The following is a 112,055-nucleotide window of genomic DNA, read 5'->3' as shown; positions in this document are numbered from 1 at the left end:
GATTAATGCAAACAGTCCTCACTTGCTGCACTTATTTATCATTATTCTACAATTTAAGGGCAGTGGCTGATAGAATTGTTTTAATAAAGCGCAAGTGGCATCTGGCTCAAGAGGCCACAATGTCAAGTGCCCCGGGAAAACAACAATATGCATGCCAAAAGCTGGCAGTGAATGATGCCACAAATCTGTTGCCAGATTGGAGCTGATACCTGTGGGTTCACAGCAATTTTATTTGCCAATTTGCAAAGTAACCTATTATTGTCATCATTTGCTTGTAGTTGGGAGAAGTTAGGGACTGTTCTTTACTTGTCAGAGGAGGAGGGGGCTGGTTGGGATGTAACTGTATCCTACACATAGTTTTCCTTGAGCCATCCTGAGTAACTGGCAGAAAATGCATGACCCTCCCTCCACCATAAATTAGTTATTAGATGTTTTAAAACTTACTCTTTGATACTTGAAAGTTAAAAGTTGAATAGGAAATCCTGGAGTTCAAAAAGCCTTGTTTTTTTTTTTTTTCATTCTTGTGCATGCTAGTAAGTTAGTGCAAACAGTTTAGATTAAGTGATTGGGATGGCATATCCCTATTTTAAGCTCAGATTTGTTTGTTTGATTGTTTCTGATGGGAGCATTCCTTGCACATGACGACAAAAATTTGAAAATCCAATGGTAATTTTTGTTTTTACAGTTTCTGGCTATGACAAGTTGTGTTCTTTTGGTGTTTTTTTTTAAAGAAACATGCCTTCCGGACCAGCCCGGAGGTTTGGAGGGCATGTTTTCTTTAAAAATCTGCAGTAAAATAAATACAAAACACAAACATTTAAATTTGTATGCCTCTCCCCTAAGCCTAAATGAAAAACATAAGTCCCTCCCCAGTGCTTAGAAAAATCATTTGGCATGCCTCCCTCTTTTTGCACCAACTCCTCATAAATAACAAACAGTCCCTTAGTAGTTCTAGTTAAGAAGATAGTCACTGTAGCCACCATAAACAGTGTGGATCCTCTAACTTTACACCATTGGGGATATTGTTATAAATTATACTGCTGGTAAAAAATAATCAAATTTAAAATGGCTGACCCACAACATCACTGAACAGGAGGATCACTGAACATGAAAGCAGCAGGACAACACACTAAAATTGCGCTTGCTCAGTGGAGCAAACAGCCACCCACATTAGCAGTGCATACAAACAGGGAATCGAGCAGTATGACAGCAAACTGAGGAAAACAGGTGCACAGCTGGATTACCACCCATGTTATACTGTGTGGGAAAATATAATGTAATGTTCTGGTTTGACATCTGTACAAAGTAGTTGTTGTCCCACCATTTGTTTCCACCTTAAGACGGTCTGATGAAGGGCTGGACACAGGCTGTCGGAGGGGCAGGGCCAAAATAGACCACCGATGGTTGGGTTTAATCTCTAATGTATTTGTCATTCAATTTTTTATCCTTTATATCACTACCATTTAACATAATATCTGTCTTAAACAGTGACTTTACAGATAAAATGCTGTCCTACAAGCATTTCTCACTTGTCACAGTAGGAAAGCATGCTATGACTAATCACATTAACGACATGCTTAGGTGACCTAATAAAGTCATGACAGCATGACAAAAATCCAGCAGTTACTGTTGCTGCTAAGGGACTGTTCGTTAGTTATGAGAGGGGAAGGGCTGGTGCAGAAAAGGGGCATTTCAAATAATGTTTTTAAGCACTGGAGATGGACTTATGTTTTTTTATCTTGGCTTCAGGGAGGGGCACACAAATTTAATTTTATGTGTTATGTATTTATTTTATCACTGATTTTGAAAGAAAACATCCCTCACAAAGGTGCACACTGGAAAGGTGTGTTTTCTTAAAAAATTGCCAAAGTACGCCATTTATCATAGCCAGAAACTGTAAAAACCGAAATTGTTTTCAAAATTAAAAAGCAAAAAAAAAAAAAAAAAATCAAATTTCTATCAGTCTCTCAACACATTATGTAGGACAAAGGCTTCTGTTTTTAAAATATTATAGGTAATTTGTGCCAGTCACTCAGGGAGGTTCATGGGAAGATATTTGTATATGTGGAGGGTCCAAAAAACATAGACAAAAATAAAACAAAAACAGCAACAACCTCTGATAAGTAACGAACGGTCCCTAAATGTAATACAGCCACCATTCATTTTATTAGGCTACATGTGCTTGGTTTTCCTACTGTGACATGTTCAAATGTCTTCTGTGAAAAACAACTATTGTCTTAAAAAACGTGGAGGTAGCCATTAGCCTACATTACACACTTTGCTATATTGTGTAGATAGTAGAATACCACATTTCCCTCACAATTCAGTGTATGTAAACAATTAACTTCTTTATTAGGCAATAGCTGTACCAGCAGAACATTATTGAGCCCGCCTTGATACCTCGTAGGTGTGCCAAGTTAACGTACGTCGTCGGGATGTTTGCCTTTGCCAGAAGTTACACCCACTTCACTGCTCCAGCCTGCTCACTCTCGTTCTGATCTTTGCCACATTTTCAACCCTTAACTTGTTTGTCTTTGTCTAAGGTAAGTGAAATAATTTCATTTTAACTTCCAACCAGGAAATCTGTCGTTCACTTTTTTTAATCGCTTGCGTTTGTTGCTCGCGCGAGAATAAAAACCCGCGAAGTTTCATTTCGTGACTGTGTTGCTTTACTCACGTTAGGCATTATGGATATAAAGCAATAGCCATGTTGTAAGATGTAACAAAGCGTTTGGCGTCGAATTATTGGCTTTGATTTTCAAATTTAGCTTTTACTTTCAACCGACCACTTCAGTTTGACTTCAAAGTTGTTTTCTTTCTTTCACTTTTTCCTGCCGGATTGCAGTCTGGCGGGCAGCGTACTGTATGAGTCTCCTCCCTTTTCTCCCTCCCTATTTATCTATCTATCTATCTATCTATCTAACTAACTAAGTAACTAACTATCTATCTATCAACAGATGGCTTTGAGTGAGAAAAGTGACGGGGAGATCAGCAAGTTGCTTGCTGAGTATGGCATCAAACATGGACCCATAGTAGGTAAGACGACTGCACTAATATGTCCAGTCTATGAAGTGCACACATTAACTGCTTTATTATGTCATTGCTGGTTCATAACTGCCACTTCCTGTTTGAATAGTTGTGGATGTAAGAATGAAAAGTGTAATCATAAAAATAAGATAAGTGTAGCCTGTTAAGAAAGTGAAAATATATATAACATAAAAATGGTCTCCTACATTGTACAGCCATGTAGTCCATCATGTTTTAAAGCAATATTACTGCATTTTTGACGGTATGTTCACTTGCTCTGGATCTTTTAATTTGTTTTGTCTTGTAGGCTACTTGGGCATCCCTTTCGGTCCATTGTCTTTTTTTCTCAATATTCTCATTAATCATCTGTTTTATTACCTTAATAATGCGTTAAAACTTCAATTAAAAGCCTAGTGCCAATTCACATTTTGACAAGTGAACGCCTGTTTGAGTTAGACGCCTGGTCTGGTCACCAAGCAGTTCATTTTTTTTAATAAAAGTTCTTCAGATTTATAAAAGCAGATTGTTGGCTCCCTCAAATTATGTGTCCGTTCCTTGATTACCCTGTAAGTTATACTTATTCCTTAAGTCCGTTAGGGTCCTCAGATCAAAAGAATCAAGAGGGGTTTTCATAAAAATTAATCCAAATTGTGAGTATTGTTTTAACAGGATTAAGTGATGTGTCGATATGCCAGGTGCAGTAATCCTCAACTGCCGCAGTTTACCTTCTCTCTGATGAGCTGTCTGTCGGAGCTAGATCAAATGAATGATTCATAACTTATATACTATCGGAAGCCTAATTCTTAAATAAATAAGATTGGTACTGGTTTAAATAAACAATTTGATTGTATTTCTGTATCTTTTCTGAACAACAGTTTTGTGTGAAAGAGATTAAAGGTCTGTCCTATATAGAGGACACCTGTCCCAAATATAGGCCTGTTGATTTCAGTGATTTAAGCAAATAAAAGTCTGAGCTATTAATTGAAGTTTTAAGCTATTTGATAAGTATTACAATAGAATGAATGAAATCAAGGCTTTTTAAATGATTAAAGGTGTTTTTTTTGTGAACTGTGATAAAGATATTGAAGCACTGTTAATGTGTTTATGTGAATATAGACTCTACTCGAAAGCTGTATGAGAAGAAGCTTGAAGAAGCCATGGAGAATGCTCAGAAGCAGCCCTCGTCTGATAAGACATACTACAGAGAGGAAGGTAGGATGTTCTTCAGTCTGCTGGTCTGCAGAGGCTGTGTGTCACTGTTAATTTGTGGGTCTTTTAATGTTGTTGTAGCACCCTCACCCCATATAAAGGGTTGATGTTGCCTGGGACCAGGACTGTTGAGAAAGTGGGTCGATAGGCAGGAGTAAGTGCAAAAAAAAAAAAAAAAGTTGCATTTATTTACAAAAAAATCTATGGAAATGGAGGCAAAGGTGGAATGTGGTAAATTAAACAAAATTAGATTAAGCAGAAGCAAAAATAACAGAACACTTCTGCATGCTGCAGCCACAAAGCAAGCTGTCACCTCCTTCCTCCCCCCTACTGTAGTGAATGGCATTTTTTCTTCTCAGCCTCACCTAACGATACTCTAGTCACAACACAATAGTAATGCGATTTTAAACGTGTTGCAATACAGTGAGTACTGTAATAAAATATATTGCAATACATTGCAATTTGTTCCCTGTTTTCAACTGCAAATAATATCCCCAAAGGAAAACTTTGTCAACATCTGTTTTATCTAATAAGACATTTTTTAGTCATTTTTTTGCATCAAAAGTTTGTAGTGGACTGAAAAAGCAACTGATTATATTATTCAAGAGGCTACTGAAAGTTCAATTTGTATTTAGAATATGAATAACTTATAAAAAAATGCTGCATGGCACTGCCAATATTGGCACACAAAAATATTGATACTATGCTGTATCGAATTTTTTCCCCACCCCTAGTAAGCATAGGTGTAGGTTTTGGGTAAGATGCAGGGGGCACATGATAAGCTTATCAAGAGAAATTGATAATCCAAAGGGAGAATTCTAGTCTGTTAAGCACCACAAAATATAAAAAAAGAATAATCTGAGATTTCGAGAATAAAGTCATAATAGACTATGTTTCTTCAAGCCATATGTGTATGTTTTAGCATTTCCTCTGACCTGTAACTCCGTGTCACTGTCTCTGCATCCCCCTTTGCTTACAGACACCTTTGCCCTTATTGGGACTGTCTCCCTACTCCAGGATGCTTTCCACTGAAAAACTTGTGAGCTGTATTTTATTGGAGATGGAGAAATTTAACATTTGTGTGGACAATAAGCCACACAGTGGTCAGATTGGTCTGATCAGAAGTGTTTTCTGTGGGGCTGTACCTGACTCAGTATAGTCAGTCAAATTAGATTTGGCTGTTCAATACAAACATTCAACTATTTGTTCCCTTTTTTCATGTACACTCTTAGTAACACTTAATTGAAATGCCAGATTTTTTAACTGGGTTGGATGAGAGGTTCAAAGTGACAGAGACATTCACATAATATAGTAAATAATCCAAGTTAGCCCTCTGAGCTAATGCGTGCTAACTACGCTAACGATGGATTGGAAATGTGCAACAAAAATTTTTGCAGACACTAGATATCAAACAAATGCCACAGATTGTGTCGTATGAAATTGCTATGAGCTGTAAATTCACAACGGCTAAGCAGAACGCAGAAGATAAGATACCCCTTATGGGGCAAAGCCTCCAGGCAGCTGCCCAGGTCTCACTCATACTCACCGTAGGTCTGGGTCTGCAGCTGCCTGTATATGTCGCAGGCATATTCACCAAGCAGACGGGATGACTGTAATGATTTTTATCCTGAAGAGCAACATGAGAGCCAGGCTGACTCAGAATGTCCCTGGAAATACACTGCACACAGACTGACATTTGTATTGACTCACACATCAGGTACACTAACCGGTTTCATTTTCTCTGACAATAACATCAGGTGCTAATTGCTGATGTCTGTCACCTAAGGTCATCAACAGTAATTTGACACATGTCTGTTCTCATGTGTTTACTACTGTGTACTAACAGTATTAAAATCTTGACTTTTACCTTGTGAAATTATGACTTCTTTTACAAAAAGCTATGACTTTATTCTTGTAATATTAAGACGTTTTCCTTGAAATATTATGGCTCTGCTGTCATTACACTACAACTTTATTTTCATGAAATTATGACTTTTTCTCAAAATATTACAACATTTTCTCTGAATCTTAGACAACACAGATATGTGGGATATGTTTTGAATGTGCAGAAAGTTTTGAACATGAGCAGAAATCTCACATATGAGCTGTTAAACCCAGGAGATCATAAATGAATTAAAATGATGTATAATAATATAGTATGAATAGGTGCCACATGCACATTTTACAGAGGTTACTTCTAAAAAAAAAAAAGACACAAAAGAGGATAGAAGATTACTCATGCCTACATGTGCTGACTCAGCAAAGATAACGTTAATGAGAAACATTAATCTACAGGAGAATAAACAAACAGAATGTAGCGTGATGCAGAGTGAAGCTGCCCTCAACTACACATTTAATTTGAAGTCTTTTATTTTGTTCTGCCAAGAGCAAAAATACAGTATATTAATCATCACAGTTCGCCACACTCACAGTACTTTACACTCAAGTGTGTGTTCTTGTTTCCTGAACGTATTCAATATTCTAACACAGGAAAATTATGAACATCTACACCAACATCAAAACAATAAATCATGTATGTTACATCTCTATTCCAGACCAGTTTCATCATGTACCTTCAATATCAACTTGTCTCGTAAATACACAGTCAGCCAATCATGTCTACTTAACACTGTCACATTAACCAAATCAATCATGTATCTATTTTAACATCACATAAGTTATTAATTTATTCACCTATGAACTGTACGCAAACAGCATGAACTCTTAAGACCGGCTCATAGTTCTACTCTCCAGCCTCACGCTCACTCAAGGCAACGAGGTAACCAGGCACCCAGTGCTAACTACTAGCTAGCCGCCATTTTCAGTACGTTACGTTCGCTGAACAAATAGCGTTCTTAAACATTCTTTTTCTTTGGAACCACATTGAGTCCAACCGAGATTGTAAACTACCACATAACATATTCATTCATTACTTATCCAATTCTAACTCTCCCTGCTTACCTGCCAAGAGCAAAAATACAGTATATTAATCATCACAGTTCGCCACACTCACAGTACTTTACACTCAAGTGTGTGTTCTCGTTTCCTGAACGTATTCCCGCGATCCTTCCCTTGTCCCTGCACACACAGTGTAGCGAACGCGCCCTCTGCTGGTCAGAGTTAGACAATGCATACTAATAGATAACACTACATTTTTCAACCAATAAACCAGCCTCTTACCTTATCAGAAAACACCCAGACAATAACACCACACTCTGAACATGAGCTGTACAACATGAAATGCAAATGAAACATATGAATAATATTTATGTAGGTATATCAACCCACTGATTGCTCTGTATGCCACAAGAACCTGAGAGCCTCACTGCATATACTGTATTTTGAATTTTCCGCTGCTTACCGTTTATGTTTTCCTTTAAACATATACTATAAATTGATGCAGAGGCAAAGACACAACATGGCGCATAAAAATTCACCAGAATGCAGCAAGTGAAGTTTTTGACGCTGATATTTTCCTTGGGAAGTACCCTGTGACTGCCCACGTGATATATGTACCCCCAATGTACACCTTTGCCACTAAGTATAGGGTGAGCTGAGCAGAGAGCAAGTGTCAACATAAAACAATATAATAAAAAAAAAACTTAATACAATACGTCTGGGGATGCTTCAGTCGTCCCGTCCGCTCGGTGAAGATGTCTATGACAGGTACAGGCAGCTGTGGACCCAGACCCAGGGTGAGTCTCAGTAACACAGAGGCAGCTCCTTGGAAGAAGAGGGAGGGGCTCGGCAGTCAGTGTGCAGTGTACTTCTGGGGGCACTTCAGTCCACAGAAGTTAATCTAACCACTAATTTATTGAGTATTCTAAAGATTGTTTTTTTATTACTCAAGTAGTATAACTTTTAAATAACCCAAAAATGAATAACAAAAACTTATATTTAAATATTTTATTCAGTTATCTTCTCTTAAAAACAATGACGGTAGCAGCATGTTTTAAAATTAGTCTAATTTCTACATCACTGTTGTGTTATGATAATATTAATAATAATAATAAGCCCTATTTGTCCGATACCTGATCAGAAAATACTGGACCTCAAATTGAAAAGCGTTGCTGAAACACATATTAATTTAATCACTGTATATCACAACAATCCTCTCCCTGAACTGGAGAATCTGTATTTTTTCTCAAGTGCTTGACCTAAAACTTGAAATAGTTATGACATGGATTTATTTCATCACTGGAGTAATATGCAGTTAAAGGCTCTCTAAGTCTTCCTAAGCTTGAAAAATTTTTGTCACATACAGCAAACGTCTCCTCACGATCCGCTAGCTACATGTCCTCTGAATATGCCGTGAAAAAGTCCAGTCTCTGTAGGCAGCCCAGGCTCCGCAAATGGCAACAAAAACATTTTGGTCCAGGCTGCACCAAACAGCCAGCGCGAGACCAGCGAAAGCAAGCACACACACATGAACGCGGTACCCATGTCTCACGGTCTCTCGCAAGCGTGCACACTTGAACGCGGTGCCCAGAGAGGCAGTTAGAGCTACAGGCTACAATGAGGCTAAAAGGCGAGCTAGCTCCGTTGTGTTTGATAACATTGTTGAACGTAAACAGAAGCGAAGTGTTTTTGTTGCCATTTGCGGAGCCTGGGCTGCCTACAGAAACCGGAGTTTTTCACAGCATATTCAGAGGACATGTAGCTAGCGGATCGTGAGGAGGTTTGCTGTATGTGACAAAAACTTTTCAAGCTTAGGAAGACTTAGACAGCCTTTAAGATAATTACTGGCAAATGTATTTTTGCATCAGTATGGGGCGAGGAAAGTAACTGAAATGATTTACAGACTGTAACAGGAGTCACAGACTGTCACAGTGGTCTGTAATGTTAGTTTAAGATCCTCTTCTCACTCATGCATGCCTGTTATAGTAAACAGATAATATAAAACAGCCGGATAACAACATTAGATGCGGTTACCACTACAAACAGAAACACGTTCCACGCGTTGATAATGCTAATATACCCACGATGCTTCAACTTCTAGTGTCTGTGCGCTGCAGTTGCACTCCTGTGAGAAGTCATTTTCACTTTGTAGGTGAGGTTTTTGCTGCAGCTCATTCTCTGGAGGAATCCATGCTTTCACCAGGTGCAGCCTACCTTATTGCGACACACTGACATACATTTATTGGCACAAAATAACCCTGAACACACTCCTCTTCCTTATTCCTTTTTGTCACCCATATTTCTGAATGTTGAAATCTCACCCTGTCTGTTCTGAAGCATCAAACATCACAAACAAAACAAGAGCTGTTCTTACATAATGCTATAATTGCAGGCAAGTATGTAAATGTGAACCACAAACTGTAACACTCTGGCAACACTTTCTGTTATCATCATCTTATGATATTCTTAAAAAATATTGACAGCAGAGTCAATAAATGTTTATGTCAACATGTGCTAATGTGTCTTTTTTCTTCTTTACAGAGGAGGAGGTTACCTACATCACATACCACAGTCCGGTGAGTCCTGATTGTCCACTCGTCCCTCTGTGGTTGTGCCAGATTCCTCTGCTCTCTGACTGTAAATAAGCTCACAAACTATTCTGCTTTTATTTTTGACAGGTTAGACAAGAGGTTTATTCAGACATGTGAGTACAGTTTTCACACACACACACACTCACAGTGATCTATTTTGTTATTATCATCGTCTCATTTTTGTCATGGAAGACAGGTCGTTGACGTAGCCATAATTTGCTGACATAGCTTTTGTCAACGAAATTAAGACTGCCACAGAGTCCACTATGTTGCACGTGTTTCTGTGGTAGACCAAAACAAACAAACCAAACATTGGCTCTAGATAGGGCCATCTGTATTTTCGCATCAGCCACCGTAGTTCTACTGCACACTTGGCATGAGGGAAAAGTTTAACTCAGTTGCAATTTGCAACCTCACCACTAGATGACACAAACTCCCATACACTGGACCCTAAGTAAATATTCCCTGAAGCGTCTACAGCCAGGTTAGCGGCTCTGTGCTAACATGCTACCAACAGCATGTTATCATGCTCACAATGATAATGTTTACAGGCTGAGGTTTAGCATAATGTTAGCTTTAAACACAAAGTACAGCTGAGATTGATGGGAACATGAAATGTCTGGCCAAATTTCATGGTAATTAATTGAAAAGTTATTGAGATATGTCTGTCTGGACCACAGTGGTGACCGGCCACCTGACATCACCACTTCTACAGCCACACTGCTAGTGTGGATAGGAAATGAAACTTGACTGTAAGAAAATAGTTTAACCTGTTGATTTGCATTGGAAAAAAAGATTGGAATATAACGTGTAAATTTCCCTCTGAAATGCAGTGAACAAGAAGCATACAAAAGCATAAATTAAAAATACCTGAGTAAAGTACAAGTACCTTAATGTTGTACAGTGCTTGAGTAAATGTACTTTGCTCCTTTTTGTCACTGGGAATATACTGCACATTGTGTCATTATCTCTTTACAGCAGTGTTGTTACTGTCTATAAATAGCTTTGACTATTTGCTAAATTAAATTATAATTGTAAAGTGTCCTCCATTCAGGCTGAAACGAAGAGGCCACCCTGAGCCAGAGGAAGACGAGGAGTCAGACCCAGATACAGAGTGAGTCTGTAGTATAAACTGATGGTGTGTTTGTTTGAGCAAATGAGTTCCTTGCCTGGTCTTAATATCATCTTCCCTCCTGTGCTTCAGGCCCCCTGTCCAGGTCACTAACAGAACAGCCAATCACAGCGCAGTACGATCCAAGGAGCCAGTCAAGAAGTCTGGAAGCAGCTTTTGGAAGATGATTCGGCTGCTGCTGCTGTTAGCTGTGGTAGCAGCCGTCCTCTACTACGCCTACTGCCGTGTGATCAACAATGAAGAAAATCCTTTTGCGAGTCTGTGATCAGATTTATTGTTAGGAAGACAGGGTTTTTTACCATTCCATTTCTCCTCTGTTAATATCAGTAATAGTACTGTTTTTTTTTTGTTTTTTTTTCATCCCAATGCAAAGTTTCACCACATTCCTTACACTTTTAAAGGCTGCTAATATTCTATATTTCTTAGTGTCACCAAATACAATGAAATGATAAAAAAACTACAGTCTGTGCATCCAAAGTAGGGATAGGCATCAATTTTCGGTTATCGATGATTGATTGTTAAGGATTTTGATCGATCACAAATAATTTTGCTCGATAGTCGCAGTGTTTCCCCTAATTACAATGCTACAGGCCCGGCGAGCCACCGTGCTTATGAGACCCCCTGCCGGACCTATGTCAGGCAAAAAATCATAAACAGACAGAGGCTCTCATCGCTCTCCAAAGCTTGGCTGCTTCCCTTGAGCCCTCTCAAAACATTATGCCATTGAAAGACGGAGGTTTCGCTGAAAACTGAAGCCTGTAACCCCTGGCTGGCAACGTTTGTAAACACCCAGGGGTGAATTGCACATGCGCGCCATTCTTCTTCTTTGGCCTGGGGGGGTTGAAGCTCAGAACTGGGGCAGCTGCACTCTCTTGTGGCGACAATCTGCACTGCACTCTTGTTTTCTCTCTTTTGAAATACTTGCTTATCAATTAATCGATAATTGATCGTTATTTTTTTTTTTTGATGACCGAACAATGAATTTTGATCATTTGCCCATCCCTAATCCAAAGCCTGGTATATCTCATTTCTCAGGGTCATCAGTGTTTGGGGGCGATGGTTTGTTGGGGCGGCAGTAGCTCCATCCATAGGGACTAAGGTGGGGAACAGGAGGGTCGCCAGTTCCCCTCCTGGGCATTGCCGATGTGCCCTTGAGCAAGGTACTGAACCCCCTACTGCTCGGGGTGCCTGTCCATGGGTAGCTCTCTCACTCTGACATCTCTCCATTTAAAACATGTATAGGTCCTGTTGGTGCATGTGTGTGTATTTCAGGCCTGTATGACAACAGTGAAAAAAAAAGAATTTCCCTTTAAGGATCAATAAAATATATCTTCTTCTTCCCCAACCATTAAATTGGGGGGTCTATTAGACCCCCCTGACGGCCTTATTGGCGAGGAATTAAGGATGTCATTAATTTGTTTTGTTTTTTATGGTTCCACACTAGCACTAGTCATGGCCTGAGGCATTATGTTTTCAGTTTGTCTGTCAAGTACGTACGTACATACATCTGTATGTCTGTCCCATTCTACTGAATGCGATATCTCAGCAACGCTTTGAAAAAGAATTTCCAAATATACCTCAAACGACCACTTGGACTCAACGATGGTTTTGGTGGTCAAACATCAAAGGTAGTTTTAACCGTGCGTCTGTCTCATTCGCATAAATGCAGTATCTCAGCAACACTTTGAAGGAATTTATTCAGATTTTGCACAAATGTCCACTTGGACTCAACAATGAACTGATTAGATTTTGGTGGTCAAAGGTCACTGTGACCTCAAAAAATGTTTTTGGCCACAACTCGAGAATTCATACGATAATAATGACAAAACTTCACACAAATGTCTGATAGGATATAATGGCATAGTGATGACATTTTATATCCAAAAGGTCAAAGGACATCTTCACTGTGACATCATAATGGTCTGCAAAAACACTTCTGACCATTATTAAACGTCATGACTCAGGAACAGATGGGGAGACATTTGGTTAGATGCTAAATTGGTGACACTAATCTTTTGTGTCCACCTTAAAACTGTGCTGATTGTACAGATCTTCTCTGCTGCCAGGTTGAAGATGTGTGTGAAACGTTGTTCTAGAATCTGTATGTATCCATATTTGAAGCATTGTCTACTGTCAGGATTACATATGAGTCCGGACAGACATGGATAAAAACTGTAACTGCAACTTGACTGCTTTTATAATAAATGAATATATAGATTTAGATATTAAGAAATACACTTTTAAACATTTAGGGTTGAAATAATGTCCCTTAATCATGTAAAGTTCCAGTATGAATGATTGAGTGTTTTCTCAGACCATGCATTATTCGTTTCAGCTTTAGAATGCAAGGTTGCAGCAGTATGCACTGCTAAAGATTTCCATCTTTACTGAGCTTAGTGCTGAGAGTCACAGACAGGCCAGGATAAAGACACTAGACAGAGTATTGAGATGCAGACAAACACATAGTGAGACTGGTCATGGTTTTGGTCTTTTCATGGGATTTGTTGACAACAAGGAAAATTAGGAATATCGCTCGCCCTTTGCTTTAATTTCTTTGCATGAAATGTTGCACTATGTTTTCCAGCTATGCAGAGCTCTGTGTGTTTGATTTCTTATATGCAGCTGTCCTCTAATGTAATTTGTTCTTATTTGTGAGATGCACATGATGATGTCATGTAGTATAAACTGACTGGTGAACAGAGGCTGTCCTTTACATTACGTCAGATCAAAAACCAAAGGCTGTTGTGTATATGTGCTGAAAAATCTTTGAAAAAGATAAAATAAAAAATCTCTCCAGCTCCCTAGAGAGTGAGTGTTTGAACTTTCTGTAAAACATGGCATTGAAGATGAAGTTCTAAGTATGAAAAATGTTAATGAGGTGCAAGTAAATTAGAATATAAACAGAATAAGGGACTTGTTTCCAATGATAAAACATTGTCAAATACCAAGTACTGAATTCATTTATTTAGTTACAAAACTTAATTCCACCAATTCAACATTTGAATAGAAACAATATAAAGCACTGATACATTTATAAGTTAGAGGCTTTAAATAGTTTGGAAAAAAAGTATACTAAAAGAGTCTGTTGACATCTGTGCTCAAAGGCAGATGAGGCAGTGGTAATGTATTCAAACTGAGGTTTTCAGTTGGTCAAGTTGAATTTAACAGCTGTGATCCTGAGTTGAGGTTGTGGTCGATGGTCACTGAGGATGTCGTTTCACTTGGTCATCTTTGGGTCTCAGCCTGGAGTCCCAAAAGCCTCTCAGGACTATGTGATGGTAGAGTCATTAAATCCATTCAGGACTTCAAGGTTTGTTCCAGTTGGTGAATCCTTGCCCAAACCAGTCATAATTTAAACAGGGAGCTGATGTTACAAAAAGCCTGCTGTGTCACCGTAACCCTTTAGAATTCAAGGCTTTGAGGTAACAGGTCATTTTGGTCCAAATGCTGCTCTAAATGCCACCAGTCACGTTAAGATCGATGGGCAAAGCAGGGGAAATCTGAGGCTCGTTTACTGACATCACAGGTGGTACCGATGACCTGGGAAGAAAAACAAAAACAAGTTTGAAAGGCTTTACAACAGTTAGTGAGCCTACTGTGACACTTTAATGGCCTACCTGACAGCATGTCCCTCAAATCCAAGCGCTGTGATGAAGATATTGATGAGGACAGTGAAGAAGACAAACACTGTTGCCACATTGTTCAGCCTGTTCAACTTGGCGTGTTTCCTGGCGTCGTTTAGATCATACTTCACTGCTGGGACAGAATCGCACAACAGCAAAAACTAAATAAGCTACAGGAGAAGCTGGTGAGCAACAGAGACAGAAAGACCAGCCCAGTATCATAGAAATACATGAAATGGACATAACATATTATATGGTGGTGGGCATGAAATGAGTTAAATTATGTGCTGGTAACACAAAGTGCAAATCCCTGCCACACTGGGCTGACGGCCCAAACCAAACTAACCCAGCCCATAACTGTTGAAGAGAGGTATGTGATACAGCTGTCAATCATGTCAGTCACTGCAGTCAAACTGTCAAACTAGATAGCACTGATCGAATATGAATCAGTTTGACCACAATTCACAAGCCATCCTTGACACAACTGACAGCTACACTGGAGACTCCTCTGCTCTGATTGGTTGTTTTCATTCAGCTGCAGTAGTTCATACCAAATGCCAATAGAAGCAATAAGGGAAGGAGGAACATGATGTTTTTTTCACAGACAGTCTCATGTGATATTGTGGATCTAAAGCCAGTGTCAGGAGATATGACAAAAACGTATTTTCATCAAAGTTATCAACTGTGGCTTTAATGCAAAATATGAAACTACAGCCAGCAGCCTGTTTCTGACCAGAGGTAACAAAATCCAAATACAGCACTTCTAAAGCTCACTAATTTTCCTCTACATCACAATTTCCCTCCCAGTGCACAAAAACAAGATGCAGTGACTTCAAAGATAAGTAATATATGAATCAGTGAGCTTAGAAGTGCTGTATTTGGATTTTGTTACCTCTGGTCAGCTCACTGATTCATACATTACTTATCTTTGAAGTCACCGCATCTTGTTTTTGTGCACTGGGAGGGAAATTGTGACGTAGAGGAAAACCAGTGCACCAATGTTCCCTTTAGCCTCCATCAGGCAGATATGGCTGGGGCTTGTTTTCAAATTGTATTGATCAAACTGTGCAAGAAAGATGACAACAATGGAGATGCAAAAAGCCTGAGTCACTTGCCAATAAAGACGAGCAGCAGCCCCACTATGACCTGTAACGTGATAGACAGAGACAGCAGGACAATGAGCGGGATGTAGAAACGGTAACGAGGCCCCACATAGAGAACAGTCTTCAGCTGGGACGAGTTGGCCATCAGCAAGGCAACGTCCAGCATGCTCTGAGCCGCACTCTTCTTTGTGGCGTAGTGATTCAGGTTGATGGGTCGGAAGACTTTTCCAGAGGGGACTGTCTGTGCCTGAAGGTGTTGAGAGGATAAGGTAGGTCTGAGAGAGAGTAAACTGTCAGGTTCTGTTTAAGAACAGAGGTACAGATCCACCTGTGACAGTACAGGATCAAATGATTAACAGTGTTATGCTTTTGTTCTCGATTGCTCTCTGTGTCCAAGTCCATGCGTCACTATGGTTTCTCTCACACACAGAGAGGTGTTGTGTATTTTGTTACTAGGCTCTCTCTGTACTCTGTGTACTCAGGCTGTCAGAGAAGAGGTGGGAGTGGCAGAGACACATTTGATAACTCACCTGGTCGAGAGAGAGAGAGAGAGAGAGAGAGAGAGAGAGAGAGAGAGAGAGAGAGAGGCAACAAGACACAACATGCAGTCGGCATGTCTTTCCACATCTCTAGAAACTTGGGAATGTGTCACATGAACTGGTACATACATGTGCAGAGAGTATGAACTGAGACTGACTCTGTAGGTGAGCAGGAGGTATTTTAGGGGGTGTTAGTTAGTGATACCAGCTAAACTGTTTTCTGGGCAGAATAATCATCCTGATCACCACACCCATTCACCCCCTTCTGAGAGAAAGTGATTGTTTGTTTTAACCACATCAGTGGTAAAGGCTTTTTCCCAGGGATTCACCCAGTCTTGTAACATAGGTAGCTGAGATGTCACACCTGGGTGAAACTCTGTCTGAGTCACACAGCTTTCATTCATCTCAACACAAAGCTGACAACTATGGAAAGAAACATTGATTTCACATGGGCTTACGTCACCACTGACGTTCCTGTAAATGGACTACATTATTATTACTTTAATAGTGTTTCCCAACCTTCTGTTTCCCAAGACTTTTCTTCTTTAGACTTCTCTTTCATCTGTCCTTTTTGAAGACTTACTAGATAATTCTAGGCATTTTTAACCTTTTACAATTATTCAAACAAAACAAGGACTAAATCTCTATTTGCTTTAACTGGTCACCACTGGTACACATGGAAATGATTATGGGCGTTCCCTCATAGACCCCATTTTTTTAAGGAGAACCACACCTATTTACAAGATTCATACATTTTATTCCTATGGTCCAAAACAGTCCAAAAGTTTAGTAAACATGAACTCTCTCACAAATCCGAAAGCTAGAGTACTAAAACTCACATTTGTGATGTCATAGATAGGGTAGCTGCTCCATAGACAATGACTTGGGAAAGATGTTCTCGATGACACTTAGAGCAGCCAAGGGAATGTTCTGAGTATATGGGGACATTTCTTGTTTCAGACAGAGAATTGGACCCACAGAATCAACATTCAGTCATCAGTCTCCCATTCTTTGTTTATGGAGCAGCTCCAGACTTTATACCTGATTACATCATGAGGTTGAGACTTTCTTTTCTGGTTTCTGGCTTTGAGAGAGAGTAGCTCATGTTCACAAATATAGACTGAACTTTCCAAGGCCACAGAGATAACATATTGGAATCCTTAATTCAGTCAGTGTTGGGCAAGTTATTCTCAAAATGTAATACATTACATATTACTAGTTACTTTTTAAATGAATGAAAAGCCTTGGACACAGTAGGGTCAGGCAGAGGATCAAAGTCTAACAGTTATGAGGTACAGATCTATATTTATGGGCCTATGATTTGGAACACAATAAACAAATGTTGACGAACAGAATGGCTTGTGATCAATTCACTATGATGAGCACAAATGAAAATACTGGAGCTGGAAAGACCCACCTGCCGGTTCCTGGTGTGCCAGTCAGCTACAGCAGCACCAGAGAGAGTTTTGCATAACAAAAGGACTGTGTGCCGACATTGCTCTGCACTTTCAGGCAATGTGAATGTGGGTAATGTTATTATACGTTGGATCCATCATATACTAACATCACCCCAATGTGCCGATCATTGTGGTGAGGAAAAAACAACCCTCAAGCCAGCTCCTTATCCCCGCTGCTTTCAAGCAGCCTTAGGACACAAAAGCAGAACAGGATACGCTGTGGGTATATGACTGAAAACACACTGGACATGATGACGCACCTAATCAGTGGCACCCTTCTATAAGGTGACGTTTAATGATGTGATAACTCCAGGCAAGGAAAGAAACCATCTCTTACTAATGACCTCAACCAGTTTTTAAAGGTGTGCATCTGATGTTTTCCACAGGATTTGTGAACAGTAATAGGAACACACAATGGACACTTGGGTTGGATAATCATCATCTAAAATAAACACATGTGCTTTTAGCTATTTCTGAATCCTGTCAGCTTTTTATTATTTATCTTGTATTATCTAACTGCCAACAATTTACAATTAAATTCTAACTGGATGTCAATGAAATGACTCTATGAGGGGACCCACAGTGTAAAGTTATTAAAGATGAAATGAAAGGAGCAGGGATGTGTATCATTTCCATCTGAATACAATATAATAAAACAACAGAAACAGAACAGACAAGGAATGATTTACCAACCCCAAATACGTGCATTTGATACACTGGTTCTAAAGGATAGGTGATCGTAAGTGTTATATCGTAGGCAACTGGACTTGCTTGAGTTTCTTGAAGACGTTTTGCTTCTTGGATGAGAGGCACGTATGATTACCATGACTGGATGACTGAGAATCTTCACTGAAAAGGATAGGTGAGGCTGAAACTGATTACCGTCTTTTATAAACGGAATGTGGCTTGTGTGGTATCTTCATGTGAGAATGGGCACACACAGCTCATAGCTGCCAATCAGGACTGGTTTCTGCAATTGCATTACTGTAATTACAGATTTTAACCATCACTCTTGAGTGAAGTGTTTCTTTGGCAGAGGTCTGAGAACATGTTCTACTCAAGTATCATTATGGATTTCCTATGTTTTCCAGGAGTCTGCTCACACTGATAGGCCAACAGACTAATAAAAATAAAATTACTATAGTGAGAAAGTGTAAATATTAATCAATGACAGGCTCAATAGGCTTCAATAAATTACTTTTTCATTTGTAAGTCCTGGCCCCACTTTGTCTGCTAGGAAGAATTCTGGCCCTTGGGCAAATGATGACTCGTGGGTCAAAGCAAAGCAGAGTAGAACAGAAAAGAACATATAAAGAACATAGCAGAACAGAAACAAACAGGAAAAAAACAAACAAAAAGACTGGAGCCGTATTGGATACAATAGAAAAGATCTTGTTGTTGCATACCTCTACATCGCCCATTTTATTCAGAGCTATGTCCTCTCTGTTCAGCCTGTGTGCTGCGTCCATTCTCCCCTCTTTGGTAAAGCCCCAGCAGCTATCAGGAAACCGTCCTCCTGCCAATGATGTGGTGAATATGTGCTGAGATGTAGCCTCAAAACTCTCTGTTCATAAACTAGCCACGGGGAAACTTGAGGGAGTAGACAGGCCCAACAAGTCAGGCAACTCCTCCAGTTACAAGGACATGAAAAAGATCCCTCCCACTGTGTGTCACTCTTCAGCTTACTTGTTGAGAGGTGTTTTACTTACACACTACTTTATTTTTAATGTGATATTCGGGGACACTGTGAGCGACAAGGGATTTGGCAGAGATAGGCAAACATGAGAATGGACTGTTTGTAGAACCTGCAGAAAACAAACTGTAAAACACCTACTCATGAAATGCAACTGTGGCATGGAGAGAAAAAGCAAGGCTCTATGCTGCATTATCACACCTAGGCACAGAGACAGTGACAGTGAAGAGAATCAGTCAAACACTGTAAAAACAGTCCTTGAATCCATCACAGCCACATGATTACACATATGGAAATACAATCACTCCAAACTGCAGTATAATCCTGACCTGTGGGGGGAAGCAATGTCCGAAAGAATGGATGTATCCAGAAGTGGTTACTTAGTAAGGATAATGGACTTTTCATCAGGCAGGGAATTTAGAGTCAAGGTTTGAGCAGATATATTTAAGGATTTTGAAATAGAAAATATTATGAAATGGAAGTCATGAGGTCAACAGTAGATTATTGCTGTATAGTAAATAGAGCAGCAGCAAAAACATCATTACAGAAGTAGACAGACTACAGTCAGAACATTACAGTTAAGTATAGGAGCTATTAAGTCATCCCCCATGTATGCAGTACTAGAAGCAGGAGAGACATCACTTAAGTTAAATTGAGATAACCTTGCACTCGCATACTGGGTCAGGTTAAAATGAAGTGGGGAAGAAAACCCAGCTAAGAAGTTACTGCAGGAGTGTTGGGAATACTCTCAAATTCCAGGGGTGGGGGTTTGGATGGACAATAGAAGAAAGAGTAAGGACATATGGAATGGAGGCATTAGAGTTCACCAGATCCACCCCAGTTAGTAGCGTACCCTGTGGCTTTTCCCAGAAATAAAGATAGACAAGACTATTCTGGAAAAGAAAAGAGACGAGTGAATGAGTGAGTGAAGTGGTAATTAAAGCAAGTGTGTATCTAAGGAATAGCTATTGCAGTTGTCTTAAAATCTACACTGATGGCTCTAAGAATACACAGGGGTGTGTGGTAGTTGGTGTGAATATCCCCGAGTTCAAAATATCTATTTCCAAAAGACTGACCAGTTATCTGTGTATACAGCAGTACCAGTGGCAGTCATTATTGCTTTACAGTGGGTTGAAGAGGTCAGGCCTGATAGGGTGGTGGTGTGCACAGACTCATTAGTTGCTTCGGAAAGCATACGATCAACAACAACTGTCTGAGAATATTTAATCCTTGAAGTTTTTAATAGCTTACTAGGACTTCACAGAGGTGGTATAGATGTACAGTTTTTGGGGTGCCCACACATACTGTAAGGATCTGATAGGAAATGAGTGTGCCGACATACAAGCAAAAGGAGCATTAAAAAAATATATGTAATAATAATAATAATAATAATAACAGCACCAGTATTTCAAAAATTACAAAAACCAGTCATAACAAAGATATATAGCCTAAAGAAAGAACTAGAAGGGAGGAAGTCATCAACAAGACTCAGGTTAGATCACACAGGATTAAATGGCACCATGTATGTACCGGGGAAAAGAAACAGTGACAGGCGTGGGAACTGTGGAGTTAAAGAAAAATGTGGAACTGATCTTATTGCAATGCGCTATGTATGAGGTGGAAAGGAAAAAAAATAGTGATAAATTTCAAGAGGTGGGGCGGAAGTGGAATTTGGTGGGGTTACTGGGAACAGAAGGAGAGGCAATAGAGGTGAGAGTCACCAGGAAGCCACGCTGTCTCTTTACTTTGTTAAAAGACACACGGTTCATGGGAAGAAGTTGGGACACCAGGTGACTTGATATGATGTTGCACACTCGTGTACAGTAGGTGGCGGTATGCACCTTAAAGTTACTTGCGATCCGCCAATAAACTGAGAGAAGAACAAGAACAAGAACAAGTAGAAGTTGTTTGGGGGCAGGGCAGAGGGCAACAGTGGAGGTTAAAGACGATACAAGCACAGGACAGGACTTTAGGGAGATGAGAAGGGGGCTGGTATCTTATATAATGCAGGCAGGATTAGGAAATAGTTGTTTTAATTAATTTATTTAAGGCCAATCCGTATTCAGTTACATACGCCGACACAGTAGGTGGTGGTATGCACCGATCCGCCATTTAACACACAGAAGAAGAAGAAGAAGAAGAAGAAGAAGAAGAAGAAGAACAACAACAACTATTTGTTTGGAAAATGGCGGGTGCTTTGAAGGAAGAACATCTTGCACGACATGTTTATGCTTCATTACAGGTAAAGGAAGTTAAAGTAATGGAAAAAATATTTTAGTGACATAACAGTACGCGATTCTCGAAAGTTTGCTTATTGTTGTTTATTCTCATAAGTACTGCTACACTTTTTTGGGCTGCTAGCTACGACGGGCACTCCTTAGGTTTCTACGACATACAACTTCCTACGAAAACCTTAGGGGTGAGATATAACGATATTTTAAAGGTGTTATATCTGCTGGTTATATCTGTTTCATATTATTCTGTGGGTGCATTAAGATATTAAGAACTTTAATAATTCAGTGTTTAATTTCAGTTTTCCTGTCACAGTTAAGGAATTTGATGTGGTAATGGGGGCTATACGTAGTGGTTCTGTAAGTTTGTGCAAGTGTTATTTTATATCAAAATGTTTCTTTGGTTAATCCTGTTCACACTCCTTGTGAGAATACGTGTTCCCCCTCCATCCTGTAAGATAATAACAAAGCTATTCACTCTCTGTTACAGAGTGAAATTGTCACAAAGCCCTATGATATCTGGAGTAACTTTGCAAAAAATATTCACTGAACAAAAGTTTGGTCATTGCTAATCACCAAATTCATGATACAATATTATTGCGATTTTAAATATTTTGCGATATGCTGAGTATATTTAATAAAAATATATTGTAATTTATAACCTTTTTTAAACTGTAAATTATGTCCCCAAAGGAAAACTTTGTCAACATCTGTTTTCTCTAATAAATTTTACAGTCTGTTCATCTCATTTCAGCCATTTTTGTGCAGCAGTATATGTAGTGAACTGAAAAGGCAGTTGATTCTACTATTCTACTAGGCTACGTAAAGTCAATTTTGTATTTGTAATATTAATCATTTCTACAACAAAAAATCGAAATCTGTACTTGGCACTGTGTGACAGTACAATGTTGCCACAAAAAAAAATACTGCGGTACTATGCTGTGTCCTTTTTTTTGGCATATTACTATCGCTACTCTCCCTTGCTGTGTATATTTCTGCAATTAAAGAGTAATGGAGTGTTTAAAATTGAATATCCGGTCTATGTTTTGTTTTTGTTGAGGCTGTATCTTGTCCCTTGGTGGAAGGTTTGTACCTGCAGGAAGCGGACAGCATGCTGCAGCTGCTGTGTACTCCCTCTCAGCACCGCACCGACATACTGGCATGGATCTGCGGCAGGTAGAATAAGCCACATAGAACATCAACCCCATTCTTATTCATCATAAATAATTTCTATATAAATATAATCAAATCACTCTGTCCGATCTTGACCTGTCACTTTACAGTATCAACCCAAACTTTGCCAATTCCAAAGCGATGTCAGTAAGAGCCAAAGACCCAGATGTTTTGACTAAAGGTAACGTTGTCTGTCAAAGGCTGTTTCCTACACAGGAAATAGTTAACAGTCTTGCATGACCTCTTACACTGCTGTGGTCTGTTTTGGTACAAACAGAAATGGCTGTGCTTGGGCAGGAGCTGATGCTGTGCAGAGCAGATGACCTGGACCTGATCAAGGTGAGAGATTGCATAAAACCAGTGTTAATGTAATCGATATACATATGTAGACATTGTCACAATAAACAGAAATTGACCTGTTTCATTTCTCAAACCATTTATCCAGGGTGATTCAAGTCCTCACCGGCAGCTTCAGTTCCAGGAGCAGCTATTAACTTTAGTACCTGGCTGCAAGAAGTCTGCAGGCCACAGAATGGATCCAGAGATGCTCCTGAATGAGCTCTACGCTGCTGAGAACCTGCCTCACTTCACACATATGCTCAAACCAACACTCGATCCCTGGCCTGCACACATCAAGTACGTATGCCTGTGTGATTATCCTGTTGCTAACACATTGAATCCTTTGCCTCACTTTTTATTCGCTGCATGTTGTCAATGTTTCCTTTAAATGAACTTGCCATAATAAGAGTGTAGAGGTATGGTGGATCATCACATATTGCATTGTTTCCTGTGGTTGGCCAGCAGCAACAGTGTCTTTATATTTGTCTCCAACCCTCTTACTGCTATTCCATACTTCACAGGGCTTTAAGCAAGGGCACCAAGTCATCTCATAAGCCGAGTAGAGAAGAGGCTGCTGATGTTGCCACCCTTCTACAGCTGACGCGATCAACACTGGAGCAGCTACAGTCAGAGGTATGGTGTTTATGTGGCCAGAGATGTCTGCAGTCCTGTACAGTCTTTAATTGAAGCAGGGTGTCCATGCTAAACTACTACCACATGAATTTAAAATATCTGACAAACACTCAAAGCTATTTTTGAAATGGATATTAGGATCAGTAATGATTTTTTAATATACCGGTGTTATGATGCACAATCACAGACCCCATAGATTTGGCTGAGTGCCTGAATGTCATGGTAGTAATAAGTGTTATCTGTTCTTCTTAGTGTGAATTCCTGAGCAATGAGGCACAGAGTCCTGGTGTCTTCTCTCCAAGCTCCCTGCGCGTGGCGGCATGTGACTTCCAGCAGTTGATGGCTACCTTCAGCCATGTTTTCGAAACCGACTTGAGAACTTACTGCAGTAGAGATCCCCCCAGCTTCAGCACAGAGACTGTTGTCTTCCAGAGGATACACCAATTACTGCTGGCATTCATGATGGTATTCCCACATATGTCGAAAAATGGTTGCTTACATGCACATGCAAAAATCTGTCTTGACACGAGCCTGACCTGTAGAAAAAATTCATACTGACACCTTTTGCTCTTGCGTGTGTTTTTGCTCAGGAGTTGGAAATGCTAAAGGAAGTATCAGAAGCTTCTGTATCTGTGAATGAGGATGTGAACCAGCTAGAAACACAGCCTTGCTACCAAAGCCGAGGAGAGAGGCGCAAGTTACGTAAGTGAATATTCTCTTTCACATGCACATTCACATGAAGGCTTCATTTGAAACCATCGCAAGTATACTACATTAAGAATTCACAAGTTTATAGAGCCTAATTATTTTACCACTCTTTATTTCTGAAGTGACAGCTGCACATTCTGCATCTCCTGCACTTTAAACTTGATGCAACAGATTTAAACTATACACTCAAGAACTACATTTAGGTCGGACACTCTGCGTCATTGATACGTGTAAATAATTTAGTTTTTGGACAAATCAAAGTGAAATGATTTTCACTGATTAAATATTACGTATCAGAAAAACCAATAGTCTAATAAATAAGCTAATATACCAGCAGTAGAAACCAGATGTCAGCAAATCAAAACTAAGCTTGTATACATAATCTAAAGTGGTAACGTTATGGTATGATTTGAGGGAATTAAACTGCATTTCATAAGCAAGTAAACATGATCCCAATTAAAAATGTATTGAACTCTTGTAACCTGTAATTTTACAGGAGACTTCTTTTAGAGCCAGTGTGGGCAGGTGGACCAGAGAACACTACAAAACATGTTCAGTATTTCAGTAAGAGCAACAACAGCCCTGTAAATTAAACAACACAATATTCTTGCTTAGATTTTCTGCATCATTGATATACTGCAGGTTAGGCACTGCCGTAATTGCATGGCTTCGTTTTAGTGGCATTTATATAACGTTACAGCTCAACAATTTGGGTACAGGTCATTTATAACATATTCGCTCAGCTGACAATCTATCGCTCATATATTCACATTCAATATAGTCATGCGACTCAACAGAGCTTTTTAGCTGATTTTGAGCCAAAACTCACAACAATAACTGCTCCCAACCCAGTTAGGTCTGCTGCCTAAATTATGGTGATGATCTAGACACATTAAGAGAGACCTACCTTTCATAGGAAGGAAATCCCTGGCTTTTGACTTAACCTACCTTGCTAACACAATGATCTCGCTTTGTGGTACAACCCTCAGTTGCTCTCCGCCTGTCCATTTTTTATGCACATTTTCAGCTACAGGGCGGCACGGTGGTGTGGTTGTTAGCACTCTCGCCTCACAGCAAGAGGGTTGCCGGTTCAATCCCGGGCGTGGGAGCCCTTCTGTGCGGAGTTTGCATGTTCTCCCCGTGTCAGCGTGGGTTCTCTCCGGGCACTCCGGCTTCTTCCCACAGTCCAAAGACATGCAGATTAGGTTAATTGGTAACTCTAAATTGTCCATAGGTGTGAATGTGAGCGTGAATGGTTGTTTGTCTCTGTGTCAGCCCTGCAATAGCCTGGCGACCTGTCCAGGGTGTACCCTGCCTCTCGCCTGATGTCAGCTGGGATAGGCTTCAGCCCCCCCGCGACCCTCAAGAGGATGAAGCGGTTAGAAAATGAATGAATGAATGAATGAATGAATTTTCAGCTACAGATCAGTGAGTGCATCGCATCTTGCAACCTGCAAAAATGCTCTGTCTGACTGGGCCCTGAAACTGTTCAGTCAGTTTATTTTGCAGGACGCTAAATAAACTGTTCAGTCAGTTGATTTTGCAGGATGCTAGGCAGTCTCTTATTCTGAAAAACGAAAATATAGCTCAGTGTTAGATTTAAGTCATGTATGTTGTGTTGTTTAGTTATTGACCGCTGGCTAAGGTTAACATTAATGTTTTCATGACGTCAAACATTAGCTTCACAGGCTTAACTTAAACGTTCTGGCTTTGTTATGGGTTGTAGGACAAATGTAGTCATACGTTGGTTACAGACCGTTGCCTTGTCACAATTGTGAATTAGAAAAAAAATGTTACAACAGTTTAATTCCTCCTTGTCGACCACTGATGAAGGGGTATCCCTGTCAGCCACAATAGGGCTGCACCTAATGAATCTTTTTTAAATTAGTAAGTCTAACAACCACTCTATTTATTACTCTAAAGATTATTTTCTGAATTCTCACTTTATATAATTTTTAATTTATTCAAGAACAAATATTAAACATTTCTCATTAATATTTGAATATTTTATTCAGTCATCTTCACTTAAAAACAATCATAATAGTCCAATTTCCACATTGCCGCTGCCAGCACAGCTTACTTCACTGTGACTTGTCAATGCACATTCTGTAAAGAATGTCTTTCTGTAATCAGTAACATTGAAGAATTGCCCCAGCCCTTTTCAGAAGTGACTGGTTATTGTGACTGTCCCAGCGCTTTGTATTGTGGGACACGATAGGTGAGCAAGACTGGTCTGATGCATTCTAGAGCAGTGGTTCCCCACTTATGTGTCGTGGTCGAATTTGGTTGATTTTGAATGGACTACAAGTGATGTGACAAATGTGTCAAGTTTGTAAAAAAACAAAAACAAAAAAAACCCACACTTAACTTTGAAGTACAGTGAAATTCAGGCACAGAGTGAGTGAATAACAGACAGCTACTTAACACAGACAGCAAACTAGCTCGACGACATGATGGGCCAAATGCAGTTATGACACTGAATATAATTAATTGTGTGGACCTTAAACTAATGACTAAGGAGAAATCTGGACCCCGTGGCTGGACCAGCTGGGGACCAGCTGGGAACCACTGCTCTAACAATTTTTTTTTTCCAAGTTAGTACATCCTGGTATTTTGGGCATACTGCAGATTTTGCATTTCTTTGCATACTACATGCTATAGTATGGCCAAATCAGTGCATACTACTAGTATACTAGGTGGTTTCGAGTACAGCCATAGAGTTTGTTGCACATTGTTAAATCTTTGTTTCCTGCTTTAATTTATTTATTTATTTTCCAGCTGAGCAATTGGAGGAACTTAGGAGGCGAATTAGAGACTTTTCCGCCCTGCTTCATTCCTGATGGCATCATGCAGTACACATACACTGGCAAAAAATCAAACCATCTGGGTGAATGTTGTGTTAAAATTGTACAGGTCAAACAGAATTGTGACCAAATGTGAGTACATGTATGGTGATGGAAACTGTTGCACAGTCACATTTCAGCAGACCAGCACTCATGTTTCTGTGTGTGTCATAGAGAACTAATGCTGTTAGATGAAATCATACAAACCATGTTTATTATTCTAACTTCAGTATAACTGAGGTGTTGGGGAGGTTTGTGTGAACATTCACATCATAATTGGCAACAACATATTCTTTGTAATTAACATGAATTGCTCTACAGTGTCAAGCACAGGGGCTTCAGTGAGGTGGGTGTCTGTTTTGTTGGGATAATGGTGATTCTAAATGTTTGTTTTGTCATCCTAACACATTGGATTGTCCTCTGCAGTACTCAAGTGTAAATGTTCATATGGTATTTCTGAATAAATTTAAATGTTTAGATTTATTGCCCTTATTTTCTTTCATGTATGTGATTATCTTGTGAGGCTGTGGCAATCACTTGATTTTGATAAGCGACCAATTGTTGTAGGTATTTTAAGTTAAAATCCAAACATTCAGTGGTTTGTGTTTCACCCATGTGAGCATTTGCTGCATTTTTGCTGTCAGTTGTCATTTGAAATGGAATATCTTATGGATTGCTAAAAAAAAAAGCTATTTAATGACATCGTCTTGCCTTCACAGTAAAGCCAACCATCTCAGATGGAGACAAAAACTCAACTACTAGCAGAGGGCAGTTCACTGTTAAATATAAAGGGATCACGTTGTGGAATGAACATCATAATCTTGCAGACACCACTGCCTCCTCGTCTATATTTAAAAAGAGATTATTGATCAAAGTATTTAAACACTTTGTTTAACAGTTTACTAGGACTAGTCAATCGTGGTACAATTATCTTGTTTAAATTATTTTGTTTGATTTTTATTTTTCATTCTTCTTTCCCATTTTTTTTCCCTTCTCTAACCTTATTTTATTTATTATTTATTTTCTTGTTACCTGATAAGATGTACATTATTCATTTTCCTTGACTAAACAAGGTCAAGGTGGGGTCAATTTTTAAGCCCTCCCAAGGTTTCCACCCTCACCTGCACATTACCTACCCACTCTCTATATAGAGTGATTTGTACCAAATCTATAATTTGTCACTTTTAAATGTGCAAATAAACAATTTTTTAAAAAAGGACTGTAAGCTGTTATAGGGTTTGATGGCACAATCTCAACAGCTTTCCACAAACAGTGAAACAAAGCTGGTGTGTTATGCATACCACAACGCCCTTGCCTGCTTCTCTGACTGACTCAACAATGTATAAATACACAACAACAGGAAGTGGCTATGCTTTTATATTTAATGTTTCATTCATAACATACACGTATGTACACTGTTAAACAGCTGATGATCTCACAACTTAAATATTTCTCTGGTGTCTTAAGAAAGTTCAATAAAGTGGCAGTCAAAAACTGTCCTTCCATATGGATTTAAAGCACTGAAGGACAATGTTTAAGGTGTTGAGATGTCAGCTGATCCCAGTAAGGTCCCAGCTGTCCTCTCCATCTCCACATGGACAGCTCTGTGCCCCCTGCGCATGTTGTTGTGACAGTCCTGGAAGCTCAGCACTGCTTCATCACTGCAGTCAGAAGCCTTTGCTGAGCAACCATTGTTTCAGCTCATTGTCCACATGACCTTTGACCGTCAGGGTCATGGTGACCTCATTGACCTGTGTGGGCAGCTCTTTGCCCGTCACCTCCTTCAGGTATTGTTTCACGTCCTTCTCCAGAGCCCAGATGTCCCCTTCCACTTTCCGTACGAGCGTTGTCTTACGGCTGCCGTGGGTCACGTCGGTGTAAACTGGGATGTTGTGCATGCGGGAGCGGCGGATCATGTAGGGCAGAGGCGGCGGTGAATCTGCAGGAGGGGTCCAGCCGGACGGAGTGGGACCGGCATGTTTAGGCGGAGCCGGGACTCGTGACGGTGGGATGAGCCGCTCTACGAACTTGTATTCCTCCGTAGATTCATTTATCAACCTCTTTGGTTTGTCTGGAGCAGCGTTACAGACAAACCTAAGCCCGACAGCCGCGGCAGGAGGTCCCGGTGAGCGGATGTGTAGGCTGATGGCTCCTCGCAGCGCACTGCGGAGCACGGTGGACTGTAGGAACATGCAGGCCGCCATCATCTTTATCTTCTTCCTGTTCTTTTTCTTCTTCGTGTGATTAATGGCGGTTGGCAGGCAACTTATAGGTGCATTCCGCCACCTTCTGTACGGGAGTGTGTATCTGAATCACATAAGTAAACCCATTGTTATGTTAGATTTTCCTGCTTAATCCTGTTTTGTCCAAAAAAAAACTAAAAATGGCTCTGTACCCTACGGGAGCGTATTACATTCACTTGACAAATTAAAAAAAAAGCTGTTTGATTGACTATTTTTTCTGTTTTTCGGAGTAATTTTTTTGTTTTTCTGTTTTTCATGGTAATTTTTTTCCCTGTTTTTCGTGGTAATTTTTTTTTCTGTTTTTCGGGGTAATTCTTTCTGTTTTTCTGAGTATTTTTTTTCTGAGTTAAGAGAGCAATAGAACAACAGACACTTTCATTCCTTTCTTGAGAGCTTGATATAATGGAAGCAAACATGACCCGCTTGTTTAGTTTAATCCAGTTTTACTTTGTTTTGGGTTTGAGACACTGGGAGATACTCTTGTCTTTAAGTCATATAGATGGTGTTATCATTAGTTTGTCGACTTTACGCAGGCACCTTAAGACTTTGCAGTTGTTCAGACGAAAAGCCCATTCAGATCTGGACATGGCAGTGTTTCTCCAGAATCAGTAGGACACATATGGCAAGCTCCGTGTATCTTAACTCAGAAAAACAGAAAAAATACCCTGAAAAACGGAAAAAAATTACTCAATAAAACAGATTTTTTTTTTAATTTGTCAAGTGAATGCAATACGCTTCCGTAGTACCCTACATCCCCAGAATTTCTTTGTGAAATTTCTTTGATATTTAATGTAATTCCATTTCTTTCTAGTGCCCTAATGAGTACTTGTCTTTCTTGATGGTATTATGGACACTAACATTACATGTTCCACTGTTTCTTGTGAGTTGCAATAATTACACTTTCCTGTAGCATGTTTGTTGACTATTCTCAATGTACCATTTAGGCCACAGTGACCAAACCTGATCCTAGATATGATCTCCTCCTCTTTCTTACTCTTGTTCTCTTTTATCATTTCTCCCACTTGTCTCTGAATGTTATAATAATATCTGCCTTTACTTTCTATATCCCACATTTCCTGCCATTTCTTTTTCAACTCTGCTTTAATGATGTTCTTTATTTCAGCTTTGCTATACGTTATACTCATACAAACTGTACCCCTCTTTGTTGCTCCTTTAACATACTTGTCAGGCAGTTCATTCCCTTCCACCCCAATATGTGCAGGAACCCAAAAAAGTGCAATATCCACCCCAGCTTTTCTGATTCTGTGTACTGAATGAACAATGTCTAATACTATATCCTGTCTTGTTTCTGACTGCATGTTATGAATACTTGTTATTGCACTACCGGAATCAGAGCATATCACCACTCTGTTTGGTTTCACCACCTCAGTCCAGTTCAGAGTGAGCAGAATATCTGATAATTCACCTGTATATACAGATATATTGTCAGTAACTCTTTTACATGAAACAAAATTTTTATCTGGTATGACAAAAGCTATTCCCACCCTGCCACTCTGCCTTAGATCATCTGTGTATATCTCCATATGGTCTGAATAATTTCTTTTTATGTATTTACCAACAACATTTATGTCTATCCTCCCCTTTCCTTTATTCAACAGATTACAATCAACTCTTGTATTCTCTATAGTCCATGGTAGTGTGACAGAGAGTGGCACAGTGGGACTCAGCACCTTATCAGCTATGCCAATATCTGCAACCTTTGCCTGTATAGCCCAGCTGAAACTCCTGATTTTTTGATTTTCTAGTTCTCGACAGAGTTCTAGCAGCTCTTGATTTGGATGACTTCCATCATGTCCCCTCAAATTAGCCCAGTATGATAAACTATCTGGAGACGTCTTATCTCCATCGGCATTTCCCCCATCTCTACCTGCAAAGCTGGTGTTGGAGTTGTCTTCATGGCCCCACAGCACAGCCTTAATGCGTGGATGTTGGATAACATCCAATTTAGATAGTAGTGTCTTTGAGGCAGAATTACAGTATATATGATGCACTCATAGTCTATCACGGCTCTAACCAGACTGATATACACAGTTTTTAATGCTGTTCTGCTAGCTCCCCACTCTCTACCTCTCAAGCATCTCATGATGTTCACTACCTTTTTGAATTTCTCCACCATCTTCTCAATGTGCACATTCCATGTAAGATTTTTATCAAAATAGACTCCCAAGTACTTAAAGCAGTCTACTCTCTCCAGGTCCTCACCATAGAGTTTTAACTTGATGTCATTTTCAACTTTCTTTTTAGTGAAAAATACTGCTTTTGTCTTTGATACTGAAAATCTGAAACCCCATTCCAATGCCCATGCTTCTACTTGTTCTATTGCCTGCTGTAACTTCCTAATAATGTACTTAATATTTCTGCCCCTCTTCCACATAACCCCGTCATCTGCAAACAGCGACACTCCTACTCTGATGTTGTATCTACATTATTAAACACTTCGTTAATCATGATTGAAAATAATATTGGGCTGACAATTCTCCCCTGTGGTGTACCGTTCTCTGCTAAATATTCATTGCTGAACTCCTTCCCTATTCTTACAGATATTTTCCTGTCAGTAAAAAATTCTAATCCACTTGATCATTTTGCCTCTTATCCCAATTTTATACAGTTTAATTAAGAGACCGTCTTTCCACATCATGTCATATGCTTTCTCTACATCAAAGAATACAGCTACCACACTTTCTTTGTTAGTCTGAGCCTTCCTAATTTCATGTTCTAACCTGAGGGCAGGATCTATAGTACTTCTTCCTTTTCTGAAACCACTCTGGTAACATCTTATTTCTCCTCTGGTTTCCAGATAATAAATTAATCTATCATTTATCATTTTCTCCATAAGTTTACCCAAACGCGACGTCAGGGCTATGGGCCTGTAACTCTCTACCAGGCTAGGATCTTTCCCTATTTTGCAAATGGGAGCAATAGTAGATGCCTTCCACTGCCTGGGCAAAGTCCCTTCTTCCCACACCTTATTATACAATTTTAACAACATATTCTTACTCTTCTTACTCTCACTTAAATTATCCAACATAGCATAACAAATTTGATCTTTCCCTGGCATTGTCCTTCCACATTTCTTTAACATCTTATTTAACTCTCTCAATGAAAATGCCATATTCATTGTATTGTCATACTCACTCTCATCCCGCAGCACCTCCTTGAATCTTAATATTGTTTCTTCTCTACATCTTTTTTCTTTATCACTCAGATTTCCTGTACTATGTACTTTAACAAATGAAATGATTGACAGAGTCTCCGATGTGAACAATGAAATATACTTGCTTGGTGATATGAATATAGACTGGATAGCCAGTAACTGTCCAAGGAAGAAAAAAATATCATCACAAATTAGTGCTTGCAATATATCACAAATTGTTTCCTCTCCAACAAGAATCTCTACCAATCAAGCAGGCCATACTTCCTCTACATGTATTGATCATATATACACCAATGTACCTGAGCTATGCTCAAATACAGTCTCTGTACCTGTAGGTTTTAGTGACCACAATTTGGTTGCTTTCAGCAGGAAGGCTAAAATTCCTAAAGTAAGAGCCAAAGTTGTATATGTAACGAAAATGTATATGTAACGAATTAATGGATGGTAAAAATTGTATGTCTCAATTCAAGTGTGTAGAGGATAGAGATGTTAAGATATTGTTGAAGTCTCTTCCGGAATATGGCAGTGCAGGCACTGATAATCTAGACAATAAGGTATTAAGTATTGCTGCTGATTACATTTTGGGTCCTTTAAGTCACATTGTGAATACATGTCTGTTATGTGGGGTATATCCTAGACTGTGGAAGGAGGGAAAAATCATTCCACCCGCAGAGGAATCCAGAAGGGTTCGGTGCAATGTGGATTGGGCAGCAGACCAAGGCGGAGGCCTTGGTGGTCCGATCCTCGGTTACAGAAGTTGGCTCTTGGGACATGGAATGTCACCTCTCTGGCGGGGAAGGAGCCGGAGCTTGTGGAAGAGGTTGAGCGCTACCGGCTAGATATAGTTGGCCTCACCTCGACACATAGTTCCGGCTCTGGAACCCTAGTCCTTGAGAGGGGTTGGACTCTCTCCTTCGCTGGAGTTGCTCCAGGTGAGAGGCGGAGGGCCGGGGTGGGCTTTCTGATAGCCCTCAGACTCTCTGCCTGTACGTATATATCCAAATGTAAAGGTATTGTTTTTGGGTCACGATATAAATTGATTTCTAAGCCTAAACTGGAGCTATCTATATCTGGAGAACCCATAAAACAGGTGTACAAAGCCAAATTGCTGGGCCTAGTCCTTGATAGTCATCTATCATGGACTGAGCACATCAATACAGTTGTCAGTAAAATGGGCCAAGGCACTGAAGTTACAAGAAAGTGCTCTCCTTATGTACAATCACACATGCTGGGTCAAGTGTCCAAATCATTAATTTTGAGCCACTTGGACTATTGTTCAATAGTATGGTCATCTGCATCCAAAACTAATCTTGCAAAATTACAAGTCTCACATAATAGGGATGCTAGACTTGTTCTGGGCTGCTCAATAAGAACTAGCACTGAAAAGTTGCATTCTAGCCTTTCTTGGCTCACCATTGAGGATTTTTTTAAACTATGGCCACATTTTTTAGCTGCATTATTAACTTAAAAAATCCAGTATTTTTATTTGAGCAAATAATTTATTGCAATAACACACATAAACACAACACTAGATTTGCCAGTAATGGTCATATTGTGGTTCCCAGTCTAAGGACTAACTCATTGCAAAAAACTGTCATTTACAGAGCCATAACATACTGGAATAGTTTACCTTTCAAAATCCGGCTAATTAAAAATAAATTATCCTTTAAAAAGGACATGCAGAGGTATCTGCTGGTCTGTAGATGAATGTGAAAAGTAGAAGGTATGCTCTGTGCGTGTTTACAATATGTCTTTTCTGACTTTTAAAAAAATATATATATATATTTTCAATATATTGATTATTTAGTATTCTACTTTAATGTATGTAGCCTACAGTGTACCCAATTTTGAACTGAAATGACTGAATGTAATTCCTTTTTTTCCTTCTTTATTTTCTTTTCTTCTTTTTTTTCTGTTTAACTTTCATATAAACATAAGCTTTGTATTTTATAATGCAAATTGATGAAATTGTTTTATATGTAATGTAGTGTAATATATTGTATGTAAGGTGTGGACCCCAGGAAGACTAGGTGATTGCCAAGGCATTCAGCTAATGGGGATCCTTAAAATAAACATAAATAAACATAAACATTAGCTCTGCCTTACCTTTACTATCTACTATATTATTTACATTATCTCTCATTACTGGATATCCATATTCTTTATAATGACCTGACATTTTCTTAATTATTCCCCACACTTTCCCTAGTGGTGTGGTTCTTCCTAGAGAATCACAGTATTTCCTCCAATACTCCCATTTAGCGGTCTTAATTATGCTTCTCACTATAGCTTGGCTTCTCTTGTAATTTATTAAGTTTTGAAAACATAATGTCCTTTTCAGCAGTTTAAAAGCTTTATTATGGTTTTTAATAGCTTCTGCACATTCCTTTGTCCACCAGGGAACCAACTTTGTCCTTTTAGTGTCACCACTTCTAGGGATACATTGTTTTGCAGCATCTAATATACCCTTTCTGATATCAGCGCACCAGTTATCAATTGATTGGTTTATATTTACACTATTTAAGTTGCATTCACTTAATACTTTAAATACCTTCCAGTTAGCTTCCTCTAACTTCCACCTCTTTTCTCTCTCATTCAGATCTACTTCATTTTCTGTTCCTATATGAATACTGATTGGGTAATGATCACTCCCCATTGTGCTATCATTCAGTACCCTCCATTCACTTATTGCACCCAAAGTTTGAGAGTTGAGTGTGACATCAATAGCTGATTCTGTGCCTTTTGCCAAATTCACCCTCGTCCCTGCCCCGTTATTTAAACACACCAGCTCTTTTTCATCCATGAGATCTTCTATAATTTCCCCATTTGCATCTTGTTGATTCCCCCAGAGTTTGCTGTGTGCATTAAAATCCCAGCACCAGATTATTTTTCCCCTCCATTGTGCCAAGATGGACTCTAACTTTCCTTTGTCTAAATGTTTGCATGGGTTATAGAAATTGATTATTTTTATGCCTCCATCACGAGTCCACACTTCAACTACATTCACCTCTAGTTCTTGCACATACTTTATTTCCCTATACCTTATCCCCTGCTTTACAAATATTGCACACCCTCCCCCACTTCCACTTGTTCTATCTCTGCATATGCAAGAATATCCAGTTATCACAAACTTATATTATATATATATATATATAGGCCTATATATATATATATATATATATATATATATATATATATATATATATATATATATATATATATATATGTGTGTGTGTGTATATAGGCCTATATATATATATATATATATATATACACACACATATGTATGTATATATATTTAAGCAATATCACACAAGAGGGAGTGATGTTCTACTGTGATATCGTCACGGCTGTGACTCGGTCGTAGGCACGAGGCCGCAGGCAAAATAGATAATTTAAGCATTTTATTTGTCTTCCGCCAACAAAAATAGTTCCCTCAGGACTCCGCTGTCACCGTTGCTATGTAACGCTGACATGGTGCGCCAGGCACTTACTCTTTATACACATTTATCTGCACGTTTCCATTAGCCTAATTGTGCAGCCAGTGAAATAAGTTTCTGGTGACTGCATGGTGGACTGTGGCTTCACAGGCACAGCCGACTCTGCCTTCTGATCTGACACTATGTTGCTTTTCTCCAAGTCATTGAGCTCCGCTGATGAAACACTGACAAACCTGGATGTGTGCTCAGATGGATTCAGCTTCTCCTCTCCCTCATCTTCCTCTGATGACCATTCATAGTTCAATTCAAAACTTATTTTAGGAAATAAATCCATATTTTTGGCTGTTTGACAGTGGATGAATTAATTAGCCTACAACGCAACTGCTGACCTAACTGACACTAACCATCAGTTTTGATTTGACTGTTGATTGCAATCAGCTGTGAGGCGGAGTGATACATACACAGTGAAATAACCGTGATGTTGTACTCCAATATCATCACGGTTTTACTGTCTCTCGACCAATCAGATTGCAGGGCCGGAACTAACAGGCCGGAACTAACTGTTATACAACAGTTAGTTCCGGTCTGTATAAATATATTTATACAACAGTTAGTTCCGGCCTGTACATAGACATATATACATAGACACCGCATCGACTGCCTGAGCGCGTCCTCGCCAGCCGCCATCTTGGATGGGTCTCGCTTCGCCTCCACAGTGCATTCACTTCTATTGAGGAAGGAGCTGTATGTACAAGTAAAATAGAATAACTCGCTGAATTTTCAACTGATTTTCACGCGGTTTGGTTTGTTACAAACGGCACACATGTAGTTATGATACAGGATGCTTTCGTACATTAAAAATGCGGGATTTCATGCTTTAATACTTCCTGCAGATAGCAACAGCATGTTATTTAGGTCACAACACAGTTATTTTATTCACCTCAACCCCAGAGTGGGATGTATATATATATATATATATATATATATATATATATATATATATATATAGCCTATAGGCTATAGATAGATATAGATATACACACACATATATATACACTGTATAAACACAATATACACAATACAAAACATAGTATAGCATATTAATAAATTTATTAATATATTTTAATAAAGAAAAAGCTCTATTGTTGATTGAGTTTATTTCTCACACACACCCACTCTCTTTTATACCCACAGCCATCAGACTTAATAATTCTTTGTTAAATAGATGATCTTATAGACTTCTTTGAAATTTTCTTTTCAGGGATTAGTAAAGATATTCTTATTACACTGACTGCTGTGATCCCTCAAAAGTAGTAAAAAACATTTTCAGTATTTACATAAACACTGAAATTAATTTTGGTATTGGTATTATAACTATGAAAATGGGACTGTGGTCAAGATAATTTGAAAAAAGATACAGAAGGATGAGCAGCAGGGGATATTTGCAGCACAGCTGGTGGAAAAGTGAATATGTGCACAAAGGTGTGCTAGGCAAGGCAAGGCAAGTTTATTTGTATAGCACAATTCAACACAAGGTAATTCAAAGTGCTTTACAGAGACATTAAAAGCAACAAGACACAATTTAAAACAATAAAAACAGTCGATTGAAAAGGGAAATAGAAATTGAGAATGATAGTGATAATAATAAAATACAGTAACATAAAATAAAAACAGGCTCAATACATTGAACCGTCAGGATAAGAAAAGAAGTAAAATAATAAAAGGCATAAATCAGCAGTGTGTAGTTAAAAAGTATGGGCAGCAGAATACAGCAGGTAAGTATTTAATCTAAGAGTACGCTTCAGTAAACAATAGTGTTTTTAGCCCTGATTTAAAGGAGCTGACAGTTTGAGCAAACCTCAGATCTACATATTATGCTATACATAATATGCTATACTGTGTTTTGTATTGTGTATATGGTGTTTATACAGTATGTTTATACAGTATATAAATACTATATATATATATATATATATATCTATAGCCTATAGGCTATATATATATATATATATATATATATATATATATATATATATATATATATATATATCCCACTCTGGGGTTGAGGTGAATAAAAGCACTGTGTTGTGACCTAAATAACATGCTGTTGCTATCTGCAGAAATTATTAAAGCATGAAATCCCGCATTTTTAATGTACGAAAGCATCCTGTGTCATAACTACATGTGTGTCGTTTGTAAGAAACCAAACCGCGTGAAAATCAGTTGAAAATTCAGCGAGTTATTCTATTTTACTTGTGCATACAGCTCCTCCCTCAATAGAAGTGAATGCACTGTGGAGGCGAAGCGAGACCCATCCAAGATGGCGGCCGGCGAGGACGTCGGCTCCAATAGGCAGCGGCAGTCAATGCGGCGTCTATGTATGTATGACTATGCGGCCTGTATAAATATATTTATACAACAGTTAGTTCCGGCCTGTTAGTTCCGGCCTGTTAGTGTCATGTATATATTTATACAACAGTATACAACAAGTACAACAGTATAAATATAGGTTAAATATAGGGCTAAATAGGTAAGCAGTTTATCCACTGTCTTTGGTATCATCAAGATGTCCGCTACAGAAGTCTATGTGAATCACGTGACCATTCAGTTGGAACTTCCGTTGTCGCAACTCTTTTTATCCAGACGGGCCTGGCTTGATCCGTTATTATTAAATTCTATTATAGATCTTGTGCATCAGTGTTTCGTAGAGGTATAAGGACTTTATTGTACAGCTTCGAAAATTGTGGACCGCCATTAAGTAAGGGGAACATCCCTGATCTATGGGTGTGTCACACAAACACCCAGTCTACTGGTAACGTCATGCAAACGGAAAGTGATACTAGGTGATTTAGGGGAACTCCAGAGCTAAGCTAAGTCAATGCTATAACGGCGTGTTAGAAATTCTCCATAAATGGTACTGTTGTTATCAAACCGTAATGAAACTAACGTTATGAAACGTTAGTAACATGCGTTATAATGCTTTCGATATTGGCTGTCTTCGGTAAGTATCTTAAAAGTAGACAAATGTCCTTCCTGGTCTCTGCTAACGTTAGCCTAGCTCAGTGTCTATAACGCAGAGAACTAAACCAAGAAACCTCTGTGTCTTCAAGGCTGTTTCGCTGTCTTCATGGTACCAGGGCTGTGCTGTCGTGAAAAGGAATATGCAACAAGTAATGGAGAGTGTTGTCCGATGTGTCACGAAGGTAAAATGTAACCCTGTCCCCCTCTCTCTAATCTAAATGACACGACTCCACACGGACGTGGGGGGGGGGCCCATCCTAAATTAGTGTGTAGAAAATGTAAAGTGAAATATGTGCACACCATGATGCAGGTCATGTAAAACATGCCAGCACTGATAAACATAATAACAACATATCTTTCTATTTTGCCTTCACTGATAAAACTACGTTGTCAGTGCGTTTCATGCAACTAATTCACTTTTACTTTCACTTATTCATTTTTTGTTGGCCAGTTGGTTTCATCACTGTATTTTTGATATATGTTGTGTTTATGTATAGCAAATTTAGTTTTAGATACACTCGGTAAATTTAGTAGCATATATATAATGAAATGACGATAATTCCAAAAGAAGATTAACTGAAAAGATGCAGTTTATTAAAATGATGTTTTCAGCACCTGTGACCAGTATTTTAGGAATGGCAACTTATTATTTCAATTTCAATCAATTTTATTTATAAAGCCCAATATCACAAATCACAATTTGCCTCACAGGGCTTTACAGCACACGACATCCCTCTGTCCTTTGGACCCTCACAGCGGATAAGGAAAAACTCCCCCAAAAAAAACGTTTCAGGGCTTGATGCTAACTTTTTCCCAAGGAGCACATGTGCTCCTAAGTTGAAAAAGTAAGGAGCGCACAAAGAAGTTTAGGGGCACAATGTAAATTGATCAAATAATGTGTTTTCCGTAATAAACGTGATGCAAATAGACATTTACAAGCAAAATTATTTAATGAATTTGTATACAAAATGTACAGAAAGGTAAAATCATCAAGTTTTGAAAAAGTATTGCAATTTAATTTTCTCTTTAATGTTATTATCTTATATATATTATCTTTGCAATATGATTATCTTATATAATGTTATTACTATCCTAAAACATTCTCCAGGTCCTCTGAAACTCTGCAGGACTTATTTCCATCCTGCCCAGCAGCGGTACTGTGGCGAACGGAGCAGGCTTCCTCGGAGGTCCGCCACTTTTCCCAGTCTCTCGTCTCCGCCTCACTTTGACTAAAGCCTCTTTCACACAGAGCGCAATTTTCGCGGCGCCCACCACAGGATAGGGCGCAGAGCAAGCGGAGAGCAAGGCGCGCAAGACAGTATTTGGGGGAGTACAGGCTCGTTCAGGAGCTACAGCTCCATGGTGACCGCTTCCGTGTCTACTCAAGGCTCTTCTTGGCTATTGGATGCGCCGAGGTGTCGTCACAGCCCGTTGCAGTGAAATTAAAAAATTTTCAAGCACAGGCTGGCGGCCGCCGCGGCATGTGCCCTCTTGCACCGCTCAGCTCGGCGGCAGAGGGGTGCGCTCTTGCGCCGCGGTAGCTCATGCACAATGAATGGGTTCGTCCATCGGCGGAGGTCTGCACTTTGCGCGCTCTGTGTGAAAAGGGCTTTATTTCCACCCTGCCCAGCAGCGGTACTGTGGCGAACGGTCCCTAACTGCAGGGAGAACGGAGCAGACTTCACCGTAGGTCTGCCGCTTCCTCCACGCTTTGACTTATTTCCACCCTGCCAACAGTGGGACTTATATTCATTGTGCAGACAGTGGCTTGGAAAACCGCCCATAACCGTGTCACACGGGGAAGAGGGAAGGCTGCTGGAGTTCCTCCAACATTTGCGGTTAGATAATCATATTTTTTTATTGACAAAAATATAGGCTGCTTCGGCTGATTTTTTTATGTGCACATGTGCCCCTAAATATTTTTTACAGTTCGCACACAGCTATTTTTAGCCGCAAATGCGAGTGAAACGCTCACACTGTCGAGCCCTGCCTTTAACGGCGGAAAAAAACGGTAGAAACCTCAGGAAGAGCAACTGAGGAGGGATCCCTCTTCCAGGATGGACAGACGTGCAATAGATGTCGTACAGAACAGATCAACATAAAAAATTAACAGTAATCCATATGACAAAATGAGACAGAAAGAGAGAGAGACAGAGGGAGATGCAGGACAGACGGTAATGACAGTAGCTTACAACAACATTAATGAAAGTAATAATATTATAATTAATAATAATATATTAATATCTGATAGTATACATGTGTGACAATAATCATATGTGTATAATAACAGTAGAAGTATGACTAATGATAACAGCAGCCTAAGTCAGCCTAACTAGGGGCTGGTACAAGGCAAGCCTGAGCCAGCCCTAACTATAAGCTTTATCAAAGAGGAAAGTCTTAAGTCTAGTCTTAAATGTGGAGACGGTGTCTGCCTCCCGAACCGCAACAGGAAGATGATTCCACAGGAGAGGAGCCTGATAGCTGAAGGCTCTGGCTCCTGATCTACTTTTGGAGACTTTAGGGACCACGAGTAACCCTGCATTCTCAGAACCCAGTGTTCTGGTGGGACAGTATGGCACTATGAGCTCTCTAAGATATGACGGAGCTTGACCATTTAGAGTTTTATAAGTTAACAGTAGGATTTTAAATTCAATTCTGGATTTTACAGGGAGCCAGTGCAGAGAAGCTAAAACAGGAGAAATATGATCTCGTTTCTTAGTTCCTGTTAGTACACGTGCTGCTGCATTCTGAATAAGCTGGAGAGTTTTTAAAGACTTATTAGAGCTACCTGATAATAGAGAGTTACAGTAATCCAGCCTTGAGGTAACAAAAGCGTGGACCAATTTTTCTGCATCATTTCAGGTCAGGATAGGCCTAATTTTCGCAGTATTACGCAGATGAAAAAATGCAGTCCGTGAGGTTTGTTTTAAATGAGAATTAAAAGACAAATCTTGATCAAATGTTACTCCGAGGTTTCTTACCATAGTGCTAGATAGACTTGTAGTCAAGACCGCCTAAACCGAGACCAAGACACTACCAAGACCAGAGAGTTTCAAGACCAAGACAAGACCAAGACCAAGACCAGGACAGACCAAGTCAAGACCAAGACTAGTTGAGCTCAAGACCAAGACCGAGACCGAGACAAAAAAAAACAAACTAGTTTTTTTGTCATTTTGCATGAGTTGTAGAACATAAGCACCATACTGGGTTCAGCTGCTTAGTATAAATATGAGATTGTATTATTTAAACTACAGGCACAATAATACAGAGACAGTGCATGTCTTGTGTTATGTGTGAACTCACTATAAATGTTTTCATCAATTGGCTGAAATCAAATGTGTAGCAATTGCATGACCGCTATTTCTACACTATTAGAGGACTGACTCTTGAGTGCTGTTAAGGACTGACATGACTATTAACTAGTCCCAAAGACATCTAACAAAATAACAAGCCTCCAACACTACCCTGCACCTCAGAAAAGTCTAATGAATGGGAAATATGTTACTGATTTAAATTGTACTTAATTTGTAGATGAAACGTGAATTTTAAATATTAAAGATACACACAATTATCAACTTGAAATTGCATTACAGTAGCCAAATTACACTGTATAATATCAGCATCACTGAAATGGCATAGGCCTAATGCTTAATCAATCACAACGATATGCAAATATTATTCAAAGGCCAATGATGCCATATATTTATTCAAACAAGGCCATTGTAAGCACAATACTGTAATTAAATACACAGACACACATGCAGGTGCATCAAAAAATGCATTAAATCAAATGCAAAATACAAATAGTTTACAAAACTGTACTTCAAATTGTACATTAACAAGAGGAAGAACTGGTGATCACAAGATTCTGTCACCTTGATGTGTGCAATGGCATCTCATTTCTAACACACTTTATCAATATATGAAGCCTGTAGTTCAGTGGGACAAGAACAATAGAACACAGACATCACAAAGAACAGATACATAAACTAATACATTAAAACTGTAGAACAAGTAGTTCACATGTTAAAGCTGTCGCTGATTGCACTTCAAGAACACTAAAAACTGCAGCATCTTATGGCCTAGCCGTGCTCTGTGGGGTCTCATTAGAATGCCTCCTCTGCTAAAAACTCTCTCCACTGGGGCAGAAGAGGCAGGGATAGAGAGGACTTTTAAGGCAACATTGTGTAGTTGAGGGAAATGCTCTTGGTTTTTTGACCAAAAGGTCAGTGCATCACAGTCATAGTCATTCATGTTGTCTAGGTACTTGCTTATTTGTGCAGTAATGCTTGAGTCCCAGGTTGTGCTGTGCTGCATCTTAAAAGCCTTGTAGCGTGAAAGAAGACGCTGATGTTTCAGGGGTGGTGGTGAGTCATGGCACAATTCTCCTGCATCTTCCGCATCTTCTGCTAGCGGTGCAGCAGTTGCATCTCGGTCTACCTCTCTGATCAAAAGGTCTGGAAAAAGGTGCACACACACACACACACACACACACACACACACATACACACAAACAAAATACAGGATTAAACAGGATGCTGCTGATGACAATATAATAACAATAACTGTAATAATAACAACAACCATAATAATTATAGCCACCTGTTAATGATTTCTTAAGGTCGTCTCTGAACCTCTTCAGTGCTGGACTGGATTCCCCATTATGGACATCTAAATCTACCCAGCTCAAACCAAACTGGGGATCAAGCATGGCGGCAAGGAAGTAGATCCGATGATTAAATGGCTCCTCGGGATCCCCCTGCTCCATGTTGATCCTTCTGAAGATCCCTGAGAACCTTTTTTCTAAGGACTTTTTTAGTGCTCTAACTATTGTCACAATCTGCGGCAGCTGCACTTCCATCTTGTTGAGATGAGTTCTTAAGTCCAGGACGGTGGGGACCACCATGCTGATGGTAACCACAGTGTCTCCTTCTGTGAGGTCTGTTGCCTCAGAAAAAGGCTCAAGCACAGTACAAAGGTCTTTCAGCTGGGCCCATTCTCGGACTGAAAACGCAATATTTTCTGTATCACATTCGCTGCACATTTCTGTGACAGCCCGGTGGTCAAGTGTGGTGAGAGCTTTTAACTGTTTTAAGGTGCTATTCCAGCGTGTGTTGTTAGCTGCCGGGATAGATTTATTAGCCCCAAAGTGGGTCTCAAACATGTCTCTGACCTTAGAACTGCTGTGAAGCAGGGTTGTGAACTTGGTGGCCTTAGCAATGGCTCTTGCTATTGCCTTCACTTCTTTCATGCCATCACTGACGACCAGTTGGAGCGAGTGTGCGAAGCAAGACAGGCGTTCACCTGATGACCATGGCTGTTCAAAGTCTTCTACGTCCTCCCACATCATTTCATCATCAAGGTCATCACTGTCACTTTCAGGTTGCTCTGAGTCCGACAATCTCACTTTAAAGGCCCGCTTCATGTTGGATGCGTTATCCGTCAGAATGAAGCTTATTTTGTTGCTAATGCCATACTCCTCAACAATTTCATCAAATTCTGAGGCGATTCGTTCACCACAGTGCTTCCCTGTGAAACGCCGACAATCCAGCAAAAAGGATTTTAAACTGTAGGAGTCCTTGTCTTCGCAGGCAATATGCGCAGTAACTCCAAGGAAGGAGCGAAGCCTCCTGTCAGACCAGAGGTCGGTTGTAAGTGCAACACTTGCCTGAGCTTCCAGTGCTTTGATGATGTCATCCTTAACCTTACTGACTAGATAAGGTATCTGCTTCTCTGTCAAGCTGGTCCTAGACACAGGAGTGTATTTGCAGTCCATGACAGAAAGAAAGTGTCTAAAATTTGGATTTTCTACTAGAGACAGGGGCAGAGAGCATCCAATGACAAGGTCCTGGAGGATGGCTTGTGTAATGGCCTGTTGCCTGGATGAATTTGGGGCATATAAGTGGACTCTTTGCGCAAAGGAAGATATTGTCTGCTGTGTGGTGTCTGCCATCGCCAGTGATGCAGGTCCTGCTTTGTACTCCAAGTACCTGCAAAATAGGGAAAGAGACATCTGTAAGACATCTGTTCATATTCAACCACAACAAACTGTCTTGCAAGTGATATGAAAATTAAGTGTACAGTCTAAACATCAGGTCTTTGCATTATGAAACCTAAATCCAATCCAGTATGACACATTAACAGATCATCTCTGTATTTGACTTCATCTTTTTGCATAACTGCAGCACTATGCCTGCTCCTCCTGTCAGCCAACTAACTCATGTGTATTGTTGATAAGAAATGAAACCAATCTTAACAGAAAATACACTTCTACTCTATAAGGTCTGATGTTGTTCTCTACAGAATCTGTAGCCTAAACCATTCTGCAGCTGTAGTGGCATGATAGGTATGATAGGGCCACACAGAAGAGGACTTAACCGTGTTAACCACATCACACATTATACATACATGTACCACATCATATACCACATCAAACATTTAATAAAATAAAATATATAATAATAAAATAAGGCTGCATTGCATGTTGATCATTTAGGCACGAGAGCAAGCGTGTGTGTGAGTGTGAGTGTGTGTGTGTGTGTGTGTGTGTGTGTGTGTGTGTGTGTGTGTGTGTGTGCGCTCTCACGGATTGACAGACTGTGTGCAGCGGCAGCGACACCATACCGTACCGTACCCCACCCCCACCCTTCCTCCCCCACCACCGTCACCACACATGGTGGTGGTGGTGGTGGTGGTGGTTTTCAGTGCGAAACACTGAAATCCAAACAGAGACGACCAATGCTACAGCTGTTCGTTAGCTGAAGTCAAAGCCATTCAATTGGCAAACAGTTCAAAAGGTTGCCAATTCAAAGAGCTAGCTACCTGTACTTAGCATGTGTTTACATTCGGTGTTCACCAGGTTAATAAAGTCCGCAGAGGCTTACAAAAATCTATCCCTATTATCTAACTTTATACCGCACATGTAAGAACGCATAATAAGTCACAATAATAAATTACACACATAATCTGTTTGGTCACGGGAGGTTGGAGAGGTGGTTAACGTTACTGCTAACGAAGTATCAGAGCTAGTTGCTTACCTTTCCCGGTGTTTTCGCTCCAGATGTCTGGTGAAAGTCGATGTGGTCCCTCCTGTCTCCATTAAACACACTTTGCAAAATTTACATATTGCAGAATGCTTCTTCTTCTTTGTTGTGTGGCAAACGAACTCTTTATGGTCTGTAAAACCAAACCTGACGACTGCCGAATTCACTGACATTTTGCGTCCTCCTCCATCGATCCGTGACCGTGCTTTAGAGGGGGGGCGTGAGAGGACGAGCGCCAACGCCGTCTGTGTCACAAAATGCATGTGATTGGTACCGATTGAAGGGGGCGTATAATGATATCAAAAAAAAAACTGTGCCTGCCTGGATATTATAGGTTACAAATCCCTTCGAGACCGCTCGGCCAGTCCGAGACATTGCGAGACCGATAGACCCGAGACCGAGACAAGACTGAGACCAAAGACTGTCGAGGCCGTGACAAGACCAAGACCGCAAAAAAGTGGTCTCGAGAACTACAAGTCTAGTGCTAGAGGCCAGAGCAATGCCATCTAGAGAAACTATGTCATCAGATAAAGAGTCTCTGAGTTGTTTGAGGCCAAGAACAATAACTTCAGTTTTGTCTGAATTTAACATCAGGAAATTGGTGCTCATCCAGGTTTTTTATGTCTTTAAGGCATTTTTAAGTTTAGTTAATTGATTACTTTCTTCTGGCTTCATAGATAAATACAGCTGTGTATCATCCGCATAACAATGGAAATTTACAGAGTGATTTCTAATGATGATACCTAAAGGAAGCATATATATAGAGTAAATAGGATTGGGTCGAGCACAGAACCATGCGGAACTCCAAAACAAACTTTAGTACGTAAGGATGATTCATTATGAACGTGAACAAACTGAAAACAATCAGATTAATAAGATTTAAACCAGCTTAGTGCAGAACCTTTTAGGCCAATTAAGTGTTCCAGTCTCTGTAGCAGAATTGGATGGTCAATTGTGTCAAACGCTGCACTAAGATCTAATAAAACAAGTACAGAGACAAGTCCTTTGTCTGAAGCAATCAGAAGGTCATTTGTAATTCTAACTAGTGCTTTCTCAGTGCTATGATGCACTCTAAATCCTGACTGAAATTCCTCAAATAAATTATTATCATGGAGAAAATCACACAGCTGGTCTGCGACTACTTTCTCAAGGATCTTTGAAAAAAAGGGAAGATTAGATATTGATCTATAGTTGGCTAACACCTCTGGATCCAGGGTGGGCTTTTTTTGCTTGCTAATCATATATTTACATTTCCCTCATCTTTACCACATCATGTGTACATAACCCTAAATAATTAATAACACACATCACAAAAAAACATACAGTGAAAGAGTTTAAGTGTGAATCTTTATGTTGAGATCCACAGGATATTAGTGAATGGAGTCTGATATACATTAAGTAATCACAGCTGGGCTGAATTTAGCCTGTTATTTATTTAGTATAAAGTCTGATAGAGTAGTTTATATCGAAGAAAAAAATAAATAAACTAAAGCAAGAAAATACAGCAGCTGATATTTGTAAGTCAATTTTAATCTCTAACAGTAGTGGTTTGACAAGTGATTCAAATGAAATGTATAAACGGAGAAAAGGAAAATGCAAGTTAAGTAAAATACAAACTTGCCATTTTTTGTTCAAGCTTTGATAGATTCCCCAAAAACTGAAGCCATCACTGTAAGAAACAAACTTCCCCTCTGATTTCCTCCTTCTTACGTTCATGTGATATGATGTGGTTTCTTCCTGTGGAGGAAAAAAAACACCAAAACTAAAATTGAACCAAATGCAGTCACTGTGTTAGTTGATGAAGATAACTGGGCTGGATGTAAAAGTATGTAACCACTAAATAGCTGACGTCAGTGGGAGCATGTTAAATCAGTATTTAAACTGAGCTTTCATAAATTTAACTCAACAGTGAATATTTAGCTTTCCTGCGGTTTGTGAAGTAAACATTTTCATACATTGGCCTAACAAAAACCTGAAACAAGATTGTTACTGACTGCATTAGGTACTTAACTTCCCATCATATCTTGTGAATAATGTGATATTGACAGTGTTTTTTGTCTTGAACAGGCACAGTTGTTAAAAGAGACTGCACACCATTCTCAGGCACACGGTGCGTCCCCTGTGTGCATGGCACTTATATGAACCAACCCAATGGCCTCAATAAGTGTTTCCCTTGCACCTCCTGTGACCAGGGTATGTCCATAATGAATTCACATTTCTGTCTTTCTTCATTCTCATTGACAACCTCCAAATTCAGTGTGATTTGGACAAATGTAGAAATGTGGAAAAGGTTTGATTATGTTGATGTTTGACAAAACCATAGTTCACAGTCAAAGCCCAAGGCCCTGACACACTAAGTGTTGGCACGTCGGTAAGCATCTGTTACTCTAGTTGGTGCGCTGTGTCCCACACTGTTGCCTCTCATTGGCTAGGGGTGTGCCATATCATCTTGTTCACAATAATACCGGTTTTAATTTTAATATGATATGAAAAATTCATACAATAAAAAAAAAAGAATGATATTTCAGCTTGTTGACATAATGACTTCATACTGTTACCCACGGCAAGGACAAGCATGGCTGAAAGCAAAATTATTTTTAACTCCTTGGTGGTTCCAAAAAGAGGATCACCTTCAGTAGTGGGCAATAAACTGTGGCGCCCTGAATGTTTTATGAACAGCCCAGGACTTCTCAGACTCTTTTAGCGATTTACCGCTCAGAGGGAACTCATTCAGCGGCTCCTCCTCTGGAAGCAGCACAGCGTCTCTCCCTCTCCTCTCTCACTGTGCGCACACAGGAATTGATGTCGCCAAGTGATTTTGTCATAAACCTTTGGTAATGTACGTGATGCGGCTCAACAAAAAAACTACATATATGTAAATGTGTAATAGTTATGGTATCATAACAGCCTGTTACAGGTTACAGTTTAAGTTAGAGGAGAAATGGCAGAGCATAAAGGTCCAGGTGGAAAAAAAACCCAACTTGATCACTAAGGGTTTTTGAAAAGAGAAGGAAATCACTTGTAGATATATACATTATATTATATTTTTTTGTATTTGGGATCTGTTTAAATGTGTAATTTGTGGTAGATTTTATTTTGTTAATCTATTAATATTGTATACAGAATCTGAATTTCACTCTGAGTTACTGTTGTTGTTTACAAACTAAAGAAATAAGAGATCATTTTTATTTAGCTTTTATTGAATATTTGAAGGCAAACTAATAGGTTGACACGTAAAACGATATCACTTATTTTGTTGTAATTCTATGTTCTTTAATTAATAATACATGCTTTTTTACTAATTTGACATGTCGTCAAGAATATTGTTATCACGCACATACCCTGAAATATCATGATATTATTTTAGGGCCATATTGCCCACCCCTATTGTTGGCTTGGGCTTTAGAAAATGTGATGAGTGCATGTCTCATTTTATTCTGGCACTTTATATATTGAATATATATATGAATATATACTGTATATGAAGACATACTGTATATTGAGTAATCAGTTAAGTCAAGGAATTAATCAGCAGAGTACTGATAATGAAAATAATCCTAAATTGCAGCCAAGGAATTAATATATTTGACACAAAATAAAGGATGTGATAATGTGCTGCTTGGTCAACAGCATGTCTGCTGATCCCTTATAATTAAGGAAATGCTCTTACAGGTTGCGTTTTAGCAAGCCTGTGCTTGATATCGAGCCTTAATTGCACAATGTTTACAGAGTTTAATTCTAAATAATAGAGTATTGACAAATAAAAAGCCATTAGAAATTAATACATCAAAACTGCATTTAAATATTTTTAGGAAACTCCAAGTAAAATTTCATAATGTTATTGCAAAATTCCAGGCTTTAAAATGTAAGTTTTTTTATTGCATTTACCAAGGTGTCATCATATTTTCTCACTATTATTTTATTTCCCGCTTTAACCTTTCGAGTTTTTATTTTGTTATTGATTTAGTTTTAAAGACACCTCTCTTAGCACCTAAAAGCCACCTAAAAGGTATTTGGCCAGCTCCTGTGTGTCATCATATTCCATCTTACAATTATTGTATGTCCTGCTTTAACATTTACAGTTTTTATTTTGTTATTGATTTTTCTTAGCACCTAAAAGCCACCTAAAAAGTAAGTCTAACCCACTGAGCAGCAACAGGAGCTCTGATTGGCTGGCTCCTATGTCAGGAGTTTGGCCAATCAGAGCTCCTGCTGCGACTGTGTGGGTTAGATTTCAATTTTTCTTTGGTTGCAGCCAACCAAGTAGCACGTAATCACATTATTTCAAATATTATTTAAGCTTTAATAAAACATATGAATGTATGTTTAACAATAATACTAATAATTGTGTTTCTGTTGCCTTTAGGTCTCTTTGCCAAACAGCAGTGCACAGCAACAAGTGACACTGTGTGTGGTGTTTTAGAGGGCTACTTCTGCAAATTGAAGGATGATACAGGCTGTAGTTTGGCTCAAAAACATAGACCTTGTGAATCTGGTCACAGGATAAAAACACCTGGTAAGAAAAATTAAAGTCAGACTAGTCTGGCAATGAGTGCCCTCACATGAACACTACCCTGGCTTTGTAACCTGTTTATTCAGCTCCATGTTTACATGGTGTATTTTTAAGTTTCAAGTTTATTCACACGTCAACAAAAAGTACAGTTGCACACACATCAGCACCAGGGTATACCAAAGTATACCCCACGACATGTGAAAAGGGGCACCACATAGAATCTACTTAAAGCTTAATGGGAGTGTAATCAGTATCCAGGTCCTGAGCCTCAGCAACAGTTCAGGTACGTCTTTTACTCCAAATCCAGCAGATTTGTCATTTTTGTGCCTGTGTGGTTCCTGGTGGTCTGGCGCCTCATTTTTAAGGAGAATCCACACTAAATGTTTGCGTGTGTACAAATTAGGAAATGTACAGTACAGGCCAAAAGTTTGGACACACCTTCTCATTCAATGCGTTTTCTTTATTTTCATGACTATTTACATTGTAGATTCTCACTGAAGGCATCAAAACTATGAATGAACACATGTGGAGTTATGTACTTAACAAAAAAAGGTGAAATAACTGAAAACATGTTTTATATTCTAGTTTCTTCAAAATAGCCACCCTTTGCTCTGATTACTGCTTTGCACACTCTTGGCATTCTCTCCATGAGCTTCAAGAGGTAGTCACCTGAAATGGTTTTCCAACAGTCTTGAAGGAGTTCCCAGAGGTTTTTAGCACTTGTTGGCCCCTTTGCCTTCACTCTGCGGTCCAGCTCACCCCTAACCATCTCGATTGGGTTCAGGTCCGGTGACTGTGGAGGCCAGGTCATCTGCCGCAGCACTCCATCACTCTCCTTCTTGGTCAGATAGCCCTTACACAGCCTGGAGGTATGTTTGGGGTCATTGTCCTGTTGAAAAATAAATGATCGTCCAACTAAACGCAAACCGGATGGGATGGCATGTCGCTGCAGGATGCTGTGGTAGCCATGCTGGTTCAGTGTGCTTTCAATTTTGAATAAATCCCCAACAGTGTCACCAGCAAAACACCCCCACACCATCACACCTCCTCCTCCATGCATCACAGTGGGAACCAGGCATGTGGAATCCATCTGTTCACCTTTTCTGCGTCTCACAAAGACACGGCGGTTGGAACCAAAGATCTCAAATTTGGACTCATCAGACCAAAGCACAGATTTCCACTGGTCTAATGTCCATTCCTTGTGTTTCTTGGCCCAAACAAATCTCTTCTGCTTGTTGCCTCTTCTTAGCAGTGGTTTCCTAGCAGCTATTTGACCATGAAGGCCTGATTCGTGCAGTCTCCTCTTAACAGTTGTTCTAGAGATGGGTCTGCTGCTAGAACTCTGTGTGGCATTCATCTGGTCTCTGATCTGAGCTGCTGTTAACTTGCCATTTCTGAGGCTGGTGACTCGGATGAACTTATCCTCAGAAGCAGAGGTGACTCTTGGTCTTCCTTTCCTGGGTCGGTCCTCATGTGTGCCAGTTTCGTTGTAGCGCTTGATGGTTTTTGCGACTCCACTTGGGGACACATTTAAAGTTTTTGCAATTTTCCGGACTGACTGACCTTCATTTCTTAAAGTAATGATGGCCACTCGTTTTTCTTTAGTTAGCTGATTGGTTCTTGCCATAATATGAATTTTAACAGTTGTCCAATAGGGCTGTCGGCTGTGTATTAACGTGACTTCTGTACAACACAACTGATGGTCCCAACCCCATTGATAAAGCAAGAAATTCCACTAATTAACCCTGATAAGGCACACCTGTGAAGTGGAAACCATTTCAGGTGACTACCTCTTGAAGCTCATGGAGAGAATGCCAAGAGTGTGCAAAGCAGTAATCAGAGCAAAGGGTGACTATTTTGAAGAAACTAGAATATAAAACATGTTTTCAGTTATTTCACCTTTTTTTGTTAAGTACATTACTCCACATGTGTTCATTCATAGTTTTGATGCCTTCAGTGAGAATCTACAATGTAAATAGTCATGAAAATAAAGAAAACGCATTGAATGAGAAGGTGTGTCCAAACTTTTGGCCTGTACTGTACATATGGCAAAAAATATTCAGATTTATAAAACCGCGCATACGTCTGCCTGTACGCAATTTCCTTTTATAAATCCCAAAACAATTTGGAATTGTCCACATGTGGACCAGCCTCATGTCCCATCATCTGCCCACAATCAACCATAAATGGTCAATGCAGAGCACCTCATTAATGCTGATGCATAGACATGAGCCGGCTGATCAGTGGTTCTTTACAATAAATCATGGCAACAACCAAAAGGAAAACCAAAAAAAAACAAACAAAACAATATTCCAGACGCAGAAAGAGAGGTGCTTGTGGGTGAGCTGGAGGATAGAAAGCACATAGCCTATTGTTTGGTGGGCATTGGGATCACAAGCTGAAGAAAAGGCAGCGAGTGGGAACATGTTGCTGCTGCTTTTAATGCAGTGAGTTCATCAAACAGGACACTATCTGACTTTTTTTTTTAAACTGTCAGATCTAAAGGTGGAAGCCAAAAAAAGAAAAGAATTGCACTCTGACATCTTTGCTAATTTACACAGTCCATATGTGCAGGTGGTGAAGATATGCCAGGTGAGAAGCAGAGTATTGCAGTATCTCCAGTGCACTCTGTGTGCCTGACAGCACACTCATGTTCTCTGCAGCCATTTTACATGTTATACATTACATATTCATTACATATTTTAATGAATTAAGTAATTTAATTTATTCATCACTCTAAGAAGTTGAAGACAATTAGGACTGATTTCCTGCACTGAGATGCATGATAAACCCATACCCTGATCATAACTGTGATATTAGTGTGCATGTAAAAACACTCAATGAAGACACTGAAAGGAGTCTGATAAATGATGGATTGTCACTTGATGTTGGGTTCATATGTCAATAGTCTCACTTTTATTTGTTTCTCTAAGGAACCAACACATCTGATACAGAGTGTGAACCTTGTCAGCATGGCTTTTTTTCAGAGCATGGTGTGGACTGCACGGCTTGGACAACGTAAGACATTTTTTGTTAAGGAATAACTTGAAAAAGTAGGATTAATATTGTTTTTGCACTATATTTTTCACTACGTGGATTATTGTTTATGTTGCGTTCACATGGACTCAGGCAGACGATAGAAGGAGAACACCCTCTGGCTGGCACTTGAAAAACAAATAAACAGTCCGACTGAATGGCAGGACCGCAAAAGAAAAATGCATTATGGTATGTTGCTACAGTGATGTCGTGTTGTTTATGAAAAATAGAATAAAATATATGAAGTAATTATTTCTCGTAATTAAAACATCTTACGTAATATTTCTAGAAATGTCTAGTAACTGTCCAGATCACCCGTGTTTGCTCCTTGTATAAGGAAGTTGTGTAACATCCAGTTGTATATTCTGTCACAGAGGTAGGCAAAAGGTTAGCATATTTCAACTTTGGACGGCGGTGCCATCTACGTTATCATAGCCTGTATTCATTACAGGCCTGACCTAATTTTACCGCTCTGCTCTTGTACATTTAAGTGATATCCGGTTTTCCATCCTCCATCTGCCTGAATCCATGTAAACGCACCATTAGAAGCTGAGTTTTATGGCTTCAAATTCTGCCCATAATTAAGCAAATCCTTCCCATCTATACAGTCATTTTCAAATCACAGCCCATCTCTTAAGTTTTATTTCAAACAAATGTCACAAAAGTAACTTTCAGTGTACTTATTTCAGTGTTATTTTAATATTGTTTTGTGACCAGCTTTATACTTTTAGCATTATGATGTCACTTCAAAATAACTTTTCATTTGACACACAAAGTACTGAAGCTGTCTGTCACTTCTCTTTTCCAACAGGTGCTCAGAAACTCAAGTAATGATCCATGAAGGAGACGCGCACAGTGATGTTGTCTGTAAAGCAACTGAGCCAAGAGTGCATTACTTCTTATCCATACCTTTGTTATTATTATTATTAACAATTGTTGGGCTTCGTATCAAAGGTTAGTTTTTGTTTTTCATCCCTGGTTTGACTGCCTAATATATAACATCATTTCCTCCCATTGTTTTCGCTCATTGTCTCCAGTGGATGGTTGCTAATGCTTTTAGCTAATACTTTTCTTGCTTTTGGATTTTAGGTTGCTGGAACAGACATCTGCCTGAGGATCTTTAAGTAAGCATCAGTCAGGGGTATGCTGAATATGCATTCAATCCACAGTGGACCCTTTAATATGAGAGAACTGTCTCAACTTAATTTCTGGCTCTCCCTGTTAGCAGACACTCAAATCGTCGAAGTAATTCCTCATATACCAGATGATAACAGGGATCACATGATCGTCACAAGTCTGGTCTTTTTCCTACCAACAAGTATTGTGCAACCTGTTAATAAAATAATTGTAACAGAACTGAAAAGTGCACACGTATGCAAAGCAGTCAGTTTGGAAACCAGCTGGGACGTAACATGCACAGAAAAACAGAAGGAAAAGGCTGTGCTGACTGAAACTGCAAAGTGTTCTAAGATAACTCATTTATGTAAGACGATGATGAGGACAGTGGCAGCGATGCAGAAGCATCAGAGAGGAGTAAGCACTGAGGAAATGCTTTGTCCTCCTCACATGCTATATGCTGTAAATGTAATTTGTACAATGGCCCTGAAGGGCAGAGCAGAACAGCAATAAAGAAAACATAACTGCAGACCACAAAACGAGATTTAGTGAGACTCAAACCGGAATAGGTAGGTATGTAGTGGACAACATATATTACTATAATACTAAGTTGTAGTATAACTATAGAAGATTAAAAAAAACACACAATTTATCCCAAGGGAAACTGCTGTAAAAGTAGGAGTGCAAATATAAATGCCAAACATTCATGTTATAGCCAGTCTGCAAAGCCAGGGGTCAGTATGCCTGGGTCCCCGTCCCTGCCTGCTGCATGGCACACAGTGCACCTGAGCCTGATGCCTGAACCTGACCAAGCCCCATGACTGAAAGCCCAGCCACCAGACACTCTCCAGCAAGCTCCTCCCTCAGGTCTGGCCCAATGTCCCCACACAATGTACTCATTTTCTGAGTATGCTCTCCCATAACGGTCGTGTTGAATCGCTCTTTGTCTGGCCCCTACCCAGGGACTTTATCTTGGGAGATCCTACCAGGAGCTGTTTGCCCTGGACAACACAGCTCCCACAATCATGGGGTTAAGCAAATCCCTCGACCATGACCAGGTGGTGATTTTTGGATTCTCTAGATTCAAACCCTCACCTGTGGTCATGAGCTTGGGGTGCTGACCAAAAGAATGAGATTGCAGATCCATGTGGCTGTAATGAGTTGAGCTACTGCTGCTGGTCGAGGGACCAGTTGAGGTGGTTCAGGCATCTGATCAGGATCCTCCTGGGTACCCTCCCATTAGAGGTACTCAGGGCACATCCAACTGGTAGGAGGCTGAGGGTGGACCCAGAACACGCTTGAGGGGTTGCATATTTCTTCTGGGCTGAGAGTGCCTTTGTGATTTAGCCTGAGAGCAGAGCCGATCTTCCTTCAGGCGCCATTTGTGTGTAGACCTATTGTTTGTGGGACAGATGTAAAGCTCTGGTAGCCCTACACTAAAGTGATCAACTTCTTCTCCATATTTATCACAGACTGATATTTACAGATGAAGGGAAAGATGTCCGTCAGTTGTGAGTGGTTGTTCCTCGTCACATGATCACTGCTGCACTCCAAAAAGTTGAACTCTGATTGTCTCAGGGCGCAGCCATTGCACCCTCAAAATAATCAACACGTGTGCGCTGTGACAGCATCGCTTTGGTGTTTGAGTGCACCTGCCATGCGTGTGCATTGAAAACAATGAATTTGACGGTGAAACTTAAATAAATCTATTCTGAGGCATATTTGTTTTGTTAAAACATTGTCCACACTTAATCTTCTCTTGTTTCTTAGTGAACAAAAGCATCTGGCTAATTATGATCCATAAGTCAGTCACATTGTTCAGTTTATCTTTCTCTGCACAGCATTTCCTCATTAACACATTGATTTCATGTTTCACTCTTTGTCTAACTCTTTGTAATTGCACTCTTCCCACTTTGTAATCCATTACGGCATAGTAATTCCCTCAGGAGAAATACTCTGTGTGTCACAGGCTGACAGATAGTGCATCCAATCACTGACAGTGATTCCATTTTTTATTTTTTATTTGGATCTCTTTTAGCTCAATGGCTATTCCTCCAAGAGCCCAGAGGAATCATTCTTTAAAAGGAACCTATTCTGGTTGGAGTCTTACCAAATCATGTTACAGTTGTGTGGTTTGTTGTTGGGTTTCCTCTTTTGCTGTTGTGCTTTGCCCTTTGTGGCCTCTGTAAATATGTTTGTCATATTATATAGATATAGTGTTTATGTTTTTGTTTGGTTGTTGTAATGTAGTTTTGTGCTGATACGTTTTTCATGTCACCATTGGAACCAAAACATAAAAAACAGGAAACGGAAAAAAACAAATGTCAGACCCTGTGGTGTGTGTGTGTGTGTGTGTGTGTGTGTTTTATTTATTTATTAAATTTCAAAGGATCAAAGTAGAAATTTGTGAAACATTCATGCAGAATTTAATTAATTAAACACAAACTTTCAAATCATGGGTTCATATTTACAAATTCTGAGTGTTGCAGATAGAAAGAGATGATATTATAACATAACCAAACATAACTTTTTGCCCCGCTGCCCAGACATAAAAGGGGGCTAGAAAAGTCCAGCACTCTTGGGATTTTGACAAACCAGGCAGTCTCAAACTTTTTCATGTCAAGACCAAAACAGGTGCACAATAGACCACAGGTCCATGTTTGAGAGGATTTTGTCTGAAAGACTCCCCTCTAAAAAAAGATGCATTCCCTGCAAGTTAGTGTAATAAACATGAAATTAATCTACTTGTTGTGGTGTGAAGCTCCCCCAGGGACCCCTGGTGGTCTTCGAATCCCAGTTAGTAAATCAATCTTCTTCTTCTTCTCCTTCTTCTTCTCAGCCACTCGATAACCACATTACAAAGTGGATAAAATATTGATGTCGCATGAATCAATACATACATAGATGCATAGATACTAAATCAATAACAGGATTTCAAAAATGATACTAAGCCTATTATCAGTGGCATCAACACTACACCCTATAACCCAGTTTGTTTGTTTTAATACTGAAACAACTAAAGTTTTAATCGTAATTGCAAGATTGCAAAGCACAATACGAGCACATATTCTTTGTGTTATTTCCTCCCCCAGTAGCAGTTGTCAAAAAACAAAAAAAAAAAAGTTTTGTCTCTTTTTCTCTTGCTGTAACAAAGCTGTGCCTTGATACTTTTTTTTATCTGTTTTTAATCTTTTTCAATAAAATTTCACTGTTGAAATACATAATTTGCTTTTCATTGTGTTTCTTAATGTTCTAATGTATTTCTTCTCTACTTTGTGTAGCATACTTCACACTGCCTCTGTGTTTCAGTGGTGTTATTAAAGATAAATGTACTTTGCCTTTACTGAGCCTTCTGAATCTCAAAAGTATCCAGTATTGATTGAACATGTTTCATTTACTATAGAACTTATCTTGGTTCTCTAATATCTCTGTTCTCTAGAAACATCTTTGTATTAATGTGACATTAATGATGGGGGTTATGAGTGAGGACCTGCTTTAGGACGGCTGGTTCTGTCTCTGACTCTGTTATGTGGCTCAGTATCCTGACGGCATTCGTGTCCTTCATCACTAACAGTTACATGGACATATGAAAGCCTGGCTTGGACTTAATAAATACAGGCTGTCTGGTTTGTGGATTAACATCATCAGACCACTGTAAAACTACATTTCTGACCTCCTGTAGCTGAATATGTTCAATATGAGCACCTTCTAAGACAAACTAAAGATTTTTTACTTGGTCATAAAACACCTAAAGAACAATATGACCAAACACAGGAAATGATCACAGTAAAAATATTTGATATATTTTCCATCATCATAGTGACATTGAAAAAGTTGGTTGGTTTGGAATATTGTTTGCAGACTCTCCTAAAACCTCCTAAAATGGAATCTATACAACAAAACCTACTGCTTAAACTGGTAGTAGTGTTTATACTGCAAGTTTTGAAATAATGCTATGTCAATAGTAATAAACTTTATTACTTCTCTTTACACACTTTTAAAGTCTGTGAAGTGAATCACAGCATTGCCTACAGCCCCTTTTCATTCTACAGGGTCAAATGTAAGAATGCCATTGAAGAAGAAGAGGAAGAAGATGAACTTAATTGATCCCCAAGAGGAAATTCATTTCTTTCACTCTGATGTCATATACACACAGGCCTGAAATACACACACATGCACAAACAGGACCTGTACTTGTATTAAATCAGAGCTGTCAGAGCGAGGATGCTGCCCATGGACAGGAGCCTCAACCAGATGGGGGTTCAGTGCCTTGCTCAAGGGTACCTCTGCAGTGCCCAGGACATGAACTGGCACCTTTCTAGCCACCAGTACACACTCCATATTTGGTCTGGATGGGAACCTGAACCAGCAACCTGTAAGCAGGTTTGATTTCAGTGATATGGAGGGAGAAATTCCTGAATGATCATACACCTTGAGTAATTAAAATGGCTTCAGACTATCATAAATAGATTACTGGAATCCCGGTTTTCACTGTTCAGGGCAGATGGCAGACAGCGTGTGTGGCCCATGGTGGTGGTGGGGTTATGGTATGGGTAGGCGTATGCTATGGACAATGAACACAGGTGCATTTTATTGATGGCATTTTGAATGCACAGAGATACCGTGACGAGATCCTGAGGCCCACTGTTGTGCCATTCATCCACGACCATCACCTCATGTTGCAGCATGATAATGCACGGCCCCATGTTGCAAGGATCTGTACACAATTCCTGGAAGCTGAAAACATCCCAGTTCTTGCATGGCCAGCATACTCACCGGATATGTCACCCATCGGATTGGCGTATACGACAGCGTGTTCCAGTTCCTGCCAATATCCAGCAACTTCGCACAGCCATTGAAGAGGAGTGGACCAACATTCCACAGGCCACAATCAACAACCTGATCAACTCTATGCAAAGGAGATGTGTTGCACTGCGTGAGGCAAATGGTTGTCACACCAGATACTGACTGGTTCTCTGACCCCCCCCCCAGACCCCCCAGTAGAGCAAAACTGCACATTTCAGAGTGGCCTTTTATTGTGGCCAGCCTAAGGCACACATGTGCAATATTCGTGCTGTCTAATCAGCATCTTGATATGCCACACCTGTGAGGTGGGATGGATTATCTCGGCAAAGGAGAAGTGCTCACTAACACAGATTTAGACAGATTTGTGAACAATATTTGTGAGAAATGGTCTTTTGTGTATATAGAAAATGTTTTAGATCTTTGAGTTCAGCTCATGAAAAATGGGAGCAAAAACAAAAGTGTTGCGTTTATATTTTTGTTCAGAGTAAAAGCAGAAAATGAATTTAATCTTTGGTTACAGAGAGATCTTTCCTTCAAGGGATGTGTCCTCTCATTGAAAGCCAAAGGCATATCGAGGCTTGTTTACACTGTGGGAAAATGTATATCTCTCCATCCTGTAAAAATAATTCCTTTGTGTATAATTCCAAAGGAATTATAGTTTTATCCTGCAAAGCAGGATTTTTTGAAGACTTTTAAGAATGATATTGATATAAATTATTCTTTTTGTTCAACTCATCCAGAAACTGTGCCCCGTCTGTTCTGGCACTGTCAGTACTCTGGAAAATTATGGAGAGGTGTTTCCAAATGTTTTGACACAGTGTGCAAAGAGTTTGCATTATTTCATGAATATGGTATTTTCAGATTATTTGCCTATGACAGGAAATTTGGCATATAGCATAAATCTACCAATTATTCTTTTTCTTACCTATACATGAGTGTAAATTTACAAACCAAAACCCCCTCTTAACTGTGTTTTACAAAGTTTTGAAAATTACATAAAATTGGCTATTAAAAATGTACTGGCATGTATTAACTGTAAAGTATGTAAGTGAGATGTGATCCAAGCTGTTGTGAAGGAACAGTTCTCTTGGAATGATCTTTGGACTTTGGACTGGATAAAAAAGAGACACTTGTTTTCCATCTATGATTTGTGGCTGAATGTAAATGGGCCGTGATTCTTAAATAGTTTGTACTGTTACAAATGTGCCTTCAATGTGCCTTCAGTTTCTTTTTCCTGGCTTGTTTTTGCAATGTGCATATTGTTACTGTCAAAATAGGCAATTTTGTTAAATACAACTGATTTAAAAAACTAAACAAACAAACAAAAAATACTCCTGGATGTGGTGCAATGGACTTTGTCTTTTTTTTCTGGGGGGTTTCGTGCCACTACCCTCTGTACAGTCAGACTTGTCCCTCTGGACCATCCATTCTAGCTTTAACCTGAGACAAAGTTCCAGCAGACGGCAACGTTTTTATTCAACATTTTGAAACAGACTTTTCAGCTAACTTAGCTAGTGTGCTAGCTGTGCTAGCTTATGCTGGCAGCCACAAACAAATGACTATGATTAATTGTCCGATAATTGTCAGATGATTTAAACAAAGAGCACTCTTCCTTGCGGTGGTCCTTCTTAAATGAGCAGTGGTTAATGTTACCATATTCTGTTATGATTGGGGAGATAATAAGCAGGCTAGCTAGTGCTAGCATAGCTACCTTGTTAAAACGTTGACTGCTCCCACTGCCCAAGTGATTGGCTGAATAAGTTGGACTGATGACTGATAAGGAGATCGTGAGCCTCTAATTGGCCACATAAAAAAAATGATTGACAGATACCCAGAATGTCTGAAAGAATATATTGCTTTAACTCATTGTTAAAAGCAATAAATCATAGTTTTCCACACATGAATTTACATTTATGAATATGGAATTATAGAAATAATCATGTATGTCGTGTAAGGTTCTTTTCTCATATGTGTTACTTTTCAGGAGACCAAACAACACATTCCTCCAAGGCAAGACAAAACCTACATCAATATTTTTATTAATAAAATCACACACGTTAAGCCAAAAGTACTTCACAGAGGGCAATGCCAAAATAAATGCAACAGTTAGGGTACATTCAAAGCAGAAACTACAGTTCACATCAATGTCTCTCTTAAATCTTTTTTAACATAGTCATTAACAGGATAGAATTTATGAATTAGTTTAAAACAAATTTCTTTAACTTTATTAGTGATTAAGTATTGATTAGGTAGAAGCCAGACTTTCTTCCAGTCCATATCATCCACAAATTTAACCCAGTATGAGATCACATATGGAAAAGTAATAATATCCCATTGGAACAGAGTTCTTGTCAATCTGTTGTTCTTACTGGAAAAACAAATTTTGCCTATTGGAGTGTCTGATGGAGATAACAAGGACAATTGTTGGATATTAACCCCTGGTTGAGATTTACACAGCATACAGACTCGAGAGGGTATTGGACCAAAGACTTTAGCATAATCCCCCGGTGATACAGGGATATTAAATTCTGATGACTGTCCTTATTAAATAACAGAGTGACATGCACAATATAAACCAGTATTCTATAAAGTGGGATTTATGTTTATACAGAATATCGTTGTTACTCCATAGCCTATATCATTAATATGAAGTGAAAAGTTGTGTTTTTATATATTGTGTAAGAGCCCATGATAAGAAGGCCCGGTGATAAAAAGCAGACATTTAAACAGGATTTTATCAATATCATAGTTACCAACCAAAATAAATTTAAACAACCCAGCTTTGATAGTATATGGAGAGGTATAATGTTCCAGATTGAGGTAGGGTTTTTTTAAACTGTCAGTTTATCTTAGGTGTATTACGAAGAGTATGAAAATCCAAACAATTTAGCCCACCATTTTCATAAGCATTCATGAGAACAGATTTCTTCAAGTGATGTGTCCTATTTTTCCATATGAAATTGAAGAGCATTTTATATAAGCTTGTTATCTGGATACAAAGGCAAAGCTTGAGAGAGTCCCTCTGCTGTTGTAATCAATACTCTCCCTCTTAATGAGAGATCTCTTCAGGGTCATTGGTTTAATTTTCTTTGAGTTTTTTGTATAATAGGATTTACATTTAAGGAAGTTCTCCTTTGTTGATGCTTAGTAATTATTATATCCAAGTACAGCACTTTGTATATTTATCAGAATATTATAAAGGAATGATTTAGAGCACTCCTTAATCACCATAAGTTCATATTTATTGAACACAACACATATTTTAAGAAAAGTGTGGTGTCATCCACCAGTTGAGTGATGACTAGTTCTCTGCCAATATAAGAGATACCCTTCACAGCACTAGATTTAATATGGTCTGCTAAAAGTTGAGCCACTAACAGGAAGAGGTATGGAGAGACGGGGCGACCCTGTCTGATGTCTCTTGACAAATTAAATCTCTGGAAAGTACCACCCATTAGTTAAAAGGAACCATTATAGTTGCTGTAAATAGCTTCTACTTTTTTGAAGTTGCCTGAGGAAGACCATTTGGGTCAAAACGTTGTATTTTAGTCAATAAAGTAAACTGGGAGCTCTAATTCAGTGTGCAGATTTTCTTCTCCTTTCTGCATGGACCCCTATTATCCAGCACCTGACCAAAAACAGGATTGGATGTGTGCACAACTACTCTGTCTTCTGGCAAATAAAGTGGCCAGCTGTATCACATTCTGTCAGCAAGACATCTCTGTTAAACTTGTTCTTCAACGTCTCTACTCCAGCTGAGCATTCTGTGCCATAACAGAGCCATATATTGTCACCCCATTGAGATTTCCAGTAATTGGCATCATTTGAGATTGAGTGAGATTCTTGCACAAAGAAAACTGACTTAAACTGCTTAGCAAAAAGAAATAAAGCTTTCCATTTAATATTATTTTACAACCCCCTAGCGTTGAGTGAAACAATAGATAACACTAACAGACTGATACAACAGTAGCAAACAGATGTACGTTTTCGATTAAGTCACATCAAACTTTGATTTAGACTGAACTCGAGTCAATGCACCGAGAACAGCATCAGTGCAGTGCCACAACTAAGCATAACTAAGGTAAACCAGTTTGTAAACAGTTGGCTATAAATCTTCTCATTTTGGAAAGTACACACACACATATATATATATATATATACAGTACAGGCCAAAAGTTTGGACACACCTTCTCATTCAATGCGTTTTCTTTATTTTCATGACTATTTACATTGTAGATTCTCACTGAAGGCATCAAAACTATGAATGAACACATGTGGAGTTATATACTTAACAAAAAAAGGTGAAATAACTGAAAACATGTTTTATATTCTAGTTTCTTCAAAATAGCCACCCTTTGCTCTGATTACTGCTTTGCACACTCTTGGCATTCTCTCCATGAGCTTCAAGAGGTAGTCACCTGAAATGGTTTCCACTTCATAGGTGTGCCTTATCAGGGTTAATTAGTGGAATTTCTTGCTTTATCAATGGGGTTGGGACCATCAGTTGTGTTGTGCAGAAGTCAGGTTAATACACAGCCGACAGCCCTATTGGACAACTGTTAAAATTCATATTATGGCAAGAACCAATCAGCTAACTAAAGAAAAACGAGTGGCCATCATTACTTTAAGAAATGAAGGTCAGTCAGTCTGGAAAATTGCAAAAACTTTAAATGTGTCCCCAAGTGGAGTCGCAAAAACCATCAAGCGCTACAACGAAACTGGCACACATGAGGACCGACCCAGGAAAGGAAGACCAAGAGTCACCTCTGCTTCTGAGGATAAGTTCATCCGAGTCACCAGCCTCAGAAATGGCAAGTTAACAGCAGCTCAGATCAGAGACCAGATGAATGCCACACAGAGTTCTAGCAGCAGACCCATCTCTAGAACAACTGTTAAGAGGAGACTGCGCGAATCAGGCCTTCATGGTCAAATAGCTGCTAGGAAACCACTGCTAAGGAGAGGCAACAAGCAGAAGAGATTTGTTTGGGCCAAGAAACACAAGGAATGGACATTAGACCAGTGGAAATCTGTGCTTTGGTCTGATGAGTCCAAATTTGACATCTTTGGTTCCAACCGCCGTGTCTTTGTGAGACGCAGAAAAGGTGAACAGATGGATTCCACGTGCCTGGTTCCCACTGTGAAGCATGGAGGAGGAGGTGTGATGGTGTGGGGGTGTTTTGCTGGTGACACTGTTGGGGATTTATTCAAAATTGAAGGCACACTGAACCAGCATGGCTACCACAGCATCCTGCAGCGACATGCCATCCCATCCGGTTTGCGTTTAGTTGGACGATCATTTATTTTTCAACAGGACAATGACCCCAAACACACCTCCAGGCTGTGTAAGGGCTATTTGACCAAGAAGGAGAGTGATGGAGTGCTGCGGCAGATGACCTGGCCTCCACAGTCACCGGACCTGAACCCAATCCAGATGGTTTGGGGTGAGCTGGACCGCAGAGTGAAGGCAAAGGGGCCAACAAGTGCTAAACACCTCTGGGAACTCCTTCAAGACTGTTGGAAAACCATTTCAGGTGACTACCTCTTGAAGCTCATGGAGAGAATGCCAAGAGTGTGCAAAGCAGTAATTAGAGCAAAGGGTGGCTATTTTGAAGAAACTAGAATATAAAACATGTTTTCAGTTATTTCACCTTTTTTTGTTAAGTACATAACTCCACATGTGTTCATTCATAGTTTTGATGCCTTCAGTGAGAATCTACAATGTAAATAGTCATGAAAATAAAGAAAACGCATTGAATGAGAAGGTGTGTCCAAACTTTTGGCCTGTACTGTATATATATATATATATATATATAGATAGATATATATAACTATCTGTGTCATACTCAAGCTCGGGTCCTCTTCCAGAGGCCTGGGTTTGAGGGTACTGCACAGTATCTTAGCTGTTCCTAGGACTGCACACTTCTGGACTTAGGCTTCAGATGTTGTTCCTGGAATCTGCCGGAGGCGGAGCCACTCTCCCAGTTTGGGGGTCACTGCCCCTCTGAAGAAAAGTGCTTTCCAGACTGGATCCCTGTTCCTCCGGGAGATGAACCTTAGAATGATGCAGCTGGGCCTCTGGTCATCCTGGCAATGTTTCCCCCCTTGATGTGCAACATCTACGGCATCAGGAAGCCTGGCATATACTAATCACCTTTGCACACATATGGAACACCGCAGAGCCTAGGGTTTTACCGTCATCTGTATAGTTCCAAGATAGACACACAATTCATCAGGGTAGATCTCTCATTCCTTTCCACTTATTTTTTCCAATTCAGTTAATCTTCTCATTCTTGACTTTTAGTTCACTATGGAAAGTTTCTATAGTTTTCCCATTTGTATAATTCCTGGAGTTAATAACATTAGCCAAAGAGTGAATGGCTTCATTGGAACTTAAAGCACTGTCAGTATGCACCAGATGATGCAAGTTTCTTGGAGACTGGGGGCTTACTTGGTGTCACAGGCAAAGGAGTAAACTCTTCATTGAAAATTACTTGCAGGTTGTATTCTATTCCATTGCTGTAGTTGTGGTCATGGTAGTAGAGGCTAGTGAGCATGCTACTTTTTCCCTCCTTGCTAGTTTCATTCAGTCTTTTTTGACCGGACTTTGTGTGATGTAAGTTCAAAATCAAGCCGGAAAATAATGACGAGCTACTTCAATAATCTTCGCCAACTTAACTTTCTCATATACAGCCAATAAATGCTTCAAATAAAAATTTGGTGGTGAGAGCACAGTGAAGTTAGGACTAGTCATGCCGCAATTTTGGAAGCCCCCCACGGCTTTGATCTATGGGTGTGGCTTGTTTGAGATGAGCCAGGCCCGCTCAGATTCAAACACCAGCGATCGCCGCACAATGCATGCCAGCTGGATTTGTGTCCAACTTCATCAGTGACATCATGCAAAAGTGGACAGTGACATTCTCACGAGAACGAGGGAGCCGCAGTTTTTAGAGCCAGGTGCTGCAGTTGCTCTCCACCAACTACAAGACTGAGGGCATGATGGGAAACGCCTGGCCCTCACCTGATCTAACAGCTGACTGGTTTAGATGCTGACTCAACAATATGACGTTTAATATAAACTCTTAATTTTAGTTCAGTGGGAGAGAGTTTGATTTGATTTGTCTGAATTCAAGGTTTATTCTGTTAACAGAACACATGTTGTGTGACTGATGGTGACGTTTAGCAGTCAGAAGAAATACATTCATCATAAAATATACATAGTCTATTGTATATCAACATTGGACTGTTTTCATTATTGAAGTATTAAGCATCACAGAGACTTGTGGTCAGTGGGATGTGAGGATTCTTGATTTAACATCTGTACAGATGTGAAGCCCTGACTATATCTGACTGATCTGTGATGAAAGCAGTTGTGTTGTATTTCTTTTCTCTGCGTTTGACCGTTAGGCTGATGTTTTCAATTCATTTATGTAGTTGAGGGGATATGTCTGGTCTGTTGCAACAAACTGACATGATGCTGATTTACATGGGAATTCAATGTCAAATGGAGGTTGAACCATGAGCATAAACTACAGATCGCCTGTAAAGCATTTTAATAAGCTACTCTGTCACGATTAAAACAATCAGAGACTGAGAACAAACTATTATATGAGTTTGATAACATTTTAATGAACCCGCATGCCGCATCAGATCTAACGTTAACAGGATGTGTGTTTCTGTGACTTCCGTCGCTGCAGCCATCTCGCACACGCACCCAGAGATATTCTCGACCGAGCTACATGCATCACCGCACATGTTGCGCTTTAATACTAAACCGATAATATTCTTTTGGGGGAATTCCAGAGATAATATTAGCTAAATTTACGTCGTTTGCCTTTGTTTTCTCCAAAAACTATACTGTTGTTTCCAAAATTTAATGAAACTAACGTTATGAAACGTTAGTAACATGCGTTATAATGCTTTCGATATTGGCTGTCTTCGGTAAGTATCTTAAAAGTAACGTTAGATAAATGTCCTTTCCTGGTTCATGCCAACGTTAGCCTAGCTAAATGTTTCTAACGCAGAGAACTAAACAAAGAAACCTCTGTGTCTGTAAGGGTGTTTGGCTGTCTTCATGGCACCAGGGCTGTGCTGTCTTGAAAAGGAATATAAAACAAGTGATGGACGATGTTGTCCGATGTGTCACGAAGGTAAGTTAAAACTCTCTAACGTTAGCTGTATGAGCCGTAGATCGTTTATATAAGCGACCTTGGGCAACAAATATAGTTTGCAGCTAGTTGTGGGCCTTGTTATCTTTTCTACATCTGTCCTGTTGTAACGTTACTTGGACTCGGTATAACGGAAATACTAATAATAATAGTTGTAATGTACATTACATTCTAACAGTTTCTCAGTTCACTGCAGCTGTATTAATTCATTTGATCTGTTTTCTGATGCAGCCAGTTAAGTGCAGTTAAAGTTTACAACTTCTAACTTAGCAAATACAGATCAGTAGATTGATTCATATTCATGTTATTACACACCCACCTAGCAAACCTGTTAAGTTCATCATGAATTCTGCAAAAAGGGAGTTGCACAGGCTTGATCTCAGGACCTTCATATCTCTTGATGACTTACTGCCTCATGGTATTACACTACACCTCTGTAATACCATGAGGCATGGTTGCTTACAATATAATTTGAATAGAAACACATAGGTTTATTCTGAAACAACTCAAATGTTAGACATACATAAAACATACAGTGAAAGAGTATAAGTGTGAATCTTCATGTTGAGATCCACAGAATATTCAATTCAATTCAATTTCAATTTTATTTATAAAGCCCAATATCACAAATCACAATTTGCCTCACAGGGCTTTACAGCATACAACATCCCTCTGTCCTTTGGACCCTCACAGTGGATAAGGAAAAACTTCCCAAAAAAAACCCTTTAACGGGGGAAAAAAATGGTAGAAACCTCAGGAAGAGCAACTGGGGAGGGATCCCTCTTCCAGGATGGACAGACGTGCAAAAGATGTCGTAGATTAGTGAATGGAGTCTGATATACATTAAGTAATGACAGCTGGGCTGAATTTAGCCTTATAATTATTTAATATAAAGTCTGATAGAGTAGTTTATATCGAAAAAGAAGCTAAACTAAAGCAAGAAATCACAGCAACTGATATTTGAAAGTCAGTTAAAGTTAAGTAAAATGCAAACACTGTAAGGAACAAACTTTCCCTCTGACTTCTTTCTTAGTACATTCATGCGATATGATATGGTTTCTTCCTGCGTTAAAAAGAAAAGAAAAGAAAAAAAAAACACTCTAAAATTGAACCAAATGCAGTCGGATTGTTTTATAGTTACTGTTTGTAGATACTGGACTGGATGTAAAAGTATTTAACCACTAAATAGCTGATGTCAGTGGGAGCATCTTTAAGCAGTAGTTCAACAGAGCTTTTAGAAGAGGAATAGTTAGGTAGGAATATAAGAAGTGAATATTCAGCCTTCCAGCAGTCTGTGAAGTAAGCATTTTCATATACTGGCCTCATAAAGACCTGAAACAAGATTGTTACTGACTGCATTAGGTACTTAACCCACAGTCTTTGTAATTATTACTTCCCATCATATCTTGTTAATAATGTGATGTTGACAGTGTGTTTTTGTCTTGAACAGGTACAGTTGTTAAAAGAGACTGCACAACAGAGTCAGGCACACGGTGTGTCCCCTGTGTGAATGGGACTTATATGAACCAACCCAATGGCCTGAAAAAGTGTTTCCCCTGCACGTCCTGTGACCAGGGTATGTTCATAATGAATTAACATTTCTGTCTTTCGTCATTCTCATTGACAACCTCCAAATTCAGTTTGATTTGGACGAATGCAGTAGTTTGGATAAGGTTTGATTAAATTGACAGCCAAAACCTTAAACCCACTGGGGTGCTCCATTTAGGTCATTTTTTAAAGAAATGTCAAGAAGTCACAAATGTGAATATTTGCTAACCTCATGACAGTAATTTGACTACATCACCTTTGGCTCTGGGAAACACGATGGATGCATTTTTCATTTTATTCTGGCACCGCATATATCGAACAAGTAATCAATTAAGTCAATGAATTAATCAGCAGAGTATTGATAATGAAAGTAATTCTAAGTTGCAGCCCTGGTAATGAATGTAGTTTGACACAAAATAAATGATGTGATAATGCGCTGCTTGGTTTGCGGCATGTTTGCTTAAAAGTGATAAAACAAGATTTAATGGGAAAAATAACTGATGCACTTAGGTGGGATTTTCCTCTTTAGGATTTTAATTGATTTTTTTAATACCTGAATCAATATAATTCAAATGCAGAGGTGGAAAGACGTTAATGCTTTATAGTAGTAATCTATGAGTAATATGATGTCATATCCACAAGAAAAGGGTCATAATATACGAGATTAAACTTGTAAATTTATGAGAAAAGAGTCACAGATAAAGACTGGAAAATCAACTAACAGTGACAAAGTATAAATGAAGGATCAGAAGTGATAGATAAATAGTGTGTGTGACTGTGTGAAGCAAAACATGTTTACTTAGACTGAACAACATTGAATGGGACAGTGTGACAAGAGCAGAGTGATCTAAGATAAATGTGTGACATCGGGGCAGAACGAGCTGTGGTAGAACGCCAGGTGTTAAGATAAAATAACACAAGTGCTGGAAATGGCAAGAAATCACACCCACAGATACACACACATGGAAAGGTTGATATGATGTTTATCTGAGGAGGAGTATAAGAATGTTTGGTGAACTGCTCTGTTGTGTTGTCTCATTGCTGCTGCATTTGAAGTTGTAAGTTGTGTCTTCAATAAAATATCCTGCAAGGCTGCGATTGACCCCGTGTCATAGAGTCTTTTTTCAACACAGCGAATGATGTTTTAAATATTTTTAGACTTTGTTGAACAATTGTTTTAAGTAGTTAAGATGTATATAGCTAGTAAATGTATGCTATGTACATACTTTTTCCCAGAACAGCTAAACAGGCCCGTTCGTGTTAACTCTTTGTTTTTGGAAAATTGTTCTCGGAAATATGTCTCATGATTAACAGTCTCTAGAGGTGTATGATGAAATTTTTCCCATGGTGTAGTATTAAAAAACAAATAAATATTGCAATAAATCGTAATATGCAATGTTTAATTGTAAATATAATATATAGTATTGTCAAATAAAAAAAACCCTATAAATTAATTAATTAAGACTGAATTTAAATAATGTGTTATGAAACTCCAAGTAAAAAATAATATGTCATTAAATTTACTGATGTGTCATTCTGTTTCCATAAATTGTTCCTTAATGGTGAATAATTTAATGTCATAATGTAACTACAAAGTTACAGTCTTTTACGTGTAAGTTTTTGTTATCTCATTTACTAAGGTGTCATCATATTCCATCTTACAATTATTGTATGTCCTGCTTTAACATTTACAGTTTTTATTTTGTTATTGATTTTTCTTAGCACCTAAAAGCCACCTAAAAAGTAAGTCTAACCCACTGAGCAGCGACAGGAGCTCTGATTGGCTGGCTCCTATGTCAGGAGTTTGGCTAATCAGAGCTCCTGCTGCGGCTGTGTGGATTGGATTTCATTCAATTTTTCTTTGGTCACAGCCAACCAAGTGGCACATAATCACATTATTTCAAATATTATTTAATCTTGAATAAAATGTATGAATATATGTGTATCAGTAATGTAATGACTGTGTTTCTGTTGCCTTTAGGTCTCTTTGCCAAACAGCAGTGCACAGCAACAAGTGACACTGTGTGTGGTGTTTTAGAGGGCTACTACTGCAAAGAATTGAGGGATGATACAGGCTGTAGTTTGGCTCAAAAACATACACCCTGTGAATCCGGTCACAGGATAAAAACACCTGGTAAGAAAAATTCAAACCAGACTAGTCTGGCAATGAGTGCCCTCACATGAACACTACCCTGGCTTTGTAACCTGTTTATTCTGCTCCATGTTTACATGGTGTTAACAGTATCCAGGTCCTGAGCCTCAGCAACAGTTCATGTACGTCTTTGACTCCAAATCCAGCAGATTTGTTATATCTGTGCCTGTTTGGTTTCTGGTGCTCTGGGGCCAGATGCATAAAACTGTGTGTGTATCCATGACTTTAACTATGTTTTCATACAAAGTCAGAAAAATGAATACACATTGCTTTTTTCAAATTTATAAAGCTGCACGTATGCCTGATTCTGTTCAATAAGTCTCAGTTATTTTGGAGCTGGGGGCACGTGAATAAGCCTTGTTTCCACACCCACAGTTCGCCATAAATGGATGTAGAAACGCACTTAAACACCCGTTTGCATACTGATACTTCTGCCTCCTCCACCCATCATTAGACCCGTCACTGAGAAATAAAGCAAACAAGAAGTGCAGTTTGCATCAGCAAGGGTTCTACAATGGTGTCAGAGCAGCTGTCGTTAGGCACAGCTGTGGATATTGTTTTCAGTGTCTGTACCGCTAATTCATCTCATGTCTCTGCAAACTATCATTGCGGAAAAATGTCAATCATTATAATTATTAAACATCAGAAGGATCATCAGTGATCTGTTCATAGTGCTCATTTTGAAACTGCCTTAACAAATTGCACCACAATCCAAGATCAAATGAAATCATTAACAGAGAGATAATGGCTCAAGTGAAGAATGAAAAATAAATAAATTGAAGTTTATAAATGTGCCTTTGATTTGTAGAACGCTGTTTAGCCTGCCAAAATAGTGATACAATCAGTGAATATCAACGTGAGATGCTCACAATCTCACAGCACATTCGTCCCTTAGAAATACCAGCTAATGTATGGAAAAAGGTGCATGCATGGTATTGGTGTGTATGCATTGTTTATACATCTGGTCCCTGGACTCTGCTGCATTTACCACATCAGAAATTGAAAAGACGAGAGTGACATTTCAGTTTATCAGTCAGAATGGTGTCACATTCTGACCCTCTGACTTTCATTCTGGAACCAGGATATGATGACCTTGGCTTATGCTTATCAGTAAACCTTCTAGGAACAGTGCTACAAGTTAACCTGGGACTAATATTATTCATATCTCAAAATTAGGACTTGACATTTCTGAATTTACTGAGTGTAACTTTGCTGCTTTACCACACTCTGCTGTAGAGTAGAAGTTGTAATGATGAGTTTCAGTTTTCCTGACAGTTGGTTTGTTGAAGAAAAATGCAGAAAACATTGTTATATGTGTATAAATAATTATGTGTAATAAATAATTCATTTAATCCGTCACTCTGAGAAGTTTTGGAGAATCAAAACTGATTTCCTGTACTAAGATGTGTTATAAACCTACAACCCCAATTCCAAAAAAGATGGGACATTGTGTTAAACCTTAATAAAAACATAATACAATGATTTGTAAGTCTTTTGACCTATATCAGTTGAATACAGTCCAAAGACAAAATATTTAATGTTCAAACTGATAAACTTTATTGTTTTTTTCATAAATCATTCTGAATTTAATCCCAGTAACACCTTCCAAAAAGTTAGGATAGGGTCATGTTTACCACTGTGTGACATCACTTTTTCTTTTAACAACACTCAGTGACTAATTGTTGAAGTGTTGCAAGTAAAATTCTTCCCCATTCTCGCTTGATATACAACTTCCAATTGCTCAACAGTCTGGGGTCTCCGTCGTATTTTGGGCTTCATAGTGTTCCACACGTTCACTGGGAGACAGGTCAGAACTGCAGGCAGGACAGTCTAGTACCTGCACTCTTTTACTATGAGGCCATGTTTTAGTATTAAGCAGGGACATCCCTGAAAAAGCTAATGTGCTAAAAGTTAGCGTTACAGAGAAATCCAGTATTCCTCTTAATCCCTCCCCAATTTCTGATTAAGTGGAAATGATAACCCTCAATACACATAATGTTATTCATCCCCACAACAGTCAGTACTTTTTCCCTAAAATGATATATACAAGTGTGCGCTGCACATGTGAGCATTTTGGATGATCCCCTTCGTCCAGTCCTTCCATCTTATTGCATTTAACCATAGTTTTCTTTGTTTTTGGAACAGTTCTACACCAGGATTCGATGACATAATGTAGTATCCTTCCATCCTTGACTTTGAGAAGCACCAACTGTCTCTGTGACCAAAACTAAACATGAAAGACTTGAAACACATGAAACATGAAAACAATAGCACCATCTACTGGCAGAATTAAACTCTTGGACTGTTTGCCCACACACGTTATCTCAAAATGACCATCCTTGCGTGTGAACAACAGTGTTTCAAGGATGCCCCTTTCATATCCAGCCATGATACTATCACCTGTCACCAATTTACCTGTTTACTTGTGGAATGTTTCCAACAGGTGTTTCATAACTTTCACAGTCTTTTGTTGCTCCTGTCCCAACTTTTTTGGAATATGTTGCAGGTATCAAATTCAGAATGAGTTTTCACAAAAAACAATAAAGTTTATCAGTTTGAACATTACATATCTTGGCTTTGTACATCACATTTTACACAGAATCCCAACTTTTTTGGAATCAGAGTTATACACAATGATCATAACTGGGATATTAATGTGCATGTAAAATCACTCAATGAAGACAATGATTGAATTCTGATAAATCGTGGATTTTCTCTGGATATTGGTGTGCTGTTTCATTAATCTCACTTTTATCTGTTTCTCTAAGGAACCAGCAGAACTGATACAGTGTGTGAACCTTGTCAGCCAGGCTATTTTTCACAGTATGGTTTGAACTGCGCAGCTTGGACTATGTAAGTTATTGTTTGTTTGTTTTTTAAATATTTTTTGGGGCCTTTTTGCCTTCAATGAACAGGACAGAGTGAAATGGGGTGAGAGAGAGAGTGGGGGTTGACATGCAGCAAAGGGTTGCAAGCCAGAGTCGAAACTGCAACTGCTGCAGCGAGGCATCGCGTCTATACATGGGGTGCCGGCATTATCCACTACGCAACCAACACCCCTATCTAAGCCATTGTTGAGGAATTACTTGAAAAAGGTTTTTCCTGCCCTGTAGCACCAAACAACCACTTTATTTTTGCACTAATTGGATCATTGATAATGCTGTTTTCACATGGATTCGGGCAGATGATAGATGGCAGATGGACAACACCCTCTGGTCAGCATGGGAAAAACTAATAAAAAGCACAGATTTTTTAAAATGTGAAACTGCTTTATTATTTTTTTACTGGTTTAAATCAGGGGTGGCATGTTGGTGTGGTGGTTAGCGCTATCGCCTTTCAGGAAGAAGGTTCCTGGTTCGATCCCAGGAGGGAGCCCCTCTGTGCGGAGTTTGCATGTTCTCCCCATGTCAGAGTGGGTTTTCTCCAGGTACCTTGGCTTCCTCCCACAGTCCAAAGACATGCAGGTTGGGGATAGGTTAATTGGTGACTGGCAACCTATCCAGAGTGTACCCTGCCTCTCGCCCAATGTCAGCTGGGATAGGCTCCAGTCCCCCTGCAGCCCTCAAGAGGATAAGTGGTTAGAAAATGGATCGATGGTGTGTATACAGCTAGTGAAATGTTGATTTAGAATTCAAATGTCAACGTTATGAATAAAGGTTTGAACTATTCGGTACAGCCCTAGTTATTGTCCATCGCCCATGTTTGCTTCTTGTATGAGGAAACTACTTAACATCCCATGAAGTTACTATTACCATTGCTGGTATTCTCTGCCAGCCTCGCCAAATTTTACTGTCCACAAAATGTAGTGATTGTAGACTGGCAGACTGCAGGCCACATACGGCCCGCCAAAGCTTTCCATCCTCTCTCTCTCAGTCTGTGTGTATCCATGTCTCAGTCCTCAGTCCTGACAGTTGTGCTACTTTAATACATACAGTTTGTGGGCTGGGCTCAGGTGGTTGAATAACCCATATTTTGCTGGTTGGGCTGTACATCACCATGCAAGAATGGGGACAAACAACATGCAGGTTTATTTTGAGTGAATTTGAGCATGAATGGTTGTCAAATAAATATAAATTACAGTTGATGATGATAGTTGATGATGTAGTTAATGATATATGTACCTTCTACTGTCTGCCTGAGTCCATGTAGCATAAGTAGTTGAGCTTTATGGCTTTAAATTTTGGAACAAATCCTACCCATTCACAAGAGTTTCAAAACACTGCCAATTCCCCAGCCTTATTTAACCAAATGTCACAAAACACAACTTTTAATAGCCTTTTTTCAAAGTGTTACTTTTAATATTGATTTGTTTTTAATTAGTGTGATATTACCCACTTTGCACTTTAACATTAGAATAACACTTCAAAATAAGTTTTCATTTGAAACAGACAAAGTACTGAAGCTGTCTTTCATTTCTCTTTTCCAACAGTTGCTCAGAAACCCAAAAAAAGATCAGAGAAGGAGACGCGCACAGTGATGTTGTCTGTAAAGCAACTGCTTCAAGAGTGCATTACTTCTTACCCATACGTTTATTATTATCATCATTAACAATTGTTGGGCTTTTGATTGGGGGTTAGTTTTGCATGTTTTGCATCCCTGATTTGACTGCCTAATATATAACATCATTTCCTCCCATTTTTTCCTCATTGTCTCCAGTGGATGGTTGCTAATGGTTTTAGCTAATACATTTCTTGCTTTTGGACTTTAAGTGACCTAAGATTGGGAAAAAAATCAGGTACATTGCGACTTACACTTCCCTGGGACCACTGCCTCGAGAGACACTTCCAGGAACTGTTTGCCCTGGACAGCTCCCACGATTACAGGATTATTTTTGGATTCTACATTCCAACACTCACCTGTGGTCATGAGCTTGGTATGGCTCAGCCTTAGATAGGTTGAGGAGCTCAGAGATCTTGTTGGAGCTCAGCATAGAGTCGCCGCTCCTTTGCATCAAAAGGGGCCAGTTTAGGTGGTTCGAGCATCTGATCAGGATCCTCCTGGGCCCCTCCCGTTAGACTGATCCAAGGCCTGGGGTATACCCAGAGCATGCTGGAGGAATTACATATTTCATCTGGGCTGGGAATGCCTTGGGATCCCCAAGGAGGAGGCTGAAGAGCATTGCTGGGGAGAGGGACGTATAGAGCACCTGCTCAGCCTATTTCCCCTGTGACTGTTGTGGTGAAAAAATAGACTGCGGTGTTGATCAATATTTAGTAAAAAATTCTTCCAGTAAAACCAAAGAAAGTCCAGAGCACTCTGAAGAAAAAACAGGAGGCTAATCAGAAGTCCAATGCAAGAAGGTTTATTCTATGTTCAGAGTTGACATCCAAATAAACCCATTTGAGTTGGTGGTCCGGACCAAGAACTGAACCCACAAGCCTCGGGCACTGACCTTTATACCCAGTCTCTCTCTCTTTCTCATGCTCACTTTCTTAAGATTTTAACCAATCATATGTGTAGAATTACTATTATTTTTTCTAATACATATTGTTGGACTAAGAGTCTCATCCTACTCTCCAATGTGCTATGTGTGAGCTCAGTCCTGCGTGTTCTTTAATGAAGCAATAGGAGAAGATATTCGGTCTCAGTTAATGTAGTTTATTAAGCAGTAAAGGAATAAAATTACAGAGCTCTGGGTCTCAACTTCACGTCCCTGACGAACAACAAAGGTGTGTCAGTTCACGAAGTCTGACCTCCTGTCCTTTCCCTGACCCAGTATATTTGAGCGTAACAGTGTGTCATTGTGCACGCAAGGCGTTGTCCTCTTCTCATTGGCAGTTCCACTTCCTCCTTCACCACACCACGCCCCTGCCTCGTGTTAATCTGACTCCTTCCCGCTGGCGGTGGGGGCGTGGTTCCTGTTTTGAAAGACAAGAGAACAACACAACTCCCTACACGTGCTGTACCTTACTATCTGTATATCACTTTCTATTCTTTTTACCATATATGAAACTAATTATCTAAGCATTGCGGTATGTGCTCCTCAGACTTCATGTCTCTTCCTCTCCTGTACTTCTCCACTTCTGCAAAGCAAACACATTCAGATCAGCTGAAATCATCTCAGTATTCTCATTGTTCACACATCTAAAACTTATATAGTGAAACACAACTTATAGTAAAACACATAAAATCATTCTATTCCCAACAATATACATCACAACATCACTTTTTTGTCACTTGACCCCTGAAAGCCCCCTCAAACCGGTTAAAACAGGTTGGGTTGTTTACATCTTTTCCCCAAAAGTGCCATCCTCAGCAGTTTTTGTTTGACTATGATCTTACACTCAGCTTCACCACACCCCAGACTGCCATCGAAACAACCATCCCTGTGCATCCATGAAGAAAACATGAGTGGCTTGTTCTTTAACCTCATTACCATGACTATATTACGGTTCCGTTCAATTGTAAAACCTTTTGATGTTTTATATTTGCATTTATATTGCATTCTTCCCACTCTGTATTGCATCACGGCAGAGCTGCAATGTTTTAAATAATTCTAAAAAGCATGCTAATTAAGTCAAATTAAGTGCCAGGTAATCATTACATCATTTTTTTAACCCCCCCCCCAAAAGACCTCCAGTGGTCTTGAATGAATCAATACATATAGTAGATAGATGCATAGATACTAAATCAATACCAGCATTTTAAAAATACTACTAGTACCAGTCTTTTTTGTCATCAGTAGTATCAGCGCCTCACTCTGTAACTCAGTGTGTTTAAGTGCTGAAACACAGTCTCAGTCATGCATACAAGATTGCAAACCACAATAAGAGCAGTGTTATTTTCCTTTCTAGTAGCTGATGTCAGAAATATCAGTTGTGTTACTTTGCTTCTTGCTGTAACAAAGCTGTGATATGTGATGCTTTTATCTGTTTATTAATCTATTTTTAAAATAAAATTTCATTGTTGTAATACTTCATTCACTTATTATCATGTTTCTTAATGTTATAATGCATTTCTTCACTTTGTGTACCTTAGCAGGAAAGTTATTAAAAATAAACATACTTTGCCTTTACTGAGCCTTTTTAATCTCAAGGGTGTCCAGTATAGACTGAACATGTTTCGCTTGCTGAAGACCAGACTGAAGGTCTAAAAAGCCTATGAAACAGTGTGAAAGTAAAGATGGCTGCAGTACACACCTGACAGCATTACCAGGAAATGGAGGAATAGATAATACAAGATCTCTTAATCGATTGCAAAGGACTAGAAAGGTCTTACGTGTCTATTAAACACATCTTGGTCCTCTAATATCTCTGTTCTCTAAATTAATCTTTGTATCAAAACGGCATTAATGATGGTGCTAATGAGTGATGTTGACCAGGTTTAAGACTGCTGGTTCAGTCTCTGACTGTTAAATTGCTCAGTATCCTGGTGACATTTATGTCCTTCACCTCTTAACAGCTACATGGACATATGAAAGCCTGGCTTGGACTTTGACTTAATAAATTCAGACTGGTAGATTCATGGATTAACATCATATCACCAGACCACTTTAAAACTGCATCCCTTTGTCTAAACTTTGGTAACATGTTTGATATAAGCACTGTTTATGACTAACTTAAGTTTTTTATTTGGTCACTAGAAAATATATGGGGTTAAAACAATATTAACAAACACAAGAAATCATCACAGCAGAAAAATATTTCAGATATAATCAGTCATTATGGTGACACAGAAAAATGTTGGCTTGGACTGTTGCCTGCAGACTCCTCAATTGAAATCAAAATGACAAAACCTATGGCTTATACTTGCATTACTTTTAACTAGTCCATACCCATTGAGTGCACAGTTGCCCATATGCAGTTTCACATGGTGTGTGTTTGGGATACAGGTCATAGGAAATTGCAGATTAAATAGTAAACTGAACCCATTAAGAAGAGCAATGTGTTAAGAGTTTTTGTGAATTTGATAGTACGATTGCTTTATTGAAAGTACAGTAGTACCATTGCCAATAGTGGGATAGTTAGTGGGCTAAAACTGTACATTAGTAGTTGAGGTAGCACGTTGAAAGGCAGATAGTTAGTGTTTATATGTTGTATTGACTTAAAAAAGGGCGCACTGGTAGAATGACTGACTGACTGACAGAATGACACACTGACAGTTTCCATGATTATGTATGTCCTTTCCGGGTCATTTACAATAGCGCCATCCAGTTGCCAATTAGAGTTAAATTTCTCCAGTCACCTTGAGGCGTCCTGTTCTACATATCTACCAAGTTTAGTAAAAATCAATATGGCGGTTAGGCCTAGATAAGAAATTAGCTCTGTAGCGCCCCCATTTTGTTTGATGGGGTCAATAATGGAGGGTCCCCTCAGATCATGTGTGGTCATATGCCTACAAAGTCGCGTGGTGATCGGTGAAACCCTTGAGATGTTATACACCTTTATGTGATGAGCTACGCCCTCCACAATATTCATTGCCTTATAGAAGCTCAGTTTTAGTAAGTTTTCCAACTTTTGCCAAGAGGGAACTTTAGATATTGCTCCCTAGATTATGTTCACCGAGTTTCATGCAGATCAGTCAAACTTCCTAGGAAGAGATCGATTTGAAGTGTTTTTCAAAAAAATCGAAATGGCGGAAAATCTATATAACCGGAAGTTATGGGTTCTTGAGGCAAATGTGTTCCTCATGAGGAGAGGCATCTGTGTGCAAAGTTTCATGTCTCTACGACATACGGGGCATGAGATATGCCCATTCAAAGTTTGCAATTTCAGTCTGTTGCTATAGCGCCCCCCTTTGGCCAATTGATGTAATATTGCTTCATTGACATCCTCCCATGACCCTCTACCACTGTGCCAAATTTCACATGGACTGACCAAGTCAGTGAGGAGAAAAACGTGGAACAGACACACCCACAGACAGAGTTTTCATCATTATATAGTAAGATAGTAAGTACTGAAATAATGCCATATATCAACAGTAATGAAGTCTGTTATGTGTGCATTACAGCAAATAAATAGATAAAAAAAAGAAAAAGAATGGAACATAGCCTACAGACCGTCTTTCATTCTACTACAAGTTCAGATGTTAGAAACCTCAATAGGAGTTATTTTGATGATCAAAATTATTTAGTCAAATTTGTTTCCATCTATGAGCTGTTACAGTATTACTCCTAATCCTGCTACTGCTACTATTGTTAAAACCGAATACTCTTTATTGGTGTAGTTCTTTGCTTTTATTTGTCAGGATCATGTAAAAAAAACAATTTCACACATGAAAAAGAGATATATTATAGGCTACCAGATTTAGCTGTTAAGTAATTTATATCTGCAGTCCTTGGGCAGTTAGACACAGACAGTAATACAACTTATGCAAGTGATACAAATACAAGTTCAGAGTACAATAAATACTTAATTATATCTTTGATCCAAACATACACATTTCAGTCATTACACCCAATGCAATATATACATATATAAATAATAATTCCACTCAGCCAGCAAAGTTGTGAGCTTTTCAGTGATTGAGGTGCAGTATTGTTGATTATTCAACCAACAAAAGAAATCTGAACACAAGACAAAATTCTCTTAATACATATTCTGTGTATTAAGTAGGCTACATCTCAGTGATGTTATGGTTTTTATATCCATCATTTTCAAGGTTTGTTTATGAAGTGATCTGATCATATAGAAGGTTAAAGAGACAGTATATAACTAGATGGCACTCAGCTTATGATGCTCGAAGTACCAAAAAAATACATTTGAAAAACTCAACATCGATGTCTCTTTCCAGAAATCATGACCTGCTTACTCAAGATAATCCACAGACCATTTTTCCTATTTTCTCTCTAATGAACTACAACCACCAACCGTATCACTGCACAGAAGGAGGCGTGCATTTACTCATGGATGAGAGGCTTGTGACAGCACGAGATGTAAACATTAATGATGTTCTCCTTGGCTGAGCTGTAATGTTAGGTGAGCTAGCAGCAGATGCACATTTCTTTCTGCAGGTGATACGGTTTGCAGGAGTGGTTAGGTAGAAAAAATAGCTCCTACACGAAACTGCTCGACTGTCTGTGGATTTGCTCCATGTAATTATTTCAGTGCCCCAATTTGTACTGTTGAATTACTTAATTTGTTCCCTCAGCTTAATTATTTATGCCCTAAAACAACTTAATTAATTTCCTTAAAGCCCCCCTCTGGCCAGTTTTACTTCCTGTTTAACAATTAACATTCTTAAACAGAAAATGGGGGTGAGTTTAATAGTCAGATGTAACATTGGTCCATAACCACAGCAATGAGAGTGCAGCTACAGTAGTCTGTAAAACAGCAATATGGAGTTTAATTTGATGAATTTACTGTTTCACAGAACACAAATAAGACAACAATTGGCACAATGCAATGACTCGTCTTTTCACTTGCTCTCTTCTTTACTATTTCCTCTGTCTCCGTAGGATGGGCAGCGTCCACCAGCACTGGCCACTCTCGCTCTAGTTCAGCACCGACACTGACACGGGCAGCTGTGATTCTTATTATTTTTTTGTCCTTCTAATGGGACTTTTTAAAATTTGTGTGCTTGTGTGCTTTCCAGAATCTGTTGGGGGCCATGGTGCTGGTGGACAGTAAAAAAACTTTCAACATGTCCTGAAACATGTTGCTGAAGACGTGATGAAGAGAGTGAGTGAGAGAGAGTTGGTGGGATCTGGTGTAATTTACTGTGTTGGTTGCAGCCTTTCACCGCACATAGGCTACAAATGCTATTGTGAAAATTAAATTAATGAAATTAAAATTATAATTTGACTGGCTAGCTTAGAACGATATGTATAATATTTATAACAGTACACCTGCGAAAGCTTAGAGGATGACGTATCACGTGCAGATTCTACTAAAGTCATACGTCATCTTCCTGTTTTAGCAACCATCCTCTTTTTTTCTTTATTTTTAACTTTGAGCACAAAATTATTTGCTAAAAATATTTGGCAAACAGCGTAGCTAATCAAACTTGTCCAAATTTGACACAGAAAAATATCAAATATCATAAAAATGCCAGACCTAAAATTAACCACTATCTTTGTTATCTCTTGTATGTATTTAACAGAAATACAGATTGCTATAAAAAATTTATAAATATAAAAACTTAAAACATACTGAGGATTTCCCATTGGTAGATTTGTTTGTTCAAAATGGCAAACTAGTTAATGGCAAAGTTGTGTAATTTTCAGTTGTTTTTCTGAACTCAACATTGAGAGCCATTTCTGTGGAGTGTTATCAGTGGTATATGGCAAGATGGAGCACTATGAAATTCTAATCAGTTATCATCATAAGCCTTCCTGAGATTGTCTTCAGACTGAGATGACAAAAATCCACATCAGTTAATTATTAAACTACCATGTTGACATTTGGAAGACAAGGTGGCTGAGGACAAACAAAGACAGAAACTTTGTAAAGGAGACTTTGTTTGCAATGTCCTTCAGCAGGACCTCCACTGGGTAATGATCGCTAACCTCCAATGCCTGAAAAGAAACCACAGAGTAAACAGTTTACCAACCAGCACACATCTATGGAAAAGAATTTGGGATTCATTTAGAGTATTTGCATATTTTACTGTTTTAGTTCAGTCTGTTACATTTACATATATACACCAGCACACACACGCAGCCTCCTACCTGTTCCTCTGAGAGTCGGTATGCTGTTTGGAAGTTAAAGGGGTTGGCTGAATTAGGTACGATTGCTCTGGCAAATGTTTCCCCATTCACAACAATCCTGTTGTACCACACAGAATAGACAGACCAACATATTACACATATTGTTACACATATGTAAAGAGACATCGATGTTGAGTTTTTCAGATGTATTTTTTTGGTACTTCGAGCATCACAAACCAAGTGCCATCTAGTTCTATACTGTCTCTTTAACCTTCTATACCATCAGATCACTTCATAAACAAACCTTGAAAATGATGGATATAAAATATATACACATTTTACTTGGGTTTTCTCATTCTTCTCACTCAAAATATGAAGGCAAATGACATATTTTCAATGGAGTTGATGGGATTGGCTTTGCTCACAGAGCTCAGTTAAACTAAGCTAAACTTGAATGAAGGCATGAAGGCTGGCTCGTGGACCTTAAACACATTCAGTCAAGTTCAACTTCTGCGCTAGCCACAGAAAGAGACACAAACCAACTGCCAAAGGGACAATACTCTAGAGCAGTGGTTCCCAACTGGTCCAGCCATGGCCTCCAGATTTTGCATTAGTCATTAGTTCGAGGTTGCGTTGCGTCTGGCCATGTCATCAAGCTAGTTTGCTGTCTCTGTTGCTTGTAAGTTGGAGATCTTAGAAATGTACTTTCTCCAGTGCTACACTTCAATTTATCACCTTTGAAAAAGGCATCTGCTTAATGTTTAGTCTTATTGTCATGGAAGAACATGGTTGACAAACTGGAACTAGAATTAGAGAGAAAGAGCTGCTACAGAAGCTGGTGTACAAGCAATAAGCAAGTGAGGGAAAAATGCAGTTGGTGAGGCTGGAAATGGAAAGGACAGTGGCGTGATTCGTGAAGTACTGTGGGGCATCTAGCCGCTGCCGGTGTGGGTTTGTACATTGTAAATAATAGGGGCGTATTCATTTATGTGCGGCATTCGTTGATGTGTTTTGGCCTTACTCTTCAGTTTCTCCAGCTGCATTTCAATTGGTCAGTGGTTGCTTTGGCTGACAGAAACCACCCAGCATGCATCCCTGGATTCACGGCCTTCCATCTCCAACATATCCTGATTTTAATTGATTACATTTTCTCATTCCAATATGTGAATGTGTTCTTTGACACATTTGATGAGCAAATATTTGTAATTTGTAATAAGATATGTTTTATGTATTTGTACCCATTTCTGGCTGTAGTAAAAAATCCTGGGGCACTCAAGCTTTAGGGACCCTGGCCCACCCAGAGTGATGGGTCTGGTGGGACCAGGCTTTAAAGAGTGTGAGTTCACCTGTCGTAGCTGCAGGAGGTGGATGATCGCACAGTGGTGTCAGTCTTTTCTGGAATGAGCCAATAAAGGTTTTTCTCTGTAATCAGGCGCACATTCTTCCTGTTCTTCTTAGCAAGGTAACCGCAGTCAGCGTTGAAGTCCCCAAGAAGCATCACATTCTGCACAAACACACGTACACAACAACACTGAATGTAAGGCTACAAAATCTCATCAACTCCTACAGTTCCAGTTACCATTAACATTCAGCAAAATGAGCTTTTACCTCAGTTTTCCACATCCTCTTCACATCTTGCAAAACGTCATATAGCGCATCAAGCTCTTTAGTGGTGTTGTCTGGAGTGGTGTGCTGAGGTATGAGGACGAACTCCTTTATAGCTGGATATATAGAGGGGAGTTAGAGGGAGGGAAGGTGCAGGGAAAGGTGTTTAAATGCCTAAACATCATCACATGCTTCGTCATCCTAGAAGGAAACCTGAGTGTCAGAAAACTAACCTGTCTTGCAGGCTTTGAAGCGGACGACAAAAGGCTCTCTGGAGAAAGCATCAGCATCTCCTGGTTTATTATCTGGGTACTGATACTGGCCAGTGACCATCACTGTATCAGTCCTGCACACATTCAGACAAACACAGTGTAACCAAAACATAACTGTTCTGCTTAGGCTGTCTTAACATTTTAATGACTAGTGTACAAGTTCACCTCACCTGTAAACAAACACATACTGCTCCTGGTATGAGGAAGACCTGCCCAGTCTCTCACTGGACACAGTATCATAGGTATGTTCAGTGTCATACCTAAATATTGAAGAGACACACACAGAGAAGTGGATACAACTGCTGATACTGCTGTTACTATATCTTTTTGTGTGAGGACTGGTCATGAATGACAGCTGTGTTGCGCTGTACTGATGTAACCATGCAGTCGCTCATGCTTACTGTGTTTGTGTATGCATGAAGCAAGTGATTAATCACCTGTTAAGGCGGTCAAGCAGCATTGGTACTGCTTTTTCTTTAGCATCTCTCACTTCCTGAAGCAAACACACATCACAGCGAGTGATGATCTGGAACACAGAAATGAAAAGGTGATTGCATTGTGATACAGGAGGGACTGTTGAATTTTAGGTACAAGGATACTAGCTATGTTATTGCTTGTGAATACCACGATATGGAGCCTTGGCCGTATATTAAGAGAGCTGATATGCCACTGCCACTTAGCCTTGCTGCCAATTTGTCAAGGTGGCCATTTTAAACATAGTGCATTCTATCTTTTACATTTCGACATATGTTTTAACAATCAGATAGAAATATTCTTTTTGTTTAGTATATAATTTACTAACACTACATATTAAATAGAACCCGTAAATGGACCTGCACTTCGAACCACCAATCATCTGATTATTGGACCACCTGCTCTACCTCTTGAGACACAATATTACACTTCACACACCCAATATTTAGTCTATAGAGGCGTAATGTTTTGTTCACACTGTACGCGAATTAAACAGTTTGCACGAGTGAATTAGATGTAAAGTCAAGGTAAAGAATTAGATGCCAATTCCCATCAAGCGGCGCAATGGAAGTGATGGACAGAACACTAATGATACCAAATACGTGAATTAAGTGGTGTGAATAAAGTGAGTGGCGTCATACGCTTATTTGCGAGGGTTGAAAACTCTTAACTTAGGCAACCAATTTGCGCCACTATAGCCAATCAGCATTGAGATCCTCCAGGGATGTAGGATGCCAAGGATGTACCAGCAAAAGTTCATTCATTAATTAAACAATTTCACATTCATATGATGCAAGTTATTTGCACTTATGAAGCGATACAACACAAAATATTATAGCATTCAAACTTACGCAAGTAATGCAACGAGAAAATTCTTACAGTGTTTGGTGCGAGCACAACATGAGAGAAAATAACTCTACTTCTCACTTAATTTATTACCTCAATAAACAACTTCCTAATGAGTTGATGATCTCATTCATTAGTTTTCAGCATAGACTGTATTATAATAATGGCCGTAGCTACGATGACGTCACCCATTGGTTTGTGGACTGCTGATTTGAAGCCTTGAGTTTGGCATTTAGATCGTCGCCATCTTGATTTTTTGGAGCCAGAAGTGACCATGTTTGGGGAAAAAAGGTAGAGCTGTATAGAGGAGTAAGGGGTGGATCTGACTCATAGAATGTAGCGTTGTTTCACAAACAGTCTGTTACTTAAGCAGCCCCACCCTTAAATATTTGTAACTTTAAGCCTTAATAACATGTAAATGGATGAGTTATATAAAAATTCACCCCAGTATAGCTGTCATGAAGAGGAAAGAAAGAAGAAGAAATTAGCTATAGAGATCAAAGCCTTTTTTTGTACCAAGCTGTAAACTTGTTTATTTTTGCTGTAAAGTTGGGCATTTAAACATGGGGGCTATGGGGATTATCTTGCTTTTGGTGCCTGCCTAAAGTGGTCATTAGTGGAACTACAGTTTTTGGCACTTCTGTGTTGGCTTCATTTTTCAGTTGACGTAGGCATGAATGTTTCCAGGTACCTCTCTGTCAGCTTCACTAAATTCTGCTCTTATGTCCATATTGCAAGTCTTGGTGGTGCATTTTGTGGTTGGCTTTGGACAGTGGTATGGCTGCAAGTCATTCATCGGAATGAGGAAGTCAACTCACCAGTCTGTAAACTCTCCTCCTGTTGACTTTTGCTAGCTAGCTGCTGGCTAGCCAGTTTTCAAATGTCACTAAACATTTGTGAAAAAGATGGAGAGAAATGAGCACCAGCTGACCTAGCATCCTGCTAGCCATTGTACAGACTTTGGAAAGTAAGCTGGACAACCTCCCTGCCACATTCTATATGCCGATCAGACAGAGCAGAGGAAGATGAGATTTATGGTGAGTAAGGACTGGTGTGATGGTGGGAATGTGAGGTGCTGTCTGTTCCTGCTGTGGATCACTGCTGTGCGTTGTTCAGAGGCGGCTGCAGGGCGGAGCTACCCATGTTCTGGAGAAGCTACCATGAAGCTGTCTTGTTGAGGTATGGATGTTTGGACAGTTAAATCATTCCACAACTAGAAAGCATAGATTATGAGAACCATTGGAATAATAAAGCATTAGCCACCAATGTAAAAAGACGCAAAAAAAAAAAAAAAAAAAAATCACGGTGCACAAGTAAAAGGAGCTGACGGATCACATATCACTGGAGTTGTACCTTGTATAATTCTATGTGACAAATGATTGATTGATTGATTGATTGACGGTTCTTGTCACTTTCCTCCAGGACATTGGAGTGGTTAGTTTGACTTGCAACAAACCCCATTTTTTAACTATGACTTCATGCCATGTATTTGCTACTGGAGGGGGCTACATTTAGAACTTATTCAGTCCAATGACAATTGCTTGCCTGGGGCATACACCAAAAAACGTTTCTGGCTTTCGGGTTCATGGCAGGAGGTATGCAGAGTCAGGCCCATGCACAGATAGACCCCAGACTGTGCTAAAGCACCTGCCCTTTTGGCACCTTTACATTTGGCACCTAGCAAGTTTTTACATTTGGCCCAATTCTTAATTAAAAGTATAATAAAAATAGTGTTTGCCCCAAGCCTCAGCATTGTTTGAAACACCCCAGAAAAAATAAAAACAAAAAAAAACATCTTTGACACAGGAAAAAGAAAAGGTAGAAACAGAGAAGGAATAATTACATATACAATAGGTATCAGATGTACAATGAATACAGTATAATAGTGAATGCTAAAGACCATGTCTGCATGAACTGATAATTTTGTGGAGAAATGTTGAGTATGAAACATCTGCATGAGTATATTAGTAACGATATATAAATGTAAGTATATAGGCAAGGTGTGCCCCTTTTTTTCACAGCCAAGGTAGTATTGCTTCTGCCCCCACCTTTAAGTTCCACTGGAAAAAACATGGAAGCAAGACTAAGTATCCAGTTCTCTAAAACATCCATATTCCCTGGCGCCTTGACTTTAAAGTGCTCTAATTAACTGTGAAATGAGGAACACCTGTGAGGAACTGAAACGGCTATGACATTATCTATGAAGTCTGTACTTGATAGATTAGGAGAACTGAAATGGTTGAACTTCAGCACCCACCTATGCTGTACAAAAACTTCCAGTTGATGCTCCTCATGGAGCCTTTTCTCTGTAACCTCATCTTGTGTGTTGCACTGTGAAACGCTCCTTCTTGTACAAGAAAATAAATTCTGTTAAACTTTGATATTTCGGCTCCGGTCTCTGTTGTTTTAAAGGTCATTACGAAGAAATTCTTTCGACAATATCAAAGTGTCTTAACCAAATCGATTTCTCTTTGTCTTACCCTGGCAAGAGAATGCATGACATTGTTCTTCTTGGCCTTGGACTCCCCAAAGTGATGAAGGTTGAAGGCACAGATTCTAAACTCTGAAGCCCCTTGAACATCACACACACACAACAGGAAGGAAAGCAGGAGGAGGGAAGAGGACCTCATGGCACAGATCTGCAAGATACAGTAACCTTGCGTGTGAAGAAAACACACAAGGGCAATCAGATTTGGTTAAACATCCACAAATTGTGTGTACAGATCTACAGATACAGCAGTAAATATAGTGTGGATTGCACAAACTCTACAAATCTGGACAAGCCCAAACGATCCATCAGACAAAAATAACTGTGGATAATACAGGCCTGGCCCTCAGATTCACCAAACATATTTCATACACACTACATGACTCTCACATACACATCTGTAGTTTCCTGACACACATACATACACCAATATAAGTAGCAAATGTGTTGTCACTATTAGTTGTCATAAAGTGTACAATAATAGAAAATAGTATCTGAAAGTACAGGTTTAACCATCACAGACCAGAGTCCACTGTGAGTGATTGTACTTCATGGTTAAGAAGTTGTATTAACTCTCATCGGTTTGAATGAAGTCATTGAAAATAAAAAGGAAGTTACTGTTCTGTAATCATCATCCCATCGGGTTAATGGATAGACAGGCTGACTGCTGTGGCATTGCTGCTTGCAGTTTTCTCAAGAACTGCTCAGACAAACAACTTCATACTCAATACTACACTTCCTTGGGTCCTGAGCAATCCACCTAGGCCCCAAACAACTATAGATTTTTTATGAATGCCTTTCTTTCACCTTCTACTTTAAGTAATTTTGAATACTTCTACTTTTAATAATTAATAGTTTAACTATTAAACAGTTTGAAGTACTTCTTCTACTATTGCAAATAGCCACCAACATTCCCAGTTAATGAAAGGGTGAAAAGTAAAGCAGGATGGCATTTACCTGGGGCCCCTAAATCACTAAATCCACCCCTAAAAAACACACCCATCATGGCTGCTCTCCATCAGAAACATGTGTGAAATACACTAAGCAGATGTATTCATTTCCAATAGGCGTATTAGTTGCTTTGCGATAACCATTACAGGTATTAAGCAGAGCATGGATTAATTAGTGGAGGTATTCTGTCTGTGGTAACGTTATTAGTGTTATAAGTTAGTATGAAGTATAGTAAAACTGGGGTTATGTTGTGCATTATCTGTGCAAACTGTGTCACTGACTCAACATTTCCATTTGAGCTTCCTGTTTTGCTATGATTTCCCCTTAACTTCCCATGATGAGTTAGGCCTGGAGGGCTACAGTAGGGTTTAGCTAATAGCTTTTATTTTGTGTTAAATTTCACATTTTGGGATACACATAAAATGGATAGTTTGGATTCTCTGAAGTGGGGTTGTATGGGGCACTTGTGTATTACATACACTAGATGTCAGCTGGCATGCCCCCAGTTTGAAGAAGCAGACTGGATTCCAACATGGAAACTAAGCAATCCACTGCTGTGAACAGGGTCAGCAGCAAAATGTATTTTGGCCAGCTAAAAAAAAAGTCCCACCCCTAAAAAATCAATATCAGTTTAAATGTATACTATATTGATTGTATTTGAATTTTCACTTGTTTACCTTTCCATCAAACAGCTTGTTTCAAAAGAGAAAGCTGTTAACGGCTTCATTTCCCCATCTATGTTCTTGTCAAAGGCTCCGTTGACAAAACCAATAATTTTAGCTGGCTAAACATGGGAGTTGTTGGTCTACTGCTGTTTCAATCAGTTAGTTAGTTTGTGTTATTGTGTGACTCTGGTGAATCTGGACGGACCCTTCTAAACTCCAAAGTCACACAATAACACAAACAAATTAACTGATCAAGGCAGCAGTAGAACCAGCAGCTCATGTGTATAGCAATGTTAAATCATTGTTTTTCTCAGCAGAGTCTGGCTTTGAGAGAGCAATATAAGGCTTCACTTTCCATTTGGAAATCCCTGTCTGACATTCAGTTAAAACAGTGAAAATATTTTAAATATAGCATACACTTAAACTGATATTAATTTTTTTAGGTGGGACTTTTTTAGGTGCCTAAAATGCGTTTTGTTGCTGACCCCTCCACAGCAGTAACTTGCTAAGCTTCTGGAGTCCGATATGATGTGCCAACTGACTTCTACTGAATGTAATATAGGCTACTGTCTATGGATAAGTACCCCAAACAACCCCACTTTAAAATCTGAACTATCCCTGTAAGTCATAAAAAATGCCTTCTTGTTAATAGGTAGATGAGAAGATCTGCTCATACAGCATTGTGTTTGAGCCAGGAGGTGATTAGCCTAGCTTAGCATGAAGACTGGCAACGGGTAAATAGCTATCCAAAGTTCAAAAATACGACCAGTACCCGTAAAGCTCAGTCATTAACACATGTATTTTGCTTATTTAACTCATACATAAACAGAAATGTAAAAACGAGTACCCCCATGCTAGCTGTTTAGCACTAAGTTAATAGCTTCCTAGCTTTGCATTTGGCTTAGCCTATAGACCACATGACAGTATTGTCAGTCCTCTCCTGTAACTCTCGGCAAGAAAGTGTATTTCCCAAAATGTCAGACTATTCATATGAACCCAGCAAAAGTCATAGTAACATTAAACATAAAAATACAAACAAATATAACTAACACAAATATGTTGGCCTTTGACCAGTTTGCTAGTTGATACAGGCAGCTGTTCATATCTCCTAAAAATAGCATTCAGAGTCATTTGATTCATGTTAAAGTTTTTCACTTGTGAACACCAAAATTTGCATCATTTATTCTTTCATTTTGAAGAATATAAATTATTAAAAAAAATCTATTTCTAATTATTTTAAACTGTAATAACAATGTTTTATTAATTGAACCCTATCAGCCCAAACATACGTGTTATCAGAAAAGCGCGCTCACTGCTATCATCTGTCTTCTGTTAGCCCACCACACAGACACACAAAAATATACAAGAGGTTGTTTCATTTATATCACACACAGACACACATTAAGCCTTTTGTCTCACCCAGCCATCAACATGAAAATAGAGACCTGTGGCAGGTCAAAGGGCAGAGAAGGCTTAAGATGTTGCTACTCGGGATAAGGGGTCAAACAAACATGACGTCATGGTAAACATGGGGTAATTTATCATGATCAGCAGTGGAGTTTACAGCTGCACCAGAACACTTGAAAGGTTTATTTCACTTTACACAATGTATGTCTATTTACAGGATTTAAATTGTTACCATACTGCCAGCACGGATTGTTCATGTAAAGTGGAGGACTTATGACTGCTACAAACATGTTGAAATGTAAGTTATGTCAGCATAGTATAGACATTTATTTATGAAAGCCTGTTAATAATACTGCTTTATGCTTTATCCCATGCCAAACAATGAACACATTCACAGTGGGGCAAGTTTTGTTTGTAGTATTCTCTCTCTCTATCTCCGTCTTAAACACACACACACACACACACACACACGCACGCACTTACATCAACATATAGACACGTCAGGTTACAGGACAGGTCACATTCCCAGTAACATTTTTATCCTTGACACAAAAAAAGGTAAGTCAAACTAGAGCAACAGCGACTTACCCGCTTATTAGTTCTGGACTTGTTTGTTTCTAGATCCCTCCCTCTCTGGTGAAACTCGAAACTGGTCTGGCCATGGTTTCCTGTGGGAGGGATCTCTGGTCTAGGAGAAGTCTTACTGCAGGCTACAGCACACTGGGAAGAGAGTGTCTTCAGTTAATGCATCAAAAGTTCAGCCTTTACCTTACTTGTTTTGACTCTTATTCAAATTTCATATAAACCTTCAATGCTGTACTCAATGAGAGGCAGTCATATACAGATAAGTCCACTGCCATAGATAACACTTGACTACTGGGTGAATCAGGAGTGTAGATTAATGGGGTGGCTTAGGTCAATATATCACAACAATTGTTCATTTTGTGATGAAAGCACAAAATGAACGATAGTTTAGCTATGCCACCCCACTAGATATAAAAAAATATTACAGAAAACAAACAATACACATCAATGTTGACAAATTGTAGTATACAAGAGATATGAGTGTTTAACTGTTTCTCTTAATAAACTACTTATCAAATGTAGCAATTGGTACATTTTGACCAGTAAAATCCCATGGCTTGGTTTCAGTTCTCTTACCCAGCAGTCTCACTTAAGTGTGGAAATAAGTTGCATGTTTCCTCTTTATGAGAAAAAGTGTGACATTGCAACACATCTGGTTGAAAAAGGAAGTGGTGTTATTTTACACCTGGTTTGCACTTCTCTCCGCCTACTGTGCAGCTTTGAAAAATGGGCGGGAAAAAAACAGCAAGAGGAGGTTTAGTTAGAACAGAAACAGGGTGGAGTGTCTCTAAATATAGCCTCAAACTAATATGCTTCCTTTTATTGTAGAAAGAACTGACTCAGTGACTCATGATCATGTGACTCATGATCATGTGTCATGTCCATGTCACGAGTTTAGAATTTAACTATTTTCCAATTTACAGCTCCACACCTTATTTTATTTTCTCTATTTTCTCTTGTTTTATTTTCTCTTATTTTCTATTATCTCTACCTCAGTCTTTTATTTACAAAAATGGCATGAGCTCATGCAGCATGTCTAAGCATGTGTGGAGCAGCTGTGTTTGCACAGAGGAAGAAAGTAACTGAGTACATCAGGTACACTGAGTACACAAGTATTGTACTTAAATATAGTTTTTAGGGTAATAGTACTGTAATTTAGTGTTTCCATTTTATGCGACTTTATACTTATACTCCACTACACCTAAGAGGTAAGTATTATACTTTTTACTCCAGTCAATCAATCAATCAATCAATCAATGTAACCCATATAAGATACAATTCCAGTAAAATGTAATCTCATCAGTTCTGTCACTTTGTGCAGTTAATTAATTATTAATCTATTTGATACTAGAAACTTTACAGATTCAGACTAACTGATTATGATATATTATTACAGGTTAAAATAGTACTGTAGGAAGTCATAAAAATTGAGCTTTCTTTAACAGCTGCAACATTAAAGAGATGAACACATTAATGCATCATCAATTACAATCCAGTATTATTGTGAAATGGGCCACTCTGCATAATGATTAGCCTTGTTTCAAAAGTACATTTTGATGCTAATACTAATATACTTATACATAAGTAAGGTTTGGAATACAGGAATTTTACTTGTAACAGTATTTCTGCACTGTGGTATTACTACTTGTACTTGAGATTGAGATTAAAAAATAAATAAATAAGAATGAAAATACTCTCTTTCTCCATTATTTATAACTGAAAACACTTAGACACTTAAAGTTTGGACACATTCATATATGAATCATTGTTCACTAAATACGGAAATATTTTATGTTTTATATGTTGTCTGGCCTATATATAAAGAAATATGTATTCTGTCTGTTTGCCCAAAAGTCATTGACAGACAAAGAAATGTAGGCTACAGTTTGTTATCAGACATAGTGACAAAACAACAGATACAAAAATATATAGAAAAATAGACTTCAGTAATTACAATGATAACTGCCTGCTGTCTGTAAGTCTGCACATCTGACTAAAACAGTGTTGTACTTGTCGGTACGCTATCTGAAAAAAATCATTCCGCTTTAGGTCATGTTTGTCCCCATTAGAGCTCTTATGAACAAACTGGTTTAAAACTCCAACAGAAATTTAAAGTCCATATTTAGGATTTGGGAGAGGTGAGGCTGTGTAAAAAGCTGTGTCAACACCAATCACAGACAGAGAGGATAAGAAAAGCTGTTGTATTTAACCAGGTTGGATAAAGAATAACAACACTATGTTATCCACAGAATGATTCAATTATTTTCAGGTGTAGAGCCCCCCTCACCATTATCTAGCTCAAGCTTGAAAATCAGTCAATGTCAGCAAAGTATGTTCTGGACTAGTATGGGCTGCACTTGAGTCTGAGCATTTTAGAATTCACAGGGGTTTGATTTTCTCTGTCTGTTGTACAGTATGACATTTTCATCCACTCAGCTGAATTTACTGCCACATGGTCAGTTGTTCTCTTCACCACCTTAACTTCCAACTGTGGAAGACAAAATGAACAACTTGTTTTTTAATTATGAGGGTTTTGAGACCCATCAGTAAATATGCAGTATACAAAATGTTCATAATTCTCATGTAGGAGTGTTCATATAAGCTTGCAAAATGATTGCATTTCTGCTTAAATGTACACAGTCCAATATGGAAAAATGTGTTATTAGTTGTAATCATTAGTAATCATGGTGGAACAGCTGGCATTTGAGTAATTTCCCAATATCTGATTTCTAATTCCTTTTATCAGAAATAACAGCAGAAAAACTCCTTTTTGATTTTGTCTTTCCATTTTTGACATTCTGATTATTTTTATTACCTCCGCCAAGGAGGTTATGTTTTCGCCAACGTTGGTCTGTTTGTTTGTTTGTTTGTCTGTTTGTTTGTCTGCAAAATAACTCAAAATTTATTAACGGATTTGACTGATGAAATGAAATTTTCAGAAAAGGTGGATAATGGGACAAGGAACAGATGATAAAATTTTGGTGCTGATCGGTTGAAGCAAAGTGGATAAAATAATAAATAAAGTCTATCGTCTGACAGCCTCAGCAGCAATTCCAATTTCTAAAGACGGTGAAAATAGCGCCATCTGGTGGCCGGAAAGAACGTCTTGTTCTACTTGCTAAATGTTGTAATTCTAAAGTTGAAATTAATGTTAGTGTTGGAAAAAAAGAAAGTGGAAAATACAAAAAAACATATTATAATCTGTGTTGGTACAAAATAAACACTAAATAAATACACCACAGTGTCTTGATGGTGAATATAACCTAATAATGATAGTGATGCAAATAACCTAATTGTGATGCAGGCTGCAAAATCTGATGCAGAGGGGGAGGGAATATCACCTACTTGGCGGAGGTCTGCACTCTCTGAGTGCTTTTCTAGTATTTTTTTAATTAAACATCCGTGAGAAAAGAAGAAAACTAATTACAGTGGGGGAGAGATTTCCCTGTTCGACTAACTTCTCTGAAATCTGGTAAAATGGGCCAAAAAGTTAAGCTAAAATGGGACATTTCCCGAAGCAAAACCAGCAGGTTTTTAGGCTGCCAGGTGCCCTAAAATCATGAGTTATTGTGCTATCGTGTGGCATCCTATCACATCATGTTTTTGTTTCTTAAAAAATATTAAAGATAATGCTGTGAGTCCATGTCACCCACAATAGTCTTATTAGTCATAAATGTTACACACACAGGTCCACTGTAGACAATATGGCACCAAGAAAACAGGTAGCCAAAGAACAGAGAAAGCATGGCAGAGAAGTTGAACCAATCGTTTTTCATGAAAAGCCACGGGTTATAATAGTGATTTGATGAATTAATGACTGAACTGATAAATGGATTTATAGGGGGGTTTCTCTTTTCTCGTTTTTTATATACCTATATAGGCTATGCTTAAGTATGCAAGCCGTGATACACACTCCGGTGCAGTAGGTGGCGGCATGAATCTATACACGTTGCTTTGTGATCCGCAATTAAATCAGAGAAAAAGAATGACATACGTCATCTCCGGGATGCGATACAATCGGTAGCGCCCATAGGGTGAGTGCTATACATTTTGACGCTGTGATATAAAGCAATTGTTGCTACATATTAAAGAGAGAAATCAGAAAACGGGTATTTCTCGGCTTGTGTGAGCGTTATGTGAATGAGGTGTTGACGTAAGTCTACCGTACGTCTCTTACGCCATAAAATGAAGAAAAGGAGCTCTGAGAAAAAACGCCATGTGGTGGCATGGGCCAACAAAGCTGAGTGGGATCAAGTTCTGGAGTATCTTTACTCTAAGGATTCCTCCTTACAGAGGTATGCACTGCAGAGGGTATCAGCCTGGAAAGGCCGGTATGCTAACAGCACTCCTGTGGCGGTGGACTGCACAGCTGACCTGGTGAGGTGCCAGGTGCTCGACAGGTCGGGACAGCTGGACGGAGACGACCTGGTGCTACTTTACGGAGCGGCTCTGGTTAGGTTTGTCAATTTGATCACCGAGCGACAGCAAGGGAGAGTTGCCCGTCCACTGAGGCGGCTGGCTGGGAACCTGAACATACCGGAGTGGGTCGTAGATCTGAGGCATGATTTCACACACAGGAAGCTTCCTACCATAAAATGGTGTCGAAAGGGATGTAAGGTGGTTCTGGAGTGGCTCCAGCAGGAATACTGGTCCAGGCAATTGGGAGGAGGGCCTAATGAGGACTGGGAATCAGAGTCAGATGGAGAGGATGAAGAAACTGACCTAAAACGCCAAGGGGATGAGCTCATCGCCAGGCAAAAAGAAATGGAAGCCTACAAGAATGCACGGGAGCTTCTGATTTCTTTTGAAAAGGAGCAGTACCAGGCTTTTGATGGGCTTCCTGGAGACAAAGAAAAGAACCTGTGGCCAGCCCCCTTTGCAGACATGAGCTGGTTACTTGGTGAGATCAAGCAGTTTGCTTTGCAGTCAGGTAATCTGCTGATTGATGTGTTGTTGGAAGACGGATTTCTAGTTCCTACTGTTGAGCAACTGGAAACATTAGGCTGCGACACTTCTGACAGTGGCAGTCCCACTGAACCCAGACTCGCTCAAACCTTCCTGCGTTTTTGGCTGCCTCTTCTGAAGATGCTCAACTCACCCTCCTTTATTCACCTCCTTCTGGAGAAGCTGTTTGTTGAACTGAAGCTGCTCGCCACAGAGCAGAACAATCACAGGGCTTTCTACATTTCTGCTTGGATTTCAGAAATCATCATCTGCAACAGCAACAAATTTGAATACCATTTTGAAACAAAGGGACAGAAGAAGGCCAGAATGAAGGACAGGATCTTTGTGAACCGCATCCAGCTGAGGTGGCAGCAGCTGCTCTCTGCATGCCTGGATGCTCCCTGTATCAGCACGCCTCACTTGCTCCAGTTAATCCTGGACGACATGGAGCACCCTCTCCCTCTAGAAACCCGAGAGAGGCTGCTCCAGCTCTGCTCCATCTACACACAGATCAAACACTCTGAATATGATACTTCTCCGGAGCAGAAACAACAGCCCATATACACACTGGAGAGTTTGCATGAGAAGCTGCAGCATTCACGGCGGCACGGCCATCCTTGGCGCTCCACAGCTGATGCAGAGAGGAGCGAGTCCTCCCAGGAGTACAAATGGGCAGATGTTCAGGCTGAAAAAGCAAAGTTGCTCAGAGGTTCACCATGGCAGGTGTGCACTGATAAGGTTTTATGGAAGAACTATCCTCTTGGTAAAGTCCCTGGTCAGTCAGATGACCCTTCATGCCTCATGCTGGAAAACTACTCACCAATGACTGTGTTTGACCAGCCGGTGGAGTTGGAGAGCAACACAGCACACAATGTCCCAGGAGTGTTGGCACCAGTGAGAACAGCTGATGGCCTTCTATGGAACCACAGTGATGTCAATAAGCTGAAATCTGGACTGCAGCTTTTTTGATTCATGTTGCGACGTGAAGTACTGTCCTTTAGCATTGTTGAACCTATGGTCTTGTTGGTTTTGACACTTGAAAAAAAGAAACGTTCAAAATATGTGAACTTCAATTTTGTTGTGGTATAAAACAAATATGTAAACAGTTGATCAGTTAATTAGTCAGTCAACATAAAAGTCATTTATCTGAGTCATTTATCAGGCAAGAATACCAAACATTCACCGGTTCCAGCTTCCTAAATGTGAGGATTTACTGATTTTCTCGGTTTCATATCTTTCAGGAAAGCAGCTAATGATTCATCTTTACAGCACATTATTTTCTTTACTAACTAAATGTCAGAAAGTTGTGTCCATTATAATTTCTCAGAGCCTAAGGTGACCTCTTCGAGTGATTTGTTTCATCCTGCCAGCAGTGCTAAACTTTTTTTTCACAAGTTTAACATTTTATAGGAAAGAAAAAAATCATAAATAATGATAATATTTAAAAAAAATCAGCAGATACATTGATATGGAAGACAACTGTTAGTTGCAGCCCTAATGTACGGCATTTGTATAGCCCTTCCTGTTGTATGCTGTGTGTGTAATATTTTCAATACGTGACCAAGACAAAAGTGGAACTAGTGCAGACATTTAACTCATCATATACTGTTGCATAAGTAAAGAATGTGAGAATGTGGATATAGTTGATTTATTATGATGGTTTACAGTGAGTTTTTCTTTTCTTTCACCTGTCATGCAAGTGAACATGCATTGTTAATACAGTTGTCACTCCCTACAAAGTGTTTTGGAGTAAATGTATTTCAGTTGAAAATGCTGCAGAGGGGATTTGTTATAGGCACCGGGTGGTTTTGTGTAATACATTTTCTTATGTGCACCTATGTTCAATAAAACATTTTCCTACTGAATCTATATGATTGTGTTTGTTTTGGGTGTAAATTTTATGGAGCTGAATTGCAGCATATTGGTTTGGGAAGCATGTCTAATATGGAGAATGGTGAATTGGCATGAGCTGAGACTGTCTGCAAGGGCATTCATACCATAGAAATAAAATGAGATTTTAATTCTTATATTTATTTCTATGGTTCAGACTCAATGCAGCGCTGGGTTAAAAAAAACCCATGTGTCTTCTTACATACCCCATAAAGAAACCAGTTATGTTTGTTCTGGTACTGCCTCCTTTGCTAATTTTAGTAGGAGTGTATAATGGATTTAAAGAGTTCACGTGAATGGTGAAAGAGAGCACACCAAAGTATGATAACCTTTCTACTTATGTCACTGTTAAGGGAGGCACAGCAAAGCATAAGGAAAAATAAGTTGAATGACAAAAAATAATGCATAAAGTACAATCTAACAGGATACATTTGTAGCATATGTACACAGTGACCTGAGAAAAAACAAACACCTGTGTAAAGGGTAATACATCCACCACAACAGTCATGTTACAAATACTACTTTTAAGAAGCTTATAATTTGTATTTTCTTTTGAGACTGTCAGAGGGGAGAACATACAAGAACATGCAACATCTTGTAGAAGATGTTCCATCTATAAAAATACAGAGCAAAATAATACTTAACCTTGATGATGGTGAGGAATAAAAAATAAAAAAAAAAGTAGGGGGGAGATTTACATACAGTTTGACCGGAAGTGTCTTCACAGCTTGTGCTGTCACTATAGACTTGGGAAAACTGGATGTAATGTGGAATTTATGTGGGTACCAGGCCACTCAAGTATAGAAGGAAATGAAAGAGCCGACCAAAAGATACTGTTGACCTGAATGTGTTTCTCGGGAAGCCTGAGTGCTTTCAAGTTGGCAAAGAAAAATTAGAGGAACAATGGCAAAAAGAATGGAGAGAAGACCAACATGGGAGACATTACTTTTCCCTGCAGCCATCTGTTAAAAGAAGGAGGCTACAGATTAAAACTGGAAGAAAGGATGATGTGGTCTTAACTCGTTTAAAACTGGGGCATTGTGGTCAGGCCAGCAACCTCAAAACAATAGGCAAGAACCTAAATGGTCTCTGCCAGTGTGGGAAGTTGGAGACACCGCAGCATGTAATGTTTGAGTGCAATAAATATTGGGGTGAAAGACAGCAGGTGTTTAGGGAGTTATCTAAGTTGGGTTTTTCTTCCTTTTCTTTCAAATCTATATTCTCTTCTGATGCGGACTTCCATCTAATTGGAAAAGCAATAATTCTTTTTCTCCGGTCAGCTGGACTATATCAGAAAATCTAAACTGAATAGATCAATCTGACCTATGGAGGGCAGCATTACACAATTTAGTGTACATCCTGCCGGAAATCCATTAGAAGAAGAAGAAGAAGTGTCTTCACAGGTCGACGCTGGGTTAACGTCGCTGGTGTTGTCTGCAGTCGCGCCACGGACCTTTTCATATTCAGGCTGAGTATTCTGCCAACAGTCAGTAACCAGCACTGTGTCATCGGATGACTCTGTTCCAGTAGTTTATTGTGCATTTATTTTTCAAACAGGACGGTAAGTTGTTGGTTGAAGAAGTGTTGTAAAAAGATGCTGCGTCATTCATGGGTTAGCGCCTCATGGCCTAAGTCGATGTTAGCTGAGTTAGCTTTAGCTTTACCAAAAAAAAAAAAAAAACCGAGCGGACACAAGCTAACGTTATTTCAATACCTTTTGCTATCTTTAACCAGTTACATAATATTGGCAGTGACACTTAAGTAAGTTAGATGTTGACTTCAGTTAGCTTAGACACATTAAACCAACGGTAGCTGGGTGCTAAAGCAAGTGCGCTGCTAGGACAATTGAGGCCTAGTGAGCAAGCAAATGTAAAGATACTTAACGTTATGAGTATTAGTTGCCATTTTTGTCGATTACACTAACAGACTGAATATTGTTACGGTGGGGAATATGTATAGTGAATTGTAACGACATGTCTGTATTTATTGTTGGGTATCGTATTGTGCTCGTAGAGGCTATTAGGCCTGGCTTCGGCAACAGGTCGGTTACGTTGGTAATACGTTTAGTAGACACACCGGCTTTTTCTGAGACAGGAAATGGAGGATGTCTGGAGCGAACACAGCAGGAATGGCAAGGTCTAAAACATTTATTTAGCAACCTAACTGGTTAGATTTTTGCACGGTATTGCACGTGTAGTTCATTCAACATTTTACACTGACAGTGCCTGTCTAACTTTAATAGCTCACTAAATTTAACAATAAAGGACGGCAGAGGAAATAGCTGCACACCAATGTAACTGGGCTAGAAAACCAGATAAAGGTCCCGAGGCACGGATCGATGCAGAAATAGTCTATTTGTTTAGAACATCTGTACACAAAAAGGTGCTCAGAGTGCAAAATACTGAGTCAGTAAAACAACAGCAGTCAGTGTTTTTTTACTAACTTTATCAGTTTTTCACTTTGAGCATTTTTGTTATAAATAAATTTACTTTTGCATTGATGTGGACCCTTCTAGCCCAGGTGCATTGGTGTGCAGGTATCTCCTCTGCCGTCCTTTATTGTTTGTCTAGACAAACTTTTTTTTGTTGCCCCAAATAGGCACAGTTTCACAGCACCCCTGAGACTTTACTAAATTTAACCCCCACAATTAAAAAGAGCCGGCTTCATTGCTTAAATGTTAATTACATCATAACCAATAAGTTCATCTGTTATTGAGTATAATATACTCATCACCAGGATAGTAAGGTGGATTCTAAAATCTACCAGCCACTTAATAGATTGTCATTGTTCTTTTGGCTGGCGAGTAAAGCCAACTTAGCAGCCACTTGCATATTTTACCAGCATGTGGCTGGTGCTATTTTCCGACTCATTCATCACAGTTACAATTCTGTCCACACTGCTCTGTCTGTTTGTTTCAAGGATTCAAGGAAATTGTCATTACCGTAACATGTTGGTACATGAAGGCAACGAAAATTGTACTCAGGTCCCGGTGAGGGAAACAAAGATAAAAGAAACAGTAAAATACTAGAGTAGAGGGAAAAAAACTAAGGCACTAAAAATAACATTGCAATAGATATCAATAAATAGCAACATAAATAAGTGTGTAGAGGTAGTGTGAGGATGTAGCGCCATAATTGCACATGCCCATTAAGTGCATAGTTTAAAGTCTATAGTAAAATGTACAGCTTCTTGCTTAATCTGTTATAATTTTGAGAAAAGTACTGAAATATTTAGTAAACAGTATTTACTGGCTAAACTGACTTTTTTGAAATTTGTTTGAGAATTTTAACTTTCCTCAATCAGTTAGTTAATTCCTGCAAGATTACGCTCTTAATACTATATTTTTGTTGTCTTCTCAGGTGAGGAATCACAAGATATCCCCCGGACAGCTTCCTTGTGGTCCCACTGTCAAATCACAATGATCACCAGAAGAAGAGGACTTGCTCTGAACAACACAGAGGCACAGTCTTTTGAGGTTGAAATGAAAACTGTGGAAGATCTCCCAAGTCCATCTCAGGGGTTCCCAGCTTACGATATCGACACCGCTGGAATAGAGCTAGACGACCTATTTGAAATTGAAGATTTAAAGTGGACACTTGAAAGAGATACTGGCTCCCCACTCTTCGATATTGAGTTGGCTGATTTCGGTGTGCACAGTGTCAAAGACCAAGATTCCGAGGTTGAAGCTTCAGTGGCCTCCTCTCCAGAGAGAACATCATCTGACTTGAAGATTAAGAACAGGCAAAACCAGTCAAGCCGCTTGATCAACAAAAATGCCATCGCTGCCAGGTTGAATCGTCTCAAGAAGAAAGAATATGTCAACAGCTTGGAGAGGAAAGTTGGCGTCCTGTCAACAGAAAATGATGGACTCAGACAGGAAAATTCTCAGCTGATCAAGAGAGTGGAAGAATTGGAAGATGAGACCAGGTACTTGAGGGCTGTGCTGGCCAATGAGAGCATGTTAGCCCAGCTCTTGTCCAGGCTGAGCGGTGTGAATGGGATGAAATTATCTTCCTCGCTTTTCCAGGGGCCCGACCCAAATGACCACGACTATGCCTTACCCAGGAAGCGTGTGAAAGTGGAGGAGAAAGAGACATCTGGTGGCGTGTGTCTGCACGTGGACAAGAACCATGTCTCAGTGGAGTTCTGCACTAAGTGTGCAGAGAGTGCAAGCACATCACTCAAAATGTAGGGTCAAGTACTTATCTCTGTTTTCAGATATTGAGACTGAACTTGATATGGCTCTGTACTGAACTTCTTGAGGGTGGATGAACACTGTTGAAGTAGTTAAGATTACCTAAGAACTGCTGAATGTGCATGTGTTTTTGTGTAATGATGGATTAAGTACACGTTACTGCTAAACCTTGTTGACAGTTTCTTCTAGGTTATGGTTGATCCACCATCCGGGATGAGTGGCTTTCTGAACACCTTTACCTGCTTGACTCCATGGTAAGGATCAGACAAGAAAAATACTACATTGTCGTTTTTCACAGGCTACAGATGTTCAGCAGCGACCCTAGTACTACTGTTTTAATACACTTCCTGTTCCCAGATAGTGGACTTTGAGTACTTTTATCATTTCTTTTGTTTACGGTTTGTTAAAGGAAAATATTCAATTGTAGTACATCTAATTGAGAGTTAAAACAAATTATCCTAAATGCTAAGATGTTAAGATAAAGGTGAAGCTCCACAAAGAGTGATCTTGAATCAGCTGACAAATTGGAAATGCCAAAAAAGATAAGACTGTACATACTTTATTTTGACACGAATTGATCTCTTTGTGAACCAGCACCATTGTACAAAAGAATGCTTTTATTTAGCGCCACCTATTTTTCTTTATGCTAAAGTGGATTCTGCTGGTGGAAGGTGAAGAGGCTGGACAAGCTGCTGCCAACGTGGCCTGGTATTTTTTTAAAGGTAGTATCGGTAACCAACGGTATACGTTGTTATATTTTACCAATACTTCACACCTGTAGCTCTTGTCATCGTAGCTCATGCAGCAGTTTTGGGGGGCTTGACTACAGCTGCTCCATTACCCGGAGCGACGCTATCAGAGGCTTAACAGTCTCATAATTATGTCTTGTATTTAGTGACATAATGGAATGTATTGATTACTAAATACATCCAGAATTATCTGATTAAGTGATGAAGTTGCCATTATGTTTAACTATATGTAAATGTGTATATAAGTTTGAATACATAATGTTTGGGGCAAATGACCTTGATGTTGGACAAATAAATCATATTTTCATTATGTTTGAGTTACAGATATCTACTCTGTGTCTTGTTCTGTACTGTTGATATTAATGCATCTCTTTTTCTCTTTCTGAACAGCAAGCTCTCTGCCGATAATGGTCTTACTTTCCCTGAACATTTGGGTCAAGTCTGGTAAAGGTTGTCTAAACAAATGAACAAGACCTCATTTGATGGAATACAGAGCGTGCAGCATGAGGGGGCCCACAGGGATCAGTCATCCTGCCCTCTGTTTTAGCTCATTCACTTTAAACTCTAGATGCTTACAGTCCTTTTTCAAAGCTTAGGTTTTCATTTTATGATTACAGTTATTATCAGGTGGGAGTCCATAGTAGGATAGGCCTGCATTTTTTGAAATAGGCTTATGTGCTTTATTGCTTATCGTTGGGTTTAATCAACACGACTCTCATCTCTGTGTGTTAAACATGAAGCTACAGCTGGTCAGTAGGGGTGGGAATCGCCAGAGGCTCCACAATACGATACCAAGATACTAATGTCACAATACAATATTATCGCGATTTCAAGTGTTTAGCGATATGCTGAGTATTGCAATAACATATTGTGATTTATTACTTTTTTATTACTTTACTGTAAATATCTCCTAAAGGAAACTCTTAGCTAGCTCTTGTGTATGGATACAATATTGCCATACAAAATACCATGATTTTATCCAAAGTGAAGGTTTTGGGGTTTTTTCTCTTTTTTTTTTTTTGTTAGGGTGATGACTGAGTAAAATGACAAACGTTCGAAGCTCCGTTCGAAAACCTCAATAGAAGTTGGAATGTTGAAATAAAAACACATTTGGTACAGCCCTACAAGTTAGTGGAGTTAAGCATGGCGACTGGAAAAGAGAATCAGTCTACCAACACCCTGTAGAGTTCACTAACACATATATTGTATTTGTTTAATCCATTCAGACACACAGGTGTAAACAACAGTTTGTAGGGTGCAGTGACTTATTCTTGTCACCATGATGTGTCAGGCAACCACAATGTCAGAAGTTACTACCCTCAGACAAAATATAATAATAGTCCCTCAACTTTTAAGCCCAGTTGAGACCAAAGATTTGTGATGAGACAAAACTGCTTTACAAAGTTGCGGAGAAAAGCTGAAGCAACATGAACTGGCTGATATTTGCTCGACTCTAGCTGGCTGATGGTGCCACCTGCAGCTCAGTTGGTCAAATCACCTTCAGCTGGTTTTAGAACATAGTGCACATCACCTGTTTGAACAGCCTATCAGCTTCTATAAAAGTCTGCTGGTCAAGTCAAAATGACCACACGCTGCAGCAGGTGCCCTGTCCCTGCCGAGCCATCTGTCTACATCCACACTGTGCTGTGATGGATGGTGGGTCGCTGCTGCTGCTCAGTGGCAAAGCCAGGCTGGCTGTGTCTAATCTTTATGCTAAGCTAAAAACCGACTGTAGCTTCATATTTATCATATAGTTATGAAAGTAGTATCAGTCTTCTCACCTTAGAAGTAAAATCCATTTGCGATGGCAGGCTCAACAGCAAAGGCTGATCTGTGAGGTTCAGCTGGAAAAGCATTTGACACAGTGTTAAAGGACCATCCTGTGAGAGGCTTTCCTTCTGCTCTCCAGGTTAGCATGAGCTAACAGCACAATATGATATCATTACCACTCACCATGTTTTGCTGTTTGAGCAGAGGCCCAGCAATAGTGGTTAACATCCAACCCCAAGCTGTTAATCTCAATGACAGCACAACGACTCAACCGTTGTTAAACCTGCAACTAACTGTTGAGAAATATTAGATGTATGACACTAACAGTAAGCCTTTTCACTGTGTATCTGTGACTCTAGGCACAGAACTCCAGTCCTGCAGCAGTAGTGTCATAAACAGAGAGGGCGGCTAAGTGAAACAATACACTGCACAAAACTCTACAATGAAATGAGATTTACCCCCTACTAAATAGACCAGTTTGCACTGAGGTTTGGCTGAATTTGAGTTAATTGTTGTGACCACAACATTGTGAAAACCTGAAGGGACTGATCAACCATTGATGGTGGAGTAAGCAATTCCAGGGAAATATTATTTGAATTCATCACCCAAACAAATACACCCCCTGCACTGTTTAGCGTCCCTCTCACGCCCACTGTCTTTCTCTTTATACAACCATGGCCTTTGCCCTGTCATGCACACGAGCACTACAATAGTGTTGTGCGGCTCGGTCCAAGGCACTTAGGTTGTTTTTTTGTTTTGTTTTTTGCATTTACAGAGCAAGGGCTATGTGTGGACACCAGGTATTCTTTTCTTTCTCTGCAGTCAGAGCTCAACAATGTGAGATTTTCACTGAATTTGGATAAAAAGTGCATTAGTGACTGCCATGAAGCTTAAAGTGGCTCTTAAAGCTGTGTTAAACAAAAATGATCATTTTACTGACATATATTCATTTAATCTTTGAAAGTTTGTAAAAATGTCAAGATATTGAATATTTAAAGTAAATCTGGCAACACCTTACTTTGAGTCTCCCTATTTAGCATTCATAAGCAGCATCTAAATATTATATTAGTTTATGGGATCACATTGTGGTGTAATGTAGTTGCATGCATGACAATTTTAAGTTTGTTAATGAACAGCATTTGTCAGGAACTATAATTTCTTTAATGCATTTAATTCATATGAAAACTTGCTATGTTGTCATTCATTATCTGTCTATACAGCAGCCCTCACTCATGGGTGCCCTCAGGAGGCGTTGTATTTGTGACGAATGCGTTTATAACATAAACTCCATATTCTAAACCACTTACAAGTCTAAACTGCTTACAAATGCTGAACAGGGTAAGTGTTGCAGTAATAGCGCAGTTAGGTGGCTGACTCGTTTCTCTGAAATTCCCTTGAACACCACAACACCCATGACATTTTCAAAGCAGTATGCTTGGGCAAACTGACAGCCAGACTCTCTGTGTTTAAGTAAAGGGGTTAAAACCTGCTCAAACAACCATGTGATCCTTACAAAATCTCAGCAATTAGACAACATTCCATTGAGTCACTCAAACCCACTTGAGAACTTAAAAACGATGATGACATGTCATCAGCTACCGAATGTTTATGCTTGAGACTGTAAAGTTTATCGGCAGTGAAACTGGAGTAGCTATCGTGTTGATGTCAGCCAGCATGGAAACCAACTAAGATTTGTGTTTTCATCTCACAAATGCTGTGTCACAGCATTTATCCTGCATAAATCCTAGCATTAGTCCTGAACACAGACTGACCTTTTGTTCTAGGATGTCACACATGAGTGCCGGCCTCCAGCAGTCAGGTTAGCAGATCATGTGCACACGGTCAAGGTCATTGGTACAGCATGAGGTTGGTTAAGTCAAATGGGAATCAAGTTCACAAGTTATGTAAGGGACTAAATATAAATTTTGCAAACTGGTTCTTAGATGACAGCCTCTGAATGTTTGTCGACTAGGACTATTTTGTAGATTGTTTTGCAACTACACATTAACTGCTAGTTATCTGCATTGTTCTGAAAAGTTGTGCTGGTTGCCAGACCTCAACAGATGACAGCACTCACCAGTTGTAGCAGTGTTGAAAAAGACAAAGACAATGGACTGAATTTTAGCAGTGTCTTTGGCACGTGAAAATAAGAGTTTCAGTGTTCATTTCAAGCTGTAGGAGTTGGCTTACCATGACCCATTTCTAATTTTAAAGCAGTACTGCACAGTTGATGAGGTTGAGGATATTTGACTTGACTCATTATTTCCAAGTGCTTAAAGTTTTGGGACCACCTTGCACAGAAACACTGAGGACGTATTACTTGAGTAGCAAACCGTTGACAGATTGTAGTTACATAATATATGTGGACATAAAAACATAACCCTCATTCACAGTTTTTGGTGCCAAAAACTAAAGGCACATCTGATAAATGTGTATATGGTATTTAAGAGTCACTTGATAGATGATGCTAAGATTAAACACATTTTATTGCAGATATTTTGTCAGATACAGTCAAGTAAACAATTAGCTGCATTCTGTCAGCGTTACAGTTTCTATTCTGCTGCTGTGACATTTTTCTATGTGCCGCTGTCACGCTGTTACTGTGGTTACAGCTTGCCTTTTATATCGAGATTACACACGTGGTACCTTGTGAATGAGCGTCAAAGAGTTTCCTACAGACGTAGACAGGTAGATTGAACACAAACGCGCATGCACATTACGCAATATTTTCAGTAGTTATAATTTATAAAAAGTCCAGTCTTACAGTTGGCGTATGGTAAGTCTCCATCTCCATGCGCTCTTCTAGAACTGTAACCGCTCTTGTTAACTGAGCTGTTTGCACAATCCAGCGATCGTGGTTTGGTTGGAGTTATCATGGAGAAAGGTGATGGCATCAACCATTGATGGCTGCAGCGCCATCTTCACTTGTCCGCTGGTTCTTCAGCAACACTAAAGTTCCACTCACTGCTGTTGGAAATGCCTCAGTATCTGAGCCAGTACACCGAGCTCCAGGTAACATCAGGAGAGGACACATATTGTGTGATAACATCCATTACCAGCTAGCTAACTGAAATTAATATTTACCACTTGAAATAGCCTGTGTTGCGTTCAAGTGTTGCGATCCCCAAGCACCTTGCCTTTGTGCCCCCAATGTCTGAGTAAAGATTTCGGTCTTGACCATAAGCCTCACATAAACTGGTAATAATAGAGAATGTGCGCACTTGAAGGTTAAAGGCAGAGGTAACCTTTTCGTATAACATTGTTTAAGTTATTTGCCAATTTCAGTGATTGTATTATTGTTCCTTTATGCACAGCGTTCTGTAAAATATCAAAGGTATACTTATAAACGTAATTGTAAAGGATCTGAGTGCTCACATAAGGCACATTTTTAATTTGTGTCTAATAAAATGATAAAAAATAATAATAATAAAAATCGGAGGCAGCATGGGCATACTGTACACAATTCTCAGAGGGAGTGAGGTGTTGGGGTTTATAACAGGCCCAGCAGCTCATTTTTGCTCCAGGGTGTCCCAGCAGGTTCATCTAATCATGCTTACACCCAGCTGTATACTGTATTTTCGGGCTTTCTAGTAGAGGGGAGGCGTGACTCATGACTGAGTGGCTTCACTGCAGTAGGAGAAGCAGGCACTGCAGTGCCAACATTGGAAATGTCTTATGTTTCTATAAACCTTTTGGTATTTTCCGACCTCCACTGCAGTCAGATGTGAAATCTTTTGCAATATTTTGGATTTCCACTCAGTTTTTTCTGCTTAGGTTGAAAAAAAAAGCACAAAAGCTGTTGCAATGCATCGAAGGAAAGGTCATGTTGGCCCTGGGTGTTTGTGACCTATGCGCTATGACAAAAAGCTTGAGGAAGATAAATATCTTGTAAATTGCTGCATATCAGTAAAATAGCTTTCTTTGAAATTACATTTGCCCATAGTTTGGCTTTACAGATAAGGTAAGTTATGGTGGAAGTTTGTCAGGAGCGATGGGAAATCCTTTTGGTTCAAAGAATAATGGAAATTCATATATTTTAAGCACCATACATGAAGAACACCTTATACTGTATTCATATTTATGTTGTTTTTTTTTTTTTTTTACAGAAATTGTACTGTTTTCCTCAGCTATACTATAAAGCAGTGCTTAACAATTCTCTGCACTGTGTAAAAGTGAATATTTGTGTCACCTTGCCTGAGAACTTTTTACTGTTGTTTGCTTAGATTTACCCCTGATATTCTTTAGTGCAAGATAATCAACTTACACTGTTAAAAAAAAAAAAACTAATCCAGTCAAAGCTGCATCTCGGAACATTTTATTTTTGTTGAACTGTTTCAGAAGATAAAATATGTTTTCAAAGGAAATGTTCTGTCATTTATAATTCTCTGTGCTGTTAAGACTCTTAAGTGAGACGTGTTTCCAGTAGAACTGGAAATGATCAAATTCGCCAAGTAATGGCCCCATAAATTCACAATGCATTTGTGACCATTGAATTGCTTGTACAGTATAATAGAATTTTGTCCTGCTGTGTGGCGATCCCTCCCTTTCATAGGGGAAAAAAAATAAAAAAAATAGTCTGACATCACAGACAGTCCAAGGAGATAAAGCATGTCACATTTTCTGCATTCATGTCAGTTTCTTATGCTCCCATATTGTTCTTATTTTATAACCGTTTCCTGTGGACTTTAGACCTTACTAATCAAATTGTAAATACTCTGTAAAAACAACCGAGAAAAGAATTTATAAGGCATGAGTGACTTGGGATTGTAAAACCAGCAATACATTTCACTGCAGAGGATAAACTGAGGTGGTGTTCGTACCTCTGATGCCACCTTCAGGTTACAGTGGTTACAATGGTTTGTTTTGTTTTGCTCCATTCCTCATCTTTCCAATATTTTTCTGCAGAATGATCATTTCATTCTCACAGTATCACAATAGACTTCTAGTCTAATTGTGTGTGTGTGTTCGTATTACAAAAACAAAGTAATGCTCAATTATTAATGAAATAATTAACCCTTTAATGTCCATATTAGGAAAAAAAGCAATGGGGAATTATTTTCTTTGCCTTTTTTATTTACCTGGGGCAATAATAACTAAAATCTTTATTTATTTATTTATTTTAAACTTACCCCATAGGTTTTATGCCTCCACGTCAGCGATAGTCGTGGCCGGAGGATTTATGTTTTTGGGTTGTCCATTCGTCTATAGATTTGTATGTATGTCTGTCCCAGTCTTCTGATTGTGATATCTTAATGCCTTGAGGGATTTTTTTCAAATTTGCTCCAACTGTCCAATTGGTTTTATCAATGATCTGAATAGATTTGGTGGTCATAGTTCAAAGGTCAAGGTCAGTGTGACCTCACAAAACATGTTTTGGGCCATTTCTCAAAAATTCATTCACTCATTAGGACAAAATTTCACATAAATATCTAATAGGATAAAATGATGAAGTGATGGCATTTTATATATTCAAATGGTCAAACGTTTGACTCCCCTTCTGTTCCTGAGATATGGCGCAGATTAATCACCAGGAAAGTGTTTTTGCGGAACATGATGTCACAGTGAAGCTTTTGGTCAGATACTGAATTGGTGACATAAATCCTCCCTGATGTTGATCCAACAGATATTCAGCTAATCCATTGTAGTCAATCCAAGTCGCTCTCTTTAGCCCACCGCCACCTCGATGCAGCAGCGTCCTCCCCGTCACCCTCTATCCTGTTTCTCTTCTTGAAGGAGCCAACACCAGAAGATCCAGGAACCACTGCATCTCCAGGCTCCTCAGAAGAATCTCCTGGGAGACCTCGTCTTCAAGTCCCAAGACCAGGGGCGAAAATCCCATTTCATAGTTTGGGGGGGGAGGGGGGGGGGGGGAGTAAACAGTAAAATTTTAGAGAATAATTCCAGGGGGGAACAAGGAAAAAAAGTTGTAGCCTGTCTTTTATACAGCATCTTTTACCGCAATTTGACGCTTTAATCTTCTCTCTATCTCTCCAGCAGGCAGAGTGAATGTCTATACTTATGAGAAATGGCTTAACAACTAAACATTTCCTGCAATTAAACTGGTAAACTGGTTTATAAACAGTGTGCTGTGAGATCTGCCGCTGCGCACCTCACAACCGTGCGTAATAGTTGCGCGTAATGACTGCTCCTCGGTTAAACTGCACGTCTTT

The 112,055-nt window shown here is 39.2% G+C and overlaps 9 protein-coding genes across 14 annotated transcripts; 5 read left to right on the top strand and 4 right to left on the bottom strand.

Moving 5' to 3' along the window:
- Nucleotides 1-2,396: 2,396 nt before the first annotated feature.
- emd (emerin) lies at nucleotides 2,397-13,661 on the top strand. The gene is made up of 7 exons (XM_033630250.2): nucleotides 2,397-2,543; nucleotides 2,958-3,036; nucleotides 4,144-4,239; nucleotides 9,676-9,710; nucleotides 9,813-9,838; nucleotides 10,780-10,839; nucleotides 10,930-13,661. Exons 2-7 carry the CDS (start codon nucleotides 2,958-2,960, stop codon nucleotides 11,120-11,122), a joined length of 489 nt encoding a protein of 162 aa, XP_033486141.1. The 5' UTR covers nucleotides 2,397-2,543; the 3' UTR covers nucleotides 11,123-13,661.
- Nucleotides 13,662-13,799: 138 nt separating this feature from the next.
- LOC117257922 (ninjurin-1) lies at nucleotides 13,800-19,176 on the bottom strand. Its single transcript, XM_033628339.2, has 4 exons — nucleotides 18,986-19,176; nucleotides 15,596-15,830; nucleotides 14,475-14,610; nucleotides 13,800-14,397 (listed from the first exon to the last, which is right to left on the bottom strand). The coding sequence occupies exons 1-4, from the start codon at nucleotides 19,046-19,048 to the stop codon at nucleotides 14,310-14,312; spliced, it is 522 nt and encodes a 173-aa protein (XP_033484230.2). The 5' UTR covers nucleotides 19,049-19,176; the 3' UTR covers nucleotides 13,800-14,309.
- A 2,164-nt stretch (nucleotides 19,177-21,340) lies between these two features.
- On the top strand, nucleotides 21,341-27,679 carry haus7 (HAUS augmin-like complex, subunit 7). The gene is made up of 9 exons (XM_033629978.2): nucleotides 21,341-21,514; nucleotides 22,564-22,679; nucleotides 22,787-22,857; nucleotides 22,954-23,015; nucleotides 23,122-23,312; nucleotides 23,537-23,648; nucleotides 23,901-24,113; nucleotides 24,239-24,350; nucleotides 27,135-27,679. Exons 1-9 carry the CDS (start codon nucleotides 21,458-21,460, stop codon nucleotides 27,194-27,196), a joined length of 996 nt encoding a protein of 331 aa, XP_033485869.1. The 5' UTR covers nucleotides 21,341-21,457; the 3' UTR covers nucleotides 27,197-27,679.
- Nucleotides 27,680-28,567: 888 nt separating this feature from the next.
- On the bottom strand, nucleotides 28,568-29,457 carry mrpl49 (mitochondrial ribosomal protein L49). Its single transcript, XM_033629979.2, has one exon. It carries the CDS (start codon nucleotides 29,404-29,406, stop codon nucleotides 28,867-28,869), a length of 540 nt encoding a protein of 179 aa, XP_033485870.1. The 5' UTR covers nucleotides 29,407-29,457; the 3' UTR covers nucleotides 28,568-28,866.
- Nucleotides 29,458-38,589: 9,132 nt separating this feature from the next.
- Nucleotides 38,590-76,592, top strand: LOC117257869 (uncharacterized). The gene is made up of 13 exons (XM_078170422.1): nucleotides 38,590-39,058; nucleotides 39,168-39,260; nucleotides 48,189-48,314; nucleotides 50,488-50,637; nucleotides 53,568-53,652; nucleotides 54,482-54,624; nucleotides 54,760-54,792; nucleotides 67,477-67,530; nucleotides 67,647-67,739; nucleotides 69,208-69,333; nucleotides 71,287-71,439; nucleotides 74,226-74,310; nucleotides 75,887-76,592. Exons 1-13 carry the CDS (start codon nucleotides 39,034-39,036, stop codon nucleotides 76,032-76,034), a joined length of 1,314 nt encoding a protein of 437 aa, XP_078026548.1. The 5' UTR covers nucleotides 38,590-39,033; the 3' UTR covers nucleotides 76,035-76,592.
- Nucleotides 43,105-45,732, bottom strand: LOC144464170 (zinc finger BED domain-containing protein 4-like). The gene is made up of 2 exons (XM_078170310.1): nucleotides 43,681-45,732; nucleotides 43,105-43,535 (listed from the first exon to the last, which is right to left on the bottom strand). The coding sequence occupies exons 1-2, from the start codon at nucleotides 45,089-45,091 to the stop codon at nucleotides 43,105-43,107; spliced, it is 1,842 nt and encodes a 613-aa protein (XP_078026436.1). The 5' UTR covers nucleotides 45,092-45,732.
- A 442-nt stretch (nucleotides 76,593-77,034) lies between the features above and the next one.
- On the bottom strand, nucleotides 77,035-92,483 carry dnase1l1 (deoxyribonuclease I-like 1). Of its 3 annotated transcripts, none has more exons than XM_033629282.2 (9): nucleotides 92,341-92,483; nucleotides 88,722-88,897; nucleotides 85,359-85,447; nucleotides 85,092-85,181; nucleotides 84,883-84,995; nucleotides 84,653-84,765; nucleotides 84,391-84,548; nucleotides 83,066-83,162; nucleotides 77,035-82,912 (listed from the first exon to the last, which is right to left on the bottom strand). In XM_033629282.2, the coding sequence occupies exons 2-9, from the start codon at nucleotides 88,869-88,871 to the stop codon at nucleotides 82,784-82,786; spliced, it is 939 nt and encodes a 312-aa protein (XP_033485173.1). In that variant the 5' UTR covers nucleotides 88,872-88,897; nucleotides 92,341-92,483; the 3' UTR covers nucleotides 77,035-82,783. The 3 variants fall into 3 exon arrangements, with proteins under 3 accessions (XP_033485173.1, XP_078026433.1, XP_078026434.1); XM_078170307.1 differs by having other exon boundaries at nucleotides 88,722-88,880; nucleotides 92,341-92,470; XM_078170308.1 differs by lacking the exon at nucleotides 83,066-83,162 and having other exon boundaries at nucleotides 77,035-77,315; nucleotides 92,341-92,472.
- A 3,837-nt stretch (nucleotides 92,484-96,320) lies between these two features.
- las1l (LAS1 like ribosome biogenesis factor) lies at nucleotides 96,321-99,150 on the top strand. The gene has a single exon (XM_033628016.2). It carries the CDS (start codon nucleotides 96,523-96,525, stop codon nucleotides 98,248-98,250), a length of 1,728 nt encoding a protein of 575 aa, XP_033483907.1. The 5' UTR covers nucleotides 96,321-96,522; the 3' UTR covers nucleotides 98,251-99,150.
- A 1,408-nt stretch (nucleotides 99,151-100,558) lies between these two features.
- Nucleotides 100,559-104,174, top strand: crebzf (CREB/ATF bZIP transcription factor). 4 transcript variants are annotated; one of them, XM_078170306.1, is made up of 5 exons: nucleotides 100,559-100,732; nucleotides 102,531-103,098; nucleotides 103,199-103,359; nucleotides 103,546-103,620; nucleotides 104,019-104,174. In XM_078170306.1, the coding sequence occupies exons 2-3, from the start codon at nucleotides 102,590-102,592 to the stop codon at nucleotides 103,245-103,247; spliced, it is 558 nt and encodes a 185-aa protein (XP_078026432.1). In that variant the 5' UTR covers nucleotides 100,559-100,732; nucleotides 102,531-102,589; the 3' UTR covers nucleotides 103,248-103,359; nucleotides 103,546-103,620; nucleotides 104,019-104,174. The 4 variants fall into 4 exon arrangements, with proteins under 4 accessions (XP_078026432.1, XP_078026431.1, XP_033484720.2 ...); XM_078170305.1 differs by having other exon boundaries at nucleotides 103,199-103,620; XM_033628829.2 differs by having other exon boundaries at nucleotides 102,531-103,359.
- The last annotated feature ends 7,881 nt before the right edge of the window (nucleotides 104,175-112,055 follow it).

This window comes from Epinephelus lanceolatus, chromosome 8 (genome assembly GCF_041903045.1).
Source record: "Epinephelus lanceolatus isolate andai-2023 chromosome 8, ASM4190304v1, whole genome shotgun sequence".
Taxonomy (NCBI): domain Eukaryota; kingdom Metazoa; phylum Chordata; class Actinopteri; order Perciformes; family Serranidae; genus Epinephelus; species Epinephelus lanceolatus.
This window is presented reverse-complemented; position numbering and strand designations above follow the sequence as displayed.

Excerpts from the sequence above, each read along its gene's own strand:
- emd (XM_033630250.2), top strand. The coding sequence starts at position 2,958 with ATGGCTTTGAGTGAGAAAAGTGACGGGGAGATCAGCAAGTTGCTTGCT. Across the intron at positions 4,240-9,675 it reads GACATACTACAGAGAGGAAG|AGGAGGAGGTTACCTACATC; the intron begins GTAGGATGTTCT and ends TCTTCTTTACAG. Across the intron at positions 10,840-10,929 it reads GAGTCAGACCCAGATACAGA|GCCCCCTGTCCAGGTCACTA; the intron begins GTGAGTCTGTAG and ends CCTGTGCTTCAG.
- LOC117257922 (XM_033628339.2), bottom strand. The coding sequence starts at position 19,048 with ATGGACGCAGCACACAGGCTGAACAGAGAGGACATAGCTCTGAATAAA. Across the intron at positions 14,611-15,595 it reads GCTGCTGCTCGTCTTTATTG|TGAAGTATGATCTAAACGAC; the intron begins GCAAGTGACTCA and ends CTGTCCCAGCAG. Across the intron at positions 14,398-14,474 it reads TTTGAGGGACATGCTGTCAG|GTCATCGGTACCACCTGTGA; the intron begins GTAGGCCATTAA and ends TTTTCTTCCCAG.
- haus7 (XM_033629978.2), top strand. The coding sequence starts at position 21,458 with ATGGCGGGTGCTTTGAAGGAAGAACATCTTGCACGACATGTTTATGCT. Across the intron at positions 22,680-22,786 it reads CTGGCATGGATCTGCGGCAG|TATCAACCCAAACTTTGCCA; the intron begins GTAGAATAAGCC and ends GTCACTTTACAG. Across the intron at positions 23,313-23,536 it reads CCCTGGCCTGCACACATCAA|GGCTTTAAGCAAGGGCACCA; the intron begins GTACGTATGCCT and ends CATACTTCACAG.
- mrpl49 (XM_033629979.2), bottom strand. The coding sequence starts at position 29,406 with ATGATGGCGGCCTGCATGTTCCTACAGTCCACCGTGCTCCGCAGTGCG.
- LOC117257869 (XM_078170422.1), top strand. The coding sequence starts at position 39,034 with ATGCTTTCGATATTGGCTGTCTTCG. Across the intron at positions 54,625-54,759 it reads TGTTGGGCTTCGTATCAAAG|GTTGCTGGAACAGACATCTG; the intron begins GTTAGTTTTTGT and ends TTTGGATTTTAG. Across the intron at positions 67,740-69,207 it reads TTGTCCGATGTGTCACGAAG|GTACAGTTGTTAAAAGAGAC; the intron begins GTAAGTTAAAAC and ends TGTCTTGAACAG.
- LOC144464170 (XM_078170310.1), bottom strand. The coding sequence starts at position 45,091 with ATGTCTCTTTCCCTATTTTGCAGGTACTTGGAGTACAAAGCAGGACCT. Across the intron at positions 43,536-43,680 it reads CCTTAAGAAATCATTAACAG|ACCTTTTGATCAGAGAGGTA; the intron begins GTGGCTATAATT and ends ACCTTTTTCCAG.
- dnase1l1 (XM_033629282.2), bottom strand. The coding sequence starts at position 88,871 with ATGAGGTCCTCTTCCCTCCTCCTGCTTTCCTTCCTGTTGTGTGTGTGT. Across the intron at positions 85,182-85,358 it reads CTGCTTGACCGCCTTAACAG|GTATGACACTGAACATACCT; the intron begins GTGATTAATCAC and ends TTCAATATTTAG. Across the intron at positions 82,913-83,065 it reads ACCGACTCTCAGAGGAACAG|GCATTGGAGGTTAGCGATCA; the intron begins GTAGGAGGCTGC and ends GTTTCTTTTCAG.
- las1l (XM_033628016.2), top strand. The coding sequence starts at position 96,523 with ATGAAGAAAAGGAGCTCTGAGAAAAAACGCCATGTGGTGGCATGGGCC.
- crebzf (XM_033628829.2), top strand. The coding sequence starts at position 102,590 with ATGATCACCAGAAGAAGAGGACTTGCTCTGAACAACACAGAGGCACAG.